This window comes from Solea solea, chromosome 13 (assembly GCF_958295425.1).
Source record: "Solea solea chromosome 13, fSolSol10.1, whole genome shotgun sequence".
NCBI lineage: Eukaryota > Metazoa > Chordata > Actinopteri > Pleuronectiformes > Soleidae > Solea > Solea solea.
In genome coordinates this window covers 16,901,448-17,045,626 of record NC_081146.1, presented here as the reverse complement: position 1 = coordinate 17,045,626, position 144,179 = coordinate 16,901,448, and the positions used below count along the sequence as shown (strand labels likewise).

General features: G+C 41.8%; 4 protein-coding genes across 32 annotated transcripts in view; 3 read left to right on the top strand and 1 right to left on the bottom strand.

Moving 5' to 3' along the window:
* Positions 1 to 16,480, top strand: part of plecb (plectin b) — a 108,976-nt gene extending 92,496 nt beyond the window's left edge. For 25 of the 27 annotated variants that reach the window (XM_058647129.1, XM_058647126.1, XM_058647147.1 and 22 more), the window contains 8 exons: positions 1 to 26; positions 139 to 222; positions 311 to 415; positions 564 to 662; positions 2,393 to 5,746; positions 8,215 to 15,289; positions 15,466 to 15,579; positions 15,749 to 16,480. The exon at positions 1 to 26 is cut by the window's left edge and continues 331 nt beyond it. In XM_058647129.1, the coding sequence (XP_058503112.1) occupies positions 1 to 26; positions 139 to 222; positions 311 to 415; positions 564 to 662; positions 2,393 to 5,746; positions 8,215 to 14,370 (9,824 nt within the window). In that variant the 3' untranslated portion in view covers positions 14,371 to 15,289; positions 15,466 to 15,579; positions 15,749 to 16,480. The remainder of the gene's footprint in view (positions 27 to 138; positions 223 to 310; positions 416 to 563; positions 663 to 2,392; positions 5,747 to 8,214; positions 15,290 to 15,465; positions 15,580 to 15,748) is intronic. The other 2 variants (XM_058647146.1, XM_058647128.1) reach the window with 1 other exon arrangement.
* An 8,055-nt stretch (positions 16,481 to 24,535) lies between these two features.
* Positions 24,536 to 42,807, top strand: macf1b (microtubule actin crosslinking factor 1b). Its single transcript, XM_058647148.1, has 40 exons — positions 24,536 to 25,322; positions 27,774 to 28,510; positions 28,705 to 28,761; positions 28,892 to 29,062; positions 29,599 to 29,765; positions 29,873 to 30,032; positions 30,120 to 30,204; positions 30,548 to 30,792; positions 30,949 to 31,068; positions 31,182 to 31,289; positions 31,383 to 31,601; positions 31,867 to 32,070; positions 32,175 to 32,406; positions 32,489 to 32,715; positions 32,821 to 32,943; positions 33,025 to 33,126; positions 33,338 to 33,439; positions 33,576 to 33,740; positions 33,877 to 34,032; positions 34,259 to 34,456; positions 34,712 to 34,840; positions 34,945 to 35,115; positions 35,209 to 35,364; positions 35,463 to 35,669; positions 35,763 to 35,882; positions 35,961 to 36,130; positions 36,243 to 36,402; positions 36,544 to 36,738; positions 37,064 to 37,189; positions 37,275 to 37,418; positions 37,602 to 37,790; positions 37,878 to 37,992; positions 38,104 to 38,270; positions 38,379 to 38,541; positions 39,136 to 39,290; positions 39,423 to 39,497; positions 39,630 to 39,747; positions 40,482 to 40,627; positions 40,785 to 40,917; positions 41,039 to 42,807. Exons 2-40 carry the CDS (start codon positions 27,854 to 27,856, stop codon positions 41,062 to 41,064), a joined length of 6,363 nt encoding a protein of 2,120 aa, XP_058503131.1. The 5' UTR covers positions 24,536 to 25,322; positions 27,774 to 27,853; the 3' UTR covers positions 41,065 to 42,807.
* A 1,904-nt stretch (positions 42,808 to 44,711) lies between these two features.
* On the top strand, positions 44,712 to 49,482 carry LOC131471350 (riboflavin transporter 2-like). Of its 2 annotated transcripts, none has more exons than XM_058647862.1 (4): positions 44,712 to 44,857; positions 47,249 to 48,295; positions 48,391 to 48,514; positions 48,771 to 49,482. In XM_058647862.1, exons 2-4 carry the CDS (start codon positions 47,277 to 47,279, stop codon positions 48,981 to 48,983), a joined length of 1,356 nt encoding a protein of 451 aa, XP_058503845.1. In that variant the 5' UTR covers positions 44,712 to 44,857; positions 47,249 to 47,276; the 3' UTR covers positions 48,984 to 49,482. The 2 variants fall into 2 exon arrangements, with proteins under 2 accessions (XP_058503845.1, XP_058503843.1); XM_058647860.1 differs by lacking the exon at positions 44,712 to 44,857 and adding an exon at positions 46,157 to 46,310.
* An 11,500-nt stretch (positions 49,483 to 60,982) lies between these two features.
* LOC131471505 (nuclear factor of activated T-cells, cytoplasmic 1-like) lies at positions 60,983 to 119,066 on the bottom strand. 2 transcript variants are annotated; one of them, XM_058648094.1, is made up of 10 exons: positions 118,576 to 119,064; positions 113,894 to 114,998; positions 111,910 to 112,069; positions 103,270 to 103,472; positions 100,634 to 100,806; positions 99,802 to 99,942; positions 90,819 to 90,874; positions 88,705 to 88,837; positions 81,094 to 81,753; positions 60,983 to 62,864 (listed from the first exon to the last, which is right to left on the bottom strand). In XM_058648094.1, exons 1-10 carry the CDS (start codon positions 118,694 to 118,696, stop codon positions 62,809 to 62,811), a joined length of 2,808 nt encoding a protein of 935 aa, XP_058504077.1. In that variant the 5' UTR covers positions 118,697 to 119,064; the 3' UTR covers positions 60,983 to 62,808. The 2 variants fall into 2 exon arrangements, with proteins under 2 accessions (XP_058504077.1, XP_058504078.1); XM_058648095.1 differs by lacking the exons at positions 88,705 to 88,837; positions 90,819 to 90,874 and having other exon boundaries at positions 118,576 to 119,066.
* Positions 119,067 to 144,179: the final 25,113 nt, after the last annotated feature.

Sequence of the window (144,179 nt, the reverse complement as noted above, 5' to 3'; positions counted from 1 at the left end):
TGAAAGATCAGCTTGCCCAGGAGAAGGTGTTATTTTGGTTATTTTGTTATGTTGGAACATGGTTTAAAAAGTATCTTACATGGAATTATGAAGCATAACTCTCATAAAAATAACTTAAACTGTATTTGTTCAAAACAGAAACTGCTGGAGGAGATTGAGATGAATAAAGACAAAGTTGATGAGTGTCAAAAATATGCTAAAGCATACATTGATACCATCAAGGTAAGTATTGGTTTTGAGTGATTAGGAACGTTAAGTAAAAGTGTCTATGGCATCACTAATGTTTGGAGACTGTTTCTTCATCAAATAGGATTATGAACTCCAGTTGGTCGCCTACAGAGCTCATGTGGAGCCCTTCACTTCTCCCATGAAGAAAACCAAAATGGATTCTGCCTCTGACAGTATTATTCAGGAGGTATGATTCCTTAAAATCGTATTGTTACAGTTTCTAGAAAAGTGTTCATATTTGGATAAAGGTCACGTTACTGTGCATTGGTCAAACTATGTGCAATGAGCCTGATGATAACACACTTGTAAGAGCCTTTTGTTTCTCCCTGTATCAGTATGTAACTCTGAGGACCAGGTACAGCGAGCTGATGACGCTGACTAGTCAGTACATCAAGTTCATCACTGACACACAGCGCCGCTTGGAGGACGAGGAGGTGCGTGACAACTGGCTGAGGATCCCAAACAGACTAAACTCTAACGTTAAGCTAACCAACCAACAAAATATTGACCAAACAACCAACAATTTTTATCGCCGACCACAAAATGCATGCACACACCCCTCTCTGTGTGTCTTACACGCACGTATGCACCCACACAGTCATTATATTAATGTGCGGTTGACAAACAGTTCCTTTGCATTAGTTATGCATGAAACATTGGCATGCTGTAGCTGAACAAATATGTTGAGGCATATTATATTTTGCCAGAAGAGATCAAATGAAAACATACGTTTGCTGTGCAAAACAAAATAGTAATTCAAAATAAGTAGCCACGAATACTGTATCATGAATGAGGTTTGACTGTAAACATCACATACACTGATGTAAATACAGTGTCAAAAATAAATTATTTAGTTGCCATCAAGACTCTACATGTCCAAATCAAATACATCACAGCGTATGTACAGAAATGCATAAGCAACTCTCTTTCCATCCATTGTGTGTATTGTGCCATTGGTGAGTTTAAACATGGGGTTCTTTCTTTCACTTGTTTTTCCTTTGATTTTCCTTTTCTTTCTTATTCCACTGCCCATTCTATTTTTTTTCCAAATTTAAAATCAGAACAGGGACTCTTTGGTTCAGCCTGGTTATCATGGTCTTCAGCAACTCCTTTTTTTCTTTCTAAATGAACATGAGTTTACAGTTTTCTGTTATATTCTAACCCTAATGCCTTGTTTGGTCCTTTGCTTCTCTTAACTGCTTGCCAGTGCTTTCCCATGATGAATGCTTAAAATGTTTGAGCATTAAAGAGGTAAAATATTCACAGTCTTTCAAGTACTTTATGTGTAGTACATCCATTCCCTCTGTCACCCTAACATCTGTGTATCCGTCTCAAACTGCTTTTAAGAGCATGCAACTTTTCTGTCTTTACCTGCAGCGTCACTACAAACACCCACAGTGTCACTAATGACTCTGCATAAGCATTGTCAGCCTATTTAATCATCAGTGCTCTAAACTCAAACTTTTACCTGGCAATGATATTGACTGAACCTACTATGCTTATATCCCATTCCATTCCATTATGTGGCAAAAAGTGATTTAAAGAACCCCCCAGTGCATGGGATGAAAAATAAATAAAAATAAATGGTGTGAATAATACTCACCATATAAAAAAAAGAATTAGCTGTTTTCACAGAGATGATCTACAATAACATACACATCACAATTAGACAGTCATGAAAGTAAAGATTCTGACTTTAATATACAGTAAGATTGATAACAAAGATCACTTATTTGAGTGATAACAAAATGCCATTTTATATCTTTAGTGCTACAGCTACAGTTGCATGCCATATGATTTCCTTGCTGTGTTGTGAAGTGAAGTTTTGTTCCCATACATTAATCCTATACATAATCATCATTATCGTCACCTTTTTCTTGAATTGTCTTGTCATGAATTATTTTAATTGCATTGTGAATTTAACATCACTTTGATGATTGTGCATCTAATTTGCATCCATTGATTGTTCTTTGAGCTAATTTTAACATTAACATTGCCTGGGTAATGCAGAACATTAAATTGCTCCAGTGTGATTAGGCTGTGATTACTCTTGTAATTACAATTCGAATCCACACTGTTGTGAGCTGGTTAATGTAAAGTGTTACCTTTAGTCTATCATGCTTGATTATAATCCTTTCTTTACCATTTGCTTCCACTAATGCAGAAAGCTGCAGAGAAACTCAAAGCGGAAGAACAGAAAAAAATGGCTGAGATGCAGGCTGAGTTAGACAAACAGAAGCAGTTAGCTGCAGCTCATGCAAAGGCCATTGCCAAAGCTGAAAAAGAGGCTCAAGAGCTGAAGCTCAAAATGCAGGAAGAAGTAAGCAGGAGAGAAATTGCTGCCGTAGATGCAGAAAAACAAAAACACAACGTCCAGCTGGAACTACATGAGCTGAAAAACCTGTCAGAACAACAGATCAAGGACAAAAGTCAACAGGTGGATGAAGCGCTTCAAAGCAGGACCAAGATTGAGGAGGAAATCCGCCTTATTAGGATCCAACTTGAAACAACTGTAACACAAAAGTCAACTGCAGAATCTGAGCTCAAGCAACTCCGCGAAAGAGCAGCTGAGGCTGAGAAACTCAGAAAGGCTGCCCAAGAGGAAGCTGAGAAACTCCGCAAACAAGTCAAAGAAGAAACCCAGAAAAAGCACATTGCAGAGGAGGAACTCAAAATCAAATCTGAGGCAGAGAAAGAAGCTGCTAGGCAAAAGCAAAAAGCCATGGAAGACCTTGAAAATCTCAGAAGGCAGGCAGAGGAAGCTGAAAGGCAAGTGAAGCAGGCCGAGATTGAAAAGGAAAGACAAATCAAAGTAGCTCATGTGGCAGCACAGAAGAGTGCTGCTGCTGAGCTGCAAAGCAAACACACGTCCTTTGAGGAGAAGACCTCAAAGTTAGAAGAATCACTCAAACAGGAGCATGGTGCAGTCCTTCAGCTGCAACAACAAGCAGCACATCTCAAGAAAACACAGGAAGATGCAGAAAATGCCAGGGAAGAAGCAGAAAAAGAGCTTGAGAAATGGAGGCAGAAGGCTAATGAAGCTCTTCGTCTAAGACTCCAGGCTGAGGAAGAAGCTCACAAAAAGAGCCTTGCTCAAGAAGATGCTGAGAAGCAAAAGGAGGAGGCTGAACGTGAGGCCAAGAAGAGAGCCAAAGCTGAACAGTCCGCCCTGAAGCAGAAAGATATGGCTGAGAATGAACTTGAGAGGCAGAGAAAGATAGCCGAGAGCACAGCTCAGCAGAAACTCACTGCAGAGCAAGAACTCATTCGACTTAGGGCAGACTTTGACAATGCAGAACAACAGAGAACCCTCCTTGAAGATGAACTTTACCGTCTAAAGAATGAAGTCATTGCAGCTCAACAGCAAAGGAAACTGCTCGAGGACGAACTGGCCAAAGTGAGGAGTGAAATGGACATTCTCATTCAACTCAAGTCTAAGGCAGAGAAGGAGACCATGTCCAACACAGAAAAGAGCAAACAACTTCTTGAAGCTGAAGCCGCCAAGATGAAGGACCTGGCTGATGAGGCGAGCAAGCTCCGAGCAATTGCAGAAGAGGCCAAGCACCAGAGACAAGTTGCTGAGGAGGAGGCTGCTCGTCAGAGAGCAGAGGCTGAGAGGATTCTCAAGGAGAAGCTGGCCGCCATCAGTGATGCTACTCGTTCAAAAACAGAGGCTGAAATTGCCCTGAAAGAAAAGGAGGCCGAAAATGAGAGACTCCGGCGACAAGCTGAGGATGAGACTTACCAGAGGAAAGCTCTTGAAGACCAGGCCAATCAACACAAGCAAGAAATAGAGGAGAAGATAATTCAACTCAAAATTTCATCAGAGGCTGAAATGGAAAGACAAAAGGCAATTGTGGATGACACACTCAAACAGAGGCGGATTGTCGAAGAAGAAATCCGAATTCTTAAGCTCAACTTTGAGAAGGCTTCTTCTGGAAAACTCGATCTGGAGCTAGAACTGAACAAACTGAAAAACATTGCAGAGGAGACTCAGCAAAGCAAGCTCAGAGCAGAGGAGGAGGCTGAGAAACTGCGAATGCTGGCCCTTGAAGAGGAGAGGAGGAGGAAGGAAGCTGAGGAGAAGGTCAAGAAGATTGCAGCTGCAGAGGAAGAGGCAGGCAGACAACGCAAGGCAGCCCAGGATGAGCTTGATCGTCTGAAAAAGAAAGCAGAAGAAGCCAGAAAGCAGAAAGAAGAAGCTGACCAAGAAGCAGAAAATCAGATTGTTGCAGCCCAACACGCATCCCTGAAGTGCAGTGCAGCTGAGCAGCAAGTCCAAAGTGTCCTTGCTCAACAAAAGGAAGACAGTATCACGATACAGAAATATAAGGAGGAGTATGAGAAAGCAAAAAAGCTTGCCAAAGAGGCCGAAGCTGCAAAGGAGAAGGCAGAGAGAGAGGCGGCCCTCCTTCGCCAACAAGCAGAAGATGCAGAAAGGCAAAAAGCAGCTGCAGAGGAAGAAGCTGCAAACCAAGCCCAAGCTCAGGAGGATGCAGAAAGGCTGAGGAAAGAGGCTGAATTTGAAGCTGCTAAACGAGCGCAAGCAGAAGCTGCAGCACTGAAGCAGAAGCAGCAAGCTGATTCTGAAATGACAAAGCACAAGAAATTGGCAGAGCAAACATTAAAACAGAAGTTCCAAGTGGAGCAAGAGCTGACAAAGGTTAAACTTCAGCTTGATGAAACTGATAATCAAAAGTCTGTCCTGGATGATGAACTGCAACGCTTGAAGGATGAGGTTGATGATGCTGTCAAACAAAGGGCCCAGGTGGAGGAGGAGCTGTTCAAAGTGAGGGTTCAGATGGAGGAATTACTCAAACTGAAACTCAGAATTGAAGAGGAAAACCAGCGCCTTATCAAGAAAGACAAAGATAACACACAGAAATTCCTTGAAGAAGAAGCTGAAAATATGAAAAAGCTTGCAGAAGACGCTGCTAGACTTAGTGTAGAAGCCCAAGAGGCTGCACGGTTAAGACAGATCGCAGAGGAAGACCTCACTCAGCAACGAGCTCTTGCAGAGAAAATGCTCAAAGAGAAAATGCAGGCCATACAAGAGGCCTCTAAACTCAAAGCGGAGGCAGAAATGCTCCAAAAGCAAAAGGACATGGCTCAGGAGCAGGCCCAAAAGCTGCTGGAGGATAAGCAACTCATGCAGCAACGCCTGGATGAAGAAACTGAGGAGTACCAGAAATCACTTGAAGCAGAGAGGAGAAGGCAATTAGAGATCACAGCTGAAGCAGAAAAGCTCAAGCTTCAGGTTTCTCAGCTCAGTGAAGCCCAGGCCAAAGCTGAAGAGGAGGCTAAGAAATTCAAGAAACAAGCGGATACAATTGCTGCCCGTCTTCATGAGACTGAAATAGCCACCAAAGAAAAAGTTACAGTAGTGGAAAAACTGGAAGTCGACAGACTTAATACCAGCAAAGAGGCTGAGGATTTACGCAAATCTATCGCAGCCCTAGAAAAGGAGAAGTCTAGACTGAAAAAGGAGGCTGAAGAACTTCAAAATAAGTCTAAAGAGGTATTGTGTCAAAAATGGCATAACAGAGCAGCTTATGTCATTGTTAATTCTATCTGAAAACTAACACACTTTTCTTCAATTTCCTCTATCCCCTTCTCTGATTTTACTAATCACGATATCACCTCTTTGATTTGAATTATGATTTTAATGTAAATATTTACAGTGCACTGTGCTCATGCAGATCACACCGTGAATGTGCCTTCATATCCTGGAATGTTTGTCCATTGCCTTAAGACACGCTTCATTTTTCTTTCAGTTCCAAAACCGGGTTGCAGTTTAGGTCAAAATAAATGAACACAAAATTAATACTATATTAAAACTACAGACAAAAAAAGTGTAACACCCTTTTCCCAGAGTCACCAGACTCTCCATCTGACATCACCATGACATGCACTCATATGCATAATGGCACAATAGGCCATTACTTAAGTGTATAGTGTATGGGCTGAAATATGTACCACCAGAAACTGAATTTGAATCATTTATATTTGAATTAAAATTGCTAAACTTGATTGCATTAAAAAACTGTATTTGAAACACATCATTTGAATTTGTATTGTTTAATACAAATCATTGCATTGGAAAAATTCTATATATTTTTACATTGAGTTCTCAAAATTCAAATTCAGTTCTCATAATTCACTTTCAATTTATTGTGACAGACATCCGGGTACTATTAAAGGAAGCGTGATCGAGCGCGGATACACAGGGGTCTCCTCTTCGGCCAATCGGCACCCACGTTTTTGAGCATGTAACATATGCCGTGTTTCCACCGGCTAGACTCACCTTTCCTCGCCACGGCACGGTTAAGTTGCGTTTCCACTAGCATAGCACCTGGTACCATTTACTTTTATAATACCTGCTCTGTTGAGGTTCCAAGCGTGCTGAGTAGGTGCTATGCGTGATGTTGTCAGACTGCCGGCCACTGACTGCCGTCACAGGAAGAGACGTCCAATGCAGAAATCAAGCCGAACTGTAGATCAGTTAAAACTACTTAACAATCCTGAAAAATGTGGGTTAATCTGCAACAATTACCAGGGAAATGTCTAAAATCTCAATATTTAACAGAGGAGTCTGGTGTATTTAGCAACAGCACTGGTGAGCGCAACTGGCATCACAAACCCTGCCGCTGTATTTCAGGCCCGTGGCTGTGTCAGACAGAGTCTGTGCTCCAGTCATGGAGGAAGTACTGAACAAATACAAACAATAAACAACCGCTTTACAAGTCACGCATTTGTGTGTCGCACGTAAAACAAAGTCACCGCAGTTTCACGCAGCCGTGCAGTGATGACTCCGCCCACGTTGAGTAGGTACTTTTTTTGTAGTGGAGATGCAACCTAAACCGTGTCTTGCCGAGGCAAGGCGAGCGGGGCCCATAGTGGAAAGGGGCCAATAGTGGTCATTTTTCTACCGTGCTTAAAAATGTAGGTGCTGATTGGCTGAAGAGGAGACCCCTGTGTATCTGCGCACGATTGCTCTTTCTTTGCTAGAACCCGCATGTCAGTCACAGTAAATTGAAATTTAATTTTGAGAACTGAATTTTAATTTTGAGAACTGAATGTGAAAATATCTTTAGAATTATATATAATATGTAATTCAAATTCAGTTTTTTAATGCAATTATTCAAGATTAGCCATTTAAATAAAATTTAAATGATTCAAATTCAGTTTCTGGTGGCACATATTTCAGCCCATAATAGTGGTTCCTTTCACAAAACCATCCCTAGATTTACTTCTCAGCCCTTGTGGCAGAGAACACAATTACATTGTCTCCATGTTATTACCATAAGAGTAAAATGGTGTGGATTGCTGTTTTATTCTTATAATTAAAAGGCACAGAGGTAGAGTTGAAAACAAGTATCCATAATGTAAATGTATCACTATAATATGATATCCCTTCTAGAGTCTGTGTAAATTAAGTGAATGTTAATCTAAATTTATATACATTTGTATGTAGACAGATGTAGTTCTTTATAATCCAGAGGGACATTTTCAGTGTTTATTGTCAAATGGACTGCATGTCATAGGAGCCTATTTATTTGGATTCAAATTTACAAAGAACCTGTTGTGTTTTGCTGATTATTTGAGGTTCTCAGTGCTAGGTGTTAGAACAACTAAGATATTTTACTAGTGCAGACGGTCATCAGTCTATTTCAAATTTAAGTGTATCATTCCATGAACGTTACACACAAGCAGTCAATTTTAATTTATTGTCCAACTGAAGGCAGACTAGAATTGTGTGTCAAAAACTGATTGAAGTTCATGCAATTTTTCGTCTTGTAACGATCAACAGTTTATTAAATTTTTATAGTTTTATACATTGCGTAAGCAGAGTGCATTGTCAAAGTTGTATCTATTAATAAAAGAAATAAAAACATTTAAAAATATAAAATATTTAAAGACTTACAGATGTGTACATAATGCTAAAATCATATTCTAACTTGTGTTTTCTCTTGTTTTTTTTATCAGATTGCTGATGCACAGCAAAAACAAATGGAACACGAGAAAACAGTACTCCAGCAGACATTCCTCACAGAGAAGGAAATGCTGTTAAAGAAGGAGAAACTAATTGAAGATGAGAAAAAGAAACTTGAGAGCCAGTTTGAGGAAGAGGTTAAAAAGGCCAAGGCTCTCAAGGAAGAACAGGAACGGCAGAGACAGCAGATGGAGGAGGAGAAGAAGAAACTCCAGGCTAACATGGATGCAGCTCTAACCAAGCAGAAAGAGGCTGAGATAGAGATGCTTAACAAGCAAAAAGCAATGCAAGAGCTGGAAAATAAGAGATTAGAACAGGAGAGGATTCTTGCAGAGGAGAACCAGAAATTGCGTGACAAGTTGCATCAGCTTGAGGAAGCACAGAAAGACCAGCCAACTAGAGAAACTGTAACAATAGTTGAGACAACAAATACAGTTTACAATGGCCGGAATGTCAGCGATGTGATAGACAGTGTAGAGAAACCAGATCCATTGGCTTTTGATGGCATTCGTGAAAAAGTACCTGCAAGCAGACTTCATGACATTGGTCTTTTACCCAAGAAGGACTTTGATAACTTACAAAAAGGCAAAACAACTGTGCAAGAACTAGGTGAAACTGAACCTTTAAGAAGAATTCTCAAAGGAAAGCATGGCATTGCTGGTGTTTTGACACCATCTAATCAAAAGATGTCCATTTATCAAGCATCACAAGAGAAAAAGATTACTCCAGGCACAGCTCTGGTCCTTCTTGAGGCACAGGCTGCCACAGGTTTTATTTTAGATCCTGTTGAAAATAAGAAACTCTCTGTCAATGGGGCTGTCAAAGACGGCTTGATTGGCCCTGAATTACATGACAAAATGCTTTCAGCTGAGAGGGCTGTTGTCGGCTACAAAGATCCATACACTGGTGGGAAAATCTCTGTGTTTGAAGCTATGAAGAAGGGTCTCATGGATCATGATCATGCCATCAGAGTCCTTGAGGCTCAGCTTGCAACTGGTGGCATCATTGACCCTATCAATAGTCACCGTGTACCAAATGAAACAGCCTACAAGCAGGGACAGTATGATGCAGAAATGAATAAGGTCATGGAGAACCCCACAGATGACACAAAGGGATACTTTGACCCCAGCACTCAGGAACCTTTAACATATTCTGAGCTAATGGCAAGATGCACCACTGACCCTGACACAGGTCTGCTACTCCTTCCAATTACAGATAAAGCTGCTCAGTGCTCAAGTATGTACACAGAGGAGGAGACGAAGGATATGTTCAGCAAAACAGCGGTGTCTGTTCCATTCGGAAAATTCAAGGGAAAGAATGTCACCATTTGGGAAATAATCAATTCCGAGTACTTCACTGAGGACCAGAAAAGGGACCTTCTCCGTCAATACAAGACAGGCAAAATCACAATTGAAAAACTCATTAGGATTGTGATAACTGTGGCAGAGGAGAAAGAAAAGAAGAATGAAATTGCATTCGATGGTCTAAGAGCACCTGTCCCTGCCACTGAGCTTCTTGAATCCAAAACCATTGGTAAAGACCTGTACAACAAATTGCAGAAGGGAAAAGCGACAGTCAAAGAGGTGTCTGAAAAAGAGCATGTCCGTAAAGCACTGAAGGGTACAAACTGCATTGCAGGTGTAGTTGTTGACTCATCCAAGGAGACAATGTCCTTTTACCAAGCTATGAAGAAGAACATTATGAGGCCAGGGCCTGCCTTGGTTATGCTTGAAGCCCAAGCAGGATCAGGATACGTAGTTGACCCTGTTCATAATCAGAAGTACACTGTTGATGAAGCTGTCAAAGCAGGTGTTGTTGGTCCCGAGCTGCATGAAAAGCTTCTGTCTGCAGAGAGAGCTGTTACAGGTTACAGAGATCCATACACTGGAAAGACCGTATCTCTGTTTCAGGCTATGAAAAAAGACCTTATACCAAAGGAACAAGGGGTGAGACTGCTTGATGCCCAAATGACCACAGGTGGCATCATTGATCCAGTGAAAAGCTACCGTATTTCACATGATGTTGCCTGCAAGAGAAATTATTTTGATGATGAAATGAAGCAGGTTCTAAGCAATCCCACTGATGAAACTAAATGCTTCTTTGACCCCAACACAAAAGAAAATGTCACCTACTCACAGCTTTTCAAGAGATGTGTCACTGACAAGACAACCGGTCTTCAGCTTCTTCCTCTTTCTGATGAAGCAATCAATGAAAAGGAGGAGCCAACATACACAGAAGCTCAGGCAAAAGAGGCTATGGCTCAGGCAACTGTTGAGCTTGACTCTGGACCATTTAAAGGCAGAAAGATGACCATATGGGAAATCATCAACTCTGAATATCTCACTGAGGAACAAAGGCTTGACCTCCTCAGACAATTCAGGTCTGGAAAGATTACAATTGAGAAGATAATTAAAATCTTTATCACAATTGTGGATGAGAAAGAGGCCAAGATAAAGGAACAGTTCAGCTTCAAGGGTCTCAGAGCTCCTGTCCCAGCAGCCTCTCTGTATGATTCCAAAATCATTGACAAACCCACCTTTGAGCTCCTTCAACAAGGCAAAACAACACCTAACCAAGTCAGTGAGAATCCCAAAGTCAATAAATACCTTCAAGGATCTGATAGCATTGCTGGTATCTTCCTTGAGCCAACAAAAGAGAAAATGAGCATTTATCGGGCTATGAAGAAAAAGCTCCTCAGACATAATACAGGTCTTTCACTTCTTGAGGCTCAGGCTGCTACTGGGTTCATTGTAGATCCAGTGAAGAACCAGTGCCTCTCAGTTGATGAGGCAGTGAAAGCAGGCCTTGTAGGTCCAGAGCTACATGAAAAACTCCTCTCTGCAGAAAAAGCTGTCACTGGTTATAAAGATCCATTTACTGGCAGCAAAATCTCCCTCTTTGAAGCAGTGCAGAAAGATCTCATCCTGAAGGAGCAAGCCATGCCAATGTTGGAGGCACAAATGGTCAGTGGAGGTATCATTGACCCTGTAAAAAGCCATCGTGTCCCAAGTGATGTTGCATATGACAGAAAGATTTTTAGCGAAGAAATTGCTAAGACCCTATCTGAACCATCAGATGAAAACAAGGTTTTCTCAGACCCAGGAAGTGATGACAATGTGACCTACAGGCAGCTTAAAGACAAATGCCAAAGAGATGCAGAAACAGGTCTGTACATTCTGCCACTCTCCAAACCTCAGTCTCCAACTATTGTGGAGAAGACCTATCTCTACACAGAGGAACAAACACAGAGTGACCTGTGCAACACCCAAATTGATATTCCAATCGAGGGCCTTGCTGACAAACCATTGAACCTCTGGGACGTCATGAACTCAAATCTCATTCCAGAAAGTGAAAGGCAGAAGCTTATGGATCAATATCGCTCTGGTAATATGACCAAAGAAAGGATGATCATCATTATTATTGAGATTATGGAGCAGAGAGAGATAGTTAGAAATGACAGTCCATTGTCATACATGACATTACGGAGAAGAATAACTATTGAGGAGCTCTACAGTGCCCGCATCATTGACTTGGAGACATACAACCTCCTTAAACAGGGCAAGCGGAATATCCGTGACATTATGGAGATGACCAATGTGAAACAGTATCTCTATGGCACTGGCTGTGTTGCTGGGGTCACAACTGACTCAAGCTCCAAGATAAGCATATACCAAGCGATGAAGAGAGGTTTCCTTAAACCAGAATTAGCCATGAGCCTCCTAGAAGCACAAGCTGCCACAGGATTCCTTGTTGATCCAGTTCAGAATGAGACACTAACTGTGGACGAAGCCGTCAGAAAAGGTGTTGTTGGCCCTGAGATCCATGACAAACTTCTGTCAGCTGAAAGAGCAGTCACAGGATATAAAGATCCATACAGCTCCAAAATCATATCTCTTTTCCAAGCTATGAAAAAGGACCTTGTTCCAGAGGATTATGCCCTAAAAATGTTAGAGGCACAAACTGCCACTGGTGGTATTATTGATCCTGAGTTCCAGTTCCATCTGCCAGCAGACATTGCCATACAGCGAGGTTATATCAACAAGGAAACTAATGAGAGACTGGCTGGAGATGTTAAAGGTTTCATTGACCCTGTCACAGAGGAGAAAGTAACATATGCAGAACTGCTAAAGAGATGCAAGTTAGATGGCGGATTGCGCCTCCTTTCCATGGGAGACAAGAGGCTGACCTTCAAAGGTCTAAGGAAACAAATCACAATGGAGGAACTCATCAGCTCACAAATTATTGACCAGGAGACTGTCACTCAACTGAATGAAGGTCTCCTTACAGTGGAGGAGGTGAGCAAGAGACTATCAAAGTACCTCACGGGCACAAGCTGTATTGCTGGTGTGTTTTTAGAGTCCACAAAGGAGCGTCTATCAATTTACCAGGCCATGAAGAAGAACATGATTAGACCAGGAACTGCATTTGAGCTGCTTGAGGCTCAGGCAGCTACCGGCTATGTCATTGATCCAATCAAAAATCTTAAACTGACTGTCAACGAATCAGTGAAAATGGGAATTGTGGGTCCAGAATTTAAAGACAAGCTCCTCTCTGCTGAGCGTGCAGTGACAGGGTATAGAGATCCTTACTCGGGCAAGACCATCTCCCTGTTTCAGGCCATGAAAAAAGGTCTCATTCTGAAAGACCATGGTATCCGTCTTCTGGAAGCCCAGATTGCCACTGGTGGAATCATTGACCCAGAGGAAAGTCACAGAGTTCCAGTTGAGGTGGCCTACAAACGTGGCTTCTTTGATGAGGAAATGAATGAGATCCTGACAGATCCATCTGATGACACCAAAGGTTTCTTTGATCCCAACACAGAGGAAAACCTAACGTACCTCCAGCTCATGGAAAGGTGTATCACTGATCCTGACACAGACCTGGTTCTCTTGCTATTGAAAGATAAGAAGCGGGAAAGGAAGACCTCCTCCAAATCCTCAGTTCGTAAACGCAGAATTGTCATTGTAGATCCAGAGACAGGCAAAGAAATGACAGTGTATGAGGCCTACAGGAAGGGACTCATTGACCATCAAACCTACTTGGAGCTTGCTGAGCAAGAGTGTGAATGGGAAGAGATTACAATGACTTCCTCTGATGGTACTGTCAAATCCATCATCATTGACAGGAGATCAGGGAGACAGTATGATGTTGATGATGCTCTTGCACGTGGCCTCATTGACCAGAACTCTCTTGATACATACCGATCTGGAAATCTGTCCATCACAGAATTCGCTGACAAGCTTTCTGGAAATATAGGGGGATCCCGTTCTCGAACATCGTCCTTTGGTTCCACCGCTGGTTCCTCTTACTCCTCTCCTATGAGCCCTATACCCTCCATTAAGGCACCTGCAGTAATATGGAATGACCCATCAGAGGAGACTGGCCCGGTAGCAGGAATATTGGACATTGACACACTGGAGAAAGTGTCTATCACAGAGGCAATGCACAGAAACCTGGTGGATAATATCACAGGACAAAGATTGTTGGAGGCCCAGGCATGCACAGGAGGAATAATTGATCCCACAACTGGAGAGAGGCTGTCGGTCACTGATGCTACAGAGAGAAGTCTTGTGGACAAAATCATGGTTGATCGCCTCAACCTTGCTCAAAAAGCATTCAATGGATTTGAAGACCCGAGAACTAAAGTAAAGATGTCTGCCTCACAGGCTCTAAAGAAGGGCTGGTTATATTATGAGGCTGGCCAGCGTTTCCTTGAGGTTCAATATCTGACTGGTGGACTTATTGAGCCTGAGGTCGAGGGGAGAGTGTCCCTCGACGAATCCATCAAGAAGGGCACAATTGATGCTCGCACTGCCCAGAAACTAAGAGATGTCGGTACTTATTCTAAATACATAACATGTCCAAAAACCAAACTCAAAATCTCCTTCAAAGATGCCATGGACAGAAGTATGGTTGAGGAAGGAACAAGTCTAAGGCTTCTGGAGGCCTCCTCGCAATCCAGCAAAGGCCTTTACAGTCCCTACAATGTGAGTGGCTCTGGATCTGCCTATGGTTCCCGGAGTGGCTCAAGAACTGGATCCCGATCAGGCTCAAGGAGAAGCAGTTTCGACGCTGGCAGCGGCTTCAGCATGAACCTCTCATCCTCCACCTTCATGTCCTCTTCATCTGGCTATGGCCGCAGATTCTAAATAGCTATTTTTCTTTCTAACAACCTTTGACTAAGAAGCAACAATCTGAATGCAGTTTTATTCATATTGTTGCTTTACATCTGCATTTCTCACAGGAAAAAAATAGTTACAGTAACAAAGAAAATATAATTTATTTATTCAACCCTGCATGTGGTCACTAGTTTTTATTGATTTTCTCATATAGCAGATGTCTAAACATGTGCTTCATTCACAGAGACATACTGTAACCAAGCATTACTAAAGATATATTAATTTTAGTGCTGACGACAAAGTCAGCTTCTACTTTTAGAGCATTTTAAGTGGCCATGGTTTTACACTTTGAAAATAAATTTGTATACTTAAGCTTTCTGAAACTAATATATAATGTATGTATGTCAAACAGAAATATTTTCCAGTATTCCTCGTTTCCTTTGACATTCAAGAGTATTTTCTATTTTTATCTTTTTTTAGAAGTAATGAGATACTGTATGTCAACATAGTTCTGATGTTTTTTAACAGATTCTAAAATAAAATAAAAACATAGATGCCTTCAAATTTCGGAATGTTTGTATAGAATATAAACAGATTTATTTTATTTGTGTTCATGATTTTATGTTAAAAATGTTACCTGGGTATCTAAAATACCCAGGAAGGACACACAGTGTGAGACACTACAAAGTGAGACACTACAAGAAGTGCCAGAATAATAATTATGCAGACTGTTTCCAAAGTTAGTTTCACACCTGTCATTGCTTTGTACTCATCTATATTCAGTGGACTTTTTGCTTATTATTATTTTTATTATTATTATTCATACGCACCAAGTTTTTTGGATTCTTTATTTTCACCATCAAACAAGTGTTCCTGAAAAATCCCAAGATGATGTCAGACTTGATCCTGCTCTCCCATACAGACCCTTCCTCCTGTTATTTTGGTTCTTGTAAGTTGAAACAAGTTTTATTCATGTGTGTATTTTTTCTGCTTCTTTCATCCTGGCATGTCAATTTAATGCAATTCCATGATCCCAGTTTTCCACTGTCATGTTGGTGAACTCTTTCTGTTCAAAAATCCTAATCCGTGCTGTTTACTCTTGCTTCTTCTCGTGTTTTTCCACAGCCGCCTCAGTCCAGTAGACAACATCTGAGCACAGATACTCAGTTGGCTAGTGCTTATGGTCCCCTCCTCTTGGATGGATTTGTTAGTCCACATCACCACCATGCAAGAGGACAGGTAAAGTCTACATTTAAGAAAATAAATGCCATTTTTTATATTTAATTTGCAGAATTTGAAGATAGGTTTTATTACGATTTGTTTGGCAATATTAGTTCTTCATGTTTTGGCTGCCTTGTTTATGTTGATTATGATTTTTAATTCATAGCTATTTTTCTTTTGTTTCTAGATCTGCAATTGCGTAAATCCATAATTTCCATTGCTCATCACATTTGAAGAAAGCTGAGGCAGAGTCCACCTGACATCATCTTGGGATGCCTTTTTAGGAACACATTTCATTACATTTTTTTTTTCATGTATTACTTATAGTTATACTATATATACTATATAGTATATAATACTAATAGTTAAGATGATTAATGATAAACTGCACATCTTCATTTCACTAGTCTTATGTCCACTAATTATCTTTTTTTTTGTCTGTAAATTCAGATCAGCCAAAGCGCAAATAAAAGACATGTTGAGAATTGTCACATCTGATACACTACACTGCATGAATCGATGTATTATATCAAATTAAATTGTTCTTTTGCGAACTGAAAAAAAGCAACTGCTTTAAGCTTTATTTTTTGCTCCTAGTTATTTTTCCACAGCTTTTATTTCTCTTCAGTGTTTTACCTCTGTGAATCCTTATTCTTCTGTTTTCATCACATTTTTTTTGAAATATTAAAGATTTGCCTTGCATGTTTCATTAACTTTTCCAAGGATTTTTGGGGAAACTGTTGATGTGAAATAAAGACAACCGCTGAGGATGACTGTGCTAACTTTATTATTAGCCACATATAAAAATCACAAACTAACTGGTTGGGTTATACTGAGGCAGATTTTGCTTTGAATGAAATGAGTGGATTTATTGTTTTTGAACATAACACTGTTGTAAATAAATATGCTCTGAAGAGGCCCCTCTTGTCATCCATATATTGATAGTGAATTCCAGAATGTGTAATTTTTTTATTACTCATGTTACATTAGATCAAATGAGCAAATAAGGTCGTTCATATAGTGCCTTTTTTCTATCATTTTTATGTTTGCTGCTAATATGATCATTTTTAAAAATGGAAAAGTAAAGTAATTGAAATTGTATACACATTTTACTAGTAATAACATGATTTACTATCTTCACATTATCTACTATTGCATTGATAGTAGATTTGGTGTTTATGAAGATGTTACTAAGAGGAAACATCAATATTATTATATATATTATTATCTCCCATGATGTGTGGATGTTAACTAAACCCTGGAACTCACAAGTGAGTTTAATCAAACCTGCAGCATTAGCTCTACTGTATGTGACCACATGAGGGCAACATTAAACCGACCTAAACTCGCCTCCAAAACAGCAAATAAATGAGTTCAGATTAATGAAATTAATATTTTTTCTTTATCAGAATGAAACTACAATTACATAATTACTCGGAATACAGTTTAAATTACATCACACAATACTTTATCATCAGCTAGTCTTTGCATTTAGTGCCTTTAAACAGTACTACTGTACATACTTTTGCTCTATGTACCACAATTAGCCACTGGGCTTGATGAAGGAGTCTGACAACAGGACGTTCACCTGCCAGAGTTCTTCTCTCAGTTCCCCTGACGACTCAGATCTGACCCTTCCCCTCTCTGCTCTTCCCACATTTGAGGTAAGTTCACAACACACTGTGCACATGAGGGTACTGGCATGAACAGCGTCACCTCAACCTGTAAACACTCTAACAGTCAGAGAGGAAAAAGGATCACTTCTTTATCTTTCAGGATAACGAAAGTACTGTGTTTGGATCACCGACACCGACATTACAAGATCAGAGATATGGGTATGCAAATGTATATTATCATTTTTGTTTACACCATCATGTACACTCAGCATTTATTGAAGTCACTTTTCCTGCATGATCAAAAACGGCCACCAGAAGTCTGAAGACAGCTGGTCGACTGTCTCGGCTTAGAATGTGTGCATTTGTCATCGACACAAAGGCAGAGCTATGAATTGTGAGTCTCACGAGTGAATCATCCAACACAAGAAAACTACTGTATGTTCCAGATCAGCAGATTGAGAGCAGATGCCTCCCTAATGACTTGTACAGCAGACGTTTTCAAATCAGGAGCCCCTGTTATATTATATTGTTGGGAGAATTATCCTTAAAGGGTTTATTTAAGATTATTTTAATTAAATTGTTAAAGTAAGGGCTCAGTCTTTTTACTCCAATAAAAACATTAAATTCTAGTTCCTGTTGCATATCTTGCATCACTATCAGTGTACTCAAAAAATGAAGTCGCAGATGGTCGTAATCCACTTTAATCTCACCAAAAAATATGGTGGTTCTCGCATAATCATTGCAATCAACAAAAAGCTATAACAGCACCCACAAGCTTAAATTATATTAGGACATTTATAATTTATAAATTAGATTACAAGAGAACATATCACATGTTTTGGCATGATTAAGCTTCATGAACATTATTTTCCAAATTAATCTTACTGTTAAATAAGATAAGATCTTTTATCTTTTGACCTTTTTTTATTATTGTCGCTCTCCATTTCAGGGTGGATGTGGAGGACATGAGTCAGTGGCAGAGTGAGTTCAGGAATCAAATCAAAGCACTGAGAGAGTGGCTGAACTGCATGGAGATGAGGTTGCCTCCTCCAGACCCCAGGGTCAGTTGAGTGTCCACTGTCTGTCTGTCTATTGTCTTTTTCCCTGTTTCACCACATCCCATGTCCTCCCATCTGTGCAACATGTCTAGTCTACAGAACATGCACATAAATCCATGGAAAAATATCCAATCATGGGTGTCAACGGCCATTCTTAGAAGCTCAGAGAGGCTGGAGCTCATGCTAAGATGTTGATTTTTTTAGCAGATCCTACATGATTTTTTGTAGCTCATTAACTAAATTGCTGCAATCAAGATTGGTTCAAGTGCAATAGTTTGGGAAGCAGAATGAGCAACTCTCTAAATATGCTGTGTTTTGGGCAAGTGTGCTTTGTACTGCTTTGTGCCTTTGCTGCTTTATTATATATATATATTTTTTTATGAAAAGTGAAAATTAGAATAATAAAGAGGACGAGGACTGCGGAGGTTTTTGCAAAGTTTGACATGCTCAGATGGATACCGAGGTGGTCCCGCTCCACTCCTGCAGGGACACCTCTTTAGGCCACAGGGGAACAGTGGGGCTGGGGGATCAAGCTCCATTGTGCCTGATGTTTGTGTGTGTGTGTGTGTGTGTGTGTGTGTGGACAGCCCGGCTAGAGAAGTGCTTGGCAGTGAAGGCCCGATGTACACATGAGCGCACACACTGAAAAGACATTAGAGTCTGATGGTAGGAAGAAGCAAAGGGGACACACAAAAAAAAGATGGTGAGAGGTGCACTCATGTCCAACAGTTGAAACTTTTATCTCAGACAACTGTAGATTTTATCAAACAACCAACAATATCAATGTTTATACAAGGACATGTGAAGACTGACTGGTGATGTTTTTCCTGGTCGAGTGAGATAAAGAAGGAATATTAGCCACGCAAAAGGTCACACACTACATTAATTATGTTTTTTGGCCAGTGTATGTTTTTTTTCTTGTTCATTTGTTTTTGTGTTTTTTATTTATTTAGTTTTCACTAAATTCAAACATTAAGTGTGTTTTATCATTGAAGGTCAGCATGTTAAACAAGCTAACATTAGCGTGACCAAAGCTAATAGCAGCTAGCAGTCTCACCGTGTCTAGTTTCCAGTCTAGTTTTGCTGCTAATTATAGCTCATTGAACAGAAACTAGATGTTTTATCTTGGGATGTGTGTGCGTTATGTAGCAATTAAATAATGAAGTCTTCCTTTTCATTAAGAATGTTCTCCTTACACAGCGCTCATCATTAACATGACGACGCAGCTCTGTAATGAAGCAATTAAGATGGTGAGGCTAATGATTTAGTTGAGTGCACTTAGTTCAGGATGACTTAACCTTCTCCAATAAGCTGTGAGTTAACTACAATAAAAGGATTAAGAATATTTGATATTTTTACTATTGATATATAGTTGAAGCAGATTATGGTCCATTAAAATGTACATGGTCCCCAGCCTTGTACAAAGTACCTAAAAGGGATACTTGAAGAAAAGTATCTTACGTTTTAGAATTAAAAGTATTAAAAAAGTGAGGAGTTACGGTTGAGCTATGGTAGCTCAGTGGTAGAGCAAGTTGTCTCGCAACTCGAAGATTGTGGGTTCAACTCCTAGCTCTGCTGTGTCCTTGAGCAAGACGCTTAACCTCATGTTGCAGTGTGTGAATGGGTGAAAACTGTAGTGTAAAGCAGTTAATATAAATGCAGACCATTACCAACTCTTCTTCGGATTTTATTTGGTAGTAACAAGTAACAAAGATAGTAAAAGTACACAATTTACTTTGGAACTATAGTGGAGTAAACGTTGCTAGAAATACAAACAACAAAGTACAGTGCAAATACTTTGTTGGAGCTGTTAACTGATTCAAATTGTCAGAATATGATCCATGTTTGAACCTATACGACCGTTGCAGAAGCTGTTGATTGCCGTACAAACGAGAAGAGAGTTTTGAACAGTTATATTCTAACATTCTTGCATTCTTGGTTGAAATTCTTGTTTCTGTTTCCTTGGGTACTGACTTGTGAAATGCACAGGCATGTCTTATCACGTCATGAAAGCTTGAATGCTTTGGAGAGCTTTAGTCTGACCCCCAGCAAGAGGGTGTGAAATAAGGGGGTGTCTTTTCATCTCTGCCATGCCTTTATCATACTGCATCCGACCACAGACCTTTGTCATGGTAATGCTGTTAGTCTGCTGCACTGCTGGTCCCAGTCTTGGCCTAAGGGACTCGTTAGTTAGTGGCAAGAATGAGGACATCCCTGAGCAGCCCCCCCATATTTACAGACCTTCTTACAATACACAGGAGAGCGCAACACACCTGCTCCTTAACACAACACATGCACCCATCAACACTGTAACGACTGTGTGTTTACATATGAACCTCACGAGTAAGAAGTCAAACAGTTCCCATAATTTACATTTTGCAAAGTATCATGCAGATTTGACATCACAGTATTAGAAATGATGAGACAAAATGTCTAATAATGGTTAATACATCTATGTCCAGTTGCATATCACAATCTTTTTTTTTGCCAAAACTACATCCAGTAAACATTCTTCATCAACATCTATGTGCTACTTGTGTAATAACTTTTCAGTTACACAGCGGAACAGTTTGTAGTCTAGGATGTATGTGAATTAATAAAGAGAAAACATGACCCTAAGATTACTGGACACACATAAAAACAATAAAAAGCTTCATGAGAGCAACAGAGATGCAAACTTCATCTAATCCTGGTGTAAATGTAGATAATTCCAGGATGATTCTTGCATGAAAAAACATTTACAATATCTACCAACATAATGATGGACTTGTTAAATGGTGTCTGATTTTTAATTCATGTGAAATAAACGCATTTGGGCCATGAATAATGGAGGGGAATTTGAGCTCTGTTGATGGAGACGATGAGGTAATGTCTGTCAGCGCGTCATGTTGGTGACAAGTCAAAAAGACATCTCTTCACTTTGACAGTCAAACTAAGGTGAAAAGTTCCTCTTTTGACCCCCCCCTCCTCTCCCCCTCCCCCACCCCCACTTGCCTGCTGATGACATTCTTGTTGATAAAAAGCTCTCTGTGTTTTAAGTGTCTCTGGTTTCCCTGGTTCTGTCACAGATGCTGCATCCCAAACAAGCCTCGTGCACACAGGCCTGGCCAAGCGGAGAAACAGGGGTGAGAGATCACGGTCTTTTCTCCCGTGCTCTCTGTTTCTGACAGCCAGCAAACAGAGCAGCACCTCCAGTCTATGACGCCATCATAACATTTGGCGAAGGAGGGGCTTGTTTTGTTAGCGAGGAGTGAATATATAGATTTAACCAGTAAACTTGTTTAAATCTCACATTCACTTGATTGCCTCTTGTTCAAATTGATTTTCATCTTATAGCTCTTTAGGTAATCTCTCTCAAAGGAGATTTTTTTTATTATTATTCACACTATAAATCAATGTTAATGGCAGTGCGGGGGCCTCTTTCTTTATTACTCATGTCTTCCTTTACTCAATGGAAAATGTAGACTTTCAGCTGTAAATCCTTTCTTCCCGAGAGCAGTTGATTCAAAAGCAGAGCTGATGATGTGGTCGAACTCCTCTATCCCCAAGTGGCTGAATCCTCCTCTCACCCATGACTGTAATTTCCAGTTTCCAGGCAGCTCAGCAGGGCCTGGGCAACCCAACAGGGGAGCCCATCATCCTTTCATCCACTGTTCTTGGAAGCAACGTCTTTTGGTGATAAATGACAGTGTGCACACTGAATAGTGCTTCTGGTCTGACCCTGAAAAGAGACCCCCTTCTTTTCCTTCATTTCTCATGAAGAGGGCTAATTACCATGTTCTGTAGAGGAGCCATTGAGGTCTTATTTAATTTGAAGGCTGTAAGAGAGGTTGAGATGGCGGAGGAGGGGAAAAACAAGCCCGGAAAATTCATCTTTCTCTTCTCCGGTCCTTTGACACATAGAAACTTTGATCCAATTTAAAGTTTAATTGGGCACAAATTTGAACTCACTTTCATTTAAAAACAAATCTTGGCCTGTTCACTGTTATTGAATTGATTTTAGAAGAATAAGGATGAAGAAAAGATGAGCGGACTTTACCCAGCCACACATTTTTACCCCTCAGTAGCAGCGTACTGTATCACTGCATAGCTCAGTGTGCCATTTGCTCTTCAACTCCATCAGCTGTCGTCTTTTTTAAGAGCTGTGATTAGACTCTATGTCCACCTACTGTGAAATGGAGAGGAGTGGGCTTTGGCAAAAATCACTCAATTAGTACAGAAGAGGCTGGAGGACGATGAAAGCTGGGATCAGGTGTTGTGGTTCTGCGACAATGTCTTCCTGGCAAAGCTTTGCCTCATCACCGCCAGCTTCTTTCAGAGCGCACTGGGAATGTGGGCCCTACTTGCTCATTAAACAGCTAAAGACATTATCTCTGTGAGTAAAGCGAATAAACATTTATCTGTCAGTTTGTGAATCTTTTAGCGCTTCATTTGTTATTCAGTTTGTAAGGAGTGTTAATAATGTGCGTTAAGTGCAGGATATTGTTTGTGGTACAGTTTACTTTAAGGTGTTTTTCGGATAGTTTTTAAATCTGAGGAAGTTCCCTTTTGCTTGTTAACCATCCTAGTTGTGGGCATTTGTGTATTTGAATAATATTTAATGTCATATCATCAAAAACGGGCATTCAGATTGTTTAGACAAGTGTATCCGTCTGTACTAAACTGTCATAAGCTTCTCTAAAAGCTGTCAGTGGTGTGAAACCCGCAATGGATACAGGTCTGAAAAATATTAACATGCAAATAAATAACAGGAAAAAACGCTTTTAAACAAATAAATAACAGGAAAAAACACTTTTAAACAAATAAATAACAGGAAAAAACGCTTTTAAACAAATAAATAACAAGAAAAAACACTTTTAAACAAATAAATAACAGGAAAAAACGCTTTTAAACAAATAAATAACAGGAAAAAACACTTTTAAACAAATAAATAACAGGAAAAAACGCTTTTAAACAAATAAATAACAGGAAAAAACGCTTTTAAACCTGGGAAGTCACCGTTTCTTTTCCCAATTTCAGTCAAAGCTGGTTTAGTAAGCTCAGGCACCATAGCTTTATCCTGTTATTTACAACGTACTTACCACTATAAGATCAGAAAACACGATGTGCCATTCTAAACGGCATGGACAAACAACCTGCTTGAATTTCACTCAAAATGCACTAGAAATAAGTACTTATCATTAAACGAGTTACACCGTGATCTTGTGGCCTAAACATAATAAATCACATCTCAGTCACATACCTCGTACTGTATTAACTAGGTTTGCATAGACGGGTTCAAAGAGATTTCCATCCACGTGTAACACATTAGGCCATCTACACCAGAGAGAGTGCTATTGATTTTATGATAGTTTATGAGGAGATGAAGAGAATATACTTGCATTACAAAAGACACGCCGGCACATGGATGTTGCTGCCACGTCTGTAGGTATTAAGATAAGATATTTATTGAATATACTGTGTATACTGTGTTAACCAGATGAGAAAGAAGTCTTGTTCTTATCCAGTAACCTGTCCTTGAACACTCTGGTGAATGACCTTGCAGTAAGCCGACTGAATGCAGGTGTGTGTGTGACAGAGTGAGAGGAGAGTGTGTGTGTGTGTGTGTGTGTGTGTTCACTGTACATGAATGTGTGCATTTGGTGGATCAGTGGATTGGTTCATTACTTGGCTGACTGGAGAAGGACAGTAGGAAATGAATAAAGAAGGAATGCATGGTTTTGGGCCACAGACACTGATTGTAAGACCTGCATTATTATTATTATTGTTTATTACAAAAATGTCAAAGGTAGTTTCTGGTTTCTGTTAATGCCTTCGCTCTTATCGGAAAAAGAGTTCACACGGTTCATTTCAAACACAAGAACATGCACGTGACTGTTGCTGTAATGATGTTTGCATACAGTAGGCTTGGTATAAGGCAAATGTTGTGACTTTTTGAAATGGTGTGTGATAGAGTTTCACTATAGGGGTCCTTCCTTTGCTTTCCCATGCCAGAAGCAGAGAAAGGAATCGGTATTATCTTCCCAATGCTCTCTGTTTTGTGTTTGTTTCCTGCTCCTTTGTTTGTGTGCTGGGTTTGCAGCGCTGGAAGAGAGTTGAAAAGTAATCTGAGATGTTTTACAGTAATTAGGCGTCTTTGTTGCTGTTGTGGAGACTGCTGCACTGGCTCGCTGAATGGGGAACGAGGGGACTGCGAGGGGGATGGTGGCAAGTGTGTGTGGCAGAGTGGGTGTGGGTCTCTTCTTTTGTAGCCTGCACTTCTCTCCCTCGCCACCGAGAGAGGGAAAGGGCTGAGGCAGCTGTCACTTAACATGTGAATGTTCTGGGGGGTGAAGCCCAGGGGTCTTTAGAAACCTCTCCTTCTTTGCCCCCCCCACCTACTCCATTTTTTAAGCAGAAGCAGCATGGAGTTTCTGAGCCACAATCAGACCCAGAGGAGGGGCTTTGTCGGATGAGGAGGGGGAGAGAGTGAGAGAAAAAAGCCCAAGGAAGGTAAAGGGGGCACTTTGCCGCCTAGCTGTCTGGTACAGGATCAACCTGCAGCAGCAGCAGTGCTGGTGGAACCAGTACAATCTGACCTCCATGTGGAAACTGCTCTTGGCTGGCAACTGTGGGAGTTCAACTGAGCCGTTGGAATACATTGTCTTCATCTGGGCACACTATCCCATCAGCGGCGTTAACAAGGAAGGAATTCCTCTATCACAGCTCCCACAACAAAGAAGAAAGGGAGAGGAGCAGAGCTGGTGGGAGGAGAAGTGATGTGATGTGAGGGGAGGGGAGGGGTGCACTGTGAGGGGAGAGGAGGACATTGTTTGCCTGTGACTTTGGGCAACGGAAAAGCATGAGTTATCAGGGCATGTGTGTGAGTGTGTTTAGAAAGAGTGTTTGTATGCGAGCATGTGTGAATGAGTGAACTATGCAAGTGTGTGTTTGTGAGGAGCCCTCACTCTGGGATGTTGGAGCGGGGAGGCCGTTCAAAGGATGCTCAAACAAAGCTGGACTTTTTTTTTTCCTCCCCTTTTTGAATGGTGATTGAGGACTGGCTGAATTCCTTTACTCATGCTGTTGCTCTCAACTCTGCTTCAGGGTAAGTGTGGTTCATGTAACCTTCAAACGGCCAAAAACCGCCAGTAACCCACACAGGACAGAGAGAGAGCTTGGTTTTGGACTTTTACTGATACTGATCTAGGGATTCATGTGATAGTGAATGGACAGGAAATGAAACGGATGTAGCGCAAAGAATTTCAGTGTGAATGGATCATACTATTGTAAGTAGATCTGTATTTAGGCTCATTTGTAAAAAGTCTCTTAAATGTTTCTTTTTCATGAAAATATTTCAGATTATTATTATTCGTCTTAGTAGACAGAGCCTTCTCACAAACTGTATTATATTCACCATAATCCCAGTATTATTTATATGTACAGTACATGCTTTGTTCTGAGGATTGTTAGATAGATGAACACGTGACCGTGTACAATATACTCCCTAAGATGTTATGAGTCTCATGGGTGAATGCACAGCTGCCATTCTTGATTTGGAACCATTACCGTGATTACTACGACAGGTCCTTCTGTTCCTGAACAGAAACTGACACACATCAGTGCTATGACATCATGGCTCTCTACTGTTGTGACTCATGTTAATTGTTCTGCTATAGTAATAAAGGGTTGACCCATAAAGGGCTACTTCGAGTATGTAAATAGTTCAATCACTTCAATATACAAGACTCCATTAGTATTTTTTGTCACGTGTCTCATTTTTTGATATTTAGATTAACAAATAAATCAATAATTGCAAAAATTGTAGACAAACAAAAATAAGGCTTTTGTTTTCCCACACCATGGGAAAGCCCTTATGTTAATGTAATAATCAAATTCATCAGGAAATGGGCTGCAGTCATGTCTCATAAATCACCGTAGAGAGCAGAGAAAGGGGCCGGGCTGAATTAAGGGCCATTTCAAACTAGGTTAAGTGATGGGATGGTTAGGTCATCCACAATATACATTAAAAGGGTGAGTGGTTGTGCAGTTCCCTGGTTCTCTCTCTAGTATCATCATTCTAGGAAGGTGCATGTCCAATATACAGTAGACTTAAGGCTGGTTTGCTTTGAGCGCAGATTATGTAGGTCAGGCTATTGTTGTTTTTTGAATGCCGGTGCAAAAAGAAAAATATACGGTGTGTTAGAATATGCGTGTGCAGCATTTGCTGTCACGACTTTGTAATTTAGCAAATGAACGCACATGCGGTGCAGTAACCAGACACGACACACCCTCTCTCTTGAATTGTTAACTCGTGTGGACATGGCCACAGACACTCTCTCTGCCCTCCTCAGGAGACTGCTGGCTGGGCAGTGATCTGCGCTAACTGGGTAATCATTGATCTCGGTACTGGGCCTTTGTCTGGGCTCTACTCTCTGATCTGAATGTGTACTCCCCTGTGAATCTCCTGACTGCATGATGAAGGCAATCACTGGCCTAATGCACATGGAGTCATCGTATCAAAGTAGGTCATTCTTAGAGTGTGATTTATCTCAACTAGAATTAATGAGATTGTATTCTAATGTGTTAGATATTGCTATAGCTCAAAGGCAGAGAACAGTAGATCAGGATAAATATATGGAATCAATGTTGGCTGTAAAAATACAGATTCCAATTGCCCATTTGTTGACCCATGAAACCCCCCAGAGATCTTAAGTCACCCAGCATGTCCTTAAGCAACCTACATCCACTCAGAGGGAGGACCCAATCTTAACAGGGAACCCCCCCCCCCCACGATCTGATGGGCTCACCTCAGCTTCTGTATGCGATAAAATTAAATTCAACTTAAATCAATCTGCCAAAATAATGAAGTCGCAGAGGGAAGTCTTTAATGATCTTCTCATTTTGATCAAATACAGTGTTGAATGGCGGCACATCTTATGAGCTTCAGTTGGAAAATACATTATAACAAAAATACAATTAATTTCCTTTTATTATATTGTAATGCACTGAGGTGTACAGGTAATTGCTGTATGCCACTCTGTGGTTCTACTTCCCCAATTATTGTCACCCCAGAGGAATGATGTGATGCCTGCGTTTTTATGGCTGTCATATTCAATCGCATCATTAACAGTTTTCCCTGGACTGGTTGAGGCTGATTTAAAGACAGAGGCTGGCTGTCTGCCACCAGTTCTCTTGTGCCAGGCTAAGCAGTGGGATCCTCGACAAGCCTGTCACATTGATTTCCAAACTCTGAATATTTTAGTTGGTGATTTGAGACAGAGGGAGGCATGTGTCTGTGTGGTTAAAAGGGAAGACAAAGGGAGGGGAGTATATCCAGGCCAAGTATCTCTGCTGTAGTTCCCGCAACTCTGTCAGTGTCAAGCAAAAGGACAGAATTGGCACAGAAATTCAGCAAATAAAGGATGTAAGGGACTGTTGTTGCTGTAGGGAGCATCATTTAATTATTTGGAAGAAGCAAAGTTTTAAAGAAAACGTTTTGTTGATATTTGCATTGATTGATTTGATGATGACTCAGAGCCACCTTGTCTTATTTTAGGTAGCTGGAGACCCGCTTGCATGTATGGCCGAGGGGCCTTACCTCACCTATTACCTCACTAGCCTCTGGGCTGAAGGATTATGGGTAACCTCATTAGCCGGCCCAGCTGCCTGGGCCAGAAGTCCAAGCATGTGAGGTCAGACGAGGACTTCCTTAAGAAGTGTTACCAGCGACCAAAAGAGTGGCAGTCCCCGGAGCAACATGGGGAGGCTCAACAAGAGGAGGCTGTCAAAGACAAGTCCAGAGATGGTACGGACAAGGACGGAGAGATGGATGGAGACAAAAAGACAGAGGACATTGATTATAAGCGGGATGAGGGGACTCATACCCCCATTTCAGACAAACCCCTCCGCAGCTCTCCAGCATCCACGATCAGGAGTAGCAGTACTCTTGATAACGCCTGGCACAGTAGCCCTTCACCAATTAAAACATCCCGAAATGGGACATTGACAAGGAGAACAGTGCTTCCGGAGTTTGCCAGATCTCCACTGGCGTATCCGGACAAGACCACTCCAGAGAGGAGGGCCAGCCTTCAGAGGAGAGACTCCAGGGAAGGAAGTCCATGGTCCTGGAAGACTTTAGCATCACGTGAAGTCACAGAGGTGACGGAGGTGACAGAGACGGTCGTAACGGAAATTGTCGAAGTGACTGAATATCCAACGGGAAATAAAGGAGGAGACCCCATAGTCACCAGAACTGTTAGAGTCCTGAATGGAGTGGCCGAGGAACTCGCTGAGGTTGATAAAAACACAAACTTTCAACCACCCAAAACATTCATTTCATTCTTTCCTCTCCTCACCAAAAGCAGACATTCTCTTCTCCATCTCTATCTTTAAAAATGAAAAAGTAAACATTATTTTGCCTCTCTACAGTACAGTGGCATATCGTTTTGATGAAATGATGCGACTTGTGGACTGTTTTTACTTTGCAGCTCCAGAATAATGGACACTCAAGCTCAGACCAGGATTCCAGCCTGGTTAAATGGAGGGTATGTTTCACTGATTCCTCTTTTGTCCATGTGTATCAACAGCAAAACCGGTCATGCATCTCTTGAAAACGTTCTCATGTTTTCATTTAATCAGAATTCAGCTAATTTTTTTGTGACGGTCTTTCTCAAGGGAACAAAATCGGCCTTGGCTTTGAGGGATGTGGGAACAGACCCTGAGACTTTTCTTCAAAACCTGAATGCATTGCTCACATGGATCGGTGAAATAGAAGAGCTCACGGCCAATCAGAAATCCCCATCGTCAGAGGTCAAAGTGGTAAAAGCACAGCTCCAGGAACAAAGGGTGTGTTATCAGCAATATTACTGCAGCTCATTGTTTTTGAGTGCTATAGTAGGATGAATACACCTGAAAGGTGTACCTATGTAAAGGTATGCTGAGGACATGGAAATGCTCAACTGGTTCCTTTGTAGTACAAATTCAGTGCTTTTCAGTCAGAATGGGTGGCATTCATAGCCACAGTGAGTCATTGTGAACATTCCCTGGGGGTAGGAAAAAAGAAGGAAGTCTCTCACCTTTCAGCTGTAATCACACCCATTGTGAGCTCCTCGGATCAGGTGAAACCTCCCTGACTCTTGACAATGTAAGCTTGATACACAAGACAGGGCGTCCTCCATACTGACACAAATGCAGACAGAATACAAGGCTTTGAAAAATATCAATTCTTTTTTGCAATAGCAATGAAGTTTTTCTCAAATTAAACATCGAATATAGATTATTGTTGTTATACTTTACTAATAGGAAAGTCAATTCTTTTTTAAATACTTTTTTGAATATGATAAACCTCTTTATTTAACAAGGCATGTTGTCTTGTTCCTCAGCTCTTGCAGCGCCTTCTTACAGACCGTCTGCATAGTGTGGACTCTATGATGTCCGAGGGTCCCCGGTTGGTAGAGGCCCACCCAGGAGAGGAGGGGGAGCAGGCAAAGGTCAAGCTCTCCACTCTCAAACTGAAGTGGGAGGCCTTGCAGCTGGAGGCAGAGCAAAGGTCAACTACTTTTACTGGCAATGCCACACGTCCACATGACAAATTCTGTTCGTTTTGTGTGATGCGAAAGTTACTCATCCGTCAATGGAAATGCTGTTGTCTGGTAGGAGGGCGAGTCTGGAGCTCATTCTGCCCAGGGCACAGCTCTTCCAGGAGGGAGTAGACGGCCTGCAGCAATGGCTCATATCTGTAGAACAGACTCTGGCTGAACTACGAAATGCAGAAAGAGTGATGCTGCACCTCTCAGAGGCCACAGATCGTGCCAAGGTTGGAAAGCTATTCGATTAATTGCCCATTGTTCATTTTGTTGTTTGATTAAAGACATGTAACTGTGATAGGTTTTCTTTTTCATAGGCTATTTGTGAAGAGATACAAGTCAAAACCGTGGAGTTAGGGAAAATCCAAAAGTGCGGACATGATCTGATGGAAGCAATTTCAGGTAATATTTACAAGATGAGTTAAACTAGTTTTAGTTTAGTTAGTAATAGTTAGTAATATTAGTTTTAGATTAGTTTTCACTGTTACATGATAATAGGCTCACATTAATACTATTATTACACGCTGCTGCCTATGATTTAAAAATGTCAAAACATAGTGTCTAAGAAGTATCTACAGCTAAGTGTGATTCCCTTATTTTGTATTTTTCCCAACTCAAAGTAAGAGTTTCTATTGTATTGAGTATTTTATTTCACAATAAGATACGTCCTATTAATGTGAAAACACGGACTCACCTTGATGGGTTGTAGTTTGGTCTTACCTATGTCCTTCATTTCCTCCTTCAGAGGAGGAAGCCCAGCAGGTGCAGGAGAGGATCGATGCACTGCGCATTCGTTGCTCTGTGTTGAGTCTGAGCAGTCTGGATGTGCTACAGCGGCTGGAGCAGGCCGTGGAGGCCTCTAGTCGTTGCACCTCCAGCCAGGAAGACCTCCACCTGTGGCTGGGTCGCATTGAGAGGGAGCTCTTGGCAGCAGCAGGAGCACAGACACATGCCGGGGATGCAGTACTATGTGCAGCTGAAAGACAGAGGGTAATATTGAAACTTTGAATTGATCACTGTTTGATTCGTATTTGCTAAATTCTTTTTCTTTCCCCCCCAATGATGGACAATTATTATTAATAAATGAGTTACCTACTTCACATAGATCAACCCTCAAATGTAAAACTTACTGTATGTCCTCCTTAGCTTGAAAAGGCGGTTGTGAAGGAGATGTCCTGGTTCAAAAACACAGCACTGGGTCTTGAAAAGCTGAAAACCATTAAACTGGATCCAGAGCTCATAGCAGAACAACTGTATGAGCAGAAGGTCAGGACAAACACTGCTGGCTAAGGAATATGTTGCATTCGATGGTCTGCAATTTCTTTAATTTTGTGACTTGTTGTGTGGGAATGTAATTTGGTATATTACGGCCCGAACAGATTTTGGCCGTCGAGATTCTCCAACACAGGTTCAACATTGAGAAGATGGTGAGGATTGCTGAAATCCTGCTAACTTACAGTGATGAAGGAGAAGCAGCTGATCTCCAGGTAAAGACTTTAACAACCATGCTGATCATGAAGATGTCACTCATAAAGGTTTCAAATCTCATCTCTTCATTTTACTGTCCCTTCTCCGAACAGACCCCAATAGATGTGTTACAGGAACAATGCAACACCACCTCAGCCACTAACTCCCATGTGGTGCTGCAGCTAGAGCATGCCCAGTCACTTCTTCTCCAGTTTGCTGAGAGCTTTGCTGAAGTCTCACCTTGGCTAGAAGAGACTCAGACTGTCATTGGCCACCTCTCCCTGAGCACAATTAGCTATGAAGCATTTCGGGAACAACAGGACCTCTTACAGGTAGAAGAAATCTCTACTTCACCTTTTTTGTGCTGTTCAACAATGAAGTTTTTTATACTTTGCAGTAAAGAACAGGTCATTTGTGTATTCTTCTTGTTGACTGGGTTACTTTTCCACCAGTGTGTTGTAATGACATGTCTGCTTTGTCCTGTATGCCAGGATCAGTTCTCCCCCATTCATCTTACTCACCCCAGGTTCCCTCTTAAAAGAAGTCTGTTCTCCACATTATTATCAAACCTTTCTTCATCTTTGTCTTCTCCCTAAGGGTCTGCGGGAGTCCATAGCTGAACACAGGCCCTTGATTGCCCGCCTCTGCTCTCTGGCAAAACGGTTGTCAGAACTAAATCCTATTCTGGGGACAGAGTTTTGTCGCAAGGCTGCAGATGCTGAGGAGCAACATAGAGCCATCAGGGAACGCGTCAGAGAGACTGCCAGTCTTCTTGAGGAGTCATTGCCACGATTCACACAGGCGAGAATGCTCTTATAATGCAGAAAATATTGTAAACTATATTTACTTTAAGTCACCAACATAGTAAAAGGCTAAACTTATCTTATCATCTCTTGCTCTTGTAGTTGAATGAGAGAATGACCCTAATCAGAGAGAGTCTGGACCGCTTGCACAGTCGCATACAGACTCCAACCTCACTTCAAGGACTCACCCCGAGGATCCAGGAGCAGCTGCATGACAACAAGCACACCCTGGCTGAGCTGTCTAAACTGGAGCTGGGCCTCAGCAGTGTCAAGACTCAGGCAGATGAGCTGCTGTCCAACACACTGGCTGCTGGTGATGCATCCATCGGCACAGGTAATTGTTTTCTCTCATGTTTGTGTACAAGTCATTGATTTAGTCATTGATGTAAAAATGCTATTTCTGGACAATCCTAAAGCAATCCAGGAGCGAGTGTCCAGCCTGTCTCAGCTGTGGGATGAGACACACTCTCAGGCCCAGGAAAGGGAAAGCTGGCTGCTCAAACTTTTGGATCTTGCCATGAAGTTCTGGAGTGATGTTGCTGATGTCACAGCTGCCCTGAATGATGCACAGCAGGCAGTTTTGGACCTCAGTGCTAATCGGACAGACTCTGAGACAATCCGCCAGAGCCTCGAAACCATGCAGGTTTGTCTGGACATTTTACAATATAAGAATCCTCCGTTGTAATCTATTATTATTATTATTCCCCATGACATTTAATCATTTTTCTTCATTTTATTTCCACCTCAGACCGTCAGGGAGGATATTGACAGTCTACAAGCAGATCTGGACACCCTCGGCATCGTGGGAATGGACCTCATGTCAGCATGTGGGGATACAGACAAACCAGATGTTACTAAGAGCCTTGATGAAGTAAGCAATAATTCAAATAAACTGTTGTTGTCTCATGAAAATGTCATGATTAACAGTACCGTGTCTTTTGCTACCTTGTAGCTCTACTGCACCTGGAACAACTTGAGCAAACTGTGGAACGAATGTCACAAAAAGCTGGAGGATTCCTTACAGATGGCCCTCAACTATCAAGACACGATGCAGGTGTGTGTGCTTGCGTTAAGTTAAATTAAATATGCCATGTAGAATTGTATATTTCAGAAGATACAGAACTATTTGGACACGTTTAGCTGAGAACGAAAAGTCATCATTATTAAAGTCACAAAACACATTAGAAGTTAAAGGCTGGTAGAAACGAACTGTCAAATAAGTGATGTCATTTATTGTGCTTCTTCTGTTACTTATTTGCTTATAGGGTCTTTTTGAGTGGTTGAAGTCAGTTGAGCTGAGGTCTACTGAGGAATTCATAGTCGGAACTGACCTGGAGTCGGTCAAAGAGCAGCTATGCGATCTCAAGGTGAGTTTGTGAACCAGAGTGGAATCAAGGAGTGCTTGTCTAGCATCAGACAATGATTGTGACAGTTGTGAGCTGAATGTTTCTTCAGATGTCCTTATTGTTATTTTAATTTTTTTCTTTCTTTTTTTTCCTGCAGGAGTTCAAGCGAGAACTTTACCAGAAGAAGATTGAGATCGAAAGCCTGAACCATCGTTTTGTTTGCCGGCTCTCTCCAGGCTCTGAGCGTCCGGGCTCAGTGTCTCCACTCTGTGACTTCAGACAGCGTTGGGACAGCCTGGAGTCAGAGACGGTCAACAGACAGGTGAGAAAATGGAGGCAGATATTTCAAGAAATTAAAAAAAAAAATTAAAAGTGGATGACTGATAAACCAGCATTCAGCTGTTAATGATCAATAATCCTCACCTTAAAGTTCTCTATCCGTGTGTTATTGTTTTCAGCATCAGCTGGAGTGTGCTCTGCTGGGTCTGGGTCAGTTCCAAAACACACTGGATGAGCTGCACACATGGCTCTCCAGAACCGCAGAGCAACTGCAGGGCAGCCAGCCAGTCAGTATCGACCTGCAGACCTGTGAAATAGAGCTGGCTAAACACAAGGTTGGTGGTGTTTGGTGTTTGATTGCAGGGCTGCGCGGTCAGTTGTTAACTTAAATTGCATTGATCTCTTTGAAACTTCCCAAACAGACCTGAGTTTATCTGCTGGAAAACACTTGACACTTGAATTTATAGCAGACTTCTATCTCCTCACCGTTGTTTGTACTTTATTTCTCTTCATATATATTTTATTTAGCCCCTGATCTTTCATATTTCTTCTTCTCCAAAGGTCTTGCATAATGACGTCATGTCCCATGTTCGCACTATGGAGTCACTGAACCAGGCGGGCAGGGGACTGCTGGAGGTTGGGTCTGGCGATAGTTCACATGGTCTGCAGTCTCACCTCGAGCAGCTAAATGAAAGCTGGGAGTTTGTTCGATGTGAGGCTGAGCGAAGGCAACTGGAACTTGAGAACAGACTGAGTCAGGTAAAGAGAAAAAAACATTATATTGTTGTTGTTTTACTAGATCACTTTCAACCTTAGTACAACCTAGAATAGTGTTTTGATTTCATATCCATCTTGTGGTGATTGTCCTGGTTTGTCAAAGAAAAAAGAAAACTAAACAAAATCCTAAATTTGATGGCAAACTCTAATACTTGATGAAACGTTAATGTGGTGATTTGAAAATCCTATTCATAAATTTGTTTTTCTTTCTTTCTTTTTTTTAATTTGTTATTCCAGGTCCAAGATGTTACAATGGAGATTCAGGATCTTCTGCAGTGGCTGGAGAACACAGACCTGAGATTGTCCTCCACTAAGGCCATGTGGGGAATGCCAGACTCTGCCAGTGAAAGGCTCAGTGTGCACTCGGTGAGACCTACCAAGGTTTCAATAAGAATTTGGCCCCAATCATGAATATACTGTAGCTGTCCTGCCTAAAGTCTGACATTCTTATTTCTCCTCACTGAAAACAGGAGTTGTGCAATGAGATGGAGTCAAAGCTTCACGCCTTCACAGATGTGAAGAATGCCATCCACAGGATGCTGGAGAGCAGCAATGTTGTGCGGGGGTCGAGCACTGAACACAACCTCTCGATTCTTGAACAGAAATGGGCATCTGTTTACAGCAAAGTCCAGGAGCGAAAGGTTAGTTGATGTTACTCAGCCAATTAATTGTTTTCTATATGAACTCATTTTATCACAAGTACATGATTTTATATTGTTATGCTTGCCTTACAGGCTAAACTCACAGAGGGAGTGAGTCTGGCCAAGGAGTTCCACAGTAACGTCCAGGAACTTCTCACTAAGATGAGCAAATGTGAAGAGTCTATTGGGCTTCTTCCTTCTCCCAGCTTTGTTTTGGACACTGTTTGCACTCAGCTGAAGGATCATAAAGTATGACTTTCTATACTGCTGCATTCTTTAGGTTCAGAGTTACATAGGCATTTGTCAGTGTTTGATGTATTAATATGTCATTTTATTTGTTTTTACAGAAACTGATGAATCAAGTGAACGGTTACTGTGAGAAAAAGACCACAGTGGAGAACACAGGCTGTAGGCTAAGTGAGCTGAGCAGGAAGGAAGACAGTGATGTCATTCATAACCTAATAATGACTGTGCAGGATCGATTCAAGAAGCTACAACAACGCACCTCGGAAAGAGGCAAGATGCTGGAGCAGGTCAAAAAGAACGCCAAGCAGGTAACCCATGTTATCCCCTCCATTATGAATGGAAGAGCTTCACTTTCATGTTCCAAACCTCACAGTGTCTTTGCTGTATCTCTCACCTTTCAGTTCCGTGAATCTTGGCGCATACTATTGGACTGGATGACTGACGTAGAGCAGACGCTGGACACACACAAAGAGATTGCTGTGCCTCATGAGGAGATTAAACGACAACTGTCTGAACAGAAGGTGCAGTTTGCGTCACGACGAAAACAGCTTGCAATATGTTTTACAAGCGTCTTTATTGATCAGTTGTTTGGCCATTAGGAGTTCCAGAAGCTGCTCAGGCTTAAGAGGCCCATGTATGAGGTTACGCTAAAGAGTGGTCGCAGCCTCCATGAGAGAGCTCAGACCAGCCATGACAGACAACACCTGGAAAACCTACTGGCTGAACTCAAAGACACATGGGACACCATCAGTGGCAAGTCTATGGAGAGGTACGGTCTGCCGTTACAGTATGAACACACAAAGTACAATGACTTTCAAACGAGGCAACACAAATTAAGTTCATTCAGAGTAATGTTGACAATATTTGTTGTGTTCTGTTAGACAACATAAGCTGGAGGAGGCGCTGCTGTTCTCAGGCAGATTCACCGATGCTCTCCAGGCACTGAATGACTGGTTGTACAGAGCAGAACCACAACTGGCTGAGGATGTTCCTGTTGGTGGAGACAAAGACATGGTCAATAATCTGATAGACAAACACAAGGTACAATACAATCAATGTGTTTTTATGTAAAGTTGCCTTTTTACTTATATTTCTGTGCTACTTTCTTTACAAGTCTGTGCTGTAAGGATATTGCAGCTCCTCAGAAAATATTCTCTCTCTCTCTCTCACTCTCACTCTAAGGCATTCCAAAAGGAGTTAGGGAAGCGAGCCGGATGCATCAAGACCCTGAAGCGCTCGGTGAGGGATCTGACCAGGAGCAGCACAGCTGATGCACACTGGCTGCAGGAGCAGATGGATGAACTGGAGGAACGCTGGGAGGCTGTGTGCAAGCTGTCAGTCAGCAAGCAAGACAGACTGGAAGCTGCTCTTCTGCAGGTAGTTTCTGTCAGCGGAACAGACCTAACATGCAAAGTTCATAGAATCTGCTGCTTGTAGTTTGGGTTTAAACTATACTAATAATGACAATGGTGTGGTCATTATAGCAACAACTCTAATGGCTTTTGCACACTAATGTATATTAACTTGACAGTGGCTTCAGTGTTGGCATTTGTCCTTCACAAACAACACATATTAATGTATCTTCTTCAAGCATAAACGGTCACATGGAAACTTTAACAATACCAAGAATCTGTCCATTAATAAAAGTCAATGGGCAGGTCTAATCACAAAATGTGCGTGTCACTTTCTACGTCCTCTTTAGGCAGAGAAGTTTGATGGCCTTGTTCACTCTTTCATGGAACACCTTGCCGAGGCGGAGAGGATATTGAAATATGGGCTAATACCTGAGGAGGAGGAAAGTCTGCGTGCCTTCCGCAAACAGCACGAGGTCAGTATAACGTGATAGTTTAACATGCCCTGTAGGCAAGTTCACCGTCTGTACTGTATGTTAAAAATTATCTAATACTCCACAGGAATCAATGAGTTTGCTGCAGTCTCAGAATGTGGAGTTGGAGAACATCCACTGTCTGGGTGAGGAGATTCTTGCCTCCTGCCACCCAGACTCTGTCATCACCCTCAAATCCTGGATCAGTGTCACCAAAACCCGCTATGAGGAGGTGAGTGGCCACATTTCTGCAAAGTTATCCTTATGCTTATGTGCTGAGTTAAAAATGTCCCAGCTATTTTTTTGTATCGTGCTATTCGTTCCTTAAGTGAAGTCATTGCTTTGAACACAGGTTGTCAGCACCAGAATGCATCCACTGGTGTCATTTTCTCCCACTTCCTGTTTTCTGAGTCAGGTACAAACATGGGCTCAGCAGCAGGGCCGGAAGATCGAGGCCAGCTTGTCGGCACTGGACGCAGAGAAAGAGGAGGTTCAGAGACTTCTAGACTGGATCTCCTCTGCAGAGGAAGCCCTCAACTTCAGAGACCAAGAGCCTCCGCCTGAATCCACAGAGCAGAACCAGGAGCTCATTGAGCAACACACGGTGCGATTTTTATTTCTCTGTTCAGGATGCCTAGATACATATACATTTACATAGTTAAAATGTTTCCTTTCAATTATCATTATCCAGGTATTCATGGAGGAGTTGAATAAAAAATTTCCAGAGGTTGAACATTCCACAAAGACCTGCAAACACAAGAGAATTCCAAAACGGCAAGTGTCCCCAAGTAAAAGGCCCCTCACAAGTAAGACACAGTGGACAGTTGTTGACAATATACTGAACATTTCATAAGCCAATTATGAGTTTAATACATATTGTTGCCATGCTACAATGCTGTTCCTTTTTCTCCAACCAGAGAGGAGGAGCAACCAGAAGCTGCAGCCTGCTCTACCAGTTCCCCTGGAGCACCTTGACCCCCAGACTCCACAGCTCTGTCAGCTGGTCAGTCGGTGGCAGAAGCTTTGGCTGCTGGCTATAGCGAGACAGAGTCGCCTGGAACAACAGCAGCAAACACTCAAAGAGGTGATTGTTGCTCTTTGAAACTGTAAACAAAAACAACGGGAAGGGTTTTGTCCCGATGTAGTTGGCCTGGTTTTAATTTGAGGCAACATTTTATATGTTTCCGGACAGATGGAGGAATTTGCACACTTTGACTTCAACATCTGGCGGAAGAGTTACATACAGTGGATCAGTCATCTGAAGTCGCGCATCTTAGACGTGTTTCGCAGCATCGACCGCGACCAGGATGGACGCATCAGCCAGAAGGAGTTTATTGATTATGTCCTCGCCTCAAGTAAGACACACTTTTTATGATTCACTTCTCTTTTGTGGCCAATGCATCACCATCCATCCATCCATCCATTTTCTACCACTTTATCCTCCACATGAGGGTCGTAGGGGGTACTGTGGCCAACTCAGCTGACATAGGGTGATCGCCACAGGGCCACATATAGAGATATAGATAACAACCATCCACTGTCACACCTACGGTCAATTCAGAGTGTCCAGTCCAGTATCTTATCCCCATATTGCATGTTTTTGGACTGTGGGAGGAAACCGGAGAACCCGAAGAAAACCCACGCACACACAGGCTGGCTTTTGTCTGCTGTGGGAACGAATACAATAGACATTCACTCTCTGGTAATTATTAGTTTGCAAAATGCTGATTAGCAGTAATGCCGTAAACCTGACACCTAGTTGAGCACATTCATGTCGTCACAAAGTCTTTCCGGGGCAACTTTATGGCATTCAATGTTGAAGCAGTGTCCAAACACAACCCTTAATATATGTGCAAAGATGTGAATGAAAGTGTCATTTATTTTATTTATTGTTTTAATCTGTAATGTGTAATTCAAAAGCTTGTTGGCTTTATTGCTCATACCTGTAGAGTTCCCCACCAACTCTCTGGAGATGAACGCAGTGGCAGCCATCTTTGACATGAATAGCGACGGCTTCATTGACTACTATGAGTTTGTAAGTGCACTTCACCCCAGCAGAGATCCCTACAGGAAAACACTGGATGCGGATCAAATCAATGAAGAGGTATGAACTGTGTGTGCGTGTGTGTGTGTGTGTGTGTGTGTGTGTGTGTGCGCACAAGAAAACACACTCATGCAGTCAGATTCATTAGAGCGGCTGACACTGTCACACTGACTCATTATTTGTCTTTTGTAGGTGAGTCGGCAGGTTTCAAAGTGCAATTGTCCCAAGAGGTTCCAAGTGGAGCAAATAAGTGCCAATCGATACAGGGTCAGTCCATTATTCCATTACATTTAATTTAACAGCATAAATGAGGCCTGACATAGAGAAACTCTGCTCTGTTACATGTTACTGTACTGCTGTGACCTGCAGTTTTTCAAATGTACTGTGTGTTTGCTGCAGTTTGGAGATTCACAGCAGCTGCGGATGGTTCGTATCCTGCGAAGCACCTTGATGGTGAGAGTGGGAGGAGGCTGGACTGCATTAGACGAGTTCCTGGTCAAGAATGACCCCTGCAGAGGTCAGCACACTGTTTCTAGTCACTACCAACAGACAACTACAAACTCTAGTGCGAGACACATTTAATACATTTAATGTGGTTCTGACCTGGTATTGACACCTGTGCTACGAGATCTGATCATCACTCGGTATGACTGTTCACACCTGGTATTTAGATACTTCCCGGATGTGTCTCCTTGTGATTGGATTTCGTATCATTGTTGTATTCTTATACACATTGATGTCAGTATGTGTGCATGTGTGTGTATTGATGCAAAGAGCAAGAGAAAGAAAGTCAAGCTGGGGTTAATGAATCAATGGATAAATACTGCAAAGTGCTACAATGGTAAATTGGATTAAGATTTTAACCATACCAAAAAGAAATAATGTGTTCTTGTGAACGGCACCAGTTCAGAAAACCGTCAGCAGAGAAGGCAGTTTCTAATGGATCCTGAGGACTGATTTACATTCATGTATCCTAAAGAATGAGGTCACATGTATCCCAGACCTTGAAATGTGGTTTTGTGATGAAACCTGAAGACACGTTCAGGATGTATTGTGTGTGTTGACTGATCTAAATTTAGCGCTGACCACTTGTGATAGTCTAAAATAGCATATTCAAGAACTGTGGTTACAGGTTTTAACAGGTAGTAATCATTTTAAAAGGAATGAAAATGAGAATAATCGTGCCTACTGTACAATAAACTCCACATTTCATGATGGACTGTGAAACTTCTCCCGCTGTGTCACTCACAGTGAAAGGTCGGACCAACCTGAAGATCAAGGAGAAGTACTTGTCTCCTGCAGGAAGCACGGCTAAAGGTTTGAGTGTCAGCAGATCCAACTCGAGCCTCAGCCTCTACAGCAGTGCCTCTGCCCCCACCAGCCCCATGACACGCAAGGCAAGAGTTCATCTGTCTTCTTACAAATGGCTGCAGCAATGTCATGTTGTTTTGTTATTCTATTCTATTCTATTCTATGCTGTGTATTTCATGAATTTTCAACATTACAAAGATAGTAGTGCTACACTATGATGAGTCTAACATACAGTATTTACAGGCATTGCTCCGGAGGAGTTTATCAGGTGATCGCTGCATTCGTCCCAGGAGCTCCATAGCTGCTTTGGCGTCTGATTTACAGTTTGTTACAGCAGGGGAGGACATCTCAGCATCTGTCCTGTCCTCACCATCAGGTCAGCTTTGTCACTTTAGTCAGCCTGAAGATAATTATGCTTTGTCACGATACCTGCAGAAAATCTGGTGAATTCACATTATTCTGTGTGTGTTTACGCTCCTTTTTTTTGCACCCTCCAGATGAAGCAGAGATGTTACCCACATGATTGCCTCTGCCTCCAAACAGCATGTGTGCGCTGCAGCGCTGAACCCAAACACACAGCCTCGGGTGGGGGGGGGCCTTGAAAGTAATTGAGAGTAATTGCTTTCAGTCAAATCTGAAAAGCGACTCTGACGGAAAGTTACAAAGGACACGACAGGTGACGCAGAGAGTCTTTAGCTTTGATAAGCCTCGGTGAAGATAATGTGTGGAAAACGAGGACGTCGCATTTCATACAATACGGTTCTGATTACATAGAGAGTTGAGAAGTTCTGCATGGATGCTTTTTGCATGATAGAGAGAGCCTTGCTTAAATTAGATCATGTTGGGTTTTTTTTTGTCAGCTTGATATTCTTTTAATGATAAGCAAAATATGGGCGGTGGAAGTGATTTAAAGGTGACATACAGCTAGAACATATTTGTATATGATATGTGAGGGCGCTGTACTGTTTGACTGCTCCCAACTGGCATCCAAAAAAACATATACCAAATCCATTAGAGGGTACAGCATGCTGTCCGTCCTTTTGATATTGTTTTTTATTTCAGTTATTTCACTCCATGAAGATGATGTTGTTGGCAGGGCCACGTTCTTTCTCTCTTTTCACCTTTTTTATTGATGCCATGTTTTTAAATTCTTTTGTATTTTTTTTTTATTCTATATTGCAAAGATGTTGTAAGCATTGGAAATGCTGTAATGAACAATACAGGTCATTGTTGATTTGTCGAGATTATTTTCTCAGGAGCGGTTGTGCTTTTCTTTGTTTGTCTTTCCGTGGAACATGACTGTGAAAGTGTAGACGTTAAGTTAGTTTTCTTCAGAACGTTTCTTCTTCGGCACATTATTTTCATGAAAATGCACTTTTCTGTATTAAAAACTACTGATAGCTTCTTTTGCTTAGTGGGAAACGTGGCAGTTGTTGTTGAGTAAGGGAATTACTTTTGAAACTCAAACAAAAAATGTTTTGATTTGATCTACAATTGTTTTACAGCAGAATGCACTGGAGCTGTATGGTTGAGAAGTATTTTTTTTTAGGTTTCTCGTCAGCATATTTTACCAAAAGCTGTTGTATATACTGTAATGTATTTTTTTTTTTACCTTTCTTGCATTTAATGTTTGCTTTCTATGATCTTCAGTCCATTCAAGACATTTTTATCTTAGCTATAACTTAAAGGTGATCCAGAGTAATCAAATGTAAATATTGAATTTGATTACTCCTGATCCTGCAGGTACCAGTATGCATTGTTTTAGCAGACTATACTGAAACACACTCTCTCTGAGAGAGAAGCAACTGTAGCTACAACATCAGTTTACTCCACGGGCTGCTCAGTGCTTCACTGTGCCTGAGGCAATACTTTACAATCTGTATTTTATGTGTAAGTGTCCCTTTGTACTAGCTCTATTAAGCGTAAAGCTTATGTACTGAATTGCATTTGTTCTATGCAGTTGTGACAAAAGCATTTTTTACGTAAAAAAAACAAAAATGTTTTTACATTATAAAATACCTTTTCTTCTTCAGTGTGTTGATGTTTGGAGAAGACTGATTCTGTACAAAAACACAATTATTGTCAGATTTCACGACTATTGCTATGCACACTAATCTTTCTGTACTGTAAATGTTTCTATACCCAGCACTCCTTCTTCTAATCTAGGTAAACTGTAGATCACTAATAATTTGAAGTCCACTATGACAAAATAAATAATTTTTGTAATGAATAAAAAAAATAAATTGCCATTGTCATTAATATTGTACACTGCTGAATTGGTGCACTATTTTGCAAGATGTTAAACAGAAATACTTAATTTGATGTAGAGATGGATGTACAAACACCACAGTTTATCCTACTGGTTTGTTTAATTTCATTGCAGTGACTGTTTTTTGTCAATTTAAAGCATTAGAGGCAGGCTTTAACACTAACTTGTATCACTTACCTATTTAAACTGTAGTTGTGAAGCAAATTTGGCTAACTAGACTATGTAAGTGCAATGTTTATGCTCTTTGGAGACATATTAGTGTCAGGGCTGTGTATAGGCAAGAATACATGCAGGATACTATAAGCAAGAAGATATGTTGCCTGTTGCCAAATAGTGGTCGGAGGCTTAACTACAACACAAAACCACAACCAATAATATTTGCAATGTATCAAGGAAGCACTACAAATAATTGATACAGTATCACAGCATGAAATATCACAATATTTTTGTGTATCAATATTTTTCTTATACTGCTAAATAGTGAGAACGAAGCTTTTAGCTGCTAAATACTGTTCTATCAGCTGCTGAATAGGAAGTGCTCTGATTTAGTGCTTTTTCTCACACATGCACACACACAAATACTTTGCTATATTTGGTGCAATGATATTCCTGTACAAATAGTATAGCACTTTTAAGTTCAATATACAAAACGAGAAAGAATGGAATTTTTAACAGGTGCATGTTTTCAGAGGCTGCTTTGGAATGCTACGCTGATAATCAATGATCCAAATATAGTTGCGTCACTGCAACAATAGAATAAGGTCAAGTGATGACTTCTCGATAGTAGAAATGTTATCTGTGTACCCACAGCTGGATCCCCGCCCTCCTGCTGACGTCTACAAGTGAGTCTCACAGATCAACTCGCAGTGTACATGCAGTACCAAAAACACAGACATATTTGTTTAAACACAGAGCCCCACAAGTTTTGAGAAAGAAAGCAGAGTATTGTACTACATGAAACATTCATGACTCCAGGTCACAGCAGTGCCCTGAAGAATCCTGACGTTTTATCAAAACAACACTGTCCTGTGACTGAGTGACCTGATTGGTTGTTTGTGTTATGTATGTGTGTATAGTATTATTTACATTCAGTATTGTCAGAGAATGTCAGTTGAGGTTTTTCCTGCTGTTTAGTGAATTCATTAGTCATCAGGTTTGGAGTGAAATTGACTGTAGATTGTGAAATAACAGGTCAAACAGAGGTTAAAGATGACCCCACACTAGTGTTACGATGTGTAAAGTGAGTTCTCATAATGCTGTTTTTATTCCAATTGAAATGAATTCCAAAAGCCTGTATTTGGGCACACTCACTTTTCTAAACTTTAACATCACTACACTAACATAATAATATTTCTGGGTCATGAAGGAAGAGAGCTTTAGTTGATATTTGGCAGCAACCAGGAGGCACTAAAATCATTATTGTTTCACGTTACTGTGCCACAAGTAATTTGCTTCATCACAAGCCTAAAAAGAACAGTTGTTGTTGAGTCTAGAGCAGAGAACATGAAGTACCAGTCAGTGCAGAGGGGGGTGCACGGGCAAATCAAATACCATCCAGTGGAGTTACTGCCCAACAGGAGCCATTCATTTGAGCTGGAATTTATGCTGAACAAAAGCCAGACTGACCCTGACCCCACACCCACTCAGAAATCACAGAAAGCCATCCACAGTCATATTCTGGCTGGTTAAGCTTAGATACAACCTTCCTCCTGCTTAGTGGAGACATACAGTACTGACTGCATGTCGTTATTGTCTGTCTCCTCCCAGAAATCTTCTACTGTATGTGCCCCATTCCTCCTCTTTCCTTTCTTAAATCCTTATTCCCTTTTTCCACCCACCCCTTCCCCAACTGGATCCTTGGCTCGGCCCTCAGCTGTCACGTGATACAAATCAGAGATCTACAAAAAGCACTCAGCTTAATGTGTATTCATACCTGACAGATAGGAACATCAGGAGGCCACTGTGAGTTTAACACATGAGGGGAGAAAGACCCTTGGCACAGTTTCACTTTTCAGCACTGACTCCACCGTAACTCCGCCATCAGCAGGTAGGTGGTTTGATTCTCTTCTAATTTAGAATTATGACAAGTAAAGTGATAAAAGCAGCAGAGACATTTGTGTTGCCTAATCTTATCATCAGAACATTACCTTTGTCAAAAATCCACAACATACTGTTGTGTTTTAACCTAACACACTGTAGAGCAATTTAACTTTTTTTCTAATCTAAAAAGAATAATTTGACATTTGTGTGCAGATGCATCACTTCAACTTTACTTATTTGATTTTCTGTGGCTTTAATAAGTGAATGATGGTTGTTCCAATTCACTTAAGTGACAATTTTTTAGTTGCAGACGGTATATATATATATATATATATATATATATATATATATATATACAGAAAAACACATTTTAATGCAATTCTTATGAAACATATAAGAGTGCAGCAATTCCTACATTCTCCCATTTTGTCCCAGTCAGCTCCCACTAGACTTCCTATTTGCATTTTTGGGAAACAAATTACACCATAGTACATCAACTTAATTGTGGTACTAGAGGAGAAGTCAGGGGATCATCAAAGGCATGAGGATGAATCGCCTTGAACCCAAACATGTTTGTAACAATCAAAACCCTAGAGGTGACTAACAGACTAACTAGAAAATCAACATTTCCATCTCTTACGCTAAATACTGCTAACTCTCAGCCATTGTGCTGTCTCACAGTCACTGAACATGTGAAACCACCTAAACAAATGATCTATGCTCAAATTATGCTTGAAACACTCTTCTTTTACTAAGTCAGTGTTTTGGCCTCCCAATTTGGCATGTTCCATTTTTTATTTTTTATTTTAAAATCAACTTTACTAAGCACAGGGACGTGGTGCAGTGGCAAAGTTGACAGACTGGTCTTGACAGGTGATTGTGAAACTAGAGATACAAATCAACACAAGACAATCTGGTTCATCCAAAATAGCTGCTTGTACAGTGCCAGTAAAAATGATCTTATGAATAAAGAGAGGAACAGATACATACACTGTTTGTAAAGTGTGAAGCTACAACTGTTCTTTCCCACCACAGCCTGTGTGTGGAGGTAGAACACATGGTTGTGTGAAGGATCGGGGGGAGGGAAAAGAAATAAAAAAAGAAGAGTTATTCAAACTAAGCCTCTCCCCTTAACTCTTTTCCCTCCCCTTTGTGAGATACTACACACACACATTACAAGAGAGACCATGTGGCTGATTTTGAAAAAAACAGTCTTCCAGCAGCGTCATTGTAGACAGAGCCCATGTGCGCCTGTGCGGCCCCTCCTCTGTCAAGTGCAACGGACACACGGAAGCAGAACGTGAGCCTGGGTGACTCTGTGAGTGGAGGAGAAAAGGGGGAGGGAGAGCTCACACAAACACACACATGCATACAGACACTTAATGCTATAGTGACAGGACGAAACTGTGATCATGATGCAGTGAGAGGGTTCTGAATAAAAAGATTAGAGTCTGAAGAAGGTAAGAGAATAGTATTCTTACAGTACAGTGGATGTATGGGGAGAGTAGTGGTTAGTTGACTGCTGAAGTACAGTATCAGTCTATTTCCTGTTTCATACCATCTGCTTCTCATGCTGTGATGAAACGGAAGCATTGAACAGTTTTAGATGTAGTGGTTATGAATAGAGTTGGTCATGTTTAACATGTTTAATATAGCCACCAGTGTTTCCTTTTCCTTGAATGTGAATGATCTAATTCTATTCTTTAAATGTTGATAAATGACATTATTTGGTCAGCTTGTGGATATTTTGGAACCTAGAACTATATTTTGAACCTAGAATTGGTCTTCACCATCTTCAAAGTTGTATTCCTCCCCTTCACACCCTTCACCAAACCAATGTATTTGTTTATGTCACAGCCACATGGTGCTTTTTATGTGCGCGGTTGTGTGTCAGTGTGTGAAAGGTCAGGCCTTTAGACGAGAGCAACGGAGGGAATTAGAGGCAGAGAAAAGGGGGGAGAGTGGGAAGGTCATTCCCAGCCACATGGGAACATGTCCTTGTTCACATTCAGATTTCAGAACATTTGGCAAATATTTCACTTAACCTCTATGTACTACAACCACACAAACAGTATGTTACATTTGAAAGGCACTTGTTTTATATGTAGTAATTCATTTAGTTGGGTTTGTCTCATTCAAAAAAGGTTTATACCGTCTTGTAGCCCAGATTCTGCCGCTTAATTTCATGTGCAACATCACTATATTCTTTCGTGCTCAGTGCAGTATTCCACAATATCATATATAATATATATATATATATATATATATATATATACATATATATATATATATATAATATATCCAGAGCGTCTCAGGGGACCTTTGGGCTTTACTCCCTTATGAAATTAAGTTTCACATTCTTCAAATCTAACTGCATTATGTTGTGTCTGTGTTTCAGAGAGTGTACGTCCACCTCAATCCTCATCATGTCGCTGCTCACGCACGTGCTGGCCTGTCTGTTTGGTATGGGCTCCTGGGTGGCCATCAATGGGATGTGGGTGGAGCTCCCTCTGATTGTTCCAGGGATCCCAGAGGGCTGGTACCTGCCGTCATACCTCACGGTCATCATCCAGATGGCCAACATCGGTCCTCTTTTTATCACCCTGATGCACCGCTTCCGTCCAGGGGCACTGGATGAGCGGCGAGTCATCTACTGCATTGTGGTGTTGGGGATCATTGCTACATTCCTGCTGGCTTTCTTCTGGAGGGACACAGTGACAATAGCGGGCTCTTTGCACAGTGTTCCCCTGCTGGTCTTAAGCTTCCTGCTCTCTGTCGTAGACTGCACCTCCTCCGTTACCTTTCTGCCTTTCATGATGCGGTTGGGTCCACAGTACCTCACAACATACTTTGCAGGCGAGGGCCTCAGCGGTCTGGTGCCTGGTCTCGTGGCTTTGATTCAAGGTGTTGGTGTTGTCCAATGTCAAAATGCTAACAACACATCTGATAATGTCACTGTGGTTGAAGGTGCTGAGCTAGAGGCCATCTACCTGCCCGCTAAATTCTCTGCTCAGGTCTTCTTCATATTCCTCAGCGCTATGATGGCTGTGTCGCTGGTAGCCTTCATCCTACTCAACCATCACCCAGCTGTGGCTCGGGAGAGGAAGAATGACCTCTACTTCAGTGGGGATCTGAGTACGGGGAAAAGAGAACAAGGTCTGTCTCTGCATGCTCAGACCCCAGAACAGAAGCCAATGATCAGTCCCCTGGACTCAGTCAGGAGGGAACCCAGGAGCTCTTTTGGAAGTGGTACATACAGCAAGCTTGAGGTGATCTTCATCTTTGTGGTGTTGGCCTGGGTCAACGCTCTGACCAACGCAGTGCTGCCCTCAGTGCAGTCCTACTCCTGTCTGCCTTATGGGAACAAGGCCTACCACCTGGCTGCCACCATGGCAGCTGTTGCTAACCCAGTCGCCTGCTTCATAGCCATGTTTATACCAATTAGGTAAGAAAAACACACTTTTTACACAAAAATGTAAAACTTAGTACATATACAGCCAGATAGTGCAGAGTGTAACAAAATATATGCTCTGCTTCCAGGTCTCTCATCTTCATGGGTTTCATGACCATGTTTGGGACGGGATTTGGAGCCTACAACATGGCCATGGCTGCTCTTAGTCCCTGTCCACTGCTGGTGCACAGCGTCTCTGGAACTGTAGTCATAGTAAGACTCATGAATGATGAATTCAGGCATAATGCATAATGTAGTTTTCTTTGGATTGTAAGTAGTTGTTTTTGGTTCAATAAGATACTGTATATAGATTTAAAAATAAGCATTCAAGTCTAAGTTGAACTGCACTTTTAAAAACCTCCTGAATTATGATACAAAATAGCTATTGAAGAAGGCTAACATGGAATCAACCATGGACATGGACGTGATGTTATTCTAATGCATATCATCTATCTCCTCTGTGCTGCAGGTGCTGGCCTGGATCCTGTTTGTCCTGTCCCTGTCCTATGTGAAGGTCATCATTGGAGTGATTCTGCGGGATGAGGGCCACAGTGCCCTGGTGTGGTGTGGGTCAGTAGTGCAGTTGGGCTCCATGGTTGGGGCCATATCCATGTTTCCGTTGGTCAGTGTCTATGGACTTTTTAAGTCAGGTGATCCTTGCAACACCAAATGCTCAATTTAGAAACTATATATGTTGAAAGTTAGCACTGCTGTACAACACTGAAACAAAAAGAGCAATTTAGTGATGTTTAACTTACTCACATAAGCGTTACATACTCCAACCTTTATAACTTATGTTACAGGTAATCCGACTTTGACTCAGAGTGTATCACAACCATGATGTGTTTTAACATAGATGTCTGTATTTATTGACTTTTACAGGGAGATCTACACATAGCTGAAATGACAGTAAGATTGTCATTGTCTCAGACGACAGACCAAATGAATAGTACTATAATATATAATAGTAAACACTACTGAGCACTACTTCAAAGCAATTGTATTTGATAAGTTGTGAAAGTGTAACACATTGATGTTGCTTTTGTACCTCTGGCTTTTAACATGTACCTTGACTTGAGATTTTTTGTGGTTTAACATAACTTGCTTTGTTCATTTTACGAGAGTTTACGAAAAAAAACAAAAAACTGTTTAACTATGCCAAATAAAACCTTTTGTTTTTATTGCTGCCTCAGAAAGGTGTTTGATACTGCAGATGATCCTTAACAGCCACTTCATCCAAACCCAGCTGGGACAAAATGGTTTTATGCCCAAGAACAGCGAGTGGATGGGGGTGGGGGGGTTGGTTGAACATGCTGTCGGTGGTTTACCATGCTGTCAGACAGCTGATCTGCCACATTGTAACACAACTTCCATGCTGTTGAACTTATATATTATGCCTAAGAAAAGAGCTGTCTGGCAGCATGAGGGCATAAGTAGAGACTGTGTTGAGCACTTTACTTAGGGGTACATATTTCACCCACAAGTGTAAACGCATAAAGACAAAGTGCAGTTTCCATTCAAAGAGTTTACTCTACACTGCAAACCCCTGAATTTTGTAGGGAGGAAATTAGCTAGAGATGGGGATATTTGACACTGGGGCTCTGAAGCCTGTTTCACTCTCTTAAAGAAGACTGATAAATGACCTTTGAGGCTTCATACACCACAATGAAACACCTGAAGTGAGGTAACTGATTTCAATCTTCGGGCGCTGTTTCATTTGTTATAAGGAGACACAAAATGCCCTGTGTTCCCTCCCTGCTTTGTAGCATTCATCATGTTCTCTCATTGAAAATCAAGAAAAGGTACAACGCTGAACCACTTTATTAGACCACCTGTCATAAAAATGAGAAAAACTTCCTAAAACTAAATATGTTATTGTTATTTATTTGGCAAATAACAAACTGAATTCACCGTTTTATACCCAAATATGAGCCGTCTCACAGGGTTTCTTCCCTGAGAAGTCAGAAATTAATCAAGCGTAACATTCAACTAAAACTAATGTTTCTGTTCATGAATGCAAGTAAATAACTATAATTTGATATATATTACTTTTTTCAGTGTTTTTGTAAAATAATAATAATAATTACATTTTAGCATTTAAATTACAATTTAGGTTAAATAGCTTCTACACACTGGTGTAGTAACCATAACAGAAACACAAACAATGATTTTGATAATTACAATGCTGTTAATTTAGGGCAGCTGTGGCATAAACCTTACATTCAGTGGTGGTTGAATTAAACACTGTATATGATCCAAATCCAGGTATGTCTTTATGTCTTTGGGGATGTCTTCAAAACACTGGTGTTGAAATAACCTGTAAATCTAACCTGTCATATCTAATCTACATCCTGTTTTTTTAAGCAATTATAAGTAGTAACAGAACAAATTTAAACATTTTATGAGTAAATTGACATTTCAAAATGTTGTAACACGTTCACGTGTGGACAATGATTCTCATAATGAAGAAACAGTTGTATTCCTTTTGTGTTTGAACTGGAATCAACAACATGTGCGAATCAGTGGAAGTGTGGCAGCTGAACTTAATTGATGCCTTGATGGCCAAAGCGGAAGTCACGTGTGCGCAGACCCTACCAGCTGATTACCGAGTGGGAACCAGGTGTGCACCTGACCTTCTGCCGCTTCTCCTCCTCTCTCTTCTACAGAGCAAACATTTGTTTGTTTGTCGTCTCATTCCGCAGCCAAAGAAGATGGAAACAATACACAACCAGAGAAGAACTCGTCAGCGTCTTCTCAGGCGGCAGAAGTTATGATACGAGGAAGGTTTTTAAATCTACCGCGCTCGAAACATAGATAACAAATTAATAAACTGCCGTCACGTGCTGTGGGCTCTTTTAAAAAAGTACATCGTGGATTAAAAACGTGGACAGAAGATCAGAGACGGCGGCTCGACCCGGTCCAAAATCACAACTAATCCACCAAGGTCAGTGACACTTGAAATGTTATCTCAGCCTTAGTGTAATTCCTGACATGTGTTGTTTCAACTGTGAAAGTTTTATTTTGGTAATACATTATAAAGAAAAAAAGAGTAATCATTTGTGCAGAACGTTTTTATGAGCAGGTCCATTTCACCCTAGATTTGTCAAAAATTAGAATCGATTGAGGCCCAAATGTACTTTTTTTTTGGCTCAAATGAAAGCAATGAGCAATCCTGTATACTCAGCAATGTGAAAGTGAAAAAAAGAGAACTCTTAATAGTAGTCATCCAATATTCTATACATTTTTAAAGCTTATTTTTTGACACTCCATAGATGTATACACAATTTCAGTTCACCAGGTATTCCCCACCTAAACTGAAACACATGTTTCAAAGATGCACACATGCCTCTTAATGGTCTATTTTTTTTTGTCTCATGACTCAAATATGGTATTTATGAACTGCATATACTGTCTACTTAATGTAGTTCAACAAAGAAGTTGTTTCTTTATATAATTTGCGTCAAAAAAAACTTTTACATTTTGGAAATTGACAGACATACTTCTTCAGAGACCAGGTCCAGCTCAACAGTGATGCAAAGACCTGCTTCTTTCAGTTTACAGGTGAGACTCTTGTAAACAGACACTTTACTACCTGAACCAAACAAACACTTGGTTTGTAAATACTCAACATTTAATACAATTATAAACACAGTCAACAAACTACTGTATTTTTTATTTGCATTTACAAATAAATGCATACAGGCTTTTTTGATCCTATTCCCACCAAACTAAAGATTTTTTTTCTTATTTATTCAGATCAGTTACTACACAGGCTGGATGTTGCAGTAATTCAACCCTTGCCTAAATGAGAAGTCATGTGATGCTGTTGCACAATATTCATTTTTGACATATATTTATTTCTGAAGTTTTGGTTTGGTTTATTCTTGTATTTGCAGTCCACACTGAATTAGGTGTTTGAAAATATTTAGTTTTCTACATTTTGGCTGCAAAATGACTTCATATTATGATCCACCTGTTATCATGAATGTCATTACTGATGACTCATGTCAGACATACAACTCTAATTAATGTTAGTGCTCTGTCAGGAAACAGTTTCCACAGTTTGAGTCTTGATACAGTACCTGTAATATTGTTATAAGTTAAACTTACTTACTTATTGTGTGTGTGTGTTTTTTTTCCCAGTTCGAACTTCATGAAGATCTTCAAAAAGTAAGGGTGATTGTTTCTATTCTGGGAGGCTGCTGTGCCCCCATCTTGCTCTTCGCTTGGCTGCTATGCCATGAACGCAGTGTCTGTATGGTTGTATCGTGGCTGCTGTGCCACTCTTAGGTCTTGCTTTCGATATGCTGGTGCATTTGCCTGTCCCCTCTCTTTCTCCTCCTTTTTGTCACTCTTTTTAATGAATACTTCTGGAGAATGATACATGAAGCTCTTGCCAGAAACAGACTCAGCAGGAGCCAAACAGTGATGAGAGATGTGCCTTCTGTATTTGGAGGGAAACCGTGGAATATTTCGTGTGGTCCTGCGCTTGGTAGAGACTGATTCTGACCTAGCTAGTGGTCTGGAGGATTTGTGTGTTCGACTATAGCAGGAGTGATATGGTAGTGAGTTTGAAGGGTTTGTTAAAGTTTCTCTGATATTAAACTGTATGTTTTTTGAGGATTTTTTCAATTTGGATTTGATGAAATTATAGTAATGCACTTCATATCCTGATGGAAAGAAAATGTGTCTGATCTGTCCAAAATGGCTGCCATATCATGACTATAAAATGTTTAACGTACGCTCAATGAATATTCATGCACTTTTTTAACATTTTATTTTTAGATATCGACAAAGGGATACGTGTCATTTTCATATTGTATTCTTGGATGGTGCAAAGGTGTAGCCTGGTGTTTCCACAAAGCAAGTACCATTTACTATGGCATGGTTTTGCATGGCCGCAGTGCCATAACTGCATTTCAATGCGTTTGTCCAACCAAGAGGAATTTAAATTGGCCACCAACTTGTTCATCCAAAATCCCTGAGCAGATAGTGTAACATTTTTCCTGGCGCACCTATAAGCAAGTGCAGTTTTTGGTTTGTTATATCTTTGCCTGGCCGTTGTGCCATGACCGTGGTTTTTTGTTTTTCCTGCTGTGCCCACATTATGCAATTTCTTGCTCCATATTTCTAAGTACTGTGTCTTGGCTTCCGTGCTACAAGAGTGAAGCTTTTTCTCATCTGTATTTGAATTTGACATGGCTGCTGTGTCATTTCCAAAGCTCGCAGATGAGCAATATATGCAGCCTATTAAAATATCAACAGTCCTGACAACTACATAGTGTCACAATACGAAATAAGTAGTGTATATCTAATTCCTGTCCATACAGAAGCGCCTCTATCAGTGTAAGAACAATGAGAACAAATACAAGAAACAAGCAAGCAACATATAGCAGATCATAGCACACATTAGACAGGAGTTGGGACCATAAGAAGTTATTGCACAGGATTGTAAAGTGACAGATGATATTGCACTCGCCCATAGCACACATTAGTGCAATTGTGTTGCACGATGCCCATGGCACACATTAGTGCAATTGTGTTGCACAATGCCCATGGCTCACATTTGCACAAGCAGATGTGTGTGTAGATATTGCACTGAATTAGCATACATAGGTGTATTATGTACATGTTATTGCACTAAGTTAGCACACATAGATGTGCTTATCACACAAATTACAAGTGGTGACCCAACAATCGACACACACTGAAGTACACATTTAAACAAGGTTGTGATAACAGTTGTGGTTTTCCAATAGCCATGCTTTAAGGTGTTTAGTAATTTTGAGTATTGAATTCCAGCTCTGAGATGCATGAAAGGAGAATACAGCTTCACCAAAAGTACTTTTCCTAAAGAATGCAGTACAGTCACTTCTAGAGCCTGTTCTAGTTGATCTGTTTGAGTTTTCCTTAACAAATCAAATTCTTGAGGTGGAGCTTGCCCTTGAAAAGGTGATAGACTAGTATATAATCAGTATATTTTAGTGTTCCCAATTTAGTCGCTCATCTTTCTTAAAGATCTGGTAGTGATTATTTGATAATTCTTTTTTTGTCTAGTACTTTTAGAGCTTGTTTAGATTGTTTCAATAGACTTCAGGGTTGTTTGGACACATGTAACATTATCATTGCGACAAAATTATCATTGCGACAAAATAAAAACTCAGTGTTTTTTTTTGTGTGGTTTGCATCTGCAATGAAGAATTGTTACCTATTGGAAAAACAAGTTGTGGTTTCATATTTTTGTACTGGTGATCCAATTTACTATAAATATCTGTCTACAGAATGTGACATTTAGTGTGTCCTGCACTTCTTTAAAACCACCACTAGATGTCAGCATATGATTGCAAGATCATCTGCAGGCATCTCAAAGCTGCAGTCAAGATGTGCAGCACTCTGCTTTGTCTAAAGCTCCAAGTATTTTGCGCCTGTGCTTTAAAAAACTCAAGATTTACACTCTTTATGAAAATAAAGTCCTGGCTTGATGTAGTTTTTTTCCTTCTCCCAAAGTACATAAATATTGTTGAGCCTCACAGGAGGTGGTGTGATGCATCTCTCAGGGGTGTTTGCCTAGGTCACCATAGTCACATGTACATCATATCCTCCTCACGCTAAATCAGAGAGAGACTATGTATGTCTTATCTGTGCGTGTAAGTGTTTATCCTTCCTTCAGTCCATGGGGACATGGAAGAATGAGGAACCCATGGCCAGTCACTGTCTGATTCAGGTCCCAGTGGTTCCTCAAACATCTGTGGTCATCAACATCAGTTCTCATACTTCACCTCTCCTCCTAATCTCTTCCTGTAGTTTCTATGAGTAATGGTGTGCTGAGTTCAAAACATGCACGTCTGTTCACAATGATTTAAGTCGTATCTCAATATGAAAGCTGTGACTTGGGGACATTCAAGACAAAGTCTGTTATGTTTTTCTGGAAAAGTCTGATACATAAAGGTGAACAGGTCCCTAAGAAAGCAGAATTGGAATTGGAATACACTCTCGAACAAGTGCCTAAAATGAATGTGGGCAGCAGGTTGACACAAGTGGCTTATTCAGAGAAAGTGGGAGAGTGCAGTCCTCCTTATCGTCCCGTCTGCCCCTCTTTCTCTCTTTCACTCCGACCATTTCTCATATCTTTATTTAACCATGCTCCTCTTCTTCCTTGATTCATGCATATGGCAGACTTTGTGACCGTAATTTCAATTTAAAACACATGAGGGGAAATCCTAGCCCGTGCTGCTCTTTAATGGGCCATCATGGGATTGGAGTATGCAGAGAATGATTGAATTTTGTGAGAAGGCCAGGAACGATCAAGTCTCGCCTGCCGTTATGCAATCGACCATTCCCCTCTCCCAACGTGACGTCTGCTAAAACCTAGAGGAGGTGGAGAGAGGGCTGGAAACCTCAATGTCTAGACCAAAGGAGAAAAAATATTTTTTCTTTTAAAATGACTCCCGACTTTATAGAAGATCAATTTGGCTATCGTATATATATATATATATATATAAAAAAAAAGAGTCAAGTGAGATGTGCTCCACCACTTCAAACACAGATGATTTGAAATGGGCTGTTTTTAATGTTTGTTAATGAGCCCTTTTACACCGTAACGCATGACATCCTATATTTCTTACAGGCAAGCTCACATATGGATCCTATACAAACCCTGCCATATCATTTTATGCATGTGATTGTGTCATGTCTGTTTCCCTGGGCTCCCTCCACCTGCTCGGCCCACATTGACAACGTCGAGATAAAAACTCTGCTTGGCCAGAGGCACCAAAAATTATCTCTTTGTCCAAACTTTTTCACACCCACTGAGATGGATTACACTGCTGTGCTACATCCTCTCAATGAAGCAACAGAGACTACCTTTCCCGTTAAGTCCATTATATTCAAATGGGCCGGCCCTTTTTTCTTTTTTCTTCCTCACAAGACATAAAGTAATCAAAAGTTGAAAGCAAACACTCAAGGAGGCACTTAGCAAAAAAGAAAAGCTTTTATGATAAAACATTCATATACAGTGCAGGAGACAGGTAATCTTTGAGGATGATAGGGTTGTCTTGTGGTCAGTTTCAGCATAGTACGGCTTAGGGAGCCTTGTAGATGAATGCACCTAATAACATCCCCGCCCACCCATCATCCCGCAGACCGTCCAGGCAGAACAACTAATACCTGAGTGTATTTCTTCAGTGGTGTGAAGTATGCCTTAAAGAGCTGTTGGAGGCTGCAGTAAAGTAGGGTTCATTACCTTGACAGACTGATGACAGCTAAGACTGGCTGAGACGCACACGCACATGCACGCATACTGAAGTGAAGGCTAAATAATCTGCTGTTCCTGGTTATTGTGTATTGCGTACACAGTAGGATTTCATATTGTATAAATCAAAATGCCTGTAGGCTGCAGTCAAAATGTTTTCTGGAGCTCTAAAACATAAGATCACTCTCTGGCTGAGTTATTTGGAGACGACATCCAAGTCGGTAAGTGATAAAAATGCAGTGGGTGCAGATAAAGTGTCTGGTTTCGTACAATTGTTGTCAGAAAATGTTTTATTCCAATAGGTTGACTTTTTGGGAGAAATACATACTGCATATCCTTTATTGCTGAGAGTTGGATAAGAAGATTCTTCTCATGCCAGTAAAAATGTACTGTAGCTGTATGGAGTGGCCCTTCAGCATAACTTACCGTAATGACTGCTAACAATTCTGATTCTGATTAAGAAAAGTCCAACTTTTTTGCCAACAAATATATATGCTAGAGAGGTGCTTGCAGGTATTTTTTGTTGCCTTTGGACAGAGCCAGACCATCGGCAGTCCTAGTCTGTGCATGAAATATGAAGTCCATAGACGTGTATTAATTTTTCCCAAAGTACTGAGTTATAATTCTAATAATTTGAGTTTAATGGCAAGCTATTGGGGGGTCGGTAACAGTAGCTCACAGCAGCCACATATAATTTGTTTTGTATGGTTGCAACATTTTGCAACCATATTGTAACCAGCTTAGTTACAAAAGGAGGTTAACTAGAACAGCCGACTTTCACCCCATGTCGGGAAGTCTGTTTGCATGGGTTGCATGTGGGGTCAGCTTTAGGTCACGCAGGGCATCCATTAGTGGCCTTATTTAGAGTCTTATTCCTTTAAGAGGGGTGATTGGCCAGCAAAGACAAAGAATCATTACCTTTGCCCGCCCCCTCCCTGCCAGCAGTCAATAATGAGGCATCATTAAAATGAATAGATGGACATTCCCCTTTTCTCCGGATCCTTATTGCAAAATCAGTGTCAGGGGAAATGAAGATTGAGCTTGGAGAAGGCGTCTAAAAGCCTCACAGTGATTGTCGTGAACTCGTCTCCAGTGCCCGGCTCCTTTATCTACTGTAAGAGTCTGCACCTGCCTGAACTCTTGACTAGCAAGGGCTTTTACTGTAGCCCATTAAGAGCATCCCTAATGTGCGCTACATTGTACTTCAACATAAACATTCTGCATACGTACCGAATCATTTACAGCAAACATTGGAAGAATGATTGGTAGAGATGTCCTGGAGTATTTTTTTTTTTTATCCATTAAGAAATTCAGCTCTCAGGCTGAACTGGAGGGTGCTATTGAATACACTAACTTTGATGTGGAGAACGGAGAAGTCACGTGTTGTGATCGTATAAACACACACTTAAAGATAATTCTCACTTTTCACATTTCTTAAGCCCGAACATCTGTCCAACCACTAAATTTTTATAAATCCTTGCACAACATTTCACGCATCACAAAAAAGAGTGAATCAAGCTGAATGATTGCAGATGGAGAATAAAAGACGGCACAACATTTTCCAGGCCCCATCTGTTTGCCTTTCTGAGCGTCTCTTAAAGTGTCTTTTAAAAAGGTGATTTGTCTGTGCCTCAGCAGTGATGTGACCATGTCAGCATGTCTGCACATCATCCCCTGGCTGTTGCTGTCACATCATGTGACGCGAAGAACTCCTGTGAAAGGATCTGTGAACACCTGTGGAGACAGACGGCCGCACCCTAACAGATTAAAAACACACATGTAAACACATGCTCAAATACACTTTCACATGTAGTCCTCATCGTCTCTCTTTATCATCCTCGACATATGTGATAAGATGGTCTGTTTATGGTGTTCGGACATATGTTTCTAAAGGATAAAAAAAAAAAATCCCAATATCCGACTCAAGGGACCAAAAGAGATCAAATGCAGAACTGGCTTATGGGACACGGCTATCAAAGGTCCCTCAGTATGGTCAAGCAATTATCTCTAACAGCATCTCTTAAAGCCACCCCCATGGTTCTCTCAACATGCCCATCATAACAGGTATATTGAGGATTTACTGCCTGCAGATGGCCGATGAGAGACAAGAGCAGGAGCTCCAGTGCTGCGCCTATGCACTCACTTTATAAAAGGCCAAATCAAGGGCTCTGTGGGAATAGAACTGCGGAGGAAGCAAGGCAGTAAAGACACTATAAATCCATACAGTGAAACTTCTAAGTTGTGCCCTCTGCCACGCGTTCCCGCCGGGAGAAAATGACACGCGCCGCAATCTTAATGAAGGATAGACTTGTTTGGTCGTCTGTGCTGTTGCCTCTGCTTTGGCTATCAAGCAGCAGAGTTGTTGTCTGTTAAGTTTGTCCAGCAGACAGTCAATGAGATCATCAGTGGATCAGTCCATCATTTCGTCTCTTAAATTAAATAAATTTGCATTTCATTGGACATTATTGAAATCATGGAAAGTGTTGCAAACAAACACTTCCCAGACATTAGTTTGCTTGGACAAATGTAGATTACAAATCATTTTCATACGTTATCAGCAGCTAAAGCCAAGAAAGCTGTCAAGCTACCGACACATTTTTGATGCCAAATAAGAAAAGCCAGCATGATGATTTTCTTTTTTTTTTCTGAATTGCTTGTCGGTATAAGATAGTATGTGCGATAAAACACTCTTTTTCTCTGGCAGACTAAACTATAAATGCTGCAGCTGAGCATATACTCTGGCCCTCAGTCTTTAAAGGAATATAAAGTACACAGATCCATGTGCCTTACTTGGTTCATTTATTTCCCAACAAACTACTGTATGTAAGCAACACAATCGTACAAATTCTTACCAAGAAACCTGATCACAAACCAATCCTGATTATGTTTGAATTTTAAAAAAGGTTTGATTATTCTTCAAGCTTTTAAATACTTATTTTCTCCCTTGTTTACTTATGAGGAAGAAAAATCAATACCACTCTCACTGTTGTTCCATTAAATATTTGGCTAAAAGAGGCTTACCTTAGCATTAATACAGGGAGAACTCTGGCAAAGGTAAGAAAAACAACAAAAACGGATTCATATTTACAGTTTATATTGTCCCTTTTTAGTAATTTAGTACCAAACTTTTTGCGTAATAATTATTTGTAGAATAAAAACTGACTAGAAAATAGTTAATATAATACAACAGTGTAAAGTACTTGGAGGCTTCATTGCAATCTAAAGCTGTATCTTAGCGTCTGCTTCAGACGGTGCCGGTACTTGATTTCTGCCCCTGCACTGGCCCGTCATTGTCTCTCTCTCTCCTGTGTCAAAGGGTACGTGCCCATCAGATGCAGACTAAGGTAAGAGAAACAGGGTGCCAGGAAAAAGGGGCGTGACTGCATCTGTAAATAGTATTTCTATTTTGGGCTAACCACGGTGGTGCAGGGGAGCACCGCCTAGGCCTGCCTTCTGTCACTATGGGGATGGGCGCTTCATAACTTTGCCGGATGGAAAAAGTCTGGAGGACTGGCAGGTGGTACACAGGAGCGTGGCACGGCTCCCATGGAGGAGAGCTGTTTTACTCATAACTACCCACCACTGACAATACTCTCTGGAAAACACACAGGCCTCTGCTTGTACTTTGCATATCAGCAGCTTGTTGCACGTGCCCTAGTTAAACTGCAGCATAGGTTTATTTTCTTTAGTTTGAAACAAAAGTAGAAGACAGAAATACATCAATGTTGAGTGATTTACTGAGGTGCCCTCTCTGCTATGCTGGCAAAAGAAAACATTGTAAGATGTAAAACTGTCAGTACACCCTTAACCATTTAGTAGAAATCACAATAATAATATACCACATGCTTTAAAATAACATTCAAAAATGGAAGGAGGCAATATTTAGATTTTTGCACCTTAAATTTTTCAATGTCCGGCTGTCTCCATTACTGGATTTATTGGGGAAACGGGTACAGGTTGGAACAGAGTGAAGTTTATAAAGGTCAAACTATATCACTCATGAAATGGCAAAGCCAGCTTGGAGAAAATCCTTTAAAGCATCACCATATGGGCCATGCATCTAATAGTCAAAAAATCATGAACAGGAGGGAAAAGAAGATAAGACAGGAAACATCATTCAGAAATAATTCCCCACTGTAAAATATAATTTGTTTTTAAAAGGTTTAATCTGCATTTGGAATAATATAAAAAATATAAAGGTATTAAACACACGTTTTCCCAAAATGTAGTTTGTAGGAAAAAATAAAAAACACATCGCAGATGAACAGAAAAAAAGTTTGAACTTCATATTATTAGCTACTAAAAAAAGGCCCATATTAAAGCCATCTAAAATAATACTAATAATAATACTAATAACCTTTGTAGAGGTTGACAGACAGTCTGTAACATTCACGTTCAAATGTAAATAAAGTAACTGGAGACTGTTCACGTATGTCACCATAATATCATTTATTATTTAATTGTTGAGAACACATTAAATGCACTTAAAACAAATTTAATTTTTCATAAATATCTCATATTAAAGAGAAACATGTTCCACCTTGTGCCTACACAGAAAAGCATTATAGAGTTACAATAATCTTGTAGCCGAGAAAGAGAGTAAGGCACAAAAATAAGAAAACTTAATCATACAGTTTTTTTTTTTTTATCATGCTATTATACTATATGTCCTAAAATGGATTAGGAAGCTATATGGGAAGCTAGTGACAGCTAAATGATCTCCACCATTAGTTTGGTGTGCATGCTCCAGGAGACTGATACTGTGGAAAAGATGGCAGCATGGTGAGAGAAGAGATGGTAATTTTCTGACATGACTGTGGAAATCAATCTACAATATTTGGTCTGGAAGCAGAAGAACCTGCTGTTTCTATAGTAAAGTGCATAATGTTATGGGGGAGCTGTTCTATGCTAAAGTCTCTGACAGAAAAAGGAAACTTAGGACAATAATTTCACCAAAGACAAAATCCTTTGGTTTAATCCGATCAATTATTGCCAGCTGTAAGTAACAGTTCTGCCAACTCCTCAGTGGAATCACCCAGATGACAAGTAACAGTGAGCCTATGTTGCACTTCCATTACTCATTTGCCTGTTTACATGGAAACCTGCCGTGCAAGATGTAAAAGGCAAATATTTATTGTCCTGCAGTATTATAATTCAAATTTAGCAGGTAAGCTTACCATTGTTGAGCTGTTTTCTAAGTCGTGGGTCGGGGGAATCTGTTACCTGCCTTTTTATAAGCCCCTGCAACCAGGAACTTTTGTCATAGGATATGTATTAGATATGTCTCTGATTGTCTGTGCGTCATTATGTCATGATTTAGGTGGAGGACCGTCTGGAAGACCTGGACAGGATGATTAAAAATAGGCACTAAGGTGAAAAGAATAATGCAAGATAGTAGAAATGGTACAAATCAAATCAGGGGGACACAACTGAAGGAAAAAGAAACAAAGAAAGCTAAATAGCAAAATGCATAAGGCATACATATGTTCAAATACATGTTTATACAAAAGAATATACAATAACATTCAGTATAAATGAACAATGGAATAATAAAGAAGCAAGAGAAAAAAAAAATACACTTCTACAATTCACATACTCCCTACATATTGTCTATCTTTTATTTTTAGCCTGTTTCCCTGTAAACAAATCATTGAAATGATAGAAAAATGTCATATAAAAACTTTCACTTTGGGGGTTCCGACCGTTTTGCATTTTTTGTGACTGCTGCTGTCATTTGCTGTCAACATCACTGTTGTAAGGCACCGATGCGGCTGTTGCGGACTGACTGCACAAACAAATGAACAAAAGTGATGAAGCATGACACTTATTGTCCCATTGGTTTGTCCATGCATTAACTTACAGATCAGGTTCAAAATGAAGATTGTCGTTGATCAACGATCGAAGAGTTAATAAGTCTCAGTGAGTTGTTTGGTCCACTATAGAACATCTGCTGTGAATTATTAAGGCAAGTGTCGTTGTATACTTTGCCACCTGATGATACCACTTCCCTTTTTTCGTAAATATAACATTCATTTGTTTAGTTTTTTTTCAAATGTGGCTTGCCAGTGATTGTCAATGTGACTAAGCAGCAAGTCTTTTGAGCGAGGAGGAGCTTGATGGCCCAGTCAGAGATCCTGAGCAAAATATGTGTTCTTCATTATCTGGATCTCTTCTTTTTGTCCTCCCATTTTTTTTTTATTTTTGTCTTGTTGATGCTTGATTGAACGAGTTGCTGCTGCGGAGAACATCTGGACGTCTATGCGTGAGTGTGCACAGAAATGCTGGAGAGGTCATTTCTGATTATCTCGTTAACTGTGGAGACAGAAGAAAAAAAGGTGGATTAGAACATTTTTGGTATTCATAGAGATGGCCTCATAGTTGCAGGTACAAAGCTTGTCATAGGAAAACTTATTTTTTTATGTCCCTGGTTTTCACCATATCTGGTTTTGAGTCTTTATCATTTCGCTTTTGTGCTAGCAGTCCAGTCTAGCGGGAAAGACAATTCATTTTGCTTGTGTGATTGAGAATGCAGAGATTGTTTTGGGCCCCTTCAACTTATTTTTGCCCTGAGCACATGGATAGGAGTCCTAAAGAGATGAATTAGAAGTTATACGTTACATTTGGAATCTTGTCTCTTTTTTAATGATCCTGAAACTAAAGATGAAATAATATGATGGAATTAAAAAAAAAAAAAAGAAAGAAAAGAATAATAAGGTCAGATGAGGTGACGCTCCACCAAATACTTGGCTTGGATATGTTCATGTTGAAAAATACCGGGTATCAGTAGTCACAATCCAAACATATCTATGTCATTACCAGCCTTTAAAAGTCATATCGGTGCTGTACACCCATCTCTGCTTTTCAGTTGCCGTCTTGTCTTTCCTGCCCTAGTTCCTGTGCCCTCGCCTTTCCCACACTCAGGCAGACACGGATCAGTCTCCTGCCTTTATCTGGTCTGTGTTCTTTGGCAAAACAGAGGGAAGTGACTGTGAAGACGACGGGGACCCCGAGCACGGCAGCCTAACACAAACAAAAAGCTCCTCAGTCGTGGGGCTTGATAAAGTGCACTGATGTAGATGGAGAGAAAGAGACAGAGAGAGCGAGCGAGAGAGAGAGTCTGGTGAAACCACCTTCCACAGTGAGGAGCCGAGACAGGAAGTCCACCCACTCTGAGGTTCAAAGTGGGCATGCAGGTTGTTATCACTAGATATTGCTTGGTGAACAGTGCTGCATCTGCACTACTCGAGATGAAAACACACACAAAAAATAACAGAACAAGATGGAGCCTTTTTCATACCCATCTCTTTTATTTATGTGAATTAAAAAAAAAGAAAATGTTATAATATCCAACAATGATACTAATGTCAACTGATTTATGGTGAAGGTTCCAACAATATTTACACTTTCTGCCAAGAATGGAAACAAAAATAAACAGATTGCACTTTTTAAAACAAGAAGGCACACACCTATAATAGCATGCCACACACACACACACACACACACACACACACACACACACACACGCACACACATTGGGACTCACCTCCCTAAACAGGAGGAACTCCCTTTGGAAAAATCCAGGCAGCACTGTTGGCGTTTTAAACTCTATTCTGCCCCCGGGCTAAACAGGCATTTACATGTTGAATTTATTTTTAGCTTTGCCATCGCAGGATATAAAGGAAGTACAGGCACAGGTAACAATTAAATGATCAAACTTTAATTTGGCTGCTCAATTCTGTAAGCCGACAGGGGAAAGAGCTCCAGGAGGGGAAGGGAAAACCCAACAAGTGTACTTTTTATTTTGCTCAGAGGGAAAGCAGTGGCCTTTTTTCCTCTCTTCTGTCACGCTAAGCAACTGTGACGTCTTCTCCACCCACGCGTTAACTGCAGTATTATTTAGCCTCATCAATATTTTCCATTAGCATGTTCATAATGTTCCATTCTTAAGAAACGAGTGATACAGAGAAGAAAAGGTAAACCACTGGCCCCCTGTGTTTTCATCTTTGGCAATGTGAGAGTTTCAGAAACAGGATGTGGCCAACTGTCACACCGCAAGACAATAAGAACCTATTTATAGTTGTTTAATGGGGCAACTTTTATCATTATTTAGTTGCAGCAGCTTCTTGGAACTGAAGACATTGTACAGAGAAGTTGAAACCTACAGGTGCACAAAACCAAGGCATAATAATAATGTTTTTTTTTTTTTGACAAATGAGTTGGTTTTTCCCACTTTTTGCTTTTTAGATGAAATGAAATTTTAACAACATTTTCCACATCACACTTCAGTTTTGACTCCGTTTCACCTTCCATGAAGTGACTAGATAACCACAAATATGCAGAATAAGGGAAGGCAGACAGACATGCTGGGGAACATTTTGATCATAGTGGAATTTGGTACTAAATAAATCAATTCCCTTGCTTAATGTTGGCTGTGGTATAAGTACAAGATCGTCTTTGCAAACTGTAATTGTAAAGCTTGTTTACAAAGCAGACTAGACCGTTGTTTTCCACTTTCATTATTTGTATATGATATTGGAAAAATGAAAAAGAAAAAAAGGAGAACACTATACTACACAGTTAAGATGTAAAAACCATAATGTTTACCCTCAGATGTGTACATAAACACTCTGTGGCCTGGTAAATTTCTCAAACGCATTGAAAACAGTATTGTTTTGTTTTTGTTCTTTTTTTATTTTTTCAGTTTCCCAGGTTAATAATGGAAAGCTGTTACTAGGCGAGTACCCTCTCATGAATAAACAAAAACAGCGGAAATGTGAGCTCCAAATATTCCCCTGGTCTTGCTGGTCTGAGTTAAAGAGAGTGACATCCTTTATTAGCTGTAGTACCAGTGCCGTTGGTAAACCACGGTGCAGACCTGTCAGTGCTTATACTTTGGGCTCGGCGGCCTGGAGATCTATTTCAGGCAGGTGTGAGAGCGACACAAAAGTATGACTATGCTTTACTGTGTTACGTTGAACAACTTTAATGCACAATTCAGCTCCTCTGTGAGGGAGGGCCAGTGTTTTTGGCAGTGGTTTGAAGCTAAACCTTCGTCTCTAACATGCATGACTGATGGCTGAATTAATGTTGGACTTGCTAAACATATTTGCCCATATCAACTGAGATGGAACATGATTTGCCCCTGCCTGCTGGGACACAGGTGGTCAAGTGCCTCCAGTGTACATGCTGCCAGCGTAGTGCATGCTTGAAACGGTGTGATTTAACACTCGAGGGTGGTAGACAATTGATTCATTGTTTGATTTGTCTAACACCAAACATACTGGAAGGCTCGGATAAAATTCAGACCACAGATGGCACTGATTTACAGCCCCCTCATGAGTGTGTGTAGGTGTTGGCATGTGTCTGCCAAATGCTACTTTTAGACACCAAAATAGTGTACAATGATTTATAAAGAGTCCCAATTCCACATCTGTGGAACGTTACTAGAGCTACAGTCATTTTAGCCCCTGGTTTTATGATTGCCAGCTAAGGCAAGTTGAGCCAGGTTTAACTTTCTTCCAGACTTCTGTGGAAGTTTAAGGAGGATTTTCTTTGGTGCTGCTGATCAGGGTAGTTTTGTTACAAAAAAAAAAAGGATTATGAGATTTCACTACCTTCATGTCTTTAAACCATTATTGGCAACTTGAAAGTTTCAGAAACACACTGTCAACCCAACACTGACTGTTTTATAAATAAGAAACCAATGTTTGGAGGACCAGGTCCAGACATTGCCTGGAGTTCCACACATGCGGATTGTAACAGGAGGTTGCCTGAGTCAGATGTGTTCACACCTGGTCATCACATGTTTTCAAATTTGGGAGCTGGCAAACCAACGTCTGTTTAACATCCAAATCAACATTTACTCCCTTAAAGCTTTGTTTTGGTCTCCTCCAACCCCTGAGGGAAAATGTGAGTGCTAATTACTTGTTTGATTGCTTGGCTGAAATTCTCTAACTTTGTTGGACGCCTCCAAATGTCCATCAGTCCAGCAGCCTCTCAGTACACAGGAGACGTTTGTAACCTGAATAAACTTGTGGCTCTTTTGTTTCCACTTCATAATTTGGCCTGACATCTTGTTTGTGTTAGATATTTTCTTCTTTGCAGAATAGGGGGCTGTTTGCCTCTATAAATCAGTAGTGGTCTGACAGTTCTGCACAACTGATGTCATTTTGGAAGCAGTGGTGGTATTATCTGGGAGCAGCTAATCCATGTTTGTCATGCTGATCAAAATACATACTGATTTGATTTACTGTCATATTTTTCTGTCTGGCTTTGGAACTGGGAGATGATGAAAAAAGTTTTTCCAACTAAAAAATCTGTCATCAAGTACATCTACAGCTGTTTGAACTGCTGCTTGCTGCTACCACTGCTGCCGAAAATGAGAGCACGGTCTCTGTAACCAAGATTAAGTGTTATAATACATCAGGGGAAAAGTTTGCACAATAGGTATAATATACAGAATGAATATTAGGGCAATAATTATAGGCTTTTACTACTATTAGTGTATCATGATTATCTAAATTGAATGGGACAGTGTTATGTTGTATATAATGGGTACAACAGTGTAACTGCTGCATTTTAGCTGCCCCTGCTAATAATAAAAATAAATATAATCAGACCAAGTAGAAAATATTGTGATTTTTATCTTTGCCGACTTGGTCTGCACTGAACTAGTGCTGTAAGGAAATAGAATAAATGCCGGGCCAAAATGAATACAGCTTGAATGTGCCTGTGAGCCTTCAAATTAACTTTAACATGCGTTAAATTAATCAATTTATTTATTTTTTCAAAAACCTGGATTGAAGATAAAACTGATAAAAACTTCCAAAACTTGGTTCCTCAAGCCAGTAGAAATATAGTAAGAAAATAAAATGTGCCGATTTTTTTTTTTGTCTTTTCCACTAATGTATATGAACTTGAATTTTTAATTTTTTGACTCTCTTGATGTAGAAGAAACAGTTATGATGGTTCAATTTGTATTCTTTAATCCAGAAAGCCGACTATGGATTACTTAATTCCCTTAATTTGGCTACTCTTAGTCTTCACCATGAACCTGAATTGCACCAGGGATTTAGTTAGCATCGTTGGAGGAGAGTGCAGCGTGCTGGGTTCAATAACAGCCGAGCTTCCTCAGAGAACAGAGGATGCCCTGTGGTCTGGTGAGACACAGAGCCTTCAGGCCTGAGAGCTGTTCGGGGTTTCCTGCTGTCGTAACACGATCCCCCTTCTGCCAAAACAGGACTGCCTGACAATGACCTGGTACGTAGGGACGTCACCTTTCCCCAGCCTCCGTCAGCTGACTACCCACAACATGACCTCTGAACTGTAAGTTGTAACGGAGGCTTCCTGCCAGGGACTTCTGATCTCCCTTCAAGTCTCCTGATACTGAAGAAGCGGAGGGCACCCCCCTGAACTTCTCTCACTTTCACTGCACGAATTAACTGCAGCTGTGTTAAGGTCAGGGACCTTCACGCTGGAGCAAAGGGGGGTTTCCTCTGCTTACTTATACCTCCTTGTAGTAGCACAGTCAGGTTTGTGAGAAAGAGGACGTAGCTTCCTTCAATTGTGGCACTCAAAAATCTCAGCAGCGTGAGAGGAAGTGCATCTGAGTCATAGAAGCACTTTGATATAAACACGGATAAACACTGGCATTATATTTGTGCAGAAGCTCATAAATACAGACTCGGGAGTTCAACCTGATTTGAACTTGTGCTTTCATGTGAAATTGATTTGGTGGGGAAGCCAAACTAAAGCTCAAACTTGCTTGAGAGAGACAATTGAATTTCCTGGTACATATTACTTTTGTTTCCTCACTATATCAAATCTTCTCTCGGCCTCAGCAGAAACACTTAATGGACAATTTGCTGCCGCCCACACATGGTTCAAGCGGCTGGACGCAGAGGCTGGGACGATGTCACTTATCATGCGCTAGAAACCGGTTACATTGAAAATAGGGCGGGGTCAAAGATCAGAACACACATAAATGACATTGAGATGGAGTGACTGAAAAGGAGAATGAGCGAAATGGAGAGAGGCACAATCATTATTCCCTCAGATAAACACAAATGGAAAGAGACAAAGTGTTCCACTAATGCTTCATCATGATAAAGTGGTTCATAAATTCATCTGAGCTTTGCAGGTAGACAGCTTCTAATCCATCCCAGGGATCCCTTTGGGCTTAATGATGTGATGATATGTACAGACAGCATATTTCATCCCTACAGCTAGGCTGATGTGTGAAGCTCTGTGCTCTCCCATGTGGAAGCACTCAGTCTCCACACCTGACAGATGAGATGGAGGAGAAGAGATAGGGCTGCAGAGTGAGTTGGTTTTAAAACAAAGCTGAGTTTATATTGAGAGTGCTGCAGAATCTCTGAGGTGCCGTGGAGATACCGTTGTGCTATCGGCCTCAGCCAATCACCTCCTCCTGCTTGGAAGGTTAACAATGGTGCCATGAAATTAATGATTTAGACATAAGTGGAAAGCGATAACTGTGAGAAATAGTTGATGAGCGAGGCCGTAAAGTTCATTGGGGACGGCAGAAACATGTCCCCGTCAAACTACTATTTTCAGCTCCTTTTACTTTCGGTTTGATTCACTCGAAGAGTTCTGAGGAGAGACGAGAGGAGCTGATATCTGTCTATTCAACTTTTGTCATGCTTTCACAGTCGGTAAGCAACTGTATCCTAGAAGCAGATAGTGATTTGTGGAATTTTTCTGCTCTTTGTGTCAGCTCCCAGCTACACAGGCTCTACTCTTCTATCCCCTGATTGTTCAAATAACACCTGCCACCTAAAAGAAAGACTCTTACAATTTGATCAAAGTGAGTCTTGATGCTTTTTCACTCCAGTTTTTGCCATTCACTCACACGTTCATACAGTGTATCTATGTGCAGAGCACACTTTTACATACTGCCTGGAGCAACATTAATTGTCTTTCCCAAGCACACATCACCATGAACAGTGGTGGAGCTGGGAATTTAACCCACAACCTTCAAGTTGAATGACGACTTGCTACCACTGATCTACCATTGCTCATAAGGATGTTGCTCTAATCAATTACAGTATTTATCCTAAAGAGTCAGGTCTCTAATTGTATTAACAAGCCCGATAAGCAAAATTGTTGTGCAATTTTTTTCGGGTTTAAGGAGAAACCAAAAAATGACAATTAGAACTGCAGTCAAATTTTAAAGTCTATGCAACACCTAAAAAAGGAGCTAGAACGATAATGACAAAAGACAGGGGACATTTGACAATTATTTTGCGAAAGACAAAAGAAGAAATAAAGTTTGGAGTGTGAACACTAAGTGCTCTGATGTCACTGAAGAGATTTGCAATCAATATGGCTGCTGCTGTTTTTAGTCAAAGGCTCCTGGCTCTGTTGGATAGAAGAGATGAAGCAGCCTTGAGAAATAACACTGACAACCTCTCCGAGTCTCATGTAGCGTGCGGAGACAGGCTCTAATCTCCACCTGTGAATCTCTGATGTGCCTTACTTTTCAGAGGACATGCTTTATGGCTCTCTGCAGTCGGATGGATTGGACATGTTTCCAAACCAAATGACTCAACCCAGGAGAGTCTCAGTGTCTGCCTTGTTAAGATTAACACTAAATAGAAACGCTGTGTTCCAGGCTTAAAAAGCAACAAACCAGTAGCATCCCAAATTAGAAAGCTAAAGACAACAGCTTTTACTTAAAGCTTCACGACTGATGTGTTTATTTTGGCGGCAGCAGTGTGTAACCCTCGTCTTTAATCATGCATGGTGTGTCATGCCCTCTCCTATCTCACCTTATTCTGTGTCTCTTTGTGAGCCTGCCACTAACCCCCTCCCCCCCCTCCCCCACACACACCTCCTCTCATTTCCTCCCAGGCCCAGGAGGCCGCTGGTGTGCACGCTCGAGGCTGCTCTCCGGAGAGGATGAGGGGGAGGTGTTTACATGGTTAGAGCTGCTCTCCAGTGCCCTCATCACTGACTTCACTGCACGTCTTTGCACAGTTTGTCTAGAGTGCATTGCAAATGTAAACAAATTAATATAGAAAACGAGATCATAACAAGTGTTTTGAGTTGCAGTGAGTTTTTTTTTTTTTTTTCTGATCTTAATGTGAACATAGGAAAATAATTGTACCTATAATTAACAGTAAACAAAGTGTAGTGGGTCATGGTAATATAGGCTGGGCATCTGTAAAACCTGTGATTAGTTCTCTAAAACCTTGTTGGTTGTTACAAATTTGCTGATTGGTTGGTCATTTTTCAACACAAAACTTTTACCCACCACATACATACATACTACAGAGGTATTTCAGTATTTTGAGTATCTCCAATTTGTAGCGAAAACCTACTACTACAGAACTCAGCCATCAGTGATTTTATCAAAGGTAAAACATTAAAGTCTGACACGAAACGGTCTGGCATAAAGTGTGCATTGTCCACCAAAGACTGTGAGAAATCAAAAGTCCAGTTTCACACAACTACCGAAGCATGACTCCGTGAAGCAAACATCCGAGGCTGTAAATACACCAAATGGAGGCAGAGACACACATCTTTGTGACTGAGATATGAAAGGAGACAGATTAAAATGTTTTTTTTTTGTTTTGTATGGCTCATTACTAATGGGTTTATGGTAAAATAACTCAGCCATCTGATAAAACTTGCTGCAATTGATTCAGAATTAGAAAAGTATGGTCCAGCTGAGGTTGATACAGATGCCTCAGGACTTCACTGGTTTTCAAACTGGCACACTGTTAAAAATATGAGCATATTGAAACAATCATACGGCATTGGGTTGCAGCCGTCTGAGGGAGACTTTGGCCATGCACCTGCATATAATAGGATTTATAACTGCATTTGTATTGCGCTTCTTAAATCACCTGTTGACTGTCAGTCGTAATGTGGGAGTTCAGAATTGTTTTACTTTATTTATATACAGAAACACTATGTTCTCAATGTCCAAAAAGCCTTAGATCGGTGCAAGCTTTATTGTTCTCAATCAATCACACGGAGATTGCTCAGAGAGGCTCCTTCCTGTTTTGAATTGTGTGTACCATACGTGTGTGTGTGTATCTGTGTGTCAGCACATCATAGCCGGTTTTACCATCAGTGAAAAAACATTGGTTCTGCTTTGTCCTCTGCTAGTCTGAGTTCTGTACTGTAAAATATTAAAAACATAGTCCCAGGCTTCTGCTAAAGTCGGCCTTGGGAGAAGACTTGCATGGTTTTATACTATTTTTAACCACTTTTTGTTTGAAGTATCAGGAGTACAGCACACTGGACACTTAAGAGCAGTATTTTGGAAACAGTGTTTCCACTAGTCCAACATCTTGGAGAGTCTGACGGAGGACTTCTGCAGGTGTTGCCCTAAAGTCACAGAAAAGGCATTGAATAGTACACTCTAGGTAACTAAATCTTAAAAAGTTCCTGCTGTGCGCAATAATACAGCTTCTCCTTTTGCAACTTCCCCACTGTGCTCTCGTGATCTGGCACTCTGCTGGATCTGAGTGTGACCTGATCAACTCTCAGTGTGATGACCTCAAGAGCTGCCCTACTACTTTAGATCCCCAGCACCTACGATGATTCAGAGACGCCTATAGAAAACGAGGTCGCCTTAGGGCACATGTTGGACCAGCCTGCAAGTAGGAGAGAGAGGCGAGGTTGCCAAAAGTTAAATTTACTTTTGATATGTGGAGACTGTTCAGGAGTCAGGAAACCCGCGCTGAGTCAAACACAAAACCTCTCTCCCAGAGACATTTTCTGTCACCTGTACACAACCACAATTTAACCTGCATCCATTACATTACATTACATTACATTACATGTCATTTAGCAGACGCTTTTATCCAAAGCGACTTACAATCCATTGCATCCATTTGTGCTATTTAATTTATTTTATTATTAGTAGTTAAACCTACACTTTAACGGGAACCAGAGCCTGGTATTGTACTCTGTCATACAGTACATCTGAGACAGGGGTTTCAGTTTAAGGGGCACAAAACATACTCTTTGAAGTATTTATGTTAAGTTAAATAGAGTTTAAAATAATCCTATATTCAACGCATCACTTTCTAGATTGAGTTGAATGTTGCTGACATGATTATAGTAAATATGACAACTGCCTTTGTGACAAATAATTGTATAATAATTAGTGATACAACATGTAACGACTGAAGATTACATTTTGTGATTATATTGTTTAATTATAACTAATTGAAAGCTGGAACACCGTGGTACTAAACTAGCTTGGCCTGCCTTGAATTAAATATTGGTGCCGTACCATGTGGACTTTGATTATTTAATCACTCAGTGTTTCTCACAGTTTAAAAAAAGGCTTACTGGCTATGAAGGGATTTTTCTATTTCTTAGCATGTTGTTTAGAGAAGAATTAGGCTCAGCCGAGTGCGATCAGGAGGGAGTCAGGGGACCCGTTGAGGTTTACAACTGCGATGGGTCATATGTCAACAGTAGGACACTTACAGTTCAGTGGTTATGATCATTCCCTCCCCTGTAGGAAACCCATTCACCCAATGCGTGGTAAGTCTCTGCGGCCACTGGTGGGAGAGGAAGAAAATGTGATCTTTAACTTCAGTAATGTTTATCTTCCTTTGACTTTTAGTGTTTTGCTTCTCACAGCTTTAGCTACAAAAAGGAGCATGAAGCATGCATGAGTGTACGTGTGAGCTTGTCTGGCATAAACACTGACCTCATCCGGACCACTAGTTCAGGGCTAAATTGTGGTTAGGTTCAAGAGGACATATGGTTTTTCAGAATTTCCCTTTCATTTAGTTTGTTAAAAAGCACTCTCGATTAAAAGTCTTCCAAAAAACGACCGGGCAGCTTTCAGTCTGATGTGACATTGTAATGTCACAAAGTTACTGTGATGGATACACAGACATGCATCACCCCTAGTCTGGGCAGAAGGTATCAGTATCGCTGTGACGAGGAAAGGCTGTGTTATTAAGTGTAAGGGCAAGGTCTCTCATTAATCACTGCTAAATGGTGACAAGTTGTAGAGAAAGTGGTTACTTTTTTTTTTTTTGAAAACAATATCACTCAACATTACAACCACAACCCTTTCTTGTATTTATGGCACTTCGCTGATGACTGCTTTATCAACAGCTTGCAGATTACTGCTGGATTTTCCCAGCATTTAGTCATCAAAGATTTGTTTGGCCAATCAGGAAATACAGTCAATTTGGGACCACAACTTAGTGGATCTGCAATACTTTAGTAAAATTGGTCCACTCTCACCCAGAAATTGTACAAATACTGACTGAGCACTTACTGATTGTACAACATTTGTTGGAAAGTTGTTTATCTGGTTGGGGTGATCAGATCTACCAGTGCTACCTTAAATTATCCTCCTGTTAATGTCTTTGAGTCCCAAACGCAAACGCTGAAAAGGGTCCATTGTTTATTTAGTTTACTGATCTGCACACCAAACGTGCGCTTAATGAAGCCGGTTGTTTACCTAGTTAACCTGGTTTGTTAGTCAACTGTAGGAAGGAGACATGCAAACCTTTTTAAATAGTGACATAAATGACCGAAATATGTCCTAGATAGGTAAGGTTAGGAATTATCTGGATAATGGATAAGGTGAGGGACAGTGCTTTCTTTTAGGCGGTCAAATAAATGGAAGTCAGTGCAGTGTCCTATGAAGAATAGCTGCGCAAACCTGTGTGTGTGCACATGTGAGGAACAGGGGCAATGGTAAGTGCTGCCTGGGAAAATCACCAAGATTGCATGCTACTTTCTTCCACCTCACATTTTCCCTTCTTTCTCCTTTCTTAGTCTGTCTGTCTCTCTTTGTCCCCGTCTCCTTTATTTCTATGGCTGGCCTGTTTCTTCTCATGCTCGCTGAATATTCCTGGATGTGAGGGCACGATGAGAATATCTCACAGAACACTCTGTGGCTTTTTATTCCTCCATTTTAGCTCCATAAACTATGAAGAGAGATATCAGGCTAAAAATAAAGTGGGGGAGAAAATGGATGTTGAATGACCGGATTCTCATCTTGACAGAACTGTCTTGACACCTTTATTTTATATTAAGCTGCGTTTAACATAATTTTCAATTTGCTGTGACACTTAAACATCGACATCTGTGTTTGGTTAATAGTCTTGTGACTGTTTCTACGGGGAATCATACTGCTCGCAGTTCATATCTGCATAGTTACTTCACTCCCTCTTAAATTTTCCAATTTTCTGCCACTTCTCCCTCCTGATTTCTCTTCAGGATTGTCTCTTCCACTCTCTTCTTTCTGAGGTATCTGCACATGGCCGCAAGCTCTGCCAAGAGTTACAAAACCCAACGGCTTTCCCCATCCCTCCCAGGCTGGATCAGACTTCTCTGTTGACAACCTTTGCTACAAGATACTATTTCACTGAGCTAACAAATTTCAGATGGGGAGCTGTTATTAAGTGGTCTGGGACAGAGACCTACTCCTGTTTACTGATGCCACAGGTATTTACATCCCCTAAATATCAACCAAAAACACTGCCTCTGCTAACGGCAAGCATTTCAGTGTGGTTATTCAAGCAGAGGGTCCCATCTTTGAAGCATGTTCAGCTGTCTGTGGCTGGACTTAATTGTCCTTGACCAAACCCCGAGCTGCAGGGCTGCTGTCCTGAAGTTGATCCTGACCTCTGACCTCCCTGTAGGGAATCTTGCGGCACATCAGTTGTACTTGCCCGGTGTTATATGTGTCTGGACTCTGCATTTTCCATGTGCTCACATTTTTTGAAGCCATATCCAAGATTCAAGAGCAGATTTATGGTTTCTGTGACAGTGCAACATTTGTGGTGTTTTGCAGAGAGATCAGTTGACTCCACAGAGGAACAGTGTTTTTAAAATCCTAGCCTCTAAAATTAAACAAGAGGCTTGCCACAATAACAATTCGCCTTATGATGACTGTAAATGTTGGAAAAAAAGGTATTAATTGACCATAGAAAAATCAAAAAAATCATAGCTTAAACTAAGGCACGGATACAAAAGACCCCATCACTGATTATCCTGTCAGATAAATCAAACACACCGATGTTTGTCATATTATGATTTTGAAATGAGGGTGTATGGGGTGAGGTGTAAGCTCTGTGATCACAGATATACACAGGAAGATCCCAGCCAAGCCACAGGCTTTTTTGTCTGAGTCCTGACCCGCTGTGATCTGTGTGGATCAGTGGCTTTTCAACGCGTGTTTCCTAAACCTCAGAATGTGAGCCACATAAACCGAGCCTCTAAACGGCTGTGTCAGGAGAATCTATAAGAAACACATGACGTATGCTGAACTGAAGGAATATTGCTTTAATAAATAGACTCAAATGTGCCTGGAGAGGAAAGTGTGTCCCATGTCTTGTGGCTTTAGTCTGTTATTTTTGTTTTAATGCTAATATATTTTTTTTGCTATGAATGTCAAATAACTGACTTCCACTGGAACAATGGGAGAAAATAACACGCAAATCTTAAAAGTAGCTAATCTGCATTTTTTGGGGGGGTGGGGGGGGCAGTAAACTGAAACCCCAATCGGAATCAAACTCTCTCACCTAAATGCGTTCATGGATCAGATCTCAGACATAAAAGAAACCCAATTTGTTTAGGTAATTTAGCTGCAGATTTTCAGCAGACACATTCTTTCTCAGTGACTGTGGATATTATGACGGAGCGACTAAAACCAGACCGGATCGTCTGGCTCAGTTGCCTGGGTTTGGGGTCGACACGCACTCACACACATGCCCCTGCACACCCAGCTCACCGTGTTAATGAATGGAGTGAACTCCTGAAGATTAATCGTACTGCCCCTCTCGAAATTAATTATGCTCCTATTGGTTTTCACAAAGAAGTAAAAATCAAAGTGCGAATAGGGTAACCTCATTGCATCATATGTTACCATTTAGATCAAATTATTTGCAATAGCAGTAATTCAGTGGCTTTCATATCAAGTGACACAAAAAAAATATATCTGATCACAACCAGGAATCCGAAAGGCTCTTATGTTGGGACAAAGATAAAAGAGAAGCAAGAGAAAATACAGGTTGCTATGGTAAACCTGAGAACTTCCACTGAAGTGCAAAGATTATTTCTTTATGGTGAAAATGCCAGAGTCTTTGGTGTGTGACTGTGCTTTAGTTTTTATTTTCCATACATAACACATTGCAAAGCTGACTGATATCTGCCTTACAAGTAAGTTTTGCCAACTGTATTGTACTACAGGGTGTAAATATTTTTTTCACCAGATGATTTGGCTACAGTCGTCTCTTTTAAATAAAATACAACTACAACAAAAACGTTTGCTAAATCAAGCAGTGAGCTGTGTCATACAGTTACGTTTTATGAATAAATTGATCCATTAATATCATAACATAACCTCTGCCACTGCACAGCACACTCTTGGAAGGGTCTGCAATATCTGATAATGGGTAATAAGAGCCACAGCTGTTCAGTTTGCACATTAAACATAATGTTCTTTTATCTTATAAGAAGAAATTGAATCAAATGCATTGTTGATCCCTAAAGTGCAGTTGTTGATCCATAGCTTAGGTGGTCTGCAGCCAAACCAAGAAAGCAGCCACGTATTAATTTTTCCTGTGACTATAAAACTTCTCCAGCAAGACCAAACTCTTACTTATACCTCACCATATCGAGGGCTGCCAGGAAAACAAGATTCCTAGAATGAGACGGCAGCATGAACAACAATAGTAAAAAATCCACATCCTCTTTGCAGTCATAAATAATAAAAAAGCCATCACCCTTCATCTTGCACCCGTCAATATCCCTACGTCTAGAAGGAGACAACGTTCTTGGCATTGCACTTAACCACAGGACAGCCTTTCTTTCTGTACACTATTAGCTGGAGCTTGACCTGCTCCCAAAAGGCCAGAGGGTCAGAGGTGGAGTATTGTGAAAGCACATGCTGTCACTGACTCTTAGAGCGTTTCCACGTCTATCTGACCCTACCTCTTAAAAAAGAAAAAAAAAGAACCATATACATACTGTCTGAACATACAGGTCTGCTTTAGTTAGTCCCATTAGACATTTCAACCTCCACTTTAATGATAACCCTTGCCCCCAAGTCCTCTTTGCTCTGCAATCTCAATCTCAATTCAATCTCAAACCCGACCTTGTGGCATACTCCAGTGTTAGTGACTCAGCATGTTTTCAGCGCAGTGCGGGCACGTTCTCAATCATCATTACGGGTTTTGCAGAGTCCTGGGGTCTGGGCAACTTGCCAGGATGTGTAAAAGTTTCCATGAGGAAAGCCTGGAGATGCCTTCAGAAGCATTGGTGGTGGAAGGAGATCCTCAGCATGGTTAGAATGCATTTTTTTTATGTTGCTGGAGGGAGGAAGGGAAGGAGGAAGGGAGAATGGAGGACCAACAACAATTCTGTTTTCAGTTTGAGAAAACAAGCCTGGGAGAGTTTCAAATGCACAAACCTTGAACTGAGGAGGAAACGATCACGAAGACGCAATCAGAGCACATATGTCAAATGTCAGAAATCAGCAGAGGCTGTGTTGTACACTGTGTTGTTCTTATTTTGGAGAATAAGGGCCCTCTGTTTCCCAGGGAGGCAGCTGGTAGAAATCTGGCCCTCTGATTAGCACCAGTTACTTTGCTGTGTGCTGCATTCAGGTGCATTTCATGATATCACCCATCACAGCAGCAGCTAATGAGACAGGACACACGGCAGCAGCCTCACAGGACCAAACGTCTTGCTCAGCCAGAACACTATTTCTGCTTCACACATGCCCACACATCCACGGCAAAATGCCTCCAAACACAGGCAAGAGAGTTACATGTGAAGGGTTTAAGATTAATTTGCAAAATTATTGGTGTAGAGTCTAACATGAAATGTGCATTTGGTTAAGATGGACATGTGTCAGTGGGTGTGGAGACAAGAGGGGATATGATGTCACCAGAGTTGCTCCTTCAGACATGTGTCGAAGCATGCCATCATTTTACCATTTCTTTTTTTGGCCCCAATTAGTGTGGCTCACAAAGCCAACACTGGAGACTGTGATGTTCATAAATTCTATTGTTAGATGGACTGATGTCATTTGACTGGTGCTTTGCTCTGGTGCCTTATAAAGTGCATATAGAGGGTTGTGAGTAAGCATGAATTGTCTAAAAACGGTGTTGTTGTTTTTTTGTGAGCCCCACCATTAGTTGTTTATGACAGTGAGTCAGCAAAGCATCACGTCTTAGTTGTTTCTTCCTTTCTTGCTGCTTGCCTTACAGGAATGACAAGGGAGACTAAAGCAGACGAGAACCAATGTGCTTCAAAGAGAAAATGGTTGCCCCAACATATAGATCTTGCAACCGACTTCCAGTTTTGCCCTGTACCTTGGTAGCTCCTATCAGAATAGAGGGATGAGTTCAGCAGATTAAAGTAGAGAGTGTGTATGACACACAGGGGGGGTTTACATTTTAAGCTCCTTGCCTACTAACCAAGCTCCTTGCGGTACAGTAGCTCACCGTTGATAAGTTGAGTGATTTCTCAGGGGCTGTGTAAAATCTGGGCCCGGCCTGAGAGACACATTTCCTCTGGCTGATGAGAGCCGGAGGCCTCAGTGTTCAAGTGTGGGAGGCACTCCACTCTTGGGGAAGATCAAGTGTGCTCCCGCAGACTCCAAATCACCGGCCCCCAATTGCTGGGGAGGAACGTTACTCTACATGGCTGGCGTTAAATCACTGCTGCTGTGGTGAGGTCATCCGCTTGTCTTCCCTTTCTAATGGAGCGCTCAGCTCGCTAACACACGGTGGTAATGCGTGTGGACGGGGAACAGGACGCCCTGTGAGCTGCTTTCCAATCTTATTTATTTTAGCTTAGGGCTCATATGATGGGGCTTGAGATAGGGCCAGGCCAGGGAGCAGCAGATGCCTTTGGAGTATGCTGTTACCACCGCACACTTACCAGGTCTCCAGGAGCTCACCACAGCAGCTTGTGGAGACATTAGGTGATGCAAAATGGCAGCACACTGAGGTTTTTTAAGGAGCTGCCTCACCGTCTTCAGTCAATCAATACACATTCCTGTGCGTCCCTAATGCAACTGTAATCACTGGTTGAATACATTTGACCCCTGCTCAGGAGGAAGTCTGCGTCTGCTAAAGTGACAGTGGATGGACTGGTGGGAAAAGAGAAACAAGGTTACATGACTTCACCTTGGCACTACTATGTACATTTGGTGCATCTTCATGCTGTTGGTGTAAAAGGACCTCTTGCCCAGTCTTACTGCAAAACACAAAATAAAGCTACTGTTTCACTTGATTCAGTTAATGCTGAAATAAAAGCTTCAGCCTGCCAAAATCTATTACAAGCAGCGAACAGAATGTCAATAGAGTTGTGTTTGAAATTTGATTTCCAGAGCATCCAGCATCAGGGAGAGAAAAGAAAATAAGAGAGGGAAGGATAATAAATAGGTATTTTTTTGTTGTTAAGGTTTATAGAGGTGATACCAAACACCCTCCTCGTCTTTGTACTCTGTGTTTATGAGGTGAGGACGAATGGGACTCATCAGGCCTGACAGATGTGCTGACAACTGCATTTCAACTCAATTACAGTTCCACAGCAAAACTCCCCTGGTCCCCTCATGCCTATCACCCCTCTACTCCCAGGGCTGTTGAGTGAAATGCACACACACACACGCATACAGACACGCTGAACAAAAGCTGCACAGGAAGTGTGATATTCCTGAGTTCAATGAGGAGTTGTCTACCTCACCACCTCTACTAGGAAGCAGGTTTTTTTAACATTACAAGCTGGCACCACGCCATTGCTTAGTTCTATGTATATTTATCATAACAACATGTGGAGCCTCTGCTAACACAGATAACAGGTTGGTGACCTGAGAGACATAATGTGTGATGGGCACAGTGGGCAATAAACTCGACCATATGCGCCCTTGGGTGTGACTGGTTTGATTACCAGTGACCCCACTGTCTCCCTTGATGACGACAGCCACATGGTGCTGAGTCTGTGGGGAAAAGACATGAAAACAAACCCTTTACCTCCTGCCTCCCAGCATCCCTCCCAGATATTTTTTTGGGGGAAATCGCTTGGTTCAGGAAACCTCTACCCATTGTTTTGTTTCCTTCATTAGTCGTTATGTCAACAGTTTGGTTCGCTACGCGTGTGCCACTGTTTTTGTTCTGCTGCACTCCGGCTGACCTTGGTGCTCTGATGTTTTGACAGATTGTTTCAAAATCCCATCAAGGCAGTATACTGTTTAAAAGTACACCAGCCACTTGGACGACACATGCTGGGCCGCACGATACATCAAAAGCAAATACATCGTTGGGTCTAAAATTATACAAATCTGACGTAAATCTGCAGCGTGAATTCATCAGGAAATACTGAGAGGTGCAGCAGGATGCGGTGATGTGTGAGGGCTTGCAGATAAGCAAAAGGTCTTCATGTGATGTACTGCATAACGGTCATCTCAGCATGGACAGTACATTTAAAAAAAGATACCTTAAAATACTCAAATACTCCTCAAATTGAAACGTGAAAAGAATATGCATAGACCCCTTTTTTTTTTTTTTTCTTGGTAACTTACCATCATCTAAGTACATCTGGTCCAGTTCCTGTGGCTCCTGTTTGATGGTGACGGCCATTGAAGGGGGGTTGGCATCCTCAGTTAGCAGGCTGGGTGGACTCCCTCCTGCCTGGGCTGAACCGGCTGCTGCCTGAGTGGGGCTGTAGCTCTGTACAAATGGGCTCTCTGAAGTCCCACCAGGAGTGGAAGGGTGAGACACCGGGGAGGATGAGGGACTGCTGTTGGCATAGATGGGGTGGTAACCATTGGGACCTGGACTGTTGAGGTGGTTTGGGCTTCCCTGGGAATGGAGCATCCCAAGGCAAGAGTTGTGGTCTGGTGAGGCTGGGTGGGTGAGGTTAGGTCGGCCTGCGGTTTCCTGCATGGGGGGCACCACAGGACCTGGTGGAGCTGCGTGAGTGGGGCTGCTGGAGAGGCACTTGCTGTATGCCACAGGGGATAGGTCATGCAGGGTGGGGCTGGAACTGGGAGATGAAGATGGAATGGTTGCATGGCAAGGCGGGCACGCAGGGTAGGCACTAACCAGACAGGCGTCAGGGTCAGCAACAGGCATGATGGGAGTGAGCCTGGGCTGGTTGAAGTAGGGCTTTGAATGCATGGGCAGCCCTGCAGTCCCCAGAGAATCATATTCATCACTGGGTTCTGTCTTTATTATCGGCACTAGGGGGAAAAGTAGAAAGAAAGGTGGAGATATTAAAAAGATGTGCTGGGGATCCACGTGGCACAGTGAGTGCATGAGCAAGGCTGAGTGAATCAATGAGCAGGCACAATTTTGGCCACAGTACCCTCCATAATCCAAACAAACAACCACCAGTGGATACAGGCTCAGTGTCAACTTGGCCTAGTCCTTCAACAGAGAAACCCTCATGTCTTCCACCCGCCACCCCTCTTTACCACACCATGTAAAAAAAAGCAAAAGAATAGGGGGAAGAAAAATGGATGAGTCATCAGTGTGGAAAGCCACAGCTGGCTCTAATAATGAAAAAGACCTATTTTCTTTAGACAGTCATCCAACTTGGATATCCAATAAAAGAGTACTTTAAAGCACTGTGTTGTTGCTGCTGCTCCTGCTGCTCAAGTAGCCTGGGACCCCTAGGTTTCCTCCACACTCTAGAAGTAATTGTTTCTCTCAGGACCAACAGATACAGGGAGAGCGTGAAAAGGGGAGCTGATTTGGTTTTGATTATGTTGCCTTAGCTCCTTAAGAGTCTATGGAGCAGTCCCTGTGGTTTCAGGAACTGCAGTTGTCAGATCATGCAGGAGAGTGAAATGACCCCACATGCTCCCTCCCCTCTTCTAATTATCAGTCGTGCACAGATCATCTGCACCATTTCCAAATGAATTGTATGTGACGGGTATCACACACTTCATGTTCATTGTCAGGAGTTGTTATTGAAAACAGTACAGTAGATTTTTATTAATTGAACATTTAATTTTAAACCACGACTGTATGGCTTTTATTAATAGAGCACGAGGGACTGACATTAATAAGCTCACTGCTGTTTATATATATATATATATATATATATATATATATATATATATATACTCTATGCAGACAGACTGTGCAGATGCATAGCAAAAGCTTCTGAGTCATAAAGGACACACTATTTCTATTTCCACACATTGTTAAAATGTGTTAAAGGGTGTGGTGAGCGTTTGATGCCACCTGTTTAAGAGATGACACTGATTCAAAGGCAAACACATGTCCATATGAATATTATGTCTGTCTTACAGTCGCTCTGTGTTGACTGATCACAGAAAGCAAATGTAAATCTTAATATGTCATGAAAAACAGGCTGTTGTGTTATTATTTTTGTGGGAGGTGGATTTGAGAGAGACGTTAATCATGCCTGTAGCCTCTGGGGTGTTGAGCTGCGGTGCAGTGATAATGCAGCAGGGAGACCATTTACGTCAGCTCTGTCTGCTTTCAGAGCCCAGAGACCAGGGCTGGTATCTGGGGTGCATCGTAAGGCAAATCCCATGATGCACAGGGCCTTCTTCGCACAGTCTGGGGAATAACAAGGGAGTCGCGTGGTACACACTACTTCCACAGTTGCGTCCTTCAGCGATTGTCTCCTATTTGGTGTGAAAGGATGGCACGGTGCCAAGGAGCCGCCTCTCTTCTATCCACACCTCTTTTCCTCTTTCCTACCTCTCTGCCCCCTCCCCCCACCTCTCTTCTCTACCCCATTTTTCGGCAGATTGCTGCACGTCTTTGAGTTTGGCTCTGCCAGAGGTTTCTTATTGTTTTCCCCCCCTCCCCTCTCCACCGATGCCAAATGCTTGATAACTGTTGGGTTTCACTTTCTCTCAATAATATCGTATTAAATTGTATCGGTCTTGGCCTTAATATGATAAGTTGCTATGAAAATAAATGATTTGATTTACAGCGTAGGAAGTTGTTGCTGGAGTAGCAGTCTGTCCAAAGAATGTATGTAAAGCAGTTGGGGTAGAGCAAAAGCCTCCAAGGTAAAAAGCCTCCCATGATGGGACAGACTTTAAAAAGTCTGTTGGATCACTTGATTTATACTATGCTGATGAATTTTTGATGTTGCCAACAGAATCCGGAATCCGGAGTTGAAGCAAAACTATGATCTTAAAAACAGAACATTCAGTCATCATCAGGCCTGATAAACCCTATGTAAGGTTTTCTTGCAGCCTCTATATGCATTTACATTTATATTCTATAAAAATGTTGTAGCCTGAAGGTTGAGGTTTTGTAAAGATCCAGTGCAGCAGAGCCTCTATCACCCCCCTGGATTCAGATTTACAGTGTGGCCTCTATGACCTTGCGGTCTATGATATGACATGGTTTTCTCACCTCCATCCCAACCTTCTCTCTCTTTCACACACGTGGAATGAGAGAGGAGAAAAAGTAGAGGTGTTATTTTAGATGTTGTTTCTACCGTACATAGGTTGTAAGTTATGTGTTGTATATCGTGCCTTCTCACATATTGCCCAGACTGCATCCACGAAACCTAATTGGAGCTGTGAGGTCGTTACGGATGAAACGGAGGCAGCAGAGATTGGCATATGCAGGCAGCCGTTCAGGGAGTGCTTGATTGTCCGGGTTGATTTTTAGAAGTAGAATCCACTTCTGAAACAGTTTGTGGGTGCTTTCTTGGTGTCTTCAGCCACAGTGCTGCTGTCTCCTGCCTGTGTGGTTCCTCTGCCTCGCCTGATCAGTCATGATGTAAAATACATCACTCTGTGTGCCGTGCGATAATGTCGCCACAAACATGAAAACAAGACAAATGCTTTACTGGGAAACAGATTGACGCTGATAGGCTCAGTTAGCGTTGTGTGTTAAATGTAACGCAAAAGTGAAGTTTAAACTGAACAAAGCAAGTCCTTATACTTTATATACCATCTTAGGGATGAAAGAGGCAAACTAAATGGTATTAATTATTGAAGCTTTCTCTGAGAGGAATCATCATAATTTAATTTGGGGAAGAGGGTCAACAGTATCTCAGAGATACTGGGATGTCCTTGCCCATAGCAGCTCATCTCTGTAAACCAGTCAGAGAAGACAGGTGCACATTTTTTTTAAAGAAGTTTGGTTCGTGGCAGCTGAAGGTTTTTCTTAACAAGGAAATACTTTTCAAATATTATCTTTCAGATCATGTGTAACACTGGAAAAATAGCAATCAAAATCAAATCAAATCACATTGTCTGGTTTTTTTTTCAAGCATTATTTCCATTATCCCTCTTTATATATAAAGCAAGGCCTCCCTTCAGCTTGATCCATCTGTCTCCTTTCCACTTTGCATGTCAGCTGAAAAAACAGATTCACCAGGCAACTCTCGAATTCAGCTGGCTCCTATTTCCTCCCAACCTATGGGTTATGGCCCACAGACAGCTCTGCACATGGTTTTCTCTCCATCTCTGGCAGCCCCCCCCCTCTGTCTGCTTGTATAAAACTGATCAGGCCTGATCTGTGTGTTTTAGTGAGCACTTGTTTCCTCTGAAGAGAAATGCATAAATGTCATGGACTAGACGTGTGCCTGGGCCTGCATCTGTGTATTTGATTAGGACAAGAAAGCAAACGGGGCGTATGTGGATTTGTAAATTATCTTTCGAGGTAAACCCTCTCCAAGTGAGTGTTGCCTTTGGACTTTATTTCTGCTATTGCAGAAATGCTGAGCTCATCCTGCTCCAACTGCACAAATCTGCAGTTAATATGAGGAGCTGGTCGTTCATTCACTCAAGGATACCTGGTGCGTCGTGTCCCACTGTGTATGTAATCTGGTCTCTCAGCATATCATGGGCCTTAGTGTAGCATAGGTGAGTTTGACGAAGGCCAAAGCTGAAGGCATGATAGAAGCAGTTCAGTTCTGTGTCCAGAAAACATGACTGTGCAAATATTTACAAAAAAGAGAACAATGTGTGGTTGATTAACTTTTCCTGTACGTGTCACCCAGAACATGTTGCTGTCTCTCCCCTCCCCATGCTCCAACCACAAACCAGCACAGTGGAGGGGAGTCATCACCCATTTGCGTTAAGAATAGAACTTGATATTACAGAGGAATCTCCAAACAGTCTGTAAAAATAAAGGGGTTCCGAGAAGTTCTTCGCTCAAGCTCCGGACACTGCCAGCACTTTTTTGGCGTTTGTTGTTTAATGTGGTTGGTGAAAACCTTTTTTTTTTTTTTTGTTGTTTTTTTTTATTTGAAGAGCAACACATCACTTCTCTTCTCACGCAAGAATGATTGGAAGGGATCTTGGAAAAGCTTGGCTCATTCCAGGAGCCAGATGAGGACACTTGTGCTTGTGATTGTACATAACATACAGTCACACAATGCAATTAAGCTTGGACCACAAATGCTTCTGGTGGTATATCCCACGAGCAAATGTTTGGTTGAAGACATCATTGGCTAGTACTCTGTGACTTCTGAGCAGGAAATAAGGGCTTTAACTGTTGTGTACTTTTGTATAATACAGCTCATTAGCTCTTTACAATTAAACCGTTTTACATTTGTTGAAAACTCACTGAAGCACAGCTAAATGATTGCTCTGTTCATAAAGACACATGACCATGTGCTCAATGGGTCAAATCTCTATTTCCTGTTTTTAACTTCCCTACGCATTATTATGGTCGTCTTTCAACAGGTCTGCCCCCGTCAAACCCCCCCCCACACACACATCACTGACGCTTATCTTTGTCTGTCAGCTAGTCACAGTGAGAGCCGCTATGTTTCTATTACAGAATGATAATAATGTTATAATTCGGGAGGCAAGGCAAGGCTGAGAGGAGATTAAAATCTCCTTACATGTCTGAAACAATACGGTCAGCTCAAATAACAGGTTTGATTTAAACTGCAGGAAACATACAGTGTAGTGACACTTTTATCCTCACGCGTTTACTTATTCAGGCATATCAGTGTTCAGCCCCCCCCCCCTGTAAGTGCCATCCGCATTGACATTAGCGTCGAGGAATAACAAGGCAGTCACATGACCCGAGTGGAAAATAAAGGTGGTTTTCACTAACATCTGTGTCCAAGAGGGTGTCTGCTTCATCCTTCCGGTGTTTCAAACAAGTCGGGCTATTTTAGGGGATTGGCTTTTTTATATAGATGAGCAGACACCAGAGTGTGAAAGAAATGTTCTCTCTAAACAGCGTCAGCGACCACAACTGTGCTTGAAGTGGGACAGTGGGCCGGAAGAGTCTTTTCATACAAGCAAGCAGAAAAGTGTTGACAACAGTGTGTGCAGTGAGTGCGTGGGTGTCCTCCTCCCCCAACCCGCCCTGAGTACCTGTTGGTTTGTTTCTTTCAGTGTTGACACACACACACACACACACACACACACACACACACACACACTGAAACCCTCAAAAGCAACAAGCTTTAATAGAATTTCCTCACTCTTTGTTGTCATATTGGAACCATGAAAGTATCACAGAATGTTTGTTTGTACTGTATTCTCTGCATGTTCTCATTGTGTGGCTAAGACACATTAATATGTGTATTCCTCTCTTGGTGTATATTAACAACTCTGTAATGATATATTAGACAATAATGCATGGCAGATAGAGGAAGTTGCAAGGACACCTGGTGTCATGCCAGGAGCTTTTTCCTTGCTGATGTGAGATTGTGCACTCGGAGCACTTCCTCCTCAGCTGTAATACCATTTTCTTTGAATCAAATACAGATTATATATGTTATTCTTCAAGTGCTACCTTTCATATTTACACGTGAGTCTATAAAAGCATAGTAAAAAAAATCAAAAATAGTACTTGGCGTTCTCTGGCTGTAACACTTGGGAGTTAATTGTGCTTCTTTGAGAAGACATTGGCCCTGCGTGTGTGGTCCAAACTGTACTTGTGGTTTACTTGGCAGCGAAAGAGAGAACACAACAAGTCATCTTTTAATTAGAGCTGTGTTTATGCTCAGGGAAAACGACTTAGAGAGGCTGATAAGCTTCTACATCTCTTTCTCTGTGGCGGGACAGTATATGAAGTGAATATGCTATATATGGCCACAGTGTGTCGTCCCTACACTGGTCCAGTTACCCACAGTGCACCCGCTCATCATGTAATTAGCATTTCCTAATAGGGCTCTGCTCCACTTTCTCTCAGAGCTTCATCCAGATTCCAAATCACTTATCTCCAGTGGCCATAAATACATCTGCTGATAATCTGATAACAGCTACAGAGTTAAAAAAAAAAAAAAAAAAAATATGATGCATGGTATTCTAGCAGCATTAAACCCAAACAAGAAGTTCTTTTTGGAATCACTAAACCAGCTCATACAATGTGGGTGCAGAAAAAAAAAAAGATCTCTAAATGATCAACTGCACACAAACCCTGTGGTGCAATGTGAAAAAGGTGTTTGCACAGTCACTCGTCTTTTGCATACCTAAGATAAAATAACAGTATTCTGGTGGGATACTTGAAACTGATATCACAGCTGATATTTCACCTGTGCACCACTGAAAAGTCAAAAGCCCTCACTGTGATTTTGAGGCTGAACTCTAAAGCCTCACGCGTGCATTCTTTAAGTTCCAATGTGAAAGCCATCTGTAAACACTGAGGCCAGCAGCACATGATAAACACATACAGAGGTATTCCACGGTTTTCAGGTTGCTACATGAAGGGCAGAGCGCTGCCTAGAAGAGAGGTGTGTGTGTGTGTGTGTGTGTGTGTGTGTGTGTGTGTGTGTGTGTGTCTGTGTCTGTGTGTGTGTGTGTGTGTGTGTGTGTGTGTGCATACGTGTTCATGTGCATGCTGTTTGACGGGGGGGCACTGTGTGAGGTGGGGTGTGAAAGTCAGGTCACAGGGGATTGACTCCTCTATATTAACAGTGCTCGGAGGCTCTGTCACTCAGCAGGTATACACCTCATCGCTAGGGAACGCTCGTCTCACTACAGAATAAACAAACCCCACATCTTCCGCTTTCATTCACAGGCTACAGCCAAGTGGTGCCTGGCGTCACGTTAAGAACACCAACTGAAAAGTGGGCCACACATTTCCACGTGGCCTGTCGTGGCCTGTGCTCAACTCTAGTGAGTGGATGTCGAGCAATGAAGAGATACTGAGCTTCTGAATAGCACACATGTCCTCAAATGTCAGTGCAAGTAAAAGATGGGAAACTTTTCATGATGATTTACCATTAGGAGGCAGGTAGGTAAAGCGTTGGCACTGGCTCCTCTTCCTCTTGCCATTGCAGACGTAGAAGTTAACATGCACCGGGCCGGATATTCTCTGGTTTCTGTATGGTGGGATCTCCACAACAAGAGTACTCTAAAAACACAAATACGCTCCAGTAAGACATTTGACCTCAATGAAATAAGACAGCTGCTGATACAGTCAGAATATCATGTCCTTCAGTTGTGTTCTCTCATCGGATTTCATGTCACTCACACAATGTTAATCTGTCGTAGGACTTCCTGCAGCACATTATCAGCTGATGTTTATTTTGCAGCTGTCCTGCATTTATGGCACTGTTTTCAAGAGACTGGCCTTGATCTCGTCTGAACTGTGCAGATGAAACCATAGCGAGCTGGAGGTTGGTCCAGTGCCTGTGTTTGTCTCTGAGGAAAATCCCAGGGCTTTAACTTTGCTCCCCTACAGCTCAAGAGGAGAGAGGTAGCCAGCTTATTTGTTTGCACAGCCATGCCTCCCTGTGGAGAGACTCGCCTGTCCCCCTTCCCCCTAGGCCAGACTTCGGCAAGTCTGGACGGATGTGAACTTTTGAGTACTTTCTTTCTGACAGGGCATAGAGAGCATTTGTCTTGGCGTTTGTGTCTAATTCCAGGGACAGAGTTGTAAACAGACCAGAATGAGGATCAGCACCGCAGCCGCCACACACTGCACACACACCGAGTGGACCCGGCCTCAGTCTGCCCTCCAGATGATGACAGAGAAAACATGCAGGTGGCTGACTGAGTGTGTTAAATGTTTGCATGCACGTGGCTTCCCCTCTCCATCCTAACCAATGAAAGTTAGCACGCTCTGGGCAGCAATAAAAACACAGTCAGGAAGGCAGCCTAGAGCACTTTAAAGTAGTCCAGTGGTAAGTGAAGAAGGCCAGTGCTCCCTTGCCGACCCTCCCCATTTGTTTGTTATATCTACAAATAAACACACTGTAGTATGTGTCTTTCATCGACCTTGCCTCCCTGCACCGCCGCCCCCGGCTGAGCCTTGCATGCCTGCTAATTTTCCAGCATCTGGGACTCCAGCCATAGCACATCAGCCAGCCCTACAGGCCAATTAGACATCAGAGTCCATATTTACTCTCCTGATGCAACCGAGTCATTTACCTGAGTCAAATAACAGCAACAACAAGGAGGAAAAACACCTCCAAGTTGCAGCATTTAGGTGCGCTCGGTTTATTTTAGACCCTGTGTGTGTGTGTGTGTGTGTAAATTGTCTCGGTTAGTAAACACATAAATGGGGAGTTGTGGGCAGTGACAGTCATGAAAGACGCGAGCATTTCAAAACATTGTGTCATCCTCACGCAAGCAAACAGGTTCTTGTGAATTCAGTATTTTACTCTCTACACTGAGAACAGGTTCAAGAGACCGTCGCAGTCTTAATCAACTCCAGAGCACGGGCTGCTTTTCAGCACACATAGAACAACAGTTGCTTCTCTCTCCTGAAGATTCCCTTTCACTACATTTTGCATTACCATGGTCACTATATGTGACTCAGTGCAGAGGTGTTGGCTCTTGGCTGCATGATCCCAGCAAAAATGAGGTGTTTATGTCCAATTCACCACACCATAACACTTTACTGTGAACTTAACATCTGGCTATGTAGAGGGGGGGGGGGGCTGTGGTAGGAGTGTGTTCACATAAATGTGCACGTGACCACTGAGCTTTGCATGTACACTGTGCAGACTCCAGACAAGACAATGTGACGGCTTGTTGTCTGTGGAGGTTTTCGGTCTGTGATCTAAAGGCAGTGAGATTCAGGTGCAGCTGGAGTGGTTGTAGACGTTTTTTTTTAAAGATTTTACAAAACACGTCCAGCTGCTCCTGATGAAATGCCTTTGGATAATATGACGGCTTGTGTTTGTATCCAAGAGGGCAATGAGAATTTGTGAAAATTCCATTCAAGATTGCATGGGCTAATCATTGCAACTTGTAACGCCTTAGCAAAGGTTACATCATTACAGGGGACCGACGAGGAGGAGACTGCGAGAGGATCGGATGAAATGTCGAGGGAGGGTTAAAGACAGCAGGAACACTTCCAGTGAGACATGTTAGTGTGGTGAACTTACAGATTTGATGGAGTCTTTGTCAACTTTGGCTTCTGTCTCCCACAGATGATGCCCATCTATTGACAAAAGAATAAAATATACGATTAAGAATGGCTTGTTAGAAGCTGCATCATTAAGACTGACTTTAAATAGAGGGTGGCTATGTTCTGCAGATGATATTCATCGGTAAATAAGAGGAGATGTGTGCCTTGGGATGGATTAGGGCATTAGGATTTTTTTTGCTTTTAGAAGAGTGCAGCGGTGAAACGGTAGTAAGTCAATTAGAATGACTGAAGTGAAAAATGGAAGGGGAAAAAAGCTTGTTTTGACTTCTTAAGTGTTGCACAGTAGATTTTGCATTGTTTAAATGACACTAAAACATTTAATTTGACACTTTTTCACAGTGTTTTGGGTCCTAAATTGCTCTTTTTGTGTCACTTTAACACTTATGTCTTTACTGTGACGCCTGAGCTATGGAAGTCTTTTTTTAAACACTGTCATCTTTGAATGGGGCAGAAGATTTAAGCTCAACTTTACTTCTGTCCCATAATTAAAGGGACACTTCAGGTTTTAGTGTGGTTGTTTAAATGACTGACATATTATCAACACTGGCTTTGCCAAGCACGTTGCAGGATCCTACACTGTTTTCACAAACTAGCCTGGGACCTGGAAAGAGTGTTCACTCTTCACTATTCATTACTACTACGACTACTACTGTGTAAAAAGGATGAGTTACATGCAGATGTTAAATTCACTATCACTAATTGGTGTTTGTGCAAAATTAACTAATTCTAATACTAAATGCACTTCAAACTATGGAAGCATTCCTTTGAATACTTAATTCAATTCTACCTTTTGACTGTTTAGAACTCTTCTCTGTTAATGTAAAAACCAAAGAAAACAGCAGGTCTTGTTTGTTCATTCTTTCTTTTCATCCCAGTCGTGTTGTGGTAAGGAGGTTTCACTCGCTGCTGTGCTGTGCAATAAAAGGCCTGTGAACTGCTGCAGCTGTTGAGCGCCTGCAGAAGCTCAGCTCTTTTTTTTTTCTCTGTTTTTTTTTTTTTCTTTTTTCTTTTTTCACTGTGATTTCATGCCACACCTAAGCGAACAGATGCTTTGGGCTCTGTTGGCAATCAGCACCAACCAATGTGCCATTTTTTTCCCAGAGCTGATGACTCATTAGCACCGTCAGGAATAGAAGTGACACAGTGCAGCCTTTGTGTCAGTGGTAAGCCATGTGAGGCAACAGCATGGGCACTGTGGCACTGACATAGCAGCTTCTGTGCCCATATTGATACCGTAGTACAGTCGCTGCTGAAAGGCTGCACTTTGCTCCTGAGATGTGAAGCCATCAGATAAGATAATCACAGTCAGTTTCCAGATAGTCTTTTTTTCCTCTATTTTTTTCCCTTAGCATTATGTTTTTTACATCATGCAGCAAGCAAAAAAATAAAGGATCCAAGTCATGGTGAGCTCTTCTGGTGGGGGCGGGTGGTCAGCTTTATTATTCAGAGGGTGAACATCAGTAGATATCTCTTTCCAAAAAGACCATATTAAAACTCATGAAAAGAGAAAAACAGACGTAGAACAGATCAGATAAGGGCTTTCTATTTGAACTGGGGGGGAAATAAGAGTTGCATATGGAGAAATGTGCTTCTCTGTGATAGAGATGATGTGGATGACTGAAGAATAAAGGCAACTGCCCCAAGGCCAGTGGGTATCAGAAAAGAGATAAATGGTCCGCAGGTGATTGAGATGCAAAGGAGAATGGGGTTTACGTAATGCTGTTCAGTGGCTATAAGAGTGTGGAAGGGCAATTAGTGAGCACAGACAGGGAGAAGGTCAGAGAAAGTGAGGGAGACAGACAGAGATGAGCGTTCCTCATGTTACGTCTAGGGGAACCAAGAGGGAATCACACCCGCCTCTGCTCTGGGAGACGCTCCAAGAGGGAAACCTTAGCCTGCGACGTCAACCCCAGCCTCTTCTAGTAAACATGTTTTTCAAACTTTTCTTCCTCTTTTATCTCTGTTCTTTTGTCTTCATCTTTCCTCTCGACTTTTCAACCTGCTAGATCACGTTATTGCAGCAAACGTCTTCGGCGATCACACAGTCAGATTAAGCACAATCTAACAACCGAGAGCAGGGAGGGGGCCACATGTGGCATACCTTTGCGAGTCAGAGAATGGCGTACGACTGATAACCGCAGAACTTTCCATTCACTCTTCCTTCCCTGTAACATCTGCAAAAAGCTTCTGTTTTCCCGACACCACCTCCTCTTTCATGCAGCCTCCACCCACGCGTTGTGTGTGTGCACACACACACACAGATGCAGACACATGCACGCACACACATGCAACCACAGTATCCTCTAGCTTTGCTCTGGCCATCAATTTGAATGATAAGACTCTGAGGCACAAAACAATAGTAGGTGAACTGGAGCTGCGTCTGGAAAAGTAACTTTGTGACTGGGCTTGCATATGTCAATTCCCCTTTTCTGTTTATTAATCATAACTGTATCGTAGAAATGCACATTCACTATAAGACTTTGTGCTCAAAGGTATGACTCGTGCAAATGAGACTAGCATCACTACAACCAGGGCAATACACATATTCATTAGGCAATTAGCCTGGAGACATTTATTGACACATAGACATCTTAATACTGTGCATTTTTCAAAAACTAAAATTTGGTTCATGATGCATCAGATTGCTGACTTTCTTCTCCAGAGCCTCATAAGGCTGAGTAGCAACATCTTTGTCTTGCCGCTGACCTGACCGCCTTTATTCTCTTTTTTCACTGACAGCCAGTTTCCTTTTATAATAATAGAGTTGTGCTATACACAAGAGTCCGCTGTTATACTCTTTTTTTTTTCGAATGGAAAACATCATTCACATGCCTAATAGTGGCAGATGAAACAACCCAGAAGTATTTTCTTTCGTTTCCATAAATTACTTTCTGAAGTATTTTCCTCTCTTTCCTGCATACATATGTCAAGTTTACTTTCCGTTTACCACTCTGGTGATATCTGGACTGGAAATGCTTAACTAATTCTACTCCTCTATATTCACAGCAATTACCTTGTTGTCCTATCAGGAGGAAAAGCTGAAAACACCAAAGGGGTTCCCCATGACTGATACCAGAGGTACAGCTGCTTTTCCCTCTGAAGCACCTGGTCTCTGCCAATCTGCTGACCGCTGAAATCGGAGAAATGCAGGTCTGCATAGGATAGAGAGGCTTCCGTATATAAATTATGGTCCTGGCAGTAGATTCCTGATAGGTTTATGGTCAGGAAGTGAGTTATTATTAGTGTAGAACTGTGAAACCTTGAGCTGACTTAACTTTTGGGTGCAGACTGAAAGAGGATGGCAGCCAGTCGAGTCAGATTTCATCCTTTTATCAAGACTCCAGCTGTGTGGCATTGGAGGATCTTCCAGACTTGTAGTGCATAGAGTTCACAAGGACAATATCAAGGCTTTCAATTTAAACCAATATATCATTGCAATGAGAGGGTATGTTGTTTTGGTCTTTGTGCAGGGACTCTCTTAACTGTTTGCAGTCAAATATTCATTACATTTCACGAGGATGGAGCACTACACACCCACATGGTGGGGGAATTCCTTAAGACCTGCCTCAAAAATGTTTAGACAAGTCGAGATGAAGGGCCGAGGCTACGGGAAAATCTAGTCGCCATACTGTTTGGATTTGATTGTGATCCAACAGATTCTTTAAATGAAAACCAAGCGTTCCTTGAGTAAGTGGCATCCAAAGTGGTTCACTTTTGGAAAAAATAAACTCATCTGACTATAAAAAGGAAACTTTCAACTTTAACTGTTGTACGCTTCAGCCTCTCATGGGCAGGGCTAGTGTTTGGAGTGCCACGAAATTTTTTCTTTGGTCACACTTAGAATTTCCAGAGTTTCACAGAAATTGATAATTGTGTTTTTTTTTTTTTTTATTTGTATAGACATTTTATTGGAGGAGTACAGTAGTCATGGTTCACCATCAGTTATCACTGACTGAGGTTGAAATGCTATCCTAATTATACCGGACTGCGTGACCTAGCTGCAGCTTGTAGCCAAGGTGGAGGTTGCATTTACCCCGCCATAGTGCCAAATCTATGATTCATGGCTATGCAGGTTATTCCAGCCTGAAGCCAAAAACAGCAGTCTAGACATACCGCTCGAAGTACAATACATCGACCAGGTTGTCTGGTGTTTAGACTTGCCCAAGGTAAAAGCATTCAACTAAGTATAAACAGTCTTTGAATAAATCCAACAGCACAAATGACAGTCTGTGATGCCTGGGCTGCTTGAAGTGTTCATGGAATGGGAATCCAAATATCCACACCTGTTGCTGGGGAGTTTTCACATGACGAGCTTAAGGATATTATCGCGGACCGTACTGTCCTGATGTTACAGATTATACTGGAGCTCAGAGTTCTATTAGTCTTGGCTGCAGGCTCAACCAGCCTGAAGCAGAGGTGGAGAAGACCAGACTTCTCCCTGCTGCAGCCGAGGCTGTGTGGTGCTGCCGAGCTCCAGGCAGTGCTCCAACCTGACCAGATGTAAAAACTATCCGGCTCACCAGGGAATTCCCTCACCTCCCCTCTGAGTCAGAGAGTAGGCTTTCCCCGGCTCTGTTTCTTTCTTTCTTTCTTTCTCCCTCCCTCCCTCCCTCTGTTTGTCTGTCTGTCTGTCTCTCTTGCTATGTCTCTCTATTTTCCCTGCCTCTAGCACTGATTCCGTCCATGGAAAGCAGGACAAGCCAGAACACACACTGCAATAGGTGCGCCAGGTATGTCTTCCCCCTGCTCTGCCAAAAGAGTGGTTTGGGTGAACCAAAACACTGACACAACCTCATCACACAAGCATAATAAAAATAACAGAAAAATTGAACCACGCACAACAATGCAAAAGACGATGGAAAGTTTCATAAATACCCACAATGTGGCTTTGTGCGAAGTGAAACTCTCCAATGCAGTAAAAATAAGTGATATGACCCATTAAAAACACATGTCAACAATAATTACTGTTAAAGAGAACGTTTACATTGCAGTAGAAACAAAAATGTGAACCGAATCATGAGGTGATCGTCAGCTATTTTCTTATTGACTTTCTCTCCCGGTTTTTTGTGGCCTGTGACGGACTCAAATACTCAAAATAGCAGTAGCACCAATTGGTGGAATACATTCACATGAACCCTGGATACGAATGTTTTTATGTTCCCGGTGTCGCAACTCACAAGGTCGCAAGAAGGATTTTAAAAGGAAGCTCTGTCCTTTCCTTGCCTCTCCTCTTCCTCTCCTCTCCTCTGAATCTAGCCTCTGAGGGTCTCGTCTTTTCCGTTTCTCATCTCTTCAGGGAACCCCTCTCCGATGACTCACTGAAAACACTTCCTACTGCACAACGCAAACAGGCCCAGAGGCTAATGGCAATGGTGGGCACACACGGCAAACACACACACACACACGCAGAGTTGATGCACTGAGTTTACATCAGTTGTCCTGTGGGTGAACAAGTGGATCAGCAGGGATGGATGTGGCTTTTGGAAAGCAGAAGTAATTATTTTTCAAGGCACAATACGCTGCCCCATTGTGGCAACAGCTATGAGCTCTTGCGCATTTCATACTGCTACATCTGATACATCTCAGTGGAGCAAACAGGCGAGCAAAACAACACGGAAAGCAAGAGAGTGAGATTTAAGAGGTTCCAGAAGACCGAAATCAGGCTTTTCCTATGTACACTTGGCTCACAAATGAAGTCCCTTCACCCACATTTCCAAACCTCTATTGTATAATCAATTATTCATTTAATGAAGTGATGTTTTTTTTTCCTCAAGCAGCCGGTTCAAAAGTAGACAATGAGGTGAAGGAAGTCACAGCCCATGCTGGGGTAGTAATCTTTCCACTGAAAGGACCTCAGCCAATCTCTCAAAATTAACCCGCAATTGGTCAAAGTCTCCTGGCATAGGCCGGATTTTCCTGACGCTGTGAACACTCTAGAGGAGGTGCCGAAGTGCGGTTCTCTCTCATGTAATTGAATTTACATCTTGCTGAAACGTAGCTATGGGATTTATTGATCAATAACACCAAATATATCCTGCCTACTGCACCTATGAGTGTGTCAAAGCAAATGAGTGTGTGTGATAAATATTTCATTGGAGCTAATAGGTTAATTGCAATCGTATGTTATTATCAACGTCCAAAAAAAAAAAGAAGCATCTGTTCCTTTGGGTTGTGGCCTCAGCCGTTAGTCGCAGGAACAGCACCGGTTGTCACCGCTGTGGCAAAAGCAGTGATTGACGTCGAGCCGCACAAAGAGCCCGGCTGTCTGTGTGCACGTGTTTCCCCACCGTGCGTGTCAGCACACGTCTGAGAGTTGTAATTATTGCAGTGTGATGCTCCGTATTCCTCGGGTGTATTTAGTCATGCACTTTTCCAGGAAAATAAAACCGACGTTCACAGAATAAATCTGTAATATAATTATAATTTTCATTGGGTTCACCCTTCCCCCCCCTCCTCATCCTGCTTTAGTCTGAATCAACAATCAAACAAATTGTGAACTTGAGGAACAGCAGGACTCTGTGATTAAAATGCCAAAAGACAATATTTTGCAGCACATCTGGGACTTAAATACTTTTCCACATTTGTACTCGCTCATAGATAGTTGCCATTAGAGTGTGATAGTTGTGTTTCCAACGTGTGCATACGTGTGTAGGCAGTGTAAATGTCTATCTGTAATGGACTTTTTGACTTAGGAGACCCCGGAAACGGTGGGTCATTAAAGTTTACATAAAAGCAGACTAAGTAGTAGACGGAAGACCTATCTTTTCAATCTCTCTCTTTCTCTCTCTCACTCTCTCTCTCTTTCTCTTTATCTCGCTCTCTCCACCAAAGAGATGGAAAACAAACCGCGCTGAAATGTTGAAGGCAGGCCTAAGTGAGGGGATCCCGCGAGTACCGAGCTCCACGCTGCCTAATGTCTTTAACGGGTATTGAGGATAGAGGTAAAAAAAAGAATAGAGGGTGAGGGAGTGAAAGAAGAGAACAGGAGCAAGTGAGGAACCAACGGGTGAAGGAGGAGGTGAATGAAGGGAAATACAACCGAGCGAGGGGGTCATGAGTCTCAAATAGCAGAGGGTGGACAGGCAAAAGGTGCTCTCTATGAATGGGCTTTCCTCTCCAGGGCATCCCACTGCATGACTAAGTAAAGCCAGGAAAAGGAGGACCCCCAAACTGCACACAGTTTACCTCTTAACCTCTTAACCTCTAGTTTCTACTATATCCTCTTTAGTCAAGCCATTTTATAGACTATTTTTGCTTGTTTTTTCCCCCCTCTGAATGTCAAAACTTATTTTGGTATCCTTTGCAGCAAACGTGAAAGTTTAAAAAAAATAAATAAATAAATGATGCTACTGCTACCTATACTTTTAAAAGCCGTGGTAGACGGTCATTCACATCACGTGATGGCACACGGGGGATTGTTAGTGCACTCAAGTACACTGTAAGTAGCTCACATGTAAACAACAACATGCGATTGGGGAGACACTATGACGATTTTCCATGAAATCATTTGACACAAGAGCAAAGCCGGACTAAAGTTGGACTATCTCGTTTTCAGATTAATTCAGCAATATATGGTGAACGTGTGCATTTGTAATTTACAATTTTTGTCACAAATTTGTGTCTTGGGTTTATGTGAGATTAGACAGACAGTTACCTTGTCTGTTATTTACTTTAGGACTTTAGGATATGCTATTTCAGCCTAGTTTTTATGTTTTGAGAAGCATTTAACTCTTTGTTTACCCGAGTTCACTTTCTCTCATGACGGAGAGATGTGCTCAAAACACAAATTGACCTGAAATGCAAACATCAATGATGGCGGAAACACTGAGCCCGTTGACATTAATGATTTTGTGAAAGTTAGGAAGCAATGCGTGCTGCACACTGTGCGCTGCAGAGGCGCACGGCCCCGGCCCTCGCAGCGGGAACATGCTGCTGTCGACTGAATGTGGGGGGAAAACGTTTAACGCAGTTGATACCGCAATGGCGACAGATTTACGCTACATCGCGCAGCCCTCACCACAACCCACATCAGGTAATACGAAACCTATGAGTTTATCTTCCCTTTCTGACTTGATCCACTTGTTGCGCATCATCAACACAGTAGCAGCACCACTGTGTTCAAAACACACATCCTCACTTGACCTTTGCATTGATATAGTTCAGGGGTGTCAAACTCTATTACAGTCCTTGTTGATGGGCCAACGTTCGGAACAAAGCAAGCTTATAGTTTAAATAATCAAATTTCAAGTTAAATATTTGTCAAATTTTAGTGAAAGCAATGGATACTCTTTTCCATACACACACCTATGAATAATTCATACACTAAATACAACCCCTTTGCGCCTTGCGCCCAGATTACACGCCTGTTATCCGCGGGCTGAATCCAATCTGGCCGGATGTGAACCGCAGGCCTTGGAGTTTGACAAATCTGATTTAGTGGGTTCATTCAAGTATCAGTAGTGTGTTTTAACCACCGCTCGGAGGAAACACAAGGCTCAAAAAAAGGTGGGCAATGTAAGGAATGATCTCTTAAGAACAAATCAGTGAAAGATGGGCAAGGTTGAGTATCGAGCAGGAACGGAATGGAGCTAGAAGCCCGAGTTTTCCAAATCAAAAGCTTGACGGCAAGGAAGAGAGAGGGAATGAGAGAAAGAGACGTTGCACATGCCCTGTTTGTGATTCATCCCTTAACTTGTGGCAAGCACCAGTGAACAGGCAATGGAAACTTTAGCAAATGTAAATACACTTTGGTTAAAAATATAGTGGCTTAATGCACACCACATGTGGTTCTTTGGCTAGACCTGTTCTATTTTGACGGGAGGAGAGACTGATGGAAACATGACAGAGGCACAGAAGGAGAGCGAGAGAGAGACATTTAAAAGAGATGTTCTAAGGGTAAATTGAATAATAGCATACATGGCCTGTTGACTGCAGCTTACCTTGGGCCTTCTCCACGAACACCACCTTTGAGTCGGGAAGGAAGTTGAGACCACTCAGGAGCATCCTTTTGCCTCCTGTGGCAGGGTAGCTTTCCACACTCTGCTTCTCCACCAAGGGAAGCTCCTGTGCGGAGCGCTGGGCTGTAGGAAGGAAACACAAGCACACATTTCAATACAGTGACTGAGCCTCCATAAAATCACTTCCATTCCGAGAAGCACAAGCCCAGTTCACAGCCAGTAGAACAGCAGCACTTGGTTTGCTTATCAACTGTATTATGATGAAATCCTGACCCCCCCCCCCCCGAGCTTGGAGGTTGTCAGTCAACAGCTGCTCTTTGAAATGAAACGTATCGAAACAACATTTTCATGGTCATATCCTTGGTCGTTCTTTAACATTAACATCAATGCAGCCAACCACCCGTCCCTGCTTTCTATCAATGTGGTCAGCCAGTCTGTTTTTGCCTCCGGGAGTTGCTGAGTCGTACATATTGAACAGCACATCGCTGTGTATTATGTGATCCCGTTGCATTTTCAATTGTAGAGCAGGAGCTCAGTAAAACGCACACAAACAAGAACAAATAAATAAATGAACCAGATTGAACGAGCGGCTCATTCAGTTGGATCACAGAAATACTGTAGATGCCGTCAGCAAATGGATGTGATAAAACATCTCCTCTGACTTTGTCACTCCACAGAAAAAGGGTGTTTGTGACCACATAACCCAATTTGAATGATTAAAAAACAAGTAACTCTACATTTGCTTTACAGGGACAGAGAACGAGAAAATGCATGCCATGATTGCATTTTTTGTATTGGTGTGTGTGAGACTTACAGCATTCAATGGGGTTGGAGGAAGCCTGCAGGGACAGCGTCCTGCCGTTGGGCTGGTTAATGTGCACTCGGAACACCAGCCTCACTCGTGTGTTTTTACGTCCGATGTCCGTTTCCCCTTTGCGAAGCTCGATGTCTGAATTGCGGAGCTTCAGGATCCCTGCACAATCAATTCTGGGACAGAGGCGTAGATGGGCACATTTAACAGACTTCATACGAGACATTGCAGAGGTGGAGTTCAGTGTGTTTGTGTTTTTGGTTTAAAGGCAGACCCTTCCTGCTACTCCAAGCAGTTGTACAAGGAAGCATGCATTGTATCCAATATTTCCCAGCATACAATACGGATTCTACTTGGATAAGAATATTTTCTGTTGAATGATAAAGGCAACAGCTGGAGCCGGCGGGTTTGATTCACTTTTCGACTGTTTAACTAAGATTCTGAGCACAGTTGCTGTTTACACTGGTGTTACAGATCATACACTGGGGGTTTACTGGAGCATGACAATGTCATTATTAATCTAGTATGTCATCGGGGACAGAGTTGGACGTTGAGGACTTCATATCACAGTTTTAAAGAGTCATAGTTGTCCAAGAATCAGCGGTTCTCTGGAGTAATCGGTTGGAATGAACGCAGCATAGCGTCACACTATCACACAGGGTCTCATCAGCAGTCAGAATATACAAACTCGTTTGCATTTCATATATTTAGTGTGTGAACATCTGTTAATCATTGCCACATGTACCAGTGGGCCACTTTTCTAAGCTGTCTCTATTTATTTCATTGCACAATTTGGGGAGTAATGGGGTGAATTTTCTTTCCCCTCTCCTAGTGGAAAATAGGCATTCATTTTTCAGACGTAGCCGTTCACGAATTTAAATAAAACTAGAGTGGCTGGTAAAAAGTGAGGGAATGTGAATGGGATATGGTTTGGCATTTCACTTATTTTACATGGTGGCTATTCGGGCACTATTCCTGGAACATGGTAAATGTCGGGTTTCAAACAAAATCCAGTTTTCCTCTTGACTTTGGTTTGACCAATTTGAGTAAATAAGAACAAATAACGTGCAATTCTGAATGCTAATGTTCTTATCATCCGTGATGCGTTCTGTCATGGATGCATTCCAAAAATAGATTAGACCGTATGTATTTAGTTGTGAGTTTACTGTGTGTTCAATGTGTTGCGATACATGTGATTTGCAAAAAAGTAAACTCGTTTGAAATTCAACTGTGTATGAGAGTGACCTTCCCGGCGTAGAAAAGAGAGACGGATTGAAACGGTCTGAAAGTTTGACTGCAGTTCTCGACTGTCTGCATCCCACACACTGAGAGAAAGATTGCTGGCGTGAGAGCAGCAAGATGGATGCAGTGTTATCAAGATGACTGTTAAACACTTCAGTGGAAAGAGACAGTTAAAGGGTTTTCTTTGTCTTTGACCTTTCAGATCGTTGGGGAAGAAATTGAGAACTCTTCCTCTTGTTCCTTTAGCATGCAAGGTTACGGCAAAGGGGAAATGAAACTTCCTCCTTGTACTGTTTACAATATCATATTCATCCTGAGGGACACATCAAATCAAATAGGTGATGTGTGTCCCTAAATATGATACAATATAAGGAATACTTTTATATACCATATATAGAGCATATGCCCTTATGCAACCTATGTCCACATACAGTTAAATCCATTACACAGATTTCTTGGCCGCTCTCCAATAAATTCACTGCTCCCTAGTCTTCATGGAGCCCCAGGAAGGGAGCTACTACTTGGGACACACTGCAGAGCACAGCCCTTTGGTTTACTGCATGTCCGGTGGGAGGACAACAGTGGTCGAGCCTGACTTACCTCAGAGGTAAACCAAGGTTGTATTTAGTTGAGAACTTTGTGTGATTCAAACAGTCGTACACTTTATAAATAAAGTATATCCATTTTTGTTGTGTTGATCTTGCGGTAAAACACTTGGTGTGTGTGTGGCAACAAATTAAAGCAGATAGTGTGTTCTCGGTGCCACATATTAGTTTGGCTAACAGAGCTGCTGCTTGTTAAGTGACTGATGGACTGAACACACTAACATTTTATGTGGGAAAACAATTTCTCAATAAGACATTTTACTTCATTTTGGATTACGGAAAGACACGATGTAACATTTTCTATTTTTCTTTTTTTTTTCTGTATACATTTTGATGGTCATCAATTATAGCTATTGCTATACGGCTACCACAACTCCACCAGCTTTTGGTGTTACAGTGCACACTGGCGATGTGTTCCATGGGACCCTCAATGTGTCAACGTGTGGTTGTTATTGTTTTAAAGATATTTGTACTTTGGATTAGTCCATTTGGGCAGCTGGTTGCTTGTCGACATTGGCCAGATCTAAGTCACCCATGAACTCAAGTGTTGACATCAAGTACTTAGGTCACCTATTCAGAAATGAGGCGTCTCTTGGGGTGAACGTTTTAAAGGCCTCTTTGTAAGCGTGTGCTGTACAGTGCCTATCATCGGGCGTTTGTAGACGTAAAGCAAAAAGCTAAAGTGTTGAGAGGAAGATGAGTGTGTGTGTGTTTTAAAGAAAGCAGTTACCAGATAAAAATGTGGAAAAAAACAAGATGGCTAGGTGAGTTATGGGGTCTCTGAGCACTCACATGGCTCTCATGTTGTTTTCGGGTAGCAGAGGGATTTCCAGGATTTTAGTGTTGGATTGCATGACTTCATGGCTGGCGGTGGAGACGGTTTTGCCGGTGATGCGGTGGACCTGGTAGAAGGCATGTGGTCGCAGGAGGCGGTCGTCTGCGGTCCCTATGAACAGCTGCAGGGTGAGCGGCTCACTCTCCATGTAGCCGTAAAGCTGGCGGGAGAACAAAGAGACCCAGGTGAGAGGCAACATCATGTTTTAAGACCCCCATCTAAGGCAACTCCTTACCCACTGAATGAACATTAACTATTGATAGTTAGGGAGACCTTCAACAGGCTGTGTTTGTTTTTGAATTGGGTTAGAGATTCTTTTTCAAAAATATGTACTGTTTTTACCAGCATTTTTTCAGAGGAGAGTGAAGAAGCAAGTTTTTTTTTTTTTTATGTCTCCAAGTCTGCCTTGAGCAGAAATCTCTGGGGTGCAGGGGTGTGTGGAGGCTGATGGAGAGGCTGGTTTCCCATCACTTCACTGTTCATTAAAATCTCACTGCTTCTATTAAAAAAGTGCCCAAAGAGAGGCAACCAGTTGAAGGTTACTCACAGCTGACTTGGTGACAAAATAAGAAACCAGGACAATAGTCTTAGGTTTGGCTCCAGTCAATATAGTTTAAGAAACATTGGAATAATAGCTTACCAACATATATACAAGTTGTATATCTGAATATACAGGTTACTGTATAGGTACAATAGAACAGCAAACTTTACACCTTTGCATAGGTTTACAACACAAACAACATAAAGAAGTTTGGCATGCAGATGGAATGCACCCCTTTGCCTTTGGGCAGTTATGAACTTGCATTATGATTTCCATTAAAGCTCAGAGACTGTGCCCCACTGTGATGAAAGAGACTCCTGTATCAGAACCACCACTTCAAACAACTGCCACTTCCTCTAGCAGGCCTCCATTAACTGCTACTTCTCAACTAATGAAAGAAAAAAACCTTTAAAAAATAAAGCAGAAAAAAGTCCTAGGCCCTGCATAGGTTGAAAACGACTCCGTCTTTGTGGTCAACGGCACTTTAAAATCTAAAGCAACATCATTTGACAATTTATCCAAGTGTGAAATGGCTCCAAAATAACAAAAATATAGACACGGTTGCAAGTGTGGTGAAGGATAAATTATACATTGCGAATGATGTTGGACCAGAATAATTTGCCAACCAAATGTGGATTTCTGGTGGAACCAAGTCTTACTTCGCAGACCTCCCAAGATATGCTTTCTCTCTGCAGAACAAAGTGGTCATATGGTCTTATGGGTGGATGTTGATGTGGTCTTAGAAATCTCCTCAAACCTAAAAACTGTCAGGAAGCTGCAGAGTCCATCTGGCCCACTGAAAACTGAGAGGACTAACTCACACTCATCTAGTGGACCTCCATAGAGCCATCCAGGTGGCTACTCAACCACATTGTGACATTTACTGTGAGGGAACACTTACTCCAGACCAGGGCTCACCAAGCCACGGCTGCCACAAGGATACCACAAATTGGTCAGTTACCCCAGCACCTACTGTCGCTTCAGACCTATTTATTTTGAGCTGCGTCCGAGTAAGAACAGTGGTACCGTTGAATGGAATAAAAGACCCTTGTTGTTTTTCTAACAGACTGAGTCATATAACAAAATACAGACCACATGTAACCTATGACACAATCAGATTAATGGGTTTATAATTACCTCTGTGAGGGTGGTCAAAGATGGGGTTGTAACGAAGAGAATGGTTTGTGGAGGAATGGAGAGCTACGTCATGAGAAGTCAGTGGAAATTAGTGTTACAGTGTCATGGACACAAGAGTGTCTTTGATAACAAATTTGTCTGGATATTATATGAAATGTTTTCTGGATAATAAACATCAAGACGGAAAGGCCTTTCTGTGCTTGATGAATGATCATTTGGATTTGGGACAAGGTTGAGGATGTGTTCTTTTTTCCTAGTAGCACATTTTTCACAATTCATTATTTTGAATAGGAATAAGTTATGACTATTCACTAGAGAAGACACGATATCCATATGTCTCAATAATGCAAGCCACCAGTGCTCTTCCGTCTTTGAGTGAGATTCAGATATCAAGGGAGAGCAAAGGGAGTGGTTAAGCTCAGGCCGTCATTCATCTCCACTTCCAACTGTCCTATTTTCTCTTCACCTCCTCATAGTGTCTCTAGCAGCTGTCTTGACCTGTGAGCTAGTCACACATGCAAGTCATCAGTGAGTTAGGCCAAGGTCAGGAGCTTCTTGAAGTCTTAGCGTCCCGAGGGACCACTTCATTTATGCAGTGATCTCACTGGCAGGCCCTGCTCTGCTTGTTATATTTTACTTATGGTGTCACCAGTGGTAATTATCCATAGCCACACATGCTACCAGTTACTTGCGTATTGAATCTTGAGGGGGCTCTGGTGGAGCATGAGGTACAAATCCGAAACACCGGAGCGTTAAATTGCATGAGGTTTCCTTATGATTTAATAAAACACAGGCAGCCATGCTACAAACCAGTGTCGTCTGTCACTTTTTACCTCTGTAGACTTCTTAAGATTTCTCAGTGACCTCCAACCATTACCTCAGCTGCCACGTGGCAGCAAGGAGGCCTGCAAGAAAGACAGGGTGGAGTTTGGGGGTGTTTTTTTATCTCTTTACTCATCTTGTGGTAGCACCCGATGACGGTGGTGTCCTCGCTCAAAGCCATAGTGACCTCATGGAGGAGAGGAAGTGATTAATGAGGTCACATAGTCCTCCTGGTGACGCTGGTCTTCCCAGCACCAAAGGAAGGCGGTGTAGCCTCCCCTGGGCGACCCCCCCTCGATTCCTTTACCATATGTGCTCCTCTGACCCTCTTCCTAAGGCCCCCTCCGTTTTTGCAAAGCTGTCGTGATGCTCACTCAAATGCACGGCACAAGCAGAGAGCAAACCTTACTTCTTCAGTTTATGCTCAAATGGGAAACGAGTTTGAGGGGGGAAAAAAAAAAGTCTTGATAGTGCTGTAAACTTTTAGTGTGGCCCGACGACAGATGCTTTACACACCTGTGACCTCAGCTTTGTATTTGTGCCTGATGCTGCCTGCAAGGTTGGACCAGTGAACAACTAATTTTGACCAGATGAGCTTCTCCTGCTGTAACTGCAGCCGATCTGGAACGCACACTGTATATTTATTTTGAGATAATCGAAACTGAGTAGAGGCTTGATTTGCAGCTGTTTCAAGGTGGCAACTTCTGCCACTGTCAGCTAGATCAATTTACACCTCCCACCACAAGCCATTTTTGATAGCTGAGGCTCAAGTAAAACATTGTGGATATGGCAGCTGATGCACTAATTGTGTAATTGCATGCAGCTGTATTGTCTGGGTCAGTTGTGATGATGTGGAGGGGGTCGAGCTAAAAAGGGAGAGGAGGGTTCATCCCAACCACGTCTCCCATTCATCTCCTTGTCGCCTTTGGACCATCACAGAGCCATCATCAGTGCACTTCAATTCTTAGGCTGTAGCCCAGTTTATTTTCATTTTGTGTATACTTCAATCGGTACAAATCTGCTCTGACAAAATAATGACTTTAAACTTATGTTTAGTGGTGCCTGCACCTGGCCTCAATATTTCAGGGAAAGTATTTGAGCATGCAATGTTTATTAATGACTTGCTGGTAAATTTGAGTGTGAATGGACTCCACAAGCCTGCAGTGGGCTGTTTTCTATCCTTCTGCAGTAATTTCATTTCATCGCTGCCTGGAGAAACTTTCATGACTCGTAGAAGTCCACGTGGCACAGAGAACTGGTGTGAGGGGAAGGTGACTGGAGGCAGCAGAGGACTGGATAAACTAAAGCGGGGGGAGGACTACAGGACCAGATTTAGTTTTTTTTTGCCATTATTGCACTGCCATCTCTCTGTCGAGCACTGACAGACACACTGCCAGCCTTTGCCGTAGCCAATTAAATTTACAATCATTCAAGTTGTTTCTCCTTCCTCTATTATCCCCTTGCCCAGCTAATGTCTCTGGTGGCTCATACTAAATACATAAGGAAACATGCAGTCCTTTACTTTGCTGCATCTCTATGGCTCCAGATGTTGCTTCTTTTAAAATCAACCAAACAGCTATATCCCTCAAAGTTGTTGTTGAACTTCAATGTTATGTCATAGAGGGAACAGTTTCAAGCACTACCCTATGTCTAGACCAGTGAGAGTCCAAGTTCCATAATTTGTTACGAGCACATCATCCCCAAAGAACCATCATCCAATCCTACAGAGAATCTGAGCACGATGGTGCATAAAGAACTGCTGTGCCCCCCAAGAGCACTACTAGTAGTGCTGTGTCTTACCTCATAAATTTGTGGGCCGTCTGGTTATCGCCTCAAACCAGTGAAAACGATGCACATTTTGCGTCATTTTTCCACTTGTTATTAACTGGTAATTAGTGGTAGCCCACTAGCAGTGTCAGGGAAGCCCCATAGATAAAGAACCACAGTTTCAGACTGGCATAAATACCCCTTTGGGTAATGAATAATTGCCCTGAGTAAGCTCGAGCAGCACTTCAGGGTAGACCAAGCCTTTTGAATATCAAACAAGAGGTGGCAGTGGATTTAATGAGCAATTTGTTGTTACAGTATAGCTTGCTTTAGATCTGGGGTTTTCTTTCAGACACAACGCAGCCAGGAACCATTGGATCCCAGGGAGAAACAGCAAATGTGAACTGTGAAGCACATGTTTAACAACGTTTACCAGTTTATTTGCCTTACATACTGTTGCAAAAGAGCAGATATGCATATTAAGTCACATGTTTATGGAGATGATGACCAAATCCTGCTAGGCCAGTCATTATTCTATTATCTGTATTGTTCAACTGGTGGTGCTCTCTGATGTTACCATTGGCCAAGCAGATGTCTCTGTGTTATCTGACTGAGTTTGCACCTAAGGGCCTTCACAACACCTTCAGTGAATCCATACTTGGGATCAGAGCTGGGTCTCACATCCTCTGTAACTATATTTTCAGTTAAAATACAACACCACTTTTTTCACCACTGTGTTCCCCTGGAAAAAAACAATCAATCAAAGTCATGACAGTATTCCGATTGAAGTTAAACCTGGTTGCATGTTCTCCTGAACACCACTATGAGAATCATCCTTGATGGCATAGCTGTGGTTAAAGAAGGCAACGTCTGGAACTGTGTGAGGGGAGCTGACAGAGCACCCTAGATCCCCTTAATGGCGCTGTGGTCTACTGTTGTAAATATAGTGGAAAAGCAGCCACAGGGGTCATAGAGTGGACCAATCATGAGAAAGGAAGTGAAAAGGCTGCTGATGCGGAGGAGGGGGTAGAGAGATGGGGTGCGAGTCCAGAATGAGTTAATGAGATTCTAAGCAGGATGTGCAGAGAGCTGGTGCAAGCAGCAGAGGGGTAAAAAGTTGAGGTAACCCATAATCTAGAGGTTTTTACTGGTGCACGGGTGAAATTTTGATACTCCATTCTCCCCACACACCCTTTCCACAAACTCTCAATCCTGCACTGAATGTGTTGTGGTTGGTCCACTGAATCTTAGGATGATGTCAGACCTTGGAGATGCTGAACTTTCGTGTGTGTGTGTGTGTGTGTGTGTAGGAAAACACCCTCGGCTTGTCACTCAATTGAAAAACAACAGCCGTAAATGAGCAGTTGAACTATTTGTCAGTTGCTGTCTCTCTGGGGGACACGGGAAGATAAAGAAACAGTATGTGCCTTCATGTTTTTCATCTTGGTGCTCCTTCATCCAGTGCCGCTTTCCAACACACACGTCACCATCACTCATTGCGCGTGTGTCTGATCATCCATGAGCTTAAAAAACAATATAGCTGTGGATGACTGGGCTTTGACCGAGGGAGGCCTGTTGCCGTGGGTTGGGGAGATGGTTGAAGGATGAATGGTTCACAGAGAGCGACACCTTAGGCCCCCAAGGGAGGGAGGGAGGCACCGGTGCATGGAAAGGGGAGATGGCGTCTGATGGGCGCTGGGTTTTTTGACTCCCAGACACCATCACCCCGCCCACCCACCCACCACAACAGCCTCACCACCACTATGCTCAGTCAACTTTAGGGCCACACAGGCCCTAATCAGCAGGATACAGAGCATCTCCTGGGGCAGCAGAGCCAAGCCCCAGCTGCCTGGTGACCCCCTCCCCCCACCCCCCCACCCCTACACCACCAGCCTACTGGATCCATCCTTAAGCATGTATACACACACACTTCCTTAGCGGCTTCCTACACCAGCGCCCTCATGTCATTATTGACTCATTCTCCTTGACTGCATCCACCCATTCAGTGCCTGCCACTCATTACCACAGGGCACTAGGGACAACAGCATGCCCTATCCTCCAAGATTACAACAACACAATTTAATACATCATCACGCGGCAGCAAAGCCTAAAAAGGTGATAAAGCAGAAAAAACACTCGGTAATGGGAACTTTTGTACTCTGACTGTGCAAAAACTCTGTCTATAGACTTCTCTGCTCATAATATTTTAGCCTCTGGCATTTACAAAATAATTGCCAATTCCTTACAGCTTCTTTCCAGATATCCCAATTGACTGTACAGGGCATAAATCACCCCCCGCTAAAAAATAAGGGTGAAATGTAAGCTAAGCTAGTAAGGGAGAGCTGTGCGATGGGAGAGCAGCTGTCATCATATTTTCCCCATGACTACTAATCACCAACAATTGCTTGACACACACAGCAATACTTAAACAGCATCCTTTGCAAAGCAACACATTTGTGCCAGCATGGTGTGAAATAAACAACCCATCAAGTCATCAATCTAAATCTATGGATCGCTGACCCATGACTTTTCCTTCTCAACCCCTGAGTGAGTCAGAAAGTGGCATCAACTGAATCCAAACAGTCTCACTTTGCCACAGCTGTGCACGGTGGCCTGAGTCTGGTCAGCCTCATGAGGTGAAATGTTGATTCACTTGCATGTGGATGGATGTACAAAGGTTTGTAAAGAAGGGGAGTAATTACCTCTATTTACAGAGAAAACCTGAAGGTTGACAGGCCTGTCTGTAACACCCCGCTGGCCAACAGCTGTGTAGTGCATTTGAAGCGTAGCAGGCCAGGATGTGATGACAACATTTATTTACAAAACAACTGAGGCACTAACAACGTCAAATGCTAATTGCAACGCAAGGACAGAACACCAGCCTGACACTGTACTGTTTACTCTGGGTGCAGTGTTTGCTTTGGCTGCAGCTTTGCCTGAGAAATAGAATTATGGTTTAGCAATGTAAAAGTTCAGTCTTTAACAAAACCCCTATCCAATGAAAGCCCTATCATTGTTTTATTTTTTTTTTAAAAATATTTTATTATTGACTGCATTAATCGGCAAATTGACCCGCAACCCTGAGGACACGCACGTCACTAAATCCACACCTTGAGTCAACTAAGATGTCAATGCCGTGCGATGACACTGAAATGGAGAAAGGAGCTCTGTGCTGTGCTGCTGGTGAGACTGACGCGTGCTCTTTAAGCGTTCGCCAAGTACAACAGTGAGAGGCGCTTGTCCTGCTCTATACTAATTGAGTCAGAATGCAGTGCTGCTGGTCAGAGCAGCCTTCTTGCAGCAGTACATTGACTCGGGGAATATTAACAGAGCATACGGGCATACACACAAGCGGAGGAGTAGATATACTGCACCGATGCTGTTAAAAGGTTCTGTTTGAAGTCTCTTAAAAACTAGATGATAGGGCTTAAAGTCTGAAACAATCGGTAACGCTGACAATCAGATACAATTACCTCTACTCTCTGTTTTGATTTCTATGACGGTGCAATGGTTTTCTGATGCAGCTTTGAATAAACAGAGCCAGAGTGCTCTAATCTTAGCAGACGTGGAAAGGAAATCACAATGTCGTTAAGTCACTTCTGTGTAACCGAATCTGCTTTGTAGCTTCATTTAAACTGACAAATTAAGCAAAGACAAAAAGAAGACATTTCATAGCAGTGCTGACTGCTCCGTGACAAAATGTTGTCATTTTGTGTGCACAGCCAAACGTTTGTGTCACTAGCTTGTTGTTGGATTGAAAACCGTTGTTAATCGGCATGCATTTTTCTGGTAATTAGCACTGCTGTAATGAAAATGAAAGTGAAGCGTATACACATTAAAACAGTGGTCCCCGAACTTTGAATCTATACTTTGGCAGCTGTGAATCATGCATAATTTACATCATGCACTAGGGCTGTCACCGTTTTTCAAAAATTGAGTTTGTACCAATTTATAATGATTTAATATGTTGCTACTTAATAGAAACACATGTCTGTCAACTTGATTGGGATAGTGTGGCTCTCTTTTATTTACATTATCACCTGCGGATGAGTGCTCTGTGTTTGTACACAGGTGTTTATGACTACAGCTCACCTCAAGATGCAGTTGGAGGAGAGAGCTGAGTCTCGCTCCTGTACAGTAGGCTTACATGCTGTCCTCGCTGCAGCTGACACTGTCATTTTAGCAGGAAACCGTACATGTGTCCTGCATATACTGTATCTTTTTAATTCCATGTTCGATATAAATTAGAATTTCCAACAAAATGTGACAGCCCTATCATGCACCATGCACCCCCAGTTGGGGAACTGCTGCAGTGAAGAGTTGCCAGTACCTGTACCACAGGGTGTCCTCCAGAGAGCGCTTTCACAGCCCCTCGGCTGCCTTCGGTCTCATAGTGGGCCCGGTGGTGGGACTTGGGCTGCACCTCGATCTGTAGGTTGTATGGGCCGGAGCAAGATGGAAGCTGCCAGTCCAGAGATGGCAGAGATGGGCTGAATCAGCACAAGATATTGTTATTAGCTTAATCGAACAATGCACAGTGTCAGTTTTTGCTCCACAAATTTTTACGATGGTGAATTAACTTATAACCAGACCATGACATACACGCTGGTCTCATTTGCTTTACATTTTCAGTCTGCTTGGAACAAAAACATGGAGAATGGAATGGAATTTTTTTTTTCTATATCTGTTGTATTCAATTTTTATAACTGAAATCACATTTGATTTGCCAAATTTGCGTCTGTGAGGTTGTAGCTTTTCCATGCTTCCGTCACTACTAAGAAAGTCTAAATGAAAAGGTTCAGAACTTTCTTTAAATTTGTTTCAAATTAGGACACTTAAGTGTAACCCATCTGGCTTGGTCCTTCTCCATTTAATCATGGTCTATAATCAAATCAATTGAAGTCACTCACTGATGTGTGTAATTCCTTGGGCCTGGGTAATAATTAGTTGCTCCTCATATGAAAAATAAATGAGAGACAAATGTGTCCTGGTTTGAGAGCAGTGTGTTTTTTATTATGGTGTGACAGGTGGAAACAGGCATGGGGAGTGAACAGACAGAAGAAGAGACATTTCTCGGGAACAAAAACTAATCTCACACCAAAAGGCAGTCAGTCTGTCTGTCTGTTGATGCAATTATTATCTAATCCAGATTGATAACTACAAAATTATAAAACACAACCCCCAGCAGTATGGCAGACAATGGACTTAGACAGTTGGCAGCAGCAAACGTTGCAGCAGAGCATGATATCTCTTTCTCAGAACTGCAGCTGGCATCATTGTTTTCGCGACGGAGAGTCACAGCTTCCCATGTGAACACCGTGGTGATATCTAAACCAAAACAAACATGTGCAAGACAATATTTCTCTGCACCGGATGCCTGGTAAACGCAAACCTCTGACCTGAAGGGTGGCTCAACTGAAACCAATCTCTGGCATCTTACTGGAATTTGTGGGCTGTTTGTTGACCCAAAACGAACTGATTTCCCCCTGCAGGGCTTTATCTGCCCACTCAGTGCATGACATCACGTTAGCTCCACACAAGGAGATGGGCCACTGGTTCGGCAGGCCAGAGGAGCAAGCCTCCTGATTAACCCACAGACTGCTTCCCCTTCAGCCAGGCCTGTCACCATTACTTCCTGTGGCTCACTATCTTAATCAAACACTGGATTTCTGACAGGAAAGAGTGTTGTTGGCTTGAGAAAGAAATGCAGTGAGGGACACAATTGAAAATAAAAAAAGGTTACCTCACTCAAAAAAAAAAGTCAATGACATAGTTGAATGTGTACACACTTTGTTCATGTGTGGTTGTGTATGTGTTATGTTTGTGTTGGTTGCTGTAGCAACAATGGCGCACACACACACACATCCTGGGCATCTCCTTCCTGTGAAATATGATTTGTGAAATAGTTTTGATCTTCAAAGTGAAACCTTTTGGACGTGAAGTGCATGTAACCTGTCTTAATTTCTGCATTTTGATACGACCTTTCAAGTTGAAAACCTAACAAATAAACAGCTCTAAATGTAGAAAAGAAAAGACAACTGAGCACAGTAGTGAATCTGTTGAATGAATAATTTTTCCTTTGCACTGTCTGTAAATAATACCTCCCCTTAGGCAGAATGGTAGGAACCATAAATCTGTCCGAATAAGTAAACTTGCTTCATTGTCTATTCACAGGAATCTATTTAAAAGAAGAACTGCTAGGTTGGTTTGACATTTACTTCAGTGTGTCATCTTGTGAATTTAATAAAATTAGCTTTAATACAGGACCACTGAGTGCATTTGACATAGCAGAGGCCAATGACGGCTCCACTTACCTGAGGTAAGTCTTGGGTTTAGACCAGGTGTACGGATGCTGTGGCACATCCAGGAATCCTCCACAGTAGTTCTCCTTCTTGAGGGCCAGTCGAGAGGGGTAGTCCTCATGGCAGAGCTCCCCGTCAGGACCCAAATCCTCCCCACTTGGCTCCACTTTCAGGCTCATCGTGGAAGAGTGGTCTAGCATTGTCTTCCGTGTCTTGATTGGGATACCCTCCCCCATATCTATCACCCCATCTGTGGTTAGAGCATTAATGGCAGCCACAATGGCAGAGTTGGTGTACTGGTTGGTGTTGACGAGCCAGTTCTCATCAGTGATGCTGACCCTGGGGGAGCCATGTGGAGAAAGGTTGGGTGACTGGTTGGGTGAGCAGGATGTCTGACGGTAGGGGGCGCCATTGAGGCTGTACTTTCTCTTCCCCATTCCTCCCCCTCCACTGTTTACACCACCACCTCCACTGTAGGAAGGAGAGTTAGGCCTGGAGCCACGAGGTTGAGTAGGCCAGCCTTCCTCTGCCATGGCGCCTATCTGAGGAGAGGTGGAGGGCGAGTTGTGGGGGGAGCCTGCAGGGCCGCTGGCATGTGGGCAGGACAGCAGCGTGGATGAGCCTCTGGGAGAAACACAGGGTGACTGCCAGGGCGAGTTCTGTGGGGAGTTGTCATAGTTGTAGAAGCCAGACTCATAGGAGGATGCCTCAGAGTTGCAGCTGCGTGAGGAGATGCTACTTGCAGGGCTGAGACAGCTGGGATCTCGGTATCCATCTGCATTGGGCAGTGTCAACGTGACGATGGAGTTCACGCCTCGTTTGATAATGTGGTCTTCACTGCTGCTCTCTTCCACCTCATCTTCAGGGTACTGGCTGTAGGCAGTAATCTCAATACGGGGGCTTTCCAACGCTGGAGCCCCATTGGGTCTCAGGCCATGGGGCAGATAATAGCCTGATGCCACATGGTTATCATTTTGGAAGCTGTAGCCTGTTTGGTGGCAAGAAGAAACTGAGATGATTGGACTGGACTGTAAAGTGTGGTACTGGGTGGCCAAACATGGGTTTCCCATGCCCAGTGGAAGGGACAGGCTGACATTTGGTGTGTAGCTGTATGCATCTGAAAAAAGAAAAAAAAAGAATATATATTTTAACTCTATTCACCATTATGGTAGTAATTACCTCTGATTACATTTCAGAACAATACCCCTACACAACTCCTACCAACATGTCTTGTGGTGACTGACTGCCTCCCTTCCTCACAAACATCTGGAGAAGCTTAGCAATCATCTCAGAGCAGTAACTGAACGTGGTTGCTGTGTAGTTGCAAGTTGCACAGTCAATCTGTTTGATCGGTTCATCTGTGTCTGTATTTTGCACACCCTGCTGTCACATGTACTCTACAGGAATTCCTCCTGCAGCGCTGACGGATGCTTTGTTTGATTGATTGCATCACTCACTGAGTGAATCAGGCCCTCCCCTATGGAAAACTGACAGCACTCTTGCACCGCTCTGAGCTTGTGATTAAGACCGAGAGAGTTTGCTGCAATGCTACACACACACACACACAAAGGGCATGTACTAGCATGCACAAAAGGAAATCATAGTGCAATGACATACAAGCTCAGTCAATGGGTGCACATATAGCTTGGCAGGTACCGGTCACCTCAGTTAGCTTTTTAGCAGCTGGCTGCTGTGTTGACAGTTGTAAAACTTGTGTCTGCCTTTTATTGAAAATGTCAGTGATGGTATAAGTGATCACAGGATGAAAACAATTCAGTCCGAAACCCAGTGAAGGGCATTCCCCTTGATGCAGCGGGCTATATTTGTAAACCACAATGCTGCACATCACATGAAATTATGAATCTGTCACATGCCACAAAATATGTGGGTAGGCTGTCTAAAATTAGTTTGTGAGAGTCTATTTTCAGAGATGATTGTGTGATGTGCAACAAATAAGTTAAACTTACAAACTTCAGTCAGGTTTTGGGTCCTTTAAACTGTGTATGAGCAGCACATTATACAAAAGTGTATTATTGAAAAATCCTGTCTGGGATCCATGTCTATTTGTCTAATTTATATATAGTGCAGGGGTGTCAAACTCATTTTAGTTCATCTCAACTGCGCTGGACCAGTAAAATAATAGCAAAAAAAACCAACATATAAACAACAAGATCTCCAAATGTTTCCCTTTGTTTTAATTTTAATAAAGTATCTTTTTTACAAAACATATTGTGAACAACCTGAAATTTCTTAAAGAAAATAAGTGCAATTTCAACAATATTATGCAACACTTTACCATTTACACATGTGTATAACAACTTACAGATCACAGTGGACTTAAAAAGGCATAAAGCAGGTATCTGAAACTGACAAATATAGTATTTCACATTATGAGCAGACAGTAATCATGATGTGAAATTTTAACAAATTTATCCTGCGGGCCTGATTGGACCCTCGGGTGGGCTGGTTCTGGCCTGCGGGCTGTATGTTTGACACCCCTGGGCTAGTGTAATTCTTTTATCAGATCATTTAACAGTATTTTTACTCCAAATTTGCTCAACTGTCTTCTTGTTATGATCAACAATAAAACAACTAAACTCTACAGTATCCACCTCTCATGCTGTAAACTCATCTCTGCCCCAGTGATTATAAACAAATGTCCTTAGCACAGTCTCCTCTAAGTCTTTCCTCCACTCGTTTACCTTCCTTTATATAGTATAGAGCTGACCAGATGATCTGATAATCTCCTGCACACTCCACCTATCATGCACACCACCCCTTACTTCAGGCCTGACTTACTTTACGTAGAATTGCAGCTGTTTTTTTTTTCTTAACCCATGTGATCGATGCTTTAAGACACAACACACTTCAGTTTTTCAGCCCACTCGTGCACACTGAAGCGACACTCTGGCTTCTGCAGGTCACACATGCACAAATGGAAGTCTGCTGAACGTAATTACACAAGATCAATGTTTGTGGGGTGAAACAAATGAAAGAAAAATAAGAAAGACTCGCTGTTACACTACAGGCAAAGTAGATGCAATTGTTTGTACTATTGTGTGCAAAATGCAGCGTAAGAAGAGAGTTACTTTGAAATCACAGATTACAGCGTGGTCTTTCTGTCCGCCGCCATTTCTCTCAATTATGCTATCATGATCAAAACACTTTCTCCCCACAACTAAACCAGCATAAGTAAAGAATGGATGGGTTTAACCGCCGGGATTGTGGTTACACTGGGCTCAGACTGACGGGACCTCAGGGGAAGATGGGGGTTGCCCACAGAAGTCATCTGCAGCCTGTGGAACTAAGAACCCCAGGGCCACGTACTGCACATGGCTGACTATGGGCTGTGGCAAAACACCAGTAGTATGTGTCTGTGTGTGCCGGTGTGCTAGTGTGTCTATGTGTCTGGGTTTATGTGTGATAATAAAGCAGCCTCCGGCATACTGCTGAGGCTGTGTGTGGTTCAGCATGTCTCCTTGTCAGGCGAGTTACCCCGGCATCACTGAACACACAGATCACAGCTTTTGCTCTCTCCCTCTCACCCCCTAACACACACACACACACACACACACACATACGCACATACACACGTCTGTTACCAATTATAAAGCTGAGGACTGAGAGAATGAAATGAATAATAACACAGCCTGCACTCAACCATCTGAAACCTCAAAGACAAAATGGAATTCTCAAAATCTGCAGAAGTGACTCCAGTACTAGAATTAGTCATTTTTGCACATGCACAAATTAGTAATGGGGATTTTGACCTCTGCGTTTAACCCATCCTTATTACACACCAGTAGTGAACACACACAGGAGCAGTGGGCAGCACTTATCTGCTCCCAGGTAGCAATGGGGCATTGGATGCCTTGCTTAGGGGCACTCCATACTCTCTTCACGGGATTTGAAACGGCAACCTTCCGGGTTACAATTCCTTTCCTCAATTGAATTATTCTGCATATTGTAAGTGCCTCCATAATCAAACTTCACAATGCATATTAATGCCTGACCTAGATAGATGCATAGATAGTGTTCATTTCAAACACATTTGCATCTCGACACATGTTTGAAAAGGAGTAGGCAGAAACGTATATTTATGTGTCAATGTATTTACCCCATCACCAAATATTTACATATTTATAGTATTTTATACAATGTTCTTCATGTTCAACCTCTTACATTTATTTTGATTTATTTATTTTGTATTATGACAATTTAAAATAAACCTTATCAATACAAAATCTATCGTATCAACATCCATTGTACAGTAGGAGAAGCACCTGCCGGCACAGCTGGAGACACCTATCACTGCTGATGCTACTCAGTTTACAGGAGTAACAGCTAATTGTCCTCTCCATGCTTAAGTGATAAAGTGTTCAGAATTTATACAAAATAATTTTCACCTAATAACGTGTGACACTGAGTTCGTTTTTTAAGGGTTTAAACCTGTAATAAATAGTTCTTAAATGAATAAATAAATAACAAATAGTATTATTATGTTTGTTTATTTACATTAAGGGTTAGGGTCACATTAAAGTACTTGGCCCAGACAATCAGGAGTTTACAAAGTCCTCATTCATTTGCATTGGCTGCATCATTTAATGGCAACTCTTATTAGTTAGTTGATTTCAGCCAAAACTTTACCGCACAGCACAGACATTACATTGACACCGGGTTTGAGGGCACTGTACCTTCTTCTGCAGACTTCATGTTGACGGTGACAGAGGTGAGAAGCTGGAGTCCCCGCTCCTTACCGGCCGTGGCTGCAAAGCTCAACTTGGACTCGCCGCTCAGGCAAAATGTATCCTGCATTCAACAAGCGCTGCGCAACTTTCTTCGCTTGGAAAAGCCTGTGATGAGCAGCACCGTCGCCGACGAGAGTATTGCAAGAGTTGGTTCACTTCATACACAGTTAAATTAAAGGCATAGTCTGCAAAGAATTTCGCAAAAAGCGCGAGTACACGTCGGAAACCACAAAAAGAAAAAAAAAAGAAAAGGAGTGATGGACCGTGCGCTCCAAGGATAATGGATGTGGAGACCAGGTAGTAGCTGAGCTGCTGTGGTGACCGTGAGGTGAGTTGAGTGGAGCTGTGTAGCTGAGTTCAACACAGTGAAGGCTCACGAGAGTCTCCCCAGGTCGATGACGCAGAGCGGTTTGTCAGAGGGGCCGGCTCCGCTGCTTTTAAAGCTGGAAAACACCCTCCGCTCTCCCGTCGGTGCGCCGCCCATCCTTTGATGACGCGGCCGGCTCCTGCAACCCCCGAGACCGCCTGATGATGTCTTTCACCCTTGGAAACCGTCGGAGGTGTTGGTAGGTGTGCGAGACACAGGCAGGCGCACGTCTGTGTACGCGCGCGCGCGCGGACTGAGGGAGACCAAACTTTTTTTTTTTTTTTAATCATTTTCTTCACATCGCATTTATTCTAAACTATAAGCTCTATTCTACTCTATACTATACTATACTATAAACGACACAATATGAATACAACATGTCCTTGATGAGAACATAAGCAAAACGTACAATAAGATGTAAAAAAAAAAAAAAATAGTAAAAAAACAATATAAAAATGTAAAACATCTTACATTATACATTGGTGATAAACTAAAATATATATTGTGTCACTTATTATATTGTGGATACAAAACGACACAAATTGGCATGTATTTTTCGTCAAAATCACATCTTTTCCACGATAAAATCAGTATCTTCATGACAATTCTACATAGTGATTTTTCCTGCCAGAAGCAGTATAATTGGAGAGCGTGAATTGAACATAAACATGGGGTGTTTTGTTGTGGTTTTTCTTTCACATTTCCAGACAAATAAAAAGAAAAAATGTGTATGGTCAAAAGTTTGGGGTGAAAATCACACAAAGGAGGGACACCTTGAGCAAATGCACATTTTCAACACTTCCCAGATTTCCTCTTATTTGGATTTCTGTCACCTTAGAGAGAAAGTAATTCTTTCCATTCTCTTCAATAGATGGCTTAGCCTTAGCTGTTGTTAGTTGACCCACTTTATGACTTTGCGATATCTCAGTGACAAGTGTATGTATAATATATCCAGAATTGATGATCGTAAATATAACTTGATTTCCTTGCAGAGGAGAGGGGAGGAAGAGGGGTGTCCCATACACAAACAACAAATTGTGGTATTTCAGCAGCATCTCCTGATATAACTAGAACGACCTTCCTCCTTTAACATTGGCGATTGTGTTATTATACCATCATTCACATTACGCAAACATTCATTCCACTCCCCGTGATTAAAATTAGAACTCAAATTTCATCCCTAAATGTGTTTTCCTCGTGTTTGAGGGAAATATGGTTTCACGGCTTCGCCCAAAATAACCATCCTGAACCAAGGACAGCACAAACACGCCGTGTTCCTCATCTCCACTTTCCACTACTCCGTATCAAGTTGGTCCCCCGGTGAATCTGTGGACACAAGGCCAAGTGCTTTGCCTATGTTAAAGGAAAATACTGAGGTTCAGCTCATTTCCCTAATTGCACTCGTATTACCCTTCATCACAGTGTAAATATTCGGGGGGGGGTCATCCAGTAATGGGTTACAGAGAGGAGAAAACACATGGAGGTGTTGTTATGAGGATATGGTCAGATATGGCTGATCCATATAGAATTGGCATGGCAAGTTTATACACAGTACACTGTCAATACGTTTAAATGAACTCTGTATTTGCCAGTTGTCCTCGGCTGCCAACTACACTGATTATCGAATGGGAACAAAAGCAACTGGCAGAGTAACGGCTACTGTACATTTACACTGACAAATTAAGTTTTAATTTGCAGTGATACATCCCATTATGGCACTTGTTAAGGCTTTTTAAATGAACAGTGTAATGTGCGCCAGATTTCACTCACTGAATGCATATCTTTTGGCATTCCTAAAGCGCTGGAAGGCTCCATGTGGAGCAGGAATGTCACTGAGTAACTGGTAGCTGCCATGAGTGCAATTAACAACGGCTTAGATAAGCTACGATATAATTCCTTTTGAATGAGGGCCAGATTTCAAGAAAAACTGAAATGACTCCCGTGAGTCTGAAACGTAGCTGGCAAGCTCGAGGATGATCACACATAATCAGAAGCAGACAGCCTTTTGAAGGGCAGGCAGGCAGGCAGACAGACACACAGACAGACAGACAGACAGGCAGGCAGGCAGGCTGTGGGGCAAAGGCGTAAGCAGACTGCACGGGGGGAAAGTAATAGTACGCTGTGTTTTCTTTGCCTACAGTAGCTCTCCGGCGTCAGCTGTGGTTTGGCCAATGCGCACATGTGAGGTCAAAGATGAAAAAGCAGCATCACGTACTTTGGGAGATGAATTATGATACAAAGTGGCGGTAGGAAAAAAGTAGCTACACAACTGATTGGCACTGTCAGGGGGGATGGGGCTGCGCTGGGTTGTTTAAATCTCTGTGGTGGGGCACGGTTCACGGATCTTGATGGATTCTGTGCTACTGAGTAAAGTACCATTAGCTGTGCTGTCTGTCAACAAAAGTCAAAGCACTTCAGACCATCTCTGTGGTGACAAACATTACAGACACCAGGTCATTAAACACTCTATACCTCATTTAGAAATGTGGCTAATGTGAAAACATCATGGTGCTATGCTATATAATAACTATAACATGCAGTATATGGTATATAACTGAACTGAAGTAAATTCACCCTTTCTTTAGGATCTTTTTTATAAGTCTGGCACTCGTGTGCTTCAGGCTTTGGTTCAAATCCCTGCTTTAAGTTTAAGTGTGCAAGAGGCAAGAATTTTCTATAAAAGACCCTCCATACTGAGACTTGCCAGAATGAGCCCTGTTGTGTTGGACTCTTCTGTACTCTGCAGGAAGAACCAAATCATAACTTAACCCAGGTTCAAATCCAAACGGTGTCATAAACAGCAGCGAATGAGGAACCTGGACTTGAATTAGGTTCTTTGTTTTTCTGTTTCTCTCATATTCTCCACAGATGAACTGAAATATTGGCTTTCATTAGCCTTTTTGAGTTGGTTTACATGTGTTGTGCCACCTGCTAGTGACCGTTACTCACCGTTTAGTAACCCCCTCGTGATTTGTCGTCATTCCATTTTCAGAAACGGTGTTTAGTCACTGTGTTTGCGTTGAGGATATCTACACATCTGTCGGACTTGGGACCTGGTTTGGTATTGTGATAAATGTCGAAACATCTAAACTCATAGCAGGTTGCATGGCCGTATCAAGAAGTTGGCTTCACTTTAAATCTTCTGTGGAAATGTAAGATTATAATTTACATCTCGTCTACATCTGGCCCCCGTGACAGCTCACATACTGAGCCGCCACAACATGTCTGCGGAGAGCATTAGAGTCATTCTATGTCTTGCGCTCAGATTTACGAGCGGCCCGCTCCTCGCTCGCGTGTTGCGCAGAAAATGATTGTTGCTCACGTGTTGTAAACAAGAGACATGTTGCTTTTACATTTGCACAGATTCGGATGCTGAGTCCCCCCCCTTCATTTATTCTATCAAAAAAAGCTATGTGTGATTCACGCACATTCCTACGTGCAAAAATCAAGAGGTTCAACGCAGACCTCACTTGTTTTCTAGATTGCTCCACTCTAGCATCAGTGTCAAGGGACTGAAAATCTTTTCTGTATGAAGCAAGCATCGCTGATGATATGATAAATGGCAAGGGCGGTTTTTCTCCAGTGTCGGGGCTATATCTAATGCCAGCTTCTTTAATGTTTACTACCAGTGGTTTGGCCCGGGAGTCAGGCTACATGTTGGCATGGTTAAACACCCATTTCTCTAAACTCTCCATAAAGGATTTACTCATAAAAACTGACCAAAACTTGACAGGTATATAATCACATCTAAAGCTTTCCAAGTCATGGGCTTAGTCTTGTCATATTTGTTTGTCCAGACAACAGGAATGGTACCCGTAGGAAAAAATGGGTTTGAGGCAGATATTAATATGCATATGGGCACTAACAAGACATGTAAACCAATAGAAGTGCAGCAAACTGTGGGTGAATCTCTGCCATTCACATAAATTCAAGGCTACAAAACCAGAGTTCTCTCCTCAAACCTGCAGTTAATCCTCTCCCTTTACAACGTATAATTCATGTTTGACATATCCGGGAAAATAAGTATCCCGGCAGATACTCAGTCTACACTATTATTACCTATTTTCTAAGTTTTTTTTCTTTGTGCTGTAACTTGAAGGAGGCATATTTTAATAGCTGTAAACAGTCATTTGTGTGCACGCTGTTGATACAAGTTTATTACTCAGCCATGTTCAGCCCTGCAGCATCGGTGGTAGCGAGACTGCAGCCACAGACGTGGTTTACTAGTCATCTCTTTTGATTGTCGTCTAATGCGAGTGATGATGCTGTTAAAATGAAGAAGTCTGCGGATAATGAGGGCAATTTGTGAATGGCTGTGGTCATTTTCATCCCTCCATCTGGCGTGACTCTTGTCGTACACTCGTCCTCGCTTCTCCTTTTTCTACTGTGTTTGTGTTTAGGTGCACGGATCGAGGTGCATACTCCAGCGCTCGCAATGAAGAACTGCCAGGAGCTATCTTAGGCATGTCTGGACACTGCTGTATGTTTAGCGACTGGCTTTTTTCAGAGATTCCTCTTCAGAACAGGAAGTAACGTAAATGTCTGGCTTGTAAAAACCAGAGGAGCAGGGCTGTCATTGTCACACGGAAATTGACTAAGATGTGTGTGCTGGTAGAAAATGGGGAAGGATCTGTGTGAGGCAGCAGCTTTATCAGTGTTGTTTATGTTTTCTGAATATAGATTTTTTTTTTTTTTGGCCCAAAGGCTCTGGTCCAGTTGTTCCAGGTTCCAGGAGTTGAATAGGTCACTTAAAAACCAGTGCTTATCGCTTGATTCTGTGACCATGTTGTTATGCCGCAGTCTTGGCCTGGTCTCTCTTGAAAAAGAGTTCAATAAAGGATATATGTCCTGCTGTCTTGCAACTGTCCTCATATAAAACTCTTAAAATGAAAGAATATAAAAGAAAATGTTAAAAAAAACAACAACAATTGTACAAATCTGAAGTGAGCCAACAGTAAACAAACTTTTAGTGCTGCCCATGGCTTTTTTAAAAATCTACTTTGGCTAGACTTTGGCTCCACAAGTTTTTCTTACAACTTTTTTCATACTGCACCCTCTCACTGTTTCTGTTGTTTCTTTGTGTCTGCTTTTGCTGACCGTGTGAATTGCGATAAGAGCTCCACCATGGGTACTGTATCTTACCCACATGTGTAGCTAATTCAAAACCTGTGGCCAATAACAGTTTGTGTAGGTCAAATACGTATGACCTATGAGACAATTTTCCTACATCACTTCTGGCACAGATAATTACTCAGGCAAGACATCTGAGGAGAGCCATATTGTCAGTTTCAAACAAAGCAGGATGATATAAGCGCTGTTTCCCCTCCTCCGTCTATCCAAACGTGTATCTATTCAGGTTTGTTGCTATCCCAGCGCTGGTTATCGGATTATGAGGGTGGATGTTTTCATTTTTCTAGCCTATGACTGTCACATCCAGGTCCATTACAGTGATTTAAATCCAAGTATTTATGCCAAGGCCATTTTTACTGCAGGGCTCTCCAGCTTGGCTGCTGTACATTAAAACACATTTATATAGTCCAGCACAGCCAGGGTCCTGATTATGTGAAAGGGTCACTCACAAATCTGAGATCAATCTCCTCGTGTCTTGAATCATTTCGTCGACTATACCGAGCGGTGATTTGTCACAGACACTCATTGTTTCCATATAGACTGGGCATGAGGTCCAGCGTTATATAACATACTTTATTTTAAGAAACACACATTGCACTCGGCTTATTCCAAATGCTGACTCACAGTTAGAAAAATGAACTGACTGGATAAAACAAACTTGAGGCCTGTATGATGTTACAGGTGCTGCCAACTGTACTTATTCCCGATTCATGAAAACATCACTGGTCTGAATACATAAATCAGTCAAAGTTACATCTATGGAACAGATCAACATGTGGGGAGATGCACATGTTCAAGTTCCTATAGTTGTGTGTTAATTACTGAGAATCGAGGCAGGGGAAAACTGTGTCTCCATGTCCAACACCGCAACCTTGTGGTAGCAAGTCTTCAGGAAGTCATTGTTCCGGGCCAAGAAACAGTCTGGCACATAAAAACAATAATTCCTTCTTTAAAAAAAAATTGTATGGACTTATTGTATGGATATTTTGTTTGACAGAGCGGGCGGCCTAATTCAGCAGAGGTCCCCGTATCCTTTCCGTCACCCCCGGAAGTCAAATTTCACGTCCTCAATTCCCTAAGTGGCATGAAATTTTCCCAGTCCCAAGACAAAAAGAAAGTAAAGAAAAACTTGTTGAACTCCCCGACCTTTCACTGGCATCATATCAAGCCAGCCTTTCAATTTTCTAATGAATCGTTATCTCCTGAGCCTTTGCTCATAAAACTCAATATTAGCTGTGTGCGTTTCTGCTCCCAATAGGAGGAGACCTATTGATTCTGTTGACCTTTTTACTCATGTCCAATCCAAACTTTGACCAACCTAATGTTACAACTCTGTCATCTATGCTTTCATGTTGACTATAAAAGCAAAAGCAGGCCGCGTGTTACTTTTTCAGCCCTATTGAGCTCTGTCTTGTTTTGCTGGTTTGATTGAAGTGATTTTGTTGGAGGTTCCACTGTAAACCGCTCGGCGGTTTCAGGCATTTTCCTCTGGATTGTCTCGTGAAATGAAAACGCCGGCAGAATTAGACTCGTACAATTCCATAGTTCAATTATAACACGAGAAGTAAATCATTCAAGAAGTCTGAGAGTGTCAGTTCAAGTTAGTCTCCTCCAATGCTACACAACTGGACCTTTGTACAGAGCCAGAGGAAGCTTAAAGCCAGGTCATTTGCACTGCTGTTACTGTGAATCTATGACCTTCCCTTGGTGTTGGTATTGACATGTCATAAAAAGGATTTTAAATAGCTTGGACCTGGCTTACACAGTCACAGCAAGTCACACTCTACATGTAGTATTCTGTCTGGTGACAGTCGCTCTGACTGGGGAGTCAAGAAAAACATGATCCCAGCCGAACATTTACGTGGAGGAGGTTAACTGAAGCACCAAACCCCATCATCTTCCTCTTTTTTTTCTCCCCTTTTCCTGTCTCCAGTCAATGCCTTCCTTTTTCACAGCCCCGCTGATGGAACCCCCTCTTCTGTTTCCTGCTGTTTGTGTGCGTTGCTTGGAGACCATGGCAGATGTCCAGTTAGAAGGGATTTTTTTGTCTTTTTACTGGTATGACTTAGGGGTTGGAAGGTTGTGAGGTCAGCATATGGGTAGGATGCTTTACAGTTTTTATGTTGGCATTCTAATGTACAGGTGAAAGGTTCCCCGTTACACTTAATTGTTTTTTTCACCCTCTTTAACCTTTAAATTAGTAAACTAGTTTAGATTTTGTTATGGAACCTATGAAATGAATTCACATGTAATGTAAAGAAAACAGCTTGATTGTGTCTCTACATCAATGCCAGTCATTATCTGTATGTTAGCAATGGGAAGATCTGTGAAGTTATTGTTTATAGTGGCAAACCTACTGACAAATTAATCATCTCTTTTCTACAAAGCTTGTTTTGCTTCTCTCTCATTGCTTTCATCAATGTGGTTCACAGCCACAGCAGACACCTTTAACAAGCAAAAACTATCCAACTAACTAAAATTGACTATCTAATTGGTACAAATCGGAGAGTGCAGTAGATAAAAAGCCAGATATTACATGAGCTGCATGGTGGAGACGTAAGACTGAGCTCAAGTGACAGAATACTGCACTCACATTTGCCAGGTGACCAGAGACATGACACTGCTTGATGTGTAAAATAGGCAACGTTATGCCTATACATTCCCTACAGCAGCAGTTCTTTTCACACATTTACTCCAGTGGCGGTTGCTAGTCTTTAAAACGGTGCAAGCTCATTTCAGGCCCAGTTATTTATACACACATTCTTACATAAATTCTACAAACGAACAACTAGAACAAGGAAACACGACAATTATGTAAAACTGAAATGCCATAATAGTGTTTTTATTTACAGTGTATATATACACAAATGAAAATGGACTATATAGCCAAGCAAATAACACACAACGACCAGCTTTTTGTCTACAGACTTTCCTCGCCCACCCCACTTCCCACTTTCATGGAAGCCCAGCTTCCCTGGAAGTGACGATTTTGCCGCATTTGGCAAAAACCTAGTCTGTGCCGTCGCATAGAGCACAGTTGAAGCTGAGCTGCTACGGGAATACGAAAATCACACCAGACAATCCGTCATCCGCGATAAACGGCTGATTCCGAACAAACTAGTGACACGTTCCAACCGCGTTCTAGCACACGTTATTACTGAAATGTAAACACAACACAGTACATATGACCACCTTTTAAAGGAAGCTGAGCTTCCCTTGCTGTCTCTGAGCAAACGCCACTGATGTCCTCCTACATGTAGCCCCATAAACATGTCCAATACTCAGTTGTTTCATCAATCATAGTCGAAACCATATCAAAAGCAACATAAAGTATTCATTCCTAGGCTATAGTGTGCTGCTTTTGACTCTGAGACGCACAGTATTTTACTTTATAGGAGGTGAGCAGATCATTTGAAGCTACTAGACGCTATTGTTTTGGTCAACTACACATTTGGGAACCACTGCACTACATAACATAGAGATGAGTCCTAGCATTACCATACCACAGTGGTTCCTCGGTTGTTTCTATTCATTTCTATTAAGAACAGCGTACTTTGTCATTTAGTTTATTTCCTCTCGTGTCTCTGAGACAAATAAATAAGATATATGTTGCCGTGGTTCCATCCAAGATGATTGACTTGATCGGGTAAAACACATTGCGGTTTCCTCCTTGATATTTTCCCCAATACCCTGCTTGATGTCTTTTTTTTCTGCTGTAATCTCTGCTGTCTGATTCGGTTTTGATCCTCTCTGTCCCGCTCGTGGTCCTTCAACTTGCATGTGAACTCCTGCCTTCTGTCAAACTGGTGACATTTTACTGGCGATGGGACCAATGGTCCAATGGAAATGCTTTTTTAACAGATGGATTGAAGCACATGACACAATGTTTAGCAAGGCTCTGTTCCAGATGTGATTTCTTTTTTTATTTGCAGTAATACAATGTCAGTGGGTTTGTGAATGAAGTTGTTTTTGTCTGCTGGAAAATATTATTTTAGACATTCGGAAGGTCAGTTTTTCATTTTTCAATAATACATAAATGCAGGTTGTAGCTCCTGGAATCCTTATCACACTTTTAATGTTTTGTTTGATGTCCTCTTGTTACCATAAATACCATAACCATCATCTAACGTACTACTTAGGTTAAACTGCACATAGTAAGACAAAGACAAAGATTGTCGTGCACGTACAAGCTCCTGTTAAAAATTCTGTGACTCAAGCTGTGTTATTAGTCAACCATCTCCTTTGATTCACCCGCATCTGGCTCAGATGCGACTGCGGTGAGAATGTATCACACGAGGAATAAGCTGCCGAGTGTGTGTTCAAGTGTGTGATGACTCTGCCGAGGCGTCACGTGTGCACCGATGGCACTGATGGATGTCAGCTTTACATCAGGCTGTTTTCGGGCTTTTAAAGGCCCAATGTTTCACGGGAGCCACACACAGACTTTAAAGCATGTGTGAAATATGCACACAGGCGCACACGCCAAATTAGAGTGTGTGGGTGTGTGTGTGTGTGTGTCTGTGTCCACATGAAAATCTCATCAGGTCAGAATGACTCACTGGTGGCTGAATTCCACAAACTAACATATTCATACACACATAAGGCTCAAGAGGGGAAAACAGTTTTCCTTCTCCCTCGGTCCATTTTGCACCCTTTAAACACAGTTGAGTTGAAACCAGACATAATAAAGTGTTGCTCCGAAGGGAGAGAACGCGTTGCCCTGCTGTGGATTCATCTGAAGTCTTTCCCTTCCAACCTCCAGCCTTTAAGTGTCTCCCCAGTCTCTGGGAACTTGATCTGCTGTGTGTTTTTCACTTGAATCCTACAGTGGTGTTCCCGACCTCAGAAAGTGATCCCAATCAGTAGGAATACCCTGATGCTGCAGTTTGGACCCTCATTGCTGAAACCAAATAGTATAATCGTGTAGTGAGGGATCCCTCTCCAGGAAACATACTCAAGGAAAACTGGCCTTTGCTGATAACTTGCATGACTTATTATAAAAGTATGTTTTGTTTTTTTGTTGTTTCTCTGGTGTGGCTGCCAGTGCTACCCACACTACAAATCAGCATTTTCAGTTAAAACATGGTCATATTTTCTCGCACAGTGACTCAAAATGTGGTGATTCATGAACTAAAATTGTTCTCTGGCACGTAAACCCTGACCAGTGGTGGACTGTCCTGACTATGAACAGGACTCTATTCTTCATCTCTTAACCTGGACTGACTTTCAAGAAGCAGGGAGTGATTGAGGGTATGGCTGTAGGTGAATTAATTTCACTGGTTACATGGTGTAATGCTTGTTCAACTTTAGCGTTGGGCGGGATACACAGGATACACAGGATACACTATATTCCGTATAGTGCAGTCAGAGAAAGTGTGTTTGTTTGCTGTATGTGTAGAACACATGATGAATCTCCATCTTGCATATGGTGTGGATTGGGTACGGTTTCATATTTACCGGAGCATCATGGGGATGAAAATGCCTTCGATGAGTTTTGGGATTATGATACATCTCACCCCCTCCCTCATTTAAACACATGAGACTGCGCATAACTTCATGGTTTGTTAGCTTGTCAGCCCTGGCAGCAGGAGGCAGTGTTACTCAGCAGCTCCCATGTGTCACAGTTTTGCACTATCTACGCAACTGCTATGGCTTCTGGGAAACTGTCTGGGCCCATGATCATCCTCCGGTAAAAAGGATTTCGGGAGCGGCTACGGTGCCAAAGAAAAGTGGCCGCGCGGATGCCGAGAATTGCACATCTGTGGACGAATGCAGGAAGCCATAGTTTGTATGCAACCCGCACACGCGCGCCGCCCTCTCTACCTCTGAAATTGTGACTGTATGTGTAAATACAGCTGGACAATATAATTTCACACATCATCACCTCTGCAACCCCCACCTCAAGCCCTCCACCACTACTTTCTCTTTGCAGGGGAATAAAGCTCAGGTCTTGTCAGAGGGAATCCCTGCTCCCCCAGCTGAGAATACACACTCCATACTGGCCCCTTCCACATAATTCTCTTCCAACAGTCTGAAACCACCCTGACCTGTCGTCTAGAGTGACTCAATGCCTCGGCTTCCCGCACTTCCCAGAGAGCCATGCCAGGCCGTGAGTGAGGAGATCTCCAGATGAACGAGATTTCCCACTTTTGCATTGGTCAGATATCCATCGGAACACATTAGTACCGTGTGTGCGTGTCCTTTTGTGCATTATGAAGCTCCAAGATCTTTTAGGTGGAAAACTAGCCCTGAAAGTATTTACATATCAACACATGGACTGTTGTCTGTATCGTTGCCTCGTCATTAGGAACAGAATGCAGATCGGCTGCCATGTTGGCTTAAAAGCAACACTCGGGTTACAAAACTCTGGGTGATTATATCTCAGTTATGGTTCCATGATGTGGTCTCGGAGTGATGTGGCAGTTAAAGTCTCATGTCAAGAACAATTAGTCCCTCCTGGGTCCATCAGTGTAAGCAAACCAAATATAAATAATTCACTAAATGTACTGTAATCCTGACCGATCAGTGCCACCGTCCTCCTGTCAAAATCTTTGTAAATCATCGTTGGTCACGTGACAAAGTGAGGATGTTACGACTCATAGTTGCATAGTTTCTGTCACACTTGATTGAGAGGAACACGTGTTGCACATACTAACAGGAGAACACCAAATATGGCAGTTTATGATACACTTGCAGTGATGAGAATTTTGTTTTGGTTGCAATTTGGCAAATTTTTCTAGTCAGTAGCCGAAATCCGGTAAAATGTGATGTTGTTTTTCCACTGACTGACTCTGCTCCTGAACTTCTCAGAACCCCCCCAATTGGGCAACACTCTCCTGAAACAACACTGCACCATGTCTTTCACATTTCGCGTGAACTTTTTCTGTCTCTTTATAACAAACATCATGTACATTAATCCTTGAATAAATAATCCCGCTGTGTGAAGGTCAGAGTTGACTGACGGTGTGACCAATCTGTAGGATTAGTCCGAGGATCAGGGTTATACAGTAATAATATTAATATTATCAGTCTTTTGGGGGTATTGGATTATTATCTTTTCATTGTGGTGGCTGCTGTCAGTGGGATCATGGTTTATGTATCCTTGATTTGCCATAACATGTCATTCAAATCTCCTCGATGTCACTTAAGTGTAATCTGTGACAGTTACTTACACACACATATTAACAACGTTAGGTGACAATAACAGGGGTTTAGTTTCACTTTTTGTTGACTTAACTGACTCGCATCTGGAAACAACTGCACAATTGACACTCTTTTTATTTTACTTTGGAATAACAGTTTCAAGAGTTTTTTCTTTTTTTCTTTTTTCTCAATTGGGTAACTGACTTGTAATAGGGAGAGTGTGGTGCCTCTTTCCTTCCCACTCTGCACCTGAACCTTTGTCCTTGCACTTCAGGCCCATGGGTTTCAGGGGTACGGGTGAATTTACTTCATCATCAAAATTCTACTTAAGTTTTATTTAAGATTTATTTGTAAAAAGTCCAAAATGAATATCTAATTGTGTTTCCTTAAAAACAACTGACCAATACTTTACTCAAATCAAGTTTAAGTGAATACAGTGAATATCAGTGACTGTCTCTGTAGGTATCTGCAGTAACTTTTTGAATGGACGCTAAAATGGGGACGCTGTTTCATGTGTTGCTGCTGCCATCTGCTGGGTTTCCTATGTATTGCATTATTTCACTAAGTAAGTAAAGTAAGTAACTAAAAAACAAAACTATATAATGCAATATAACAAAACAGTTTTGTTCATATTTTATCATCTAACTTAATGCAATGCAGTGCGCATTGCATTAAGTTATGATAACAAATAGGAGGTTTCAAATGCATCATAGGGCAGGTCACTTTGCTCTAATAACATAGGATAAATTACACCAAAATATCATCAGTGTGAATATGAAAATAATTTTTGCCACTGCAAATTTTCATTTTCAGTCACAATAGGAACTAATAAAACACACATTTTTGTACGTTTTCAACATGGCCATAATGAGAATTTTGAATAAGCATTTAACTATAGCATGTTTGTACTTGTGTTGTCTTGCTTTGACTATTTGAATGAATAATTCTGTCTTTTATGGCCAGTGAAAACTCTGCAGAGGCCTTTAGTGGCCTATGCACACTGTGGTGTTTTCAAAGAGGGTGCGGCCGTCAGTGAATGAATGTGTGTGTGTGCATGAAGTTGACCAATTACACAGTGTAATACATTATATAGTGTAGTTCAGTCAGAGAAAGCGTGTTTGTTTTTTGTATGGGTGGAACAGGTGATGAATCTCGTAGATTGGGTACAGTTATATTTATGTATTGACTATTTCAATGTATTGCTGCAAAGGCCTGTAGTGGCATCACTAGCAACTGAGGTCTTTTATAAAAAAATATATATATATCACAATCTCCCTGCAGCTACAGGGAGACTGTGCTGCATGTCTTCAGTCTATGAATGAACTGTAAAGCCTTCACTGAGCGGTAATGTCCACTGACTGATCCCGCTGGTGGATGTGCGGCAGTATGGCACATTCCGCGGGTGCACAGTGTGTGAAATAAGGGGAAATGTGATAGCGATTGAAATTCAAATATTTTACTCATATTTCCCCCCCGACTTGACATTTTTTGTCTTTTAATTAAAAGCAGACATGGTGATGTCATGCGTGGAAGAGAAGCAGGTCTGCCTCTCAGGCCGGCATATGTCACATTTGCCTAGATGCCAAAAATATCAGATATTCCAATAAAAGAAAAAGAAGGATGTATGGTGCTGTAAGGTAACCTGAGCACCTGGGAAAATACCTGAAGAGGAGGGTAAGCGAACGGATGGGGACGTTCATGATTATTCAAAACTCCCACGAGAACTTTATACTCTGCTCGCACAGTATAGCCATTATGCTGCGTGCACACTCGATCTGATCAGGAACTTTAAATTCTTTCAGCAAGAGCAGCCTTTTTCATTCAGTTAAATATAATGTGCAAGTGTTTCTATTCAAGTTCAACTTATGCCTCGATCAGGCCCGTTGGCTCCTGAGTGACGACCCTCACAGGGCACAGATTGGTCTCTCCTGAAGCAACACTAACTGGTAATGAGCATCTCTGTCCATCAGAAGCCTGTCTGATACATGACTAATAAACATGCAGCCGACTATGCGAGGCTATTTCAAGGCCCAGAAATGGAGGCGTTGGGGAGAAGAGGGTCTTTTTCTTGTCCCGGTGTCAGTCTGTGTCAGCGACAGCGGCGGCGTTCATTAGCATGGGTCAGATCAGCTCTGTCCTGTCAAACTTGTGATGGCATGCACACGTGCATGCACACATGGCCACAAGGAATATGTTCACACGTGTCTTTGCTGCCACCATGTGGTGAAAATGTGGCACTTCTGCCTCTGCAGGCAACAGCGGGATGCTCATCTACTCATGTTGCCCAGGACATTTTAGATGGCGCTACTTTTATTGTTTGATATGTTACTTTTTTGAAACTGAAATAGTCTGATTAAGCTCTTTTTTACTGCATGTTTTCAGAATAAAAAGAAATTGCTGACATGGAATTTTGGTCAATGAGCACATCTTACTCTATGTGATTATGCAGCATATTATTCATTCATTGTCTCCTGCTTTATCCTCCACATGAGGGTCGCAGAGGTCAATCCCAGTGTGATGCGGGCAGGGTACACCCTGGACAGGTAAGCAGTCACCTACGGTCAATCTTGAGTGTCCAATTAACCTCGTGCATGTTTTCTGGACTGTGGGAGGAAGCCAGAGTACCTGGAGGAGGCGGAGCAGATGGGGAGAACATGCAAACTCCATGTAAAAATGGCCCTCTTTCAAATCGGGTTGCTGCAACGCAATAGTGCTAGCCACTATACAGCCATGTGGCCCTATACAGCATATTATAACACAATAAAATAAAGAGTGGTTTTCAGTTGTTCCTCATTGTAGTCAGCAGGGGCAGTACTCAAATATAACACAATAAATTCAACAAAAAGAGTATTGCGTGTCTCCGACCATGACCCATACAAAACTATATCCTTTCTCCCAAGTGGAATTGCATTTTTATAGTAAATTAATTTGTAACAACAAGAAAAAAAAAAAAACCCTCTCTCTTTTGTTCTCTTGCAGATAATGTGTATATTGCAGACTTTGCTTTGTTTTGCTTCAGCAATATAATATATACAAAAATAGGTAAACTTTTTTTTTAATATAGCTACAATTAGTGAAAAATAACGCATGATAATGTCAGTGGCAACTCGAAAGCTTAAATTTCGCTCAAAGCTCAAACACTTTGAATGAAGAACGGTCAGACAGAAATTGTTCTTTTATTATAATCGGCACATTTAACATTTTAATTGTAAATTTCAGTCTTGGGGGTGTCATTTATCACCATGTTTTTTTTTTATTATTTCTTTATTTCAATACAAACACATTTATATGTAAATTATGTCTAAATAACTTTTCCAAATTAATTATTTTGTGTTGCATTTAGGTGCATTTAGGTATGGGGTGTAATGCTTAATTTAAAACAAAGACAACGCAAATGTTGACCTTGTTCAATTATTTATTTGCTTATTTTAGGAAAATGACTAAATGACAAGTCTGCTTTGATTGGTGCAGTTCATTAAGTCTGTGAGCACCACAAAGCAAATCATGTCATTTTTGTTCCCTGCATGCTTTCATGAATATAGTATGAGCTGCAGGGCGTTACGGAAGCGTACAGGAAGAAGAAAGGGTCTCTGTTTTTTTTTTTTGTTTTTTTCCTTTTTTGTCTTTTTTAACAAAGGTAAAGTTAAAAGTGGTTGAAACGTGTTTGCGCTGTTCCAGTATTCAGACCGCGCTGTGGTCATTTGTCATTTTCTCCTCACGATTTGTCAAAACCCAATAAAATCAACACTGCAGGGTGATCGTAAATACACATCACCACACAATAATTTAACAGAATGATTAGCAACGACAAACCACAAAGGGATATTACTTTGACCTGCTCATCATTTGCACCATTGTTATGATTATGACATATAGTCTGAACTTAGTCCAGGGGGAGGCAGTGTAATCAGGCTACCAATGTAATTAAATCAAGCCGCCCTGGGCTTTTATTGACTCACTAATATGGCCAATACAATATGACTGTTATGACCTGCTGCTCTCAAGACATCCATTCATACATGTTAGCCAAGCAATAAATGCCTCGGTTGAATTAGACCGTAATGTATGGAGCAGCCTGATAATGATAGACCCACGACTGGAAGGAGGTTAATGTACACACATACACTCATGTTGTCATATACAGTAATTAAATGGATTCAGGGTTCCAGCCAGGATTATATTTTAGCGTAATGGTAATGGCGAGGGAACGCAGCGACCAAGTGGGGAGGGGGGGGGGAATGGTGAGATCCCTCCTTGAAAATTTAAGGCGAAAATTTGCCATTCTAAGGGTACCCAAAGGGGAACATTGTTCTTTTTACTCCATATATTCTTGATTGGTAATTTTGTATACTTTTGTATCTTGGCAGGGTTTAAACGTCACAAAGGACATGCCAGAACTGTGAAGGTGAATTTGACACATTTAAGTTGAGATCGTCCCAAAACAGTATTTCCTCACATTTGATCTGGCATTATTGCACAATTAAATACAGTTAAAATACCTTTACGCCGATTGAAAATTAGCACAACATCCTCAATTTTGCATGTCAGCCGCAAATCATAGCGGCCGATACGCTACCATGCGCCAGCTAGAACCCTGGAATTGAAGGATAAGCCTGTAAATACCTCTATTTAGCATCATAATAAAGGATAATTGATGGGTTTTTTTGTGCATTTTGCAATTTTAACCATAGGCGTTGAAAAGTTATTGTCTCTATAGCAGATTATGTGTTAAACATACACATGTCAGGACGTCAGAGGCATGCAACTCATACTTTGAAAGACGCTATCATTTCAAGCAGTGACACAAACACACAACACATATTATGGGATAAATCTCACACAGAATCCACATATGTGCCACACTGCTTCACTGCATCTGGTGACTTTGCTATAACCAGTCATTAAGGCCAAGCAACACTGAGGCTCTTATTTCACATACAAAACACACAGTTTGCTGTCAGGCATATGTGCTGGGAAAGACAATGCTCCTTATTCTGTGTGTGTTTCTCTCCGTGGACGAATCAACAGCTGCTCTGTCGCCTCATGCTGCACTGACACCAGTATGGACAGAATACGTTATCTCTTCTCATCAGCAGCACTGTGTCATGTGACTTACAGCACACCCACCTCCATCTTTGTATTTTACTACTGGGTGAAGATGATGATGAAGATATTTTTTTTTCTATACTTTTTTAACTAGAAGCATGTTGTGTATAATAAATTATATTTAACAATGTGCATATAAGAATTGGATTGTGTTGATATGCCGTCAGATATTAAGGAAACAAGGATATTGAGATACTGGCTTCAGTGATAACAATGGTTTATTAAAAAAATAATAATAATTTCAATTTACAGCAACAGTTTATGTGAGCATGAGTGCAGCTCCTAATAATATAATTCTTCTTGCAGTTCAAATAGGCTTGGTTCCTCTTGTACCTGGCTTTTTCATTTGGATGGCAGTACTCTGGTAGCATATTTTACACTTAGCCCCCTTTTTTAACTTTAATTAGCATGTGTTTATTAATTGAGACTTAGGGTCCACTTACTTGGGTACACCTAAACTGTTTATTTTTTTACTCTACCACTATGTGTATATGTACCACAATAAGTATTGTAACCAAATAGCAAAATATGTATGACACTGTCATGGAATGTCCGATATATAAACTTTATTTTATTTTAGTTTTGTGGTCATAGGCACAATATCTACATCTGAGCTAATTATAATAATGATAATACCTCTCACTTGCAATACATTTCACAGATAGATTTAGATGTACAAACAGAGCTAAAAGAATTTAGCTCTGTTTGTACATCTAAATTTAGAACACCCCCGCCAGTCGACATGTTCTAGCTGGACATGATGATAATTGTCTCCCATTACAACAGAATCAGCAAGCTTTTTTTTTTTTTTTTTTTTTTTTATTACCTACATTTGGCTCCAAATGTCTGCGGCCAAAAGTGGCACTAAAGTGGTTTTGAATAAAATAAAATAAAAACTTAGTATGAATAAAAATAATGTAGCGGATCAACCTTATCTTGAAGATTGTACATTTGAAAATTGTGGCGTAATAGACCCTTTTCACAGCAGAAAAAAAACATTTGTTTTAGCATTTTTTTATTTTTTTATTTAACTACATACTGTACATATCTTATGTGTTTTCTGGATGTGCTCCACTAAAGTGATCAAGAAATAATTATACTGTATGGTCTTTATAGCATTACCAAATCAACAAATCTAATGGTGGCCCAAGACTTTGACAGATGTGTATATATATATCTATACATATATGTATAGATATATATATATATATATACTGTATAATCTTGCCCACAAAGGCTTGTTATGGGACAATTCATAGCTGGGGATGATACTTACAGGGAGCGTGCCCTCGCTCTTGTTTTACACAATAGCCTCTCACAACTGTAAAAAGCCCCTCTGTGTGGCCAATGGTACACTCTTCTCCCTCACCACTGAGAGAATGACTGTGCGTCTGTGTGCCTCAGAGAGTGTGTGTGTGTGTGTGTGTGTGTGTGTGTGTGTGTGTGTGTGTGTGTGTGTGTGTGTGTGTGTGTGTGTGTGTGTGTGTGTGTGTGTGTGTGTGTGTGTGTGTAGCAGGAAGGAGGGAGAGGAAGGTGCTTGTTTAAGATGGATTGAAAGCTAAAGTGACAAAAAAGAAGAGAAGCAGCAGAAGTGAGGGAGTGAGTAGAGGTAGACCTCCTGCTTCTCTCACCCCCCCCCCCCCCCCCCCCCATCTCTCTGCTGTAACTCGTCAACATGAGCTCACCAGAGAGCACAGTACAGCTCTTATTCATGTATTTAAAACTAATCCCCAAATGATTTAATCTGTAACATGATTAACAGTGGAGCAATTTAGAAATAATCTGTGAGCATTGAGAAATACAGTGACACTTCAGTTTTAATCATTATGGGAACGAGAGATTTGCAGCAAACATGACGTCAGTTTTCCTCCTCTCTGTGCCTCGGTCAGCATTAGACCTCTATATGACTGGACCTCCAAAAGGCCACAGCTGGGGTCAAGAGTCAAACTGCAATTGATGTCAGTGTTCGCATGGCTATGTCTGATGCATGATTAGTTAGATATGTACATTTAGATAATGTGCTTGTCCCCTAATCTATTAGGAGTCGCAATGCTCTTTGCCCTAGGACCCTAATGCACTCCAATGTATTTATGGTCAATAATTAAAAGGGGGGAAGCATGCATTAAAACCGGTCTCTACTTAACAGATCTTAACTAATGAGATTAGGATAATGAATAGGCCACTTTACCAGCTTGGCGCAGTACAGTGGCCATTTCGCTGACAGCTGCTGGATATGACAAGGCTAGCATCATAAGCCTTTTCTTGCAAAGGGAGTTTAGGGCATGGATTAATGCTCCAGGAAAAGTGAAAAAAGGGCCAGGCTATTTGTATGAAATCCTTTCATCCGGGAGGAAAAATACACTGAACCTTGACTCATTTGTTGTTTTGAATTTCATAATCCTGGGAAATATGAGTGGTTTTCCCAAAGAGAATAATCTGGAAATCAATCTCTTATTTAGCCACACATTAAAAGCTTGATTTGTGCTCATTCGGCCATAAAATAAACACTTTGTGATAGAAATAAAATGTGTAGTGGCAGGACCTTGAAGACAGTTTTTGCGATAATCTGACCCCCTCCCTTTCCTCACAGCTTTTTTGTCCAATAAACTGACCATGCATGTACATCAGCTGTGAATAATTCGGTACCACCAAAGGTTAATTTTCAATTTGCTCAAAGAAGGGGTTACTATTACATTTTGACCTGCAAATTGTATCTCCCCCCTTTAATACCCTATCATTTCATTTTGGGGTCCCTTTGTAGTGTGAACCCGGGCTGGCTATATTTGGCAGTGGCCATCTGTTTATTATTTAGCTGGTGCTTGTATGTGCAGCCTGACTGCATTTGGGAGTGAGAGGGGTAGCAAGCAAACGGCTTTACCTGGCCCTGGATATGGTCTTTACCAGTCTCCGCGGAGCCATTAAAATCCTGTTAACTTTGATAATCCCCAGCAAGAACCATTGCCTCTGTGGACCACTGAGCGGTAGAGGAATACTTTAAAGTGCCACTGTTTAAGAGGTCATAACATAAGCTGTGTGTGGTGGTTGCCGAGGGTTACATAATGACACCTGAGAGAAGAGACAAAGGGCAAGTTGTCAAGGCGTGAATATGATTGAATGCTCCTTTTCCAGCAGGGAAATTCTCCCTCCTCGGTCTGGTTGGTTGCATTTTTAACTCCAATTCAAGTTGAATTTTATTCCCACCACCGTCACTTTTTCGCGTCTCCCTCCTTCCATGGTGAAGTCCACTTGTGAAGGCCAGGGTTGCTCATTTTGGACATTAATGTGCACCCAAAAACATGGCATGGTACAAAAAGACAGACATGAAGGGAAAGTGAGAGTTTTGCACAAAACATGGGAAGAGAGTCCTAAAGATTAGCTTTTACAGGTGTAATTATCCACCTCTGCATGTGCAAACCAGGTGTGTGTTTCATGAGCTATGGGAAACGTACGCAGAGAATGACAGGCAGACAAAAGCCAAGGAGTATTTTTACATCATAACCATTTTCTGATCATTGAATTCTGGTTGAATTGCACTGAATTACCAGAGTTGACTGACCTGACCTGTTTCTGTTACCTCCTGGTTACAGGTTTTGGGTTCGGTATCATTCACAACTCTGTACATATGCTCCGGAGGTTTTTTTTGAGGGTCTCCAAATGTGGACAACATCCAAACAAGAGGAAACGCTAACTTGGATGACTTGGACAGAGTGTCCTGTATCACACCACAGGGAGCACCGGTGTCTTTTGCTGCTTGTTTAGACGAACCAAAAATACAGGCAATTGAGAAATGTATTCATTGCAGCATGACAAGATTGATGTGCCTGTTTGTTATTTCAATCACTGGTGTTTGTGCTCTGACATGCTCATATTAAGAGCTGCCTTCTTGGCAGTCAGCAGCAACGGGACATTTGACTGACCTCTGACTGTGACACCTGCTAAAGGCCACACGGGAATGGTCAACAATTTTAAAATGTGTTCTTGTTCTTCTGAGGGGCCGTATTTTGTCCGATTTACAAGGAAATTCAAATCATTTTATTCACGTACGAGGAGTGTGTCCCACAGATGAAAGCATAATTGTGTTTTAAGAAGAAAATCAGGGGGGGAAGTTAAACTTTATGATAGTGATTATGACGGAATCCCAAAGCTTTCCCATCAGATTTAATAAAAATGTTTTATGCCGGCATATGTCACCGTTTGCAATGATTTCCAGAGCACTATATTTTCTGAGCGAGAGTTTGTCTGGTTGGTTAAGGAGGGCGACTTGATACGGCTACTAAGTTGATGCTGAAGTTGCCCCGAACAGGTGCTGTGAGCGTTTCAGCATTAACATGAACACCTGGCCTGATGCCTCTGAGACCAAATGCTGCACAATTAGTCAGCTATGTGGATCCCAGATAGACGGAGCTAAAAGTGGCTGCTGCCATTTCAGAGAGAGGAGAGGGGGGGGGGGGGGGGAGAGAGAGAGAGTGAGGGCTTGTCTTTTTTGTTTCTCTCCTGATAACATTTTATCACTGGCTTTTTAAAGTCTTTAGGAGTGGATATTTCAAAGCATGCCAGACATTCTGGGACGGGAACAGCTTTGCGAGAGCAATTTCTCCTCGCTGTGTATGAAAATTCAAATTCCTCCACCATGCAATGGGAAGCAGAGTTTGAAACGAGCCAGAAACCACCAGCATGTGCAGAGAAATTCCTGCACCCTTCTGGTGGCGATTACCAACAGGGGCAAAGGAAAGGGGGGTGGGGGTATAATGAGAGCTGTGGTGGCACTGCCCTTTATTTACAGTCAGTCTCAATGGCCTGCAGTCAAAACTATCAGCTCCCTTTCATGATCATCTACTGTACCAAAGCACTGATAATGCAAGAAGCTAAACGGGGATGCTTCGTCTCTCTCTCTCTCTCTCTCTCTCCCTCTCTCCCTCTGTTTTTAGTAACTGCAAAAAATGTGTTCAATCCACAGAGAGCCATTTAACATTCCTGTGTAAAATGGCATTGGGGAAAAAAATACCCCTCTTTTCCACAACACGTGTTCACATCCTTTGATGCCTAAAGGGAACTCAGACTGATTTCTATCAAACATTTAAAGCATTTAACATAACACATAGATTTTAGTTTCCTAATCTTTCAGCGTGTAACTTCTGTATGTCAAAAAGAAAAAAGAAAAAAAAAAAACGACAGACAAAGTGAAGAAAAGACAAAAGCCAAAGACATTAAATCAAATCTATGGTTTCATTAGAGAGGCCTCCAGGGTCAAGACAATGATGGCTTATGTCATTGACGACAATTCTCTCGTTTCAAATGCATTGACAAAAAGACATGATTAGTTGAACCTGACTAAGCAGTTGTCTCATTGCGTTATTGGCAGGGCCCGGCCTCCAATTTTTCATTTTCAAAACACAGCAAATGTCAGCATCTTCTGACGCGGCCACCAGACACAGACAGAAAACATACACAATGACACTGGACAGTCTTGCCTTTATTTCCTCCATTGTGCTCTTCTTCTCGGCTTATAGCATTAAGCCTACCCCCCCCCCCCCCCCCCCCCCCCACACAGTCTTCAAAGTGAAAAATGATCCATTGATTAGACTGCTCAGTCATTAAAGGGCATCTTCCAGCACAGGGCAATGACTCTGGGGTCAAGGGTCACCGAAGGGTGCTGTTCAGAGCAAGGCCTTCCTGCTAGAGGGCACGGCAACTCCCTTTATGATCCTTCATTACATTAGTGTCATTTCAGCCTTTTTTCTTTTTTTTCTTTATTCCGGAGGAAGAACAGGTACGTGTTTTCAGCGTGGAGAAACGGTGGTTAACGAAGGTGTGATGGGGGAGGGACGTGGAGGAGGCATCGGGGTTAGGTTGAGATGAGAGGTGAGGGGTAGAATGTGGGAAAGGAGAGGAGAGGATGAGCGATTGAAGCTGGCGTGTGGAGGAAGACTTCCTGAGTGTCACTGCAGCCCGTGATTCCTCCCCACTCCTTCTCCGAGAAAATTAAATATTGATCAATCTCACAGGCCCTACTAACAATACGGGAGATAAAGAAGAGTATTAAAGGAAATACATAAATATACACTTGTATCACCTGTCCAAGCCAGGGAGACGGGGGGGGGGGGGGGGGGGGGGGTGTTCGAGAAAGGTGAAGCGAGGATGGGAGGGGGGGGATGGGTGAGTGTTTATCGCGGTGGTGCTGAGGGTGAACGATCAAGCTTAGGAAATGCAGGGTCCATCCATCAGGCGCATTCATTTGATTGGGAATGTCTACACGCAGGCACTGGTTCTTTTTTCTTTTTTTTCTTTTTTTTTTTGCAAACAAACCATCATCTCATCTCGGAACGGCTTTATCGCTAGAGTTTCTGACCCCATGCTCAGCCTTTTAAATAATTAACAAGGCGTGCATTTCTAAAGCGCTCCTGATGAGGGATCTGCATCTTTTCCCTCCTTGGGACAGGGCCACAAACAACAGGCATTAATACGTGTGCGGCTTCAGCAATGTCTGACATTATCTCTGCACAGCAGCATCTGCTATGGCAGGACATTGCACTGTACAAAAAACAGCAACAATAAAACATTTTGAATAAACATTTGATACCAGTAAAGTTACAACCACCTTAAAGCTACAGATAACATAAATTCAGTCCACCTGTCTCCCCCTCACCCCAAATAATCGCCTATTTATTACCGGCTAAATGATCACCAGCAACTCCTTTCTGATAAAATTGGAACCCTTGTTCACCTGCTTAACCTTGCATTTGTATATATACCCAAGTACACAAGTTGTGTGACTTTACTGCGTTTGTGGATTTATTGATTCACTTTATTAAAGATAAAGATGCCAAATCATCACCAGTGCATGTCTCTCAGTGAGGGTTTGATATCAGTGTCAGTGGAAGCTGCTATGCTTGTGAGAGATCAAAAAAACCTCCAAAAAAAGCTCACTTTACTCACCACCAAATAATGAAACTTTTGCATTATCCACCCCTCACCCACCCACCCTACACACACACACACACACACACACACACACACACACACACACACAACAATGACAATCCCCCAAACAGCTCTCGAGTGCAGGTCCTTAAACAAATTATGACAGTGGATCTGTTGACCTTTGCTGACCTCTTATATTGCTGATATTTATTACCGTCCTTTCTTTAGATAACGCTGTGCCTACATTGCGCGTTGAGTGTATGCGCGTGTGTGTGTGTGTGTGGGGGGGGGGTTAGTAAATCCTGGAGTGGAGGCAGGCAAGGCATCTGGTCATAAATGCCACAGCTATAGGATTTCCACATAAAGAAAAGAGGTGCAACAGCCTCTCTATCCTCTCTCCCACCTCCCTCCTCCATCCTCTTCTTCTATCGTGACTCCCCCCTTTACTCCCCCCCCCCACCTGCCGCCGTTCCACTCATGATCTGGAGAGATGTTATCGCCCCATTTAAGAAAGGAACAAACAAGATTATACTGTAAGTTATCCTCGATTATAGTCACAAATCTGGTGGTGGAGCGAGAGCAGCGGTGTGTGTGTGTGTGGTGGGGGGGGCACAGGAGGGGGGGGCACGGGAGAGTGAAAGATGATAAAGTAAACTGAGTTGCTTTTCTTTTCCTCTCAGTCCATCTCCTTTTATCCGCCACACAAACAGATTTATGGGATAAAGAAGAAGAGCCTTTGTGGACAGTATATCTTTCAAAAACAGTCAGGCCTTCTGGGAGGAGGAGAGGAAAAAATGTGACAGTGACATATGTCTTCAACAGCCTGTGCCGTTTTCTGTTGTGTGTGTGTGTGTGTGTGTGCGACGGTGACATAATCCCTGAC

What these genes read in the sequence shown, in the direction of transcription:
- macf1b (XM_058647148.1), top strand. Translation starts at nt 27,854, where the DNA reads ATGGGTAACCTCATTAGCCGGCCCAGCTGCCTGGGCCAGAAGTCCAAG. An exon ending in TTACTAAGAGCCTTGATGAA is followed by an intron (nt 32,944 to 33,024) that starts GTAAGCAATAAT and finishes GCTACCTTGTAG; the next exon opens with CTCTACTGCACCTGGAACAA. An exon ending in CAAGAATGACCCCTGCAGAG is followed by an intron (nt 39,748 to 40,481) that starts GTCAGCACACTG and finishes TGTCACTCACAG; the next exon opens with TGAAAGGTCGGACCAACCTG.
- LOC131471350 (XM_058647862.1), top strand. Translation starts at nt 47,277, where the DNA reads ATGTCGCTGCTCACGCACGTGCTGGCCTGTCTGTTTGGTATGGGCTCC. An exon ending in GCCATGTTTATACCAATTAG is followed by an intron (nt 48,296 to 48,390) that starts GTAAGAAAAACA and finishes CTCTGCTTCCAG; the next exon opens with GTCTCTCATCTTCATGGGTT. An exon ending in TCTCTGGAACTGTAGTCATA is followed by an intron (nt 48,515 to 48,770) that starts GTAAGACTCATG and finishes TCTGTGCTGCAG; the next exon opens with GTGCTGGCCTGGATCCTGTT.
- LOC131471505 (XM_058648094.1), bottom strand. Translation starts at nt 118,696, where the DNA reads ATGCAGGATACATTTTGCCTGAGCGGCGAGTCCAAGTTGAGCTTTGCA. An exon ending in GAAAACAACATGAGAGCCAT is followed by an intron (nt 100,807 to 103,269) that starts GTGAGTGCTCAG and finishes CCTCTGTCCCAG; the next exon opens with AATTGATTGTGCAGGGATCC. An exon ending in ACAAAGACTCCATCAAATCT is followed by an intron (nt 88,838 to 90,818) that starts GTAAGTTCACCA and finishes TTGTGTTTTTAG; the next exon opens with AGTACTCTTGTTGTGGAGAT.